This window comes from Sinohyriopsis cumingii, chromosome 12 (assembly GCF_028554795.1).
Source record: "Sinohyriopsis cumingii isolate HCF-2022 chromosome 12, ASM2855479v2, whole genome shotgun sequence".
NCBI classification, from domain to species: Eukaryota; Metazoa; Mollusca; class Bivalvia; order Unionida; family Unionidae; genus Sinohyriopsis; species Sinohyriopsis cumingii.
Window position 1 is genome coordinate 64,742,510 of NC_142972.1, and position 130,789 is coordinate 64,873,298.

Consider the following 130,789-nt stretch of genomic DNA (forward strand, 5'->3'; position numbering starts at 1 on the left):
TGTTGTAGTTATTCCGCTTTTCGCAAACCTAGTGAGAGAATGGAAAGAGCTAATTTTTCATCGCGTAAATTTAAAAAAATAAAATTCTATCAAAATATGCTTACGGTTCCACCAAGTACATTAAGCAATTGCTCGTTAATTTCTTGCCGAAATCAGAACAAAGTAAATAGGAGATATCACGTTTATTATTTTTTCTCTCCTCAAAAATCAAAAGAGCACTTAACGATTACGACAATGAAATAAAAAAAATTGCTCTTTGAGTTAAATCTATGAACCATAGTTTTCAACATTTCTTAAATCAGACCAGTATGGCCGACGTTCAACACTATCCAACACTAACGTATACAAAATGACACGTTTTATTTGACTTATGCAAACTGTGTTTTCTTCGCGTTATCTTTACCAAATAAATTTTTGTGTAATGAGATATTGACGAGTCTCACAATATTAAAACGCATTTTGATGTTATCAATTTTATTATGCGAACGAAACCTAGAAACAACAAATCAATGTGATTGAATTTCATTCTAACCTTTGAAGATTTTGCAAATATTAATAAACATAATGTTTAATCTAAAACACACAATAAATACGTTAAAAACTTGATTTCTAAATAGAGATTTTGTTATATTAACACGCACACTATAATAACAAAGTTTCATGTAATGAAAGATTACAAAGTTATTTAAAGGCAGCGTTATATTTTGTCCTGCAAGGATACAAGCCTGCTTTAATTAAAATGGCATTGATCAAACAGCTTTTACAAGACAAGATGCTTGTGAGATCGTAGTTCTATTATTGCTTGTAATTATATTTATTAAGGGCGTACTCATCAAAGAAAGTTTTCAATATAGATATTCCTCTCCATTATTAACATAGTTAAATTAACAAGCATTCAGAAAGGAGTTGTAGAAATAAAAAAGATAGGTGACGTTCATAAATATAATGAAATGAGGGGAATGAAGGAAGGATAAGAGCAGAGTGTTATGTACATCTATATAAAAAAATTGTGTCTCCTTATAAATGAATTTATACAATTTTTGTAATTTTTAATCATGGCTGTAAACATTAGTATCTTTAGTTAGATATTGCTTACGTGACTGGGGCCTGTTTTAAAAATATAAAGAGCGTAAAGTTGCATATCAGCCATATATAGATGCTTACGTGTGTTGACAATTACTACTAATAATTTTAATAATAAGACTTATTGAAGACTTTGGGTTAATTTGTCATTGGCTATTGGGGTTTGGAAGGTTCTAGAAGAATTAAGTAATTTTCCAATGATGGGCTTGGTCACATGAATAGGTATTTCGAAATATTCACCGAGTAGTATGGTCTGTAACGTGGGGTATGTTGTGAAACATAGTTGTAATTAATGTATATAAGCAAAGCACTAAACAATCAGAATCATTCCTATTTTGGAACAATTCTTATTTCTTGTGTTCCTGCTGCAACATCAAGTATGCAGACGTTATTTGTTGTACTTAGATATTATTTTAGAGAAAAAAGAAATGGTTTGATAGGTCAGTGGAAATAGAAAGTGCTCCTTTGTTTACTATATTATTCTGGAACTATTGTCAATTATTCAAAGCAGTTCTGGACAACGCCATGTCGACAAAGTCACGATTCTTGGAAGACCAGTAATATTTCTGGTTTTTAAATGTATTGATTATTTTGACATGACATCATCCCTGGCACTCAACTAATCAAACACCACCATCTGTTGAGCAGGTGACTGATTCAAGTTTATATCCTTTTGAAGCTTTGTCTTTGATGGCAAAGAAAATCATTCTAGCCTGCTATTTTTGTTTTAAAACTAAATATTCATAACCAATAACATGTTGAACCGCTTCAGTGGCCCAAGTGGTTAGAGCGTCCACCTCCGATGCGGGAGGTCGCGAGTTCAAGCCTCGGCCGAGTCATATCAAAAACTTATAAAAATGGTACATACAGCTTCCTCGCTTGGTGGTCAGCATTAAGAGGTTAGTGTTAGGACTGATCGTCCTGGTGTCAGGATAATGTGACTGGGTGAGACATGATGCTATATATCTGCAGCATGATGCCCCACTATAAACTGCCAAGCTGCAGACATTGTAGCAATATGACTGAAAAATTGTTAATCCGATATTAAAAAATCCAAATCACAGACACATATTGTTCACTGGGTACATATTGCTTCAGTGAGAGGTCATGTACGAAATCCAAAACTAATGCACTGAGAAAAGACTGAGGATGCAAGGCCATAACTGATGAAATTTAAAAGAACTGACAATGCAAGGCACAACAGATGAAATTGAAAAGGACTGAGGGTGCAGGCCATAACTGATAAAGTAGAAAAGGACTGAGGATGAATGGCATTAACAGATGAAGTTGAAAAGGACCAAGAATGCAAGGTCATAACTGATGAAGGTGAAAAGGACTGCTGATGCAAGGCCAAAACTGATGAAGTTAAAAAGGACTGAGGATGAATGGCATAACAGATGAAGTTGAAAAGAACTGAGGATACAAGACCAGAGCTGATGAAGTTGAAAAGGACTGACCCTGCAAGGCCATGCCATATTTGATAAATTTTAAAAGAAATGGAGGATGCATGACCATATCAAATGCTCAGGTTGCCTTGAACCGCAGTAGAATTAAATTAGAAATAATGACAAAGTAAAATCTAGTACATAATTGTGTAATTTTATTTCATCATTAACAATCACATATTAAACTTTACCTAATATAAGCACGTCTGGATCCCTCTACTTCATTTCAGTGAAGTGCACTTTGATGACTCAATCTGATTCACATGCAAGCACATTTGGCTGCACATAAACATGTTTAGATGCTGAGAGTAAACATCAGCCAATCCAAGCTGCTTTGCATAGCGCCACCATCAGGGAATACCACCTATTTGAAACTATAGGCACTGTAGAAAATGACCATTCCATTACATCAAGCTACACCAACTTTGATAATTTATTATATTTGGATGGTTTAGTGATAAGGACATAAAAAAGACTGATAATTTGTAAGCTTGAGAACATTCTGGTTGATCATACAATGTCAATGAGATAATGGTGAATGAATTATTACAAGATCGTAAATATACCAAGAATTTTTCTGTGCAAATCGATTAAACAACCAAAAAGATCCAAAATCAATGCAAAACATTTATACTGAATACAAACATAAAAAGGATAAAATGATAAAAATCAAGGTTCAACTTAACACACACAATGCTTCCCCCAATTTTCCAAGCAGGCCCATGTGCATGTACATTTAGTCATTTTAAGATCACATGTGTTCTATTTACAGAACACTGTACTAAGCTGATTAGTACATGTATAGTAACAGCCTGTGAGGTAAAGGGTTAAAAACAAGTGTCCTTTGATATGTCATACCATGACTGTGGACAGCACCATGATTATCTTGCAATCTGCTAATACAGATGATAACAATAATCAGTGTATATCTAGCTAGAAAACCTTTATAAATGAGCCATGTGCTTCAGCTGAATACAGTATACACAAACGATGTTGAAATTATATACCATTATAGATGTCATCATTATCATCACCATCATAAATTGGAAATTAAGAAACTGATAAATACAAATGAGGAAAATATGATTACCAACGAAACATGGACAAGATATAAAAACACTAATTCTATGATTTCTTTCAGAACTGTGAGAGATTTGATATTAAATTTCTGCCATGCCTAGAGAATTTTGATTTTAAACAAAACACCACTCCCTCCTCCTATGCATAGGATACTTTAGATTACTTTGTAAGGCACATCAGTATCTAAAGCATTTTGAATCTGTACAAAATTTCCCTCCCACAATCTTCTGGTGCATTGGGTGTTTTAGTGTTCTTCATAAAATTACAAATAGAAAACAATAAAGCAATATGGAAGGCATGTTTGATTTCATTCTTTATTGTGGAATAAATCATTGCATGTGATAATAATACCAATGGGATAAAATTAGCAATGGAAGGAGAATGCCCTTGAATACGCATTCACATAAAGCCTGTAAATTTTCTTTAAATTTGTACAATCATTTTTCAATTGTATAAATAATTACAAGCAAACGAAAATAGTAATTACTACTTGCAACTTATTCTTAACTGAACACAGCTGCAATATCACCTTTTGAATACAAAATTCTCATAAAAACATAAAGGAAGGACAAAATGTAATACTAACTTTTAAGAACTGATTTGAATGAAAAATTAGATAACACTAAAACTGACAGACATTATGCTAGACAAGTTCAACATACCACAACAGTCATGAATGTAGTGAATCATTTGTTAAGACAATATATTATTTTAACAAATTATTCTCAATGATACAAGTGTTCTATCCATAATCATGTGCTATTCAGGGCACATACTGAACAATGTTATGCCTAGCACCTACATTATCCGACAGTCAAGTTCAAATATGTTTAATATTTTCCCTTGCAACTTATATGATATGATAGTCAATTTTACTTTGAATCAAACTAAGTCATGGATATTCAATGTTCATATTCACTGTAGGGAAGCAACTATTTAACTAAGAATCAGAGTTGAGGGTACAAACGGATACCTGCTTTTTGATTAAAAATATCAAAGCCATTTATTAAAATCTAATGTCTGGTCAGAACTCCTGTTGCACTCATCCCTTTATATGAATAAATGTACACAAAACAAAAAATTGGTGAAACAGAAAATATGCAGACTGGGACTGCAAAATGAGTGTTCTACTGAGAGCTTTGATACCAGTAATGAAGAGAGCTCATGAACACGTATACCACAATCTCGTAGTCCACGTATATACAAGAATGCTTCTTGTTAAAAGTCTGCATGGGTGACAATGATCATTTGTCACAGAAAAGTCATCTAGTGAAGCAACTGCATTCTCATTACAATTAAAAAAATTCCTCATTTTAATCATGTTTAATTGATAATGCCCCCATTCCTTCAGGGAATTTGTCATCTTGTGGCAATTCAATTAATCAAAACAATCAATGATTGGTCAGAAAATTAAAATTACTAAGCATTTAATTAAATTTCTACATAACTGAATATCAACCATTAAATTTGTTTTTTGTTTTAAAACTGTTCTACTGTCTGAGATGAAATTTTCCAGAATAAGTAAAATATATGCATCAGTTTCTGGACAATAAGGTTTTCATGATTTAGTACTTCCCATGAGCAAATAACATGGCAAAGGACAAGAGCACCAGTAAACCATTGCACTTTGTGGGACACAAACAGCTTAACTAAAACAAAGTATACTGTACATGAAAAAGTACAGAAAATATCCCAAACTGATTAAAATCAATGGTAAATTGGTTATAATAAACCAATCATATATCTTTAAATTCTGTCCAATTCCCAGCCCTACTGTCGCCTTAATCGCATATATACCTGGAACATTTTAATTATCAATTGTACATAATCTTCCAATTAAGAAGACAATTTTTACATTCACAATTTCATATCTTGCTGGTTTCTTTGGTTCAATCATTAAGTATGAATGACATTATTTGTAAACAGAGTCCTTCAATCTGAATCACTGAATGATGACACTTCACTGGAATCTGAATTCTCCTCATTGTCACTGATCTTATCAGCTGCAGGGGCTGGGGTATCTGGGGTACTAGAAAAAAATATAAATAAAATGTAAGAAGCAGTTGGTATTTACTTTCAATATTCTAAATTCCATAAAACAGTTTAGTCTACTTATTTTTCAAGGAACCTTGTATAAATCTTACAAATGGTAGCCAGGACAATGTTTGTTGCATAATTTCAGTTTTCATCGGCAAGTCCTTCCCATAAGTGGAGTTGTTCCTCTATATATATATATATATATATATATATATATATATATATATATATATTCCCTTTTTCCACTCTCTTTTGCCAAGTCCGTCCCATAACTGGAGTTGTTCCTATGCATGTATATATATATATATATATATATATATATATATATATATATATATATACACACACACACACACACACACACACACAGTCATTTGGGTTTTAAGATGACCGTGATATTACTACGTGGTTTGGATTCTGTGCGTATGTGAATCGCTGATCAAGCTAATTTGTGCTCTGAACTGTCTGTGACACACCTGAAAAAAGATACAGTCTGGCTGTGATTGATCAATAGAAGATATGCTGCAGTCCTTAATTTTCCACTTCTCACATTTCTGCACTGCCTCTGCAATTACCTTCCCTTTAAAGACTGTCGCTCAGTATGGATAAGACTCAGCCAGGTGGAGTAATCATGTGTGCAATCCTCCCAAGAACTCCGGGTCAATGCTGAAATTTTTGTGGGAATCTTTGAAGTGTTTTTTCTGGCTATCCTATAATTCCTAAGATCGCCTTCCTTCCTTCAGCTCCAGAGAAGATATCAGGTATGCACTCATCTGACATCTTGGTGATCTGGCCTGCCTATCTCATCTATGATTACATCAGCAGAGTATGGATGCATGGAATACCTGCCTGCATGCAAACCTCATTGTCTGGGACTTTGTCCTGCCATCAAATCCTCATTAGTTTAACCAGATGACTAAAGCGAAAATGATTTAATTTTCATGGCATGGTGTCTATACATTGTCCAGGTTTTGTATGTATACAGCTGGGTCAGCATTACAATGGTTCTGTAGACCTTAAGTTTTGTTTGTTGATTAATCCCTCTATGCACCCACACATTTGCATATCTGCTAAAGGTCATGCTTGCATTCAGCTATTCTTGCATTGTGACAGTGTGTTGCTGAGATAGGTAAACTTGTACACTAACATGAGGATTTGGTTCTATGTAAGGTTTTCCTGGAGCATGTTTGTGCATCACCTGTCTTTTATATATTGATTGTGAGGCCAAAATTGTCACAAGCTGAAAAGAAATGGTGCAAGCTTTGTTGCATGTCAAACTCACATATGGCATTAAGGGTATAGTCATCAGCAAATAGACGATCACAAAGTATCAATTCCTGTAACTTTGTATTTGTCTGTAGTCTCCTCAGATTGAATAACTTGCCATCAGTCCCATGTCTGATGTCGATCCCAGTGTCATAGTCATGGAAGGCATCAGTAAATATGATAGATAACATCATACTGAAGAGATTTGGGGACAACACACATCCCTGCTTGTTAAGTGAGAATGGTTTATATGACTGACCATACAATGTAAGTGAGCATGCCATCATCGAATTGCCAAATCATCATGATGAACTTCTCAAGGCAACAAATTTTGTTTTGATCTACTAAAGGTCTCCATGGTTGACTCTGTCAAAGGCTTTTGAGATGTTAATGAATGTCATGGGTGATTTGGATTTCTGTTCCTGGCATTTCTCGTGGAACAGGATACTTACACCATGTCTGTATTCCAGTGTTCATTTCTGAATCCACAATGACTATGGCAGGAGCCTGTGATCAATGTGATGTATAATTCATCAAAAATCTGTCAAGTATTTTGCTGGCTACTGAGCAAAGACACACACACACGCACATGCACACACACAACTTCCCTGGATGTTATATACAGGTGAAAGATTAGCTGTTAATACCTGTGTAAAGCTAAATCATGACGTACAGCAAAATCATGACATACAGTAGACATGCAAATCTATCAGACTGTCACTGTAAAAATATCAAACTTAAATTTGGTAATGGACACAGTGTGCAACTTTTTTAAACATGAATAACAGGAAGTCACATCAGTTTGGACCATGATAAACATTAAAAAGCCTTACAATTAACTTGGAGGTATGAAAGCCAGACAAGCTAGACCAAGATGTTCAAATGGACGAGTCCATCATAAAATCTTCCAAATTCAGACTTGCAGATCGTACTATACTTAATTTTTAATTTTCAACACAAATTATCTAAAATTGATAAAAACAATTACAATTTGCTTCGGTTTCTTGAAACAATATATTTTAAGGTAGAAAGAAAAGAACATCAAATCACATTTTATTTGTGTAGAAGCATACTTACTTAAGAAGATTTGGATCTAAACCCTCTGCGGCCATCTTCAATTTCACAGCAGTTTCTGGCACACCCTGAAAATAAATTACATTTAAAGCTACTGATTGCAGCTCAAAAAAGTTAAAACTTTACAGACTAAGCTGAGGAAGCATACCACTTACAAATAATGCAGGTTAGCAAAAAGACTTAATATTAAGTTGCATCTTGAAAGTATCATTTTGAGGATATCTTTCACACAGCACTGTCTTAATTGTCATGACTGTACATGTAATGATTCCCCCCATTAATATGTTTGAGACCTTGTAATGATAATTAGCAGTTAAACAAGTGTCTGATAGAAACTGTATGCAGTGTAAGAACCTTTACAAAAAACATGTAGAAACTGCATAAATGCAGTGCATGGTTTGCAGACACAATATGAGTACAATATATCTTCCCTGTAAAGGATAAATGTCCGTGTTCTATTATTCAAGTAGCCACTTTCAACAGATTGCTGGGACAGGAAGTCGTGTGCTTGAGTCGACATAGTGGTAAGGTTTGTATAAAATCCTCAATTAAGATAAGACTTCCAAGATTCAAATGAAGACGAAGATTAATTTTTTTTAATTATCAGAGACTGATTTCATCCACATAATGACATGTAATAAATAACAAGACAGAAATGAACTTTCTGAAAAATGCTATTTCAGTAAAATCTTAGCTAGAAGGAGTCAATACATTGTTTTGTCTACTATTTGTTTATTAATTCTGAACCACAGTCATAGAAAAGTCTATGACTTTGAAATGTTAATGGTTGCAAACATGCTGCCCTGCAACACTGTTTACATTTAAAATTAAACAGGAATAAGTAGAAGTGTATGTATATTCAATATTACACTTTATGATAATCCAGTTGATTTCAGATAAGAAGACAGTTATTTAGCAACACACCAGCACTAGAGTTTGCGATGAGCCTAGGCTCGGGGTCGAGGCTTGATAATTTTGGAGCATTTTCGGGGGCTCAAAGCTCGAGGTCGAAGCTCGATGAGCTTCGAGCTTACGCCAAGAAAAATTCTCCGCTTTTTGATATTATCGGACCGGATAAACCTGTGTGATAATTAATTGACTGTGGGAATGAGCGGCTTTACAGATTCACATGGCCTATGCTTCCCCATGTGTTGGTCGAACAGTGGGCGGTCGTTGCCTTGCAACGGTCATCGTTGGGGGCTCCTAAGATAATAATTCCGACTATTATGATTGCGGCTGACGGGGTGAAGGGGTTTTTCAACTTCTGCAAGCGAGAGAACCGGTGAACTTCTCAAGTGTTTGGCCTGACGATGAGTGGTGCCAGAGGGGCAGCAGGCGCACAACTGACGCCCAAGGGATTTCTTTTAAACTGCTTTTTGAACAGTTCAAACAGCATAAACGTGTTATCAGCGATTTTTCATATTGTATCTGCTCTTTGTTTGTTAATTTTTACTTATATTTTATTTCTAAAGCAGTAGCGATGTCAAAAAATAAGAAATCAGCTGTTTGGTCTTATTTTAACAAGCACGGAAAGGATAATTTCGCAGCTTGCAATGAATGTAAGCAGACAATTTCATGTCCACAAGGAAACACTTCAACAATGCGTCGACATCTGCTTAGCATTCATCATATTGACGTCAACAAGGATGAGTCTGAAATAGAGCCGAAGAAAATGAGAACAATGGATAACTTTGTTGTCAAAACTTCACTGGAAGTAATGTCTCAAAACTCGCTGCAGTCGATGGATTCTCGATTCGGAAAATCACTCATTCAGAATTTATTCATCAATCGCTGTCATTAAGAGGAATGAAGCTACCTGCTGATGAAAGATCGGTGATGGCCCTTATTCGCGATTTTGAAGAAAAAGTGAAGCAACAAGTCATACAGGACATTAAGTAAGAACTCTCAGAATCAAAGAGATTTTCAATATCATTGGATGAATGGACAAGTATCGGAAATCGTCGATTTCTCAACATCAACCTTCATGTGGTCTTGTCAAAATGTATCAATCTTGGTCTTGTCAGAATTTACGGAAGTTGTAATGCTGAAAGAATGAACGAGCTTGTTGAGGAACATCTTAATTCTTTTGGTGTCTCATTCAAACAGGATATTGTTGCCTCTACCGGTGATGGAGCAAGTGTCATGATCAAGTTCAGAGAAAAATCGCCCACTCTGTATCAAGCCTGCCTTGATCACGGATTGCATTTGGGTGTTACAAAAACTTTTTACAGAGAAAATTGCCCAGGTCAAGGAATTTCAGTTTTTTCATGCGAAGAAAATGGACACTGATGATTTCGATGAAAGCGACGATGAATTGAGTGCTGAAGAAGTTGAGATACAAAGCGAATCATGGAAGGAAAATATAAACACTGTGAGAGAAATCGTTAAATTTTTCAAAGGCTCAGCCATAAGATCGGATGTGTTTAAAGCTAAAAGCTCAGAAAAATTTAACAAAGAACAAAACTGTCCTTCGACTGCAAAACTAGATGGAATTCCATGCTAAAAATGCTAGAAATCTTTATTAAATTATACTATGTCACCAATGAAGTACTGAGTGAAATCGGATCCGAGCATCTCTTAACTAATTTGAACATAGAATTATTGAAATCCATAGTTTTGGTGTTGAAACTGGTTGAGGTTACTCTTAATGCTATGAGCAAAACAAAGCTTCTCTGAGAACCGCTTATGTTGCTATTAGCTTCATGAGGGAAAAATTGTCTGCACAAGGAACAGAGATCAGTCGTACTCTTTTAGAAAATATTGATCATTACATCGACGGTAGAGTTAATCAACAACTTATGGATCTTATGATTTCTCTGCACCATTTGGATAATGTTCCATCCAAAACTTCTATTGAATTAGCGACAAATTTGATGAAGCGGCTATTTCCATCGGCAAATATTGCAAATGAAGAAGCACATGATGAGAAAATAACAATTAACCATAACGAGCTCTCACTTGAAGATGAACTTAGATTTCGATTGGAAGCTTCTAGCACTCAGGGATCTCTTCAAACTGATCGATTTAAGAAATTATACCAAGAATTTTCCTTGTCAAAAAGTAATGGTGAACTGACTGAATATTTGAGGCGATTATCAGATGCCATCAGTACAAACAAACCGACTTCAATTGATTCAGAAAGAGCATTTTCAGTTGCTACTAATTTCTGTACAAAATTGCGGTCAAAGTTATCGGATAAATCTCTGCATGCTCTTGTCTTTTTGAAATACTATTATATTAACAAGAATGATGTTTAAATAAATCATAAAGAAAATTATTTTTTGTACTACTCAAGCTCAAAAAAATTATCGAGCTTGAGCTCGAGCTTGCCTGAGCTTCAAATCCCCGAGCTTTCCTATACTCTAACCAGCACATGAAAGACCATTTGTGAGTTATGCAGTTGAAGTAAAGTGTCTTCTCCAGAGGCATATCAAGACAGCTGGTTTGGGTAATGTTTGATTTGCTCTGGTGTTTTACGACAGTAGAATTTAGGCAGGTTGTATAGTGCCAAGATGATCTGAGCAAAGTATGCTGCCCAAAGACACACCATGTTTGATCGGGGGCCCAGAGTGACCGAGTGGTCTAATGAGCTCACCGTTCCAGATCACTGCCATCTCACCTCTGTCTGTGTGGGTTCGAGTCCAAGGCTTGGCTAGCGTAGGTACGTGAGAAAGCCTGCCAGTAGCTTCTCATGGGTCGGTGGTTCTTCCCTTGGTTTTCCAGGGTTCTTCCTCCACCAGTTATACTGGCTGCCATGTATAGCCTATCTTGTGCTGAAAAATGGCATTAAATCCTAGAACAACAACAACAACAACAACCATGTTTGATCCAATTGTAGGAATCAAACTCACACCCTTTTTGTCACCGAGTCCAACATTCCAAACACTGAGCCATCATGGCCTGTAAAAACCCACAACTCACTGTTTGGGAGAGCAGCTACCCTGGCTCTCAGATGAAGAAGAAGAAGAAGAAGAAGAAGTAGAAGTAGAGCAAGGCAGGGTTTTTAAACAACTGCATAACCACAGGTAATTACCACAAATTTAACAAACCATCAATGGCATCATGGTGATAACAGTCCAGATGATGTCGATAAAATAGTCCGCATTAGCCTTTATGCTTTTAGAGCTTGATGAATTATATATTTACCTTTTTTCATGGAGAGTCTTTTCTAGATGAAACAACTATGAGTTCATGCTAACTGTTTGCCAACCATGCCCAAAAATGAACCAAATGCATTATAATTATACCTAATATTCTCAATCTCTACCAATACGTCTTCATTAAATCCATGTATTGTGTTGAAATCTCCCCCCTTCTTTTGGTGTGGAGGGTGCAATACCCCCAATTAACTTTTCAGTTCTCACACAGACCCTGAAAACACAATAATAAAACAAAACCATACAATAAAAGACTGATGCAAAAGCCTTACCACTTGTAACATCTTGAAAAATCTCATGTATCTTGGATCTTTAGAGACAGGATTCTGAGGTGTTTCAACTTTTTCCTGGACAGGTTGCTCAGCCTGCATTGGTGTGGGTGATGCTGGCTACAGCAGAAATACAGATCTGACATTAGTCACATATTATACAATATAGATGCAATGAAGTGTATATGACTTTCTGCTTTTAACATGCTGCTCAGGGATATTGTGTACCATAAAACACAAATATAAGGATTGCACAGTGTACCACTTTCAATGGGGTAATATGCATAAATATTCTGGATCACACATTAAATTCAGATTATCCACCTGTTTAATGCATGGATTTATATAACAAGGTTCACCTGTTTCTTGCATGCATTTACAGTGTAAGCCATCTTTGCATATGAGACAGTTCAAGTGCATACTGAAATAGCTATTGTCTTTTACATGCTTCTACAACACAATGTCACATGAACTACTGTATGTAGCTGACTTTGAAGAAAGATGGTCTATTTGTATTTGTATATTTCTAAGTATACCCTCTAGAGGAATTTTTGTAAACCTTCTTGTTCCATTGACAGATGGTTTCCTTCAAAAATAATTATTGTGGTGATTGATTAAGAAAGAGCAAGTGTTGTGCATCTTGTGTGGCAATAGATGTTTGCTGAACCACTAGTGAATCAAGTTAAACCAAAGACTTTAATTTGTGTTCAATTACTTGACAATACCTAGCTGATGAAATTCAATCACTGGTTCTAGGTATCATACATTGTTGATGAAATTCAAGCAATGGTCACTGTATGATTCCTATGACCAATGCCTGAATTTCATCACTAATCTAAGATATTTATAATGAATGCCTAAATTTTGGCAACACTATGATCATTATCTGACTGGTTTCTTGTTTAAAGCACACTGATTTTCACATTGAGAGACTTAAGTTTATGTATCAGCCTATCATATTAATACTTTTCACCCTTTCTATGTCCATATAAAAAACAAAATATTATTTCACAGGATTAAGACTTTCTGAAGCTTAATCAATTCAAATGGAATTTCCACTAAAGGTGTGTAATTATGCTTATGTCAGAATGCTTTCTGTGAAACTTTGCAACTAATATTAAGCAGCTTTTCTGCTGTAATTTAAAAAAAATAATCAATTTTTAGTAACAACTGCTATTTTGAATAATGCAAACCAGCATTTAAACAAACATAAAAGTCGTTCATACCAGGTTGCTTAGTGTTAATTTTCATCACAATCTGTTTGATAAAAGTTATTTCAAGCTTGTTCAGATTTTAGCAATGGTGGTCATATTTGATAGCAAGTCAGTATAAGCTGTACAAATTTTGAAAAGTCTTTAGGCAAAGATGCTTTTTGTCAAATTGGTCAAATTGTGTTACGCCGTGTTTGGTGCAGATATTTTTAGTAATGGCAGTTTTGTCTGATGACAGAAGAGCATAATTCTGAAAGTTTTTCATGCCAAGATATTTTTTGTCAAATTTGGTAATTTCTGAGACAAAGTCATTTAATGGTTTTACAACTTTTAGTTATGTTGGCCATATGTGATAATGGACGGACATCATTTATACAAACTTGACAGACATTCATGATAAAATGTTTTCCACACATGTTCTCCCTTTCTTCTGAAACTGATTGAAATCAGTTAACTGATTTTTGTGAAAATTTCAAAGTGGCTGATGGGTGTCTTATGGTCAGATGATTTAAAGATCAAAGTGGAAAAGGAGTATATATGTTTTTCTGAGTACTTTATGTTTTATAGTTTCAAAGTAAACAAGTAATCAAATAACAGTGAACCTGTCAAAACATAATTAAACTATTTTAAAAAAAAAAAAATACAATTTGTGATACTGAACTTGCAAATGACTTGTTTAAAAGATATATGATTGCATGAAATGATAAGGTACTGAAAGATACTAAAGAGAGAATGTGCAGGAGAGAAAGGTATTAATTTGTTTGCCATGTCTTACTGGTGGAGGAGGTGGACCAGACTGTGGTGCAGTGCTGCTAGATGCACTGGAACTGACCCCTGCTGAAACATTAGATGAACTAGGTGCTGTTACACCCTCAAGACCTGGTATAGATGCAAGCTGAAAATATTAAATTATACTGAATAAGCTATATAGCTGTAACAGCTAGTTAAAAGTAGTTCCATAATTTTATCATCTGGACTAAAGGAAATATTAAAAATAAGTAAAGAAATAATTCTTCTGAAATGAATATCACAAAATCTTACAAAAATGGATGAACACAGAACAAATATGTTGTTGTTGTTGTTGTAGGGTTTAACGCCATTTTTCAGCACATGATAGGCTATACATGGCAACCAGTATAACTGGTGGAGGAAGAACCCTGGAAAACCAAGGGAAGAACCAGCGACCCACGAGAAGCTACTGGCAGGCTTTCCCACTACCTACACTAGCCAAGCCTTGGACTCGAACCCACGCAGACAGAGGTGAGATGGCAGTGATCGGTAACGGAGGGCGCTTTAGACCACTTGGCCACTCGGGGCCCCGAACAAATATGTAATATTAGAGAACAAAAGAAGATCAAGAGAAATATTTTCTATTTTAGAGCAGAAAATAAAATAAAAGGATGGCTTAATAAATTACCATAACCATCTATCTGTCTTATAGATAATATTGCCGAAAGTTTATATTGTATACTCATTTGGAACACCTCAAGCTTTTCTGTGAGAATAACAATATCCCTGATGTGAGTCAAGACTACTTGTCACATCTCTTAGGTTTCTGACCTTTTCTTCTGGTTAAATTTACAAAATACTGCAACTTTCTTCTGGTCAGTAAAGACTGGGTGAGTTGTGTTTCTGTTTTTTTCCCTCATTAACATAGCTTTAACAATTTGGGTCATATCACTAGGATGTGTGCAGTTTGGCAATATATAATGATGTCTAGACATGGCAACATGTCCAACCTTGATACATTACGCTGATACCAGGCTGATCAGTCCTAACATTGACCTCTTAATATTGAGTGCCAAGCGAGGCAGCTGCTAGTATAATCTAACCACTTAGGTCACCAGAACAGTCCAATACAGACTGGTTATCAAAGCTTATAATTAGCATATCTGCTTACATGACCCTTGCAAACCAGCCTAACATCACACACATGGTAGATCATCATGCCATGAAGCAGTTGTAAGCCGATTTCCAAAATCAAACATGGATTCCTACAACTGGTTTTTATCTTTATCCATATTGTTAGGTATTACACATTTCAAAATTAATGACTTTTTATCATAAAACACTGTCATGGCTTTCACTTATTCCAGCTAGATTTTGGTGATATATGTTCTCAGCATATAATGCTATGGAGGTTGGTCAGATAGCCACATTTGCACAAAATGTATGCAAATCCCAATAATCACATCAAAGGTAAAATTCAGCGACAGCAGAAAACATCTACAAGGTGTTCTGAATGCTTTGTGCCTAACCTATCTATCATGCATGTGCAATAAGTCAGTGAAATAGGCATTCTTCTTCACATCAGGAAAATGTTTCCACAATAGCATTGTTGGGCTCAGCTATAATAATTTAAAATTGAATAATTGCAATGAATACAAGTAATAATAAATAAATGAATAGGTAATAATAAGAAATGAATTAATTTGCACTTGGGTTTGATTTCTAGATTTAATAAGTGCAATGGTTAAAAGTCACCCATCCAAGATGAGTATTTTTCTTCTGGTTTCCCTCAATCAGTATCCAAAGCATGCAATATCAGAACATAGAGACTAGTTGATGCCATTTGTCTGAAATTGCTGTCAAATCTTATTACAAGAAACACAATTTTAATCAAAGGATGACTGCTTGTTGGAGTATTTGCTATAGGTCCAAGAATGCCAAAATCACACATAAATGTTGAGATTGGTGTGTATTTTCTTGTAAAACTCTTAGATGAAAATCTATTCCATTGCATGGGTCAACAAATATAAAAATATGGGGAAAAGTTCTGTCACTAAATTTCCCAAATAAATCATCATATTTGAACAAGTTGAAGATAACTGACTTCTCTTATCAAATATACCAAGAAAAAGAGTATGTTTGTGATTGAATGTTTCAGCACAACACAATTTTTAAGATCAGTTAGGGTTTTTGCAACTGAACACATGCAGTTTACAGCAAGTCATACATTGCTAAATATTTCTTAAGGTATTGTATACTTTTCCACTGACTTTATCATTTTCTTTTGCATGTCTTTTTTGAGAAAAAAATTTCTTTTTCAATGTAAATTATGATAAAGAAGTTGTAACCCATCATTTAAGTCAAGTCTCTACCTGAGTTCACAGTGTTAAGATTCAATCAGGTAAAAAATGATGTCATATCAGTATGTCATGATGTAATGATTACATAATACACCACTCCCTCGATAACTCGCGCACAATGGGGTCCAAAAACATTGACCGCACTATAAGCAAGGGCACGAGTTACCGACGGACCTATCAAAAAAACTAACAAAGAGATGGAGATCGACAGAGAGAGGCGAAGCGGGGTGGGTGGGGGTGGTTTGCATTGTTAAATACTCGTTTTATAATCATGCTGAAAATAACTGTGAATAAATATTTCTTTATAAAGGTGTTGTTCGTTTTTCTTTATAAATTACCTTTAATTTCTGGATAAAGTATCTTGAAAAGATTGTAAAAACAAACATTATTCCACGAGGTATCAGTACTCTTAACATGTGTATCACTAAACACATTGTGTATTACATCACTGCTTTTTGTGTTGATTTGGATACATTCTAGTTTTATTGTTTGTTCAAAATGAATCGAGATTTCTTTTATCAAAAAAGATAACATTCATATCGAAAAACAACAATGTCGAAACTTGTGTTGCTCTAAAACAAAAATTCTACTATCACTAGATAGATAGATAGATAGATAGACAGATAGATAGAGTAAAATGTAAAAAAATAAATTCACAAAGATAAACCATTACCAACCATGAATTTAATGGGTCTAAACGTCAGACATGTAAAAAAAACAAAAGAAAATAAAATATTTACATGTAAATACAAATACGCGAGTGAGAATACGACAATATTTGCAGTTTTTGACACAGTTAACAAATATAAATTCACATTTTGAAAAAATCTGTTAATTTTTTTTGTGTTGTCAGTTGATTTCTCTGCCGCAGAGCAAAATCTCTAAGGTTTCTCAACTGAATTATTTTCACAGAGTCAACATTTTGGGTCTCCAGCCACCGGATGGCAACATTAAAAGATTCTATTGCTTCCTGTGCAGAGGGGGGAGGTGGAGCAACATCTGAATTGGCTTCACTCTCGACACTAGGGGTGCTCCAATTGGAATCGTCTTCCAATGCGACTCTGTTTGTTACAGAATGTACAATCTGTTCTTCTGTCATGTACTCAGCTGTGGGACAGTCACTGTCAGCACATAACCACCCCTCCACATCATCGCGATTGACATCCATCTGAGCACCATGGGTCTGTATAAATTTCTCCCAAACAGCCTCTGCCTGAACGACATCCGTTTCGCTGAAACCTTCAAAGTCGCTCTTGCCATCACTGTCTTGCTTTATATCAAAGGCAGGTCCAAGACCCTTCATCCAGTACCCCTCTATTATCTTAGGTGTGATCAATCTCTATGCTTGACCACCCATGAAAACAGTCTCCTTCAAACTCACACTCCTGAGAAAGGTTGTAACACCTTCTCCACTGTCCAGCATGGACTGTATTAACAGCCGACGGTAATTCTGTTTAAAAGTGCTTATAATTCCCTGGTCTAGTGGCTGGATTAATGATGTTGTGTTTTTAGGGAGATATTCCACCCGGATCTTTCCGTTGCTTGTTTGTAGTGAATCAGCAGGGGGGTGTGCTGGGCAATTGTCTAATAACAGTAGAGCTTTCTCCTCTAAGCCCCTGGATCGCAGGTGGTTTCTGATGGTGGGGACAAACATCTTAGAAAACCACTCCGTAAATATTGTTGCAGTCATCCATGCATTTCCACTATTTCTATATACAAATGGAAGGCTGTCCATATTCATGTGATGAAAACAATGGGGAGACTTGTATTTGCCAACACATAATCGTTTCATTTTATGTGTGCCAGTTTTGTTAACACAAAACAAAAGTGTTAATCTCTCTTTGTTCAGCTTGAAACCCTCCTTTTTGTGTGTATCATCTCTGGTAGCTAGAGTTTTGTCTGGCATCATCCGACAGCATAGACCAGCCTCATCACAATTATAAACTTGGTCGTCTGTATATCCATCACGGGTCAGTATCTCTTGGAGTTGGTTGGGATAACTAGATGCCGCCGCCTGATTTGCTGAGCGTATCTCTCCCGACAACGAATTTTGTTTTATTCCATGTCGGCGCTGGAATCTCCAAAGCCATCCATGGCTTGCCATGAAATCTGAATCAGTATCCATAGTTTTGGCCATTTTCTCTGCCTGGGCCTTGAGAATTGTTCCCAAAATCGGAACACCCTGTTCACGTTGCTGTGTGAATCAGGTGTACACAGCATCATCTAATTCTGTGTTGTTTGCAGTGCGTGCCCGTTTCCGTTTAAATCCATTATCAGAATCAACTTCTTGCAAATAATCCCAAAATTTCTGCTCATCCTTGAGCCAACCTCTGAGTGTCGACTCGGCAAGTTTAAGTTCACTACAAACTTTTGATCTTGATTCACCATTACGAACCCTCTCTATGACAGTAAGCTTTTCATTCACCGAGTACGCCTTTCGCTTGATTCCCTTGCTCTCCATGATCACATTTACAAATGATTAGGATAAATTACTGATTAATATATACTTTAATGACAATAAGTACATACTATTTGAAACCATGTTCGATTGGTCCAATTAAATTGATTGATGTTGAGACACGATATTGACCACAAGAGTTTATGCATGTAGAATTTGCATTCCTCTGAACTTTTGTATGGTAAGTCTTTTACCTAATTTGATACAAAAGACCGACTTAACGTGATAAAACAAAGCAGGTCTATTTTAATTGATTTTTACAATGCAACAAACACTTCCCCAAGTCGTCGATCAAAACGCAGCCAGCACTTAATTAGGTTCTCACAGATGTGCTCGCAGGCATCGATGTGACAGTCAATTGACTCTTTTCATGTTTGAATAGAAGAGAACATGCAACACTGCTTAAACTGCAACACAATGAAAAGATTAAAACACTAATTTCCCCTGACAAGACATATTTAATTAGTGTTCATTTCATTCAGTGTTGCCACCTGTTAGCATTTACTATAATTGATTGATCGCCGTTTCGACGTATACATATACAGTATTATTATTTACATTGAACTGAGAAAATATTTTTTCCGATAAAATCTAACAAGATATGTGATTCCTTATTAAAACCTGAAAATTTCACGATGTTGATTCTAACTTTTCGGGCACTAACCTCCATTTTCGACGATAAAATGGGCGATATATCAAGGTTTCATTCACCAGTTCTGGTCACGATTTTCTTCATTTTGTAAAAATATTTTCTTTTAAAAAAACGGGATCCACACCGGACACCGTGTTATAAGCGGGTTCGCGAGTTATCAGGGCGCGAGTTATCGAGGGAGCGGTGTACCGAACTGCAAAGTAAGCACATATTGTTTTAAAAAACTGGCAATTGTGTATATATATAAATCATATTACAAATAACAATCCTTTCAAGTGCACTGGATCCAGCAAGGGATCATGTGTGTCTGGGATCGATATATATTGTAATAAATCTGGAGTATGTGCATTTGCTTATAGCGCCCTGTTTTAAGGAATTCTTAGATTTTGTGACTACTTGTCTGATTATTAGAATTTGGTGCAATAGAGATATTCCTTTGCCCGAAACAATTAGCCAATTACTAGGAGCAAACGTCACAAAGAAAAGTGTTACTGAGTTTCCATGATGCCATGGTTCACTAGTAGTGGATTCAAGTCCAAACCGAATGAGTGTCCATGGAATAATAAAGTCCCTACTAAAATCTAGTGGTGTACATTGGTGGTGTGACTACAATGGCAGTATTTATGGTAGAAAACCGGTAAATTACACAATGAAATCAATGAGAAGGGACTTTGCAGATACTGTTTATGTCGCCATGGTGGCAAATGTAGGGCAGTTATGCTATTGGAAAAGGCATGGAAACCATTGTTTGACTGGCCTAAAGTGGAATAGTTAAAATAGTTCCCTGTGTTAAGAAACTGTTGCATAGTCTCTATGGCAAGAACTGCTGGCGGTATGGAAACCTAACAAAGAGAGGCTGTGCGGATGTGCGGTTGGTGAATATCTGGCAGGTTGTGAGATCTGTGGTCTTGCATTAATTAGAGTAAAAATTTATGTACAGAATGGACACATCAGGCTTTCTAATTTACAACTGAAGTTGTAGGAAGTCTTTGGAAATTTGGGGTAAACTTATGACTTCTAGAGGGAATTGCACCAGGGTTTGACACAGCTCAGTCAAGTACAGGCCCCTGGCTTGTAACAATATATATATATATATATGCTTATAAATTGGGTCCAACTGCAAACATGATAAGACCCATATCTCTCATCACATAATGTGCATTGGAGTTGAATCCAACTAATAAGCAAGCATATACACATTTATAGACTTCTGGTACCTTAAATATTTATAGACTTCTTTAGTTGCTTACCTTAGCTTCCAGAATATTCATTGTAATCTCTAACTGCTGTAGTCTACTGGACAAATGCTCCAACTTTTCTTCACAAACACACGAAAAACGATTTAAAAAACTTGCACTATGAGTGATGAAATGATTAAGGAATGCAATAATTCGCTTCTGATTCAGTGCTTCAACCTGAAGAAAAAGAATGATTGACATAGAAAAGGTGGTAATATCCATTTTATCTTTGTTTTGAACAGCCATAAGCAAGAAATGGAAACAATCTTGCGCAAACACCATTTAAATTGGTTGTTTATTAAATTAAAAGATATTTAATGCCAAACACACAGAAAACTTCCAAAGTTCCCTTTTTATCTTCATAAACTTGATTTCATATAATCAGACATCAAAGACCTGTTTAAAATATTCCTGGAATCTAAAGGTATATAACATAACTAATCCTGTTAGGGGTTGTCATCAAGTTGTCTCCCCTTCTAAACATGAAGAAAGGTCTATGCATACATAGATTTGTCATGCTACTGAATTTAAATACTTTGAAATTAAGCAAGTAATCAAAATCACCTGCTGAAGTCATAGTTAAGCAAAAGTAAAACAAAATATGTAACATTTCACCATGTGACTTGTTCACATTAAGTTCCTAATTTACAAAGCTGATGCAATGCAAATACACCTCTCCATTGATAACTCATGCACAATAAAGACCACTGCATGAGCAAGGGTATGACTGATGAAGGTACCAGTCTAATACATCAACTCCCAAACATGGTCAGGTCTTACTTATTCATAAAACTTAGTAATTACTGCAGACAGACCTGTCTCAAGCCCATCAGAGCATTTAATAATTGTTTTAAGAAACTCACTAACCCATTCAACTCAAGTGCTATGAGAAATATCATTTAATGTCTGAAAACAATCAATATGTGCACTGATGTTCAGGTTTGGAGGCTGATTTATAAGACTGCTTAGGTACAGCTAAAACATTAAGAAAGAGATGGAGATCAGAATATTTGTCAATAAATAGCTTTTCAAATAACCTTGATTTTATTTCGTTATAAAATACCTTTATTTTCAAGAAAAACAATCTCTGAAAGATCATTATCAACAGTACACTAAGAGGTTTCAATATACATCATTTGCGTATCAGTGAAAGCTATGTATTTCCTCACTACTTTTTGCAAACGAATGTGGATACATTCAAGTGTTATTACGGACTTCAGACAACTAGATTATTGTCTACCAAGGGAAGGTACATTTATTTTGAGAAACATAGTCCAAACAGGCATTGTTGAGGATTTTGTATTATTCAATCAGTAAAATATTTATGAAATAATTTCACTGCAAGTAATCAAAAATGTATTGCTCATTCTTGAATAAGCTTCTCAGAACCAGTCAGGAATTCTAAGTTCAATACAAACTTTGGATCCATTTCTTTATAGTGAACCCTCTTTCTGATACGAACGTTTTTCATACACAGAGCATTGATTCGTCTTATAAAATTTAATGATGTCACTTATACACATACACAGCGAAATCACTCCAAGCTGACAACCCTTGGGACCAAATTTAATTTTGGGTTTTGAGAGGTTTTCCATTTACTGCAGGCTCTGCAGACATGAAAAAAAATTTATTTTTCAATATAAGTATATTACAATGATACTGGCACTAGTACCAGCCTTCAATTTCAAGGCAAAACAGCCCTTAAATATTTTAAAACCAAAATCTTTCTTAACCGTCTTATCTATATGCACTTAGTTATGATTAAATTACCTTAAAAACTAGCCCTTCTTTATGATGCAAAGACTCTGGATTAGCCAAATGTGGGCCCTAATTTGTATCAGTACATGTGCTAAGTATTGTTTTTACTGCAAGACTCTCAGGGAGACACCCAGCTGACTGACTCAGCAATAAATCTCCAGCATTTTTAACCATAAATAATCTGACCCAGTATGCTTCAGGTATGTGCTTTACTTAGTGCATGACCACATGCTATTTGTGGACCATAAATGATAATCTTTTATGGAATTTGGCAACTAAAATATATTTCCAAGCTTTAAGTGAGTTTCAGTCTTATGAAGTATTTTTAATGCAAAACTGATATTTGGTACAAAAAAAGAATATATATATATATATATATATATATATATATATATATATATATATATATATATATATATATGGGATTCAACAAATAATTACCCTGCCAATCTGTCATTAACAATTCAATTCAAATATTAAAATAACTGCTTACAGACACCCCTTCTACTGAACTCATTACATCATCTTTATCTTAAATAAACTTCCTTAAGTTAAATTTCAAAGTAATTACTAATATTAAATCAATGTCTTGAAGACACTGTAAATTTCCCAATTAACATTTATAAATGATCATCATATACCTAACCCCATTATATTTCTTAAAGAATTCTACATACAACCTGTCAGTTAATTTTCTCCTACCCAATGTCACTGCTGTAAGAAAAGTGACACATATACTATAAAAGGTGAAAATATGTGTTAAGAAAATGAAACATTATAAAACAACAAATAATATGAAGCTAGGGCAGCCTACAACAGAATAAAGAGATATTTGCAAACTTGGGTCCTATGGAATATTGCCTTTACAGCAGTTCCTATTTTATTACCTTAGTGTAATTTACACCGGGTCCTACCAAAGGCAATCCATCAGCATCCATTTTCTCAGGAGGTCAGATAATTTACTATCTTCACTGAAACAAGAAATATACAAACTATGAGAAGAAATTTAAATAGCAAAATCTGATGGAAGCACAAACGATGAAACACGATGAATGCATAGCTAAACAATAAGCTCACTTGGCCTTAATGCTAAGTGAACTAATCACCTAATCAGACAAAAAGTGAAATCTACACAAAAAATTAGAAACTAAAAATCCATCTCCATGATGTGCAAGTCTGCATTAAATAATTACAAATATGTAATTAGGAAAATATAATTTCCGTTCACTGTTAACATAATCAAGTGAATTATAGATCATTATTAGAAATAAAATTATGAGTAGCAGTCAATGGACAAAAGAATGTGGGTTGGGGTTGGGTATACAAATCTGTAATGACATTGTTACAGTTTTGGTCCTACTGATCTAACAATCCAATAACCAATACTCTTAACTCATTCAGCCCCGATGCCATCTGTAGTCGTGGATTTTTTACTGCATTCAATGGCCGATCCCATCTCCAGGTGTGATGAATGTGTGTTAGATACAACATCTCTGATTGGTTAGAAATGGGTTTTTCCAAGAATTAAACAACTATTATGCCAATCAGAAATGATTTTACTTTCATTTGTGGAAATTTCAATTGTTCAAAAGCCAAGAGTTACTGTTTGAGAGCAGTTTCACTACACATGTTTTGTTCATGAAAAATCATAAATGATAGCGGACGTAAGAGTGATCTTTGATGAGAGCAAAAATGAGGAGTTTTTCAGGTTTGATCAAAAAAAAATTGAGCAAATTATGGAAAGATATGTTTGGAAGTTGGATATTTTGTGAGATTTAGATTCGGACATAGAAGTTTCTGAGATTGAATCGTCAGAAGATGAGGATGCTGACAGTGATGATGATAAAGAGTTCTTGCAGATAAACGTTGCACATAATTTTGTAAAAAGTGTATAAATAAGTTGTGAAAGACCTGGACAAATAGGAAAAAAATAATAATCACTGTGTAGACAAATTCATTTGGAATTTTTTAAAAAAATCGTGGATTTTAATTGGATATAAGAAGAGAAAATAAGGTAAGAGTGAATGCATGTGCATGATGTTTTCAAAAATTTTCAAACAGGTAAAAACTCGGGGGCACAAGCAGCTAGACACAGCTTAGTGCTTCTGAGGCATAGCAGCAGAGATACTGATAACAGTGCTGGGGCCTAATGAGTTAAGTACACTGGGAATGAGTGCCTGCAGAACGATGAAGTATAAAATTGTTCCAGTTTTAACTATAATGACTTGCGTAGGTCCGTAACTAATTTAGGTTTATGGAAAAAGGACAACACATAACTTTCTGACGATTTCAATTCTAGAATGTGAAAAATGAATGTCCATAATACAAAATATGTGACTACCATCCAGATAAGGCTAGTTAGTCCTGATATTGCAACAAAGCCTAGCAAATAACCTCAACATAAGTAGCTTTTACATGTGTGTGTGTGTGTGACTTAGACTATTAACATAGCTTTAAAAAAAATTCAGTCATACTTAAGAGTTATAAACTTCTTGGCTGCGCCTTTTGGCAACTGGAAGTGCCACCTATTGAGTTTTTAACACGTTTACCACTTCACAATCTTGAGGATGTGTTGTTAATATTTTCTCAACTTTTAATTTACAACTGTTTTCAGGCACAAGAACTGTGAGATAACAAAAATGAATTGCAACATGCATTTAGATTCTCTGACTAACCTGATTTACGCTATTTTGAAGTATCCCAAATTACCATACACAGGAAAAAAGTGGGGATACACATTTTCAGCATTTCTTTTATTCACTTGTACAAATGAAGGACTAGGACAGAATTTAGTTTAAGGCATTATAAGAAATTATGTTATTTTAAAATGTTGGAAAATTCCCCTTTGTTGATGAGAAAGCTTTTGATTTCAAAATGTTGGAAATTCTGAATACATGCTATTTTTATACTTTTGCTCCCGACATATATTTTAGGGGTTGTGGGTAGTCTTACATTATAAGACATCAACACTAAGATTTATGTTTTGGGAATCAAGATCTCACTGCTTAAATAGCAGCACTGTGTGGCATGTTCTGATGTCAACTAACATCGGACTGAGAAGTTGAATTTTCAGGAATATCTCACACACATGAAGTCCGAGTTTCCTCTGACCCATTCCACCCAATTTTTTATATATTTGGACATTTATGTTGGGGTGTAGGGTCAGATTCCACTGCCTATAGAAAAATTGGAATTTGCCGACACCATTTGTTGTCGGCACAGGGTAGCCACTTACTAGCCAGCCTAGTAAACTTGAACGACCTCTCATCGAAATATACCTGCATGAAATTGATAGGAACAGGATTTATTTTTTTCAGAAATTGTGAGCATAGCATTTCTTAGGTCTTTAATCTGCTGACAGACGAGACAAAAGTACATCGTTGTAGAAATGTGACCTGAATCTTGCCATTTGCATTCCTAGTCACATGACTACACAAACCTTGCAACCTATAAGTCAATGACATCAGTTGTCATATAGTCATGAGATATCAACAATAAACTATGTCTAGTGTTACTGTAGGAAAACAAATCAAACATATAAATTAACGTCATGTAATATTTACAGAAAATGAAAGAAGACAAACTTCTCAAAATATTTATTCTGAAAACAACGACTGAAAATCTGTAAATATTGTAGCAGCTTAAAGAAAAGCCTGATACACTAAGCAGAGAACATATGTGAATGCGTTAGTCATGCAATTCCAACAAAAAACATTGCATACATGTGCTTGGTACTTGTTAAAAAAGGTTTTCTCTACCCTGCTGCAATATCAACAAATTTCTGGTTGTTACTCTCAGAATAAATATGTTGAGAATTCAGTGTGCATTATACAGTAAAACCTGTCATGAGCGACCTCTGCTATGAGCGACCACCTGTCATTTCCGACCACAATCGTAATGCACGGATCGATTTTACTATATAAACGCTCTGTTATGAATGACCACCTGCTGAACGCGACCAGCGACCACGATTTCTTGGCAAAATATGCATTTTGACACTGCTATGAATGACCGCATCGCCAAAAAAAACCAAAACAGATTGACACCACTGACCTTAACTTAATCCTTTGTAAACACTAGAGCTCGGGATAAATGTAGTATGCAAACAAAGTGCACATTAAATAACACTATAGTTGAACAACCATATATCAGGATAAACACCTCTAACCATCATTTAATCCTTTGTAACAAAGACTGCATAAATAGCAAAGATTGCTCTAATAAAGTATTTAAAAATAATTTGTCTTGCTACAGTACCAGTTTTGTGAAATTTGCAACTCCAGTGTACGGTGTCATTTGTAAACTGCAGTAAACCAGACTAAAGTACATGTCACTAACCGCCATTGTAGTGCCGAAGTTATGTGAATAGCCAGCAAGAGTAACATCAAAGGGAGTAATGATGGATATACGCAGTCAATTTAGAGGTTTGTATTTTTTCTTTATTTTTATGAAAACTCACAAAACGCCAGTAGTCCTTATGTCCAAGTGAGAAATCGTTTGAAAGGGCTTCAGTGTTGGTTTGAGTACGTCGTTTGCTTTCCAGTTAATCCATAATGCCTGGAGGGTGAATGAGCTTATTGTCTTTAATACTAGTAAGTGAGAATCATTTCCGGATTTTTTTTAAAATTATTTTTTATTTCTTTTGTTAGTGTTTCACCAAGCCACAATCTGTTTACGTGGGTGCAGATGGTCGGAACATTTGTTTATCTAGCTATAACGCTGTTGATTTAAACTTCGTCTCAGAATAAATGTATTGTTTCCTGATGAGTTAATTATATCTTTTGGTTTCATTCATTGGTACATAATATATATTTATTCCACAATTCCCCAAAACCTGATCAAAACCGATAGTCTTTATAACGTCAACACTAATAACAATGGCAGAATCTCCGCTGAAAAAACAGAAAAAATTTAACACTGGAAGAAAGGATTAATGTCATTGACAGAAATGAAAAAGGCGAGACCACTCGCAAAATAGCAGTCAGCTTAAGCGTCGGTAAAACGCAAGTTCAGAATGTAATCAAAGACAAGAAGTCCATTAGAAACGAATGGCAGAAAGGTGCACAAGCACAGAGGAAATATGCCACGGCACGACGGACAGTTTAACGGAGATCTGAATGAGCGAGTATGGGAGTGGTTTTGTGTTGCAAGGAGTAAAAACATACCAGTAAGTGGAAAGTTGATTCAGGAAAAGGCAATAATTGAGATACATGTTCAGACCAAATAGCTGAGTAAAACATGTCAACAAAGAAGTATAATGGATTTCTTTTAAAAAAACAAGTGAATAAGTGTATGAAATAAGATATATACATCATATCTAACTGTTCATTTTTTGTACATATTAATGTGATGTTGAAATATAAATTTTATTCTCATTGTTTGATAGATGTATATCTTTATTATATAAAGATATTTTGCGAGGAATGCATGCAATATTTAACAAGATTCATGAATAAAGGATATGATATATGTACAGTGAGTATGGGTATTATTTATTTTTCAACAATGCTAACTATTGACCCTGAAAACCAGTCCATTTTCACACACCTCTTATGAGAGACCACCTGCCTTGAGAGACCGCTTTTGGTTGGCAGAAGGGGCGGTCTCTCATAACAGGTTTTGCTGTATTTATTTACAAACATTAAGTGACTTCTATATAATGTCTCCAAATTCTATGTACAACAACTTTGGAAATTTGTTTATGGTTGATATCATGCGACTATTTAACCTCTGATGTCACTGACATATAGGTTGCGAGATTTTAGTCATGTGACCCAGAACGCAAATGGCGAGATCCAGGTCAAAGTTCAGCAATGGTGTACTTTTGTCTTGTCTGTTAGCAGATTAAAGACATGACAAATGCTATGCATGAGATTTTTGAGAAAATAAATTATATTCCTATGGATTTCAAGCAGGTATATCTCGATAAAAGGTTGTTCAAGTTTGCTAGTCCAGCTAGTAAGATGATATCTTATGACGACACCAAATAGTGGACTCTGACCCTACACCACAACATAAATGTCCAAATATCAAAAATGGGGTGGCAAGGGTCAGAGGAAACTCAGCCTAACACACTGGCAGCCAATATTGATGCTTTTCTAAAAACTATTGTGATAATATTTAAGTGAGATGTTACATTTTCTGATGTCTTTTAAATTTTTCTAATAAATTCAAATTCTCACACAAGCAAATGAATGTGTTTTCAAGGTCTGTTGGCGTACATTTCAGTTGGCTGGAATGTGATGGAAGCCAGGAAAACTGAAATTGGTTAAAAGGATAATAAGTATTTTGCTTGTGGAAGAATCAGAATTTATTAGAAAAAAGACATCAGATTAAGTAAAGTCTTATTAAACAATACAACTTTAATTTGTAGAAATGAGCTGGAATGGACTGAATAGTGTGAGATATTACTGAAAATCCTCATTCTTGTACCGATGTGAAGAAACATGTCACACAGCATCATTATATAGAGAGTACGACATGGACCGACAAAACATAAATATGAGGGTCGATGTCATATTTTAGGTCAAGGATTGTAGGAAAAAATTAAAAATAAATGTGGACCCCAGTAAATCCCCCCCCCCCCCCAAAGAAAAAGAAATGTGGACCCCAGTAAATCCCAAAAGTATATGTTGCAAATTTAAAATGCATCTGTCAAAATACATTAAACATACACAGCTACATATATAGATTTATAGTGGCAAGTCCTATTACCACGGAATAGTTATAAGCGTTTTCATAATACGCACCAACAGACGCGCAAGTGCACCTATAATCCGTGAGGTGCTGCAGTGTACATGTATTAACGGACTGTCGAGAACATAAACACATCACTGAATATACACAGTCGTAAATATTTTGTTATCACCTATTGACATAAATGTTCGAATACAGAAATGTTAAATCGGTGTCGAAAAAGTTGCTTTACTGTCAAAGGTAGGTGGGACAACGAAACAAGGAAAACTCTAGAGGTACTCCAAAAAGAATAGATAAATAAACGCTTATGTTAAAGTTTAGCTATAATATATGTGTCTAAATGATTGAGATTGTACCGTCAGCGTAGTAAAGTTAAACCCTATATTCATTGGATGAATTTCTGGATACTGATCAATAAATTTCTTCATCAAGTGTATTTGCTTGTAGATATAATTGTGTGGAAATAAAAAAGAAAAAATTATTTAAGGATTTATATTTTCCAGGTATGGCCTGTTCAAATTGAAGTCCGTAGAACTTTTCTGAACTTCCGGTTGGTTCCGGCAAGCTTTTAATAAAGTAGGTTGAGGAAAAAATCGCCGATTTCTTTACAAAATGGAGAGCCAAGCACCGCCTCTGGAGACGGTGTATCAGGCTCTGCAAGCTCTGTATAATAACCCTGATTTCGTTGGCAAAGAAAAAGCTTCTGTTTGGCTCGGAGAACTTCAAAGATCGGTAGGTTTTGAGTACCCCAGCGTTGAATGAAAACCCTCAAAAATATATTGTTCACCATCAGTTTGATACTCTTAAGCGAGGTGTTCTTTTGCAATTTTTTTTTAATGAACCTTGCAAACATGGCGGTCGTAATACTGCATACACTGGTATTGTCAACAGTACAAGTATTATTGATAATACTGGATGATTTTGGTCAGAACTAGACGTCAAGACTCCATTCTAGCTAGTTGTAAAATGTAAAATCTATTATCAGTTTTCTTTCCGCGATAATTATGCGTATGAGTTATTCTTCTTTTTTAAGCTATGAAATCAACATATGTGAAAAAGATCAATTCGCAGATAAATAACTTGGAATTGCTAGGTTTGATAGGATTACCATACGTTTGTAATGGTCCATGCGAACAATAGTCTTACTATGTAAGACGTCAGTCCCAACATTTATGATATATCGGTGTCATGTCACACACTTGTCAGCCCATGTTCACACTGTTCCACCGATTAAAGGCTAACTGTGTTTGTCTGACTATATTTTTATGTCTTTTTTGCCTGATGGAGTCAAATCTTGCCACTCGTAAATGGATGCATTTTCAAGTTTCATCAACTGGTTTAAATGTAGTGGTAGCTGAGGAGTGATGTTGGTTAAAGTTGGGCTATGTTTCTTTAGCAAAATCAAATCAGAGTAATCTTACCCTTATTCAACTGAAATAGGCATTCCTCCACAACCTTAGAGTTTTAAATTTATCCCAAATGAAAAAGCACCCACATTCTGTGCACCTGTGTATAGATTTGGTGGATGCAGGACAAAAAAGTTTGGGAAAACCAGAATCTAACTTCAAGGTGCAAGGCTGGAGAATGCAGAATGGACTTATTCTCATATAGTTTGTTAGTCCTCTTCATGCTCTTTGAGACATAAAGCTTCAACTAAGTTCCACCATCTAGGTTGGTCTTGAGCAACGGCTTGTCCCTCATGCCAGAAAAGTCCCATAATTTCCAGCTCAGTCATCAATGTTCTTTGTCAGCTTATCTTTGGCTATTCTGTATTCACATTTACACCCACCAGTTGGTGTCCATATGAGGGCTACCTTGGGTATCCACTCTTGGGGCATTACTTGCCCAAATCATTTAAGCGCAGTGGATATGTTTTAGTTCAATTCATATCAAAATGCGAAAAATATAAGCTACCTCCCAAAGCTAGAAAAAACACTGGGTAATAAATATGAAACTCTGGTTTGTGTCCTGTGTCTAAAAATCGGAAATATTCTTCTCAGGATGAACTAGAGTAGTATAGCAGAGCAGGTAACAACCTTAAAATCCCAGCCTCAGGACAACTAATGTTTGAACTTTCTTGCAGGCTTTGTGTGGTTGTTTTCTCATTGCCACATTGTAATGACATGGAGAAGACATTCTGCATTTTCATAATATAAAGTGATGAGCTCATGACTAAAATACAAAGATGCTTGAGATTTCAGTTTTGACTCGCACAGTTTTATTTTCAAGGGTTAAATTACTCATCAGTTTTGAACTCTATGAGAACCTTGGATTACATTGTAGTTACAATTGTTAATCAGCTGTCAATAGAACTAGGTACTTGTAATCTTTATACTTTTAAAAATGTCACCAAAAAATGTAATCTTTATACTTTTAAAAATGTCACCAAAAAATGTCAGTCCATAAGATTCACATTTTGAGTTAACTCCCTGAAATTGTTCTGATAAAGTGGAGGTTACTCGTTGTGTGTTTGTGTGTGTATGATATAGATTTTTAATGTATATCTAATAGTTTTTGTCATATCCCTGAGATGTGGCAATTTATATTGATGCATAGCACTGAGGGATCATGCCGCAGACATGTAGCATCATGTTCCACCCATTCACATTATCCTGACACCAGAATGACCAGTCCTAACATTATCTCTTAATGCGAGGCAGCTGCTAAAGTTGCTCATTAGTGTCCATTGTGGTTTGAATGAATGAACACTGCTATGAAGACATCTGTATATATGCTGTCATGTGAAGTTTTAGAAAATGGAAAGATTAAATTTATTTAAATGACAGCTGTTATTTTTACCAATTTATAGTTACAATGATGTAATATAGTACTCCATTCAGTTAAAATGAATTACAATGTGTCTTCTATGCTGGTCTGAAGTCATATGGCTACAATATATTGCATATTTCTCTTTGTCTGAACATGTACACTTTCATGTATGAATATGCTGAATATGAATACTTTACATTCATACAACTAGGCTACACAATATAGTATGTCTGTTTCCATTTGCATTGGTTTTAAAAGTAGGGTAGGAAGAACTTTTTAGTATATATATTTAATGTGATTTTTTTCGGGAGTTGGGGAAAGGTGCTAGGTTGTTTATAAAATACATTTAACACAGAATTTTCTACTTGAAGATCAAGTTTTGGTTAAATCTTAAATGAAAATATGCATAAGGAGTAATATGATACATTTCAAATAAGAAAATGAAAGCACATACAAACATGCATATATATATATATATACATACATGTATATATATATATATATATATATATATATATATATATATATATATATATATATATATATATATAATTGCATTTCTTGCTTTTCTGCACAGAGGTCTCGTAAATGCTTAATTACGCGTATTGGGATGTAGAAAATCACTGAGGCGGTAGTCCTTCGTACGCATGTAATATTTGGGTGGCAAAATTCAAAGACTTGCTAATCCTGCTTCAGCCACCTGTGTTGTGGGAAAATCATGATCATTTAGCTGTGCTGATATTTCAATGACAGAATTCAGTGACTGAAAGACCCCTTGATGTACATGTTGCCATTATAACAGTACATCAGAAGAACATGATGCAATAGCTGGGCGGCATACTCAAAGGCTTTGACAGGCAGCCGAGTGGGAAAATATACTGGTATTTACAATGATTGAATTCAGAGGCAGAAAGACATAGAGATGTCATCATTATCTTAGAGTACATCAAATAAACAACTTTAGCTTTCATTATTGTGTTCATTTCTGAATGTAGTGGAATAAGCAGTGCAAGTGATCTCAGACTCAAGACATGTTGAGACTTAGACAAAATGCCATTCATAAATTTGGATAAGTATTTTGGTGTTAAATGGCAAACTTACGAAGATTCAGAAGAGTGCTAAAGCTGCTAGAATTGATAGTTCGGATGGGACAGTAGCTAAGTGTAAGAAAGTGTGTGATGCCTAGCTTAGTGTTTGGAATAAGTCCTTACTTGGATTGACAAAATTCAGTCTCGCTTTGAACAAGAGCTGTTTCTGTGTTGTGAGACCACTGCTATGAAAGACCACCTGTCTTGAGAGACCAGGTTCTCTTGCACATATTTAATGGTTATATAGTGTTACCACCTGTCTTGAGAGACCATATTTTTTGGCAGAAGGGGTGGTCTTTCAAGACAGGTTCTGCTGTATAAAGAATGTAGAAATTAAACTCAATGGCAACCAATAGTTCTTCTAATTTTCATAGGTGTTTTTTGGGAGGGCCAGGGGTTATGCTACCAGGTGAAGTGGGCAACTAAGTTGCCTAAAAAATGTAAACTTTGGTTTCTTCTGTTAGGAAAGCGAAAACAACTTTGCCGTGTGATTTTATAACAGGTACATTGACTGACTTTATTTTAGATGCCCCTCACCGTAGCCTGCTTAGTTGTAGTGTTTTAGCGAAATGTATTCATCAGCTTCAAGACATCATTAGCAAGGCCTAGTTTTGATATCAGTTATGTTGACAAACAAACTCTTGCCCATTCACAAGAATGTGTTTCGATGGCTGATTGACCATTAAACCTTTCCCAAGTAAGGTAGCAACTATCAATTTCTGCATGCTATCCTTTGATGATAAAAACATACAGACTTGTGTTTCAAAACTTTAACAAAAGTGTGTAAATAGAAGTTTGTGTTTTAAGATCAGAAGTGGTGATCTGGATATATATTAACTGTCTTGTTTACACTATTTCATCATAAAATTAGTTTGAAACTGTAAATGAACCAATATGCCTAATGGGAAATAATGGTGGACATCGTTAAGTCTGGGATGTACCAGTTTATTAGATTGTCTGTTTTCGTAAATCATCGGGCAAATATATTAGAAAAAATATACAGTTCATTGAAAGCAAAGCCTTGGTATTATTTTATTAAAGATTTAACTTCAAGATCCAAATTATGTAGGTCAGAAACATATGGGACAATGCTATGTTGTGGAATTCGCGAGATGCATTGTAGGGTCTAAGTTGTTTATTGACTTGACATGTCTTTGCAAAAATACAGAAAAAAGCAACAAAGCAGATACTATTTAACCATTGCCTAAAATTACTACAGGTACACAGACAAATAAATAAACCATAAATTTGCAATCCCGTCAGTGGACTGTTATAATGAAGCTATATTAAAGTGGGTGATTACATTACGAAAACCTCTCCATCTAAAAATAGATGCAGTCACTTCTGTGTTGATTCTGTAGCAAAGAAGGGTTTAGTTCATATACCAACTATAAAGGAGACATGTCCGTAATTTTATGCATTTTAGTGTGCTATGTATGAATAGTTATGGAAATGTTTTATCTGCAACGAAGAAGTGAGGATGAACAATATCTGAAGAAACGTGTGCATTTGCCCTCATGTACGTGGTACGGGGGTTGTTTCAAACACATTTAGAAGTCTTTGAAAGTGCCATTTTTGTGAACTTTTAGAAAGTATAAATAAATAAAAGAATTTTTAAAAATTGATCAAAGTTAGTTGATTAAGCATTTTTACTAACTTGAAATCACAGTAATATAATCTGGCTACTCAGTTAAAATTTGTTACAATGTAGTTTCTTTTATTCTCTTTTAGAGTCATATGGCCAAAATAACTGAGAAAATTATCTACTTGAAAATAAAGTATTGCTTAAATCCAAAGTTAAATGCAAATGTGAATACTGGGAAATAGAGGGATTAAGTTAAATAAGAGAACATATATATCCTGTGTTTCTTGCTTCGCATCCACTTCTCCCTGTTGAGCTCTAACTTCTCCCTGTTCTTTCCAAAAGGAGAAGTCACTTCTCCCTAAAATTCAAGTATAGCTTGACCCCTGGTGGGGACTACAACTTTTGATGATGGGACTCCTATTTTTACCAGAATGAGGGTCCTTCACTCCTAGTTTAAAATCCTAGCAAGACCTCTACTGCAACTTCTTCCCAATTTGCTCTCACTTTTCCATGGTATGTCCAAAGGAAGAAGTCAGTTCTTTTTAAAATTTAAGTGTTGATTGATCCCTAATCACAGTTCATAGCTGTACTAGGTATATATCCTTGAAGTCTTAGGTAATGTTTGTTTTGATGCTGCATTCATATTTTGGATATTAAATATAATGCAGCTTTTTCCGATAACTTAGTTGTGGGTGTGCTGGGACTCCAAAGTTGTGAGTTTGGGACTCCAGAGTTGGGAGTTTGGAACTCCAAAGTTTAAAAATCCTTTTGAGAACCCTACTTATGTTTATGTACCTTGATGATTTAGTTATTATAATTATTATGCAGAGAAACGTGGCAAAGTTGATTTAATATGTCTGAATATCATTAACAAATCAATGTTAGAATCTCCATAGTTACAACACATGCATTGTGGATTACGGATTGTCCACTCAGTCTGGTGGACTTGGACAGAAGAGCAAGGGATTATTTGCCCACTACAAATAGTGGAAGTCCATCATAGGTCATATTGCTGTTATAGTAGTTTTTATGGCACCCCACACTGATTCTGTTGCATTTGCTCAGCAGGTCGACACTAAATGAATATATATATATATATATATATATATATATATATATATATATATATATATATATATATATATATATATGTGTGTGTGTGTGTGTGTGTGTGTGTGTGACAATATAAAACTCAAAACATTCAAAATTGTTTAAATGGAATAAAGTATGGTTATTGGGAATGCAAATTGTGGTGCAGGGACCACAATATTTTTCAAGAAAGCAGTCCTGGATTGTCCTGTGGAAAACCCTGAGGTTACTTTCTTTATCAGTTTTTCCATGAATTTATTATCAAGCAACAGCAGAGGACTGACCTTTTTACTTTGATGTCAGCTGTTGTGCTTGTTAATAGTGGACAGTCAGGAAGGTGTTGAGCTTCAGTATTATTTTTTGAGCATGGATGTTTCAAAAGAAACATAACTAACTGTTGAATAAAAAACTTTTTCTTTGTTTATGGAGAAATGAAATTTGGAGAAGTAATTGGGACTGAGAAATGCAGTGAGGCTTGGTTGTGATATTTTTGTGTAAAATTGGTTTCTGATGGTTAGAAAGCAAACCATCTAAAATTGTTGTTTTCCCCATTAACCTTTGAAAGCAGTACATATAAATATAACAACACAGCACAAAGCTATGACATGTTTATGAAAGTTATAATACACAGCACTAAAAAAAATTCAGATGACTGGGTCCTCTATAATTTCAGATCAGGTCTGTCCTACGTTCTAAGAGAGGTGCCTGTTGGGTTTGTCACACAAAAATTTACCCGGAAAAACTTTGGTTGCACTGATGAATGTGGAAATGTATTTTCAAGATGTTGACATACTTGCCATAGCACAGTGAATCTAATTAAAATCAGATCACCACTGCCCCATGTGTAGTGGAGACCTGATTTAAATCAGATTGTAACATCGTGTGTCATGCTAAAAACATATACTCCCAAACCGCCAGAGATATATGGGTTTTCGAGAAAATACAATTTTCAGTATTCTTGAAAATACAAAGCAAAAGACCCAACCACTTTCAGTATATGCCTGTTACATATAGTATGTAGAAACAGTAAACAGTTGTGATTGGAGCTGATGTAAAACTCCTTTTGGCAGTTTTAATAACGGCAGTCAAAAGGCAGAGGAGTCGGGTATAAACCCCCATTTTGTATATTACCTAACTATGTGACAACAGCTAGTGTGATGTTTTTGAAGACTGCGTTGTGCAAACCCATTTCGCTGATTTGCTTAAGTACGATCAGAATGTGGAACAACCCAAATTTAGGTAAATTAAAGAGATGTTAGATGCATGTGTAGATCAGTAATGTGTTGCAAATGTCGTTTAATACCAGCCAACTTAAGAATACTTTTGCTCTAGCTCTGTAAATGAAACTTCCATTATAGTAAAAACAAATCTGATAGTTCAGTTGAATTTATTAAAGTGTGTACCTCAGACATACCATGTATACTCACTTAGAAGACAAGTCCAGCTGCAAACTTCACAGACCCAGATCTGCCATCACATATTGTGCCAGCAGATCTAGGTCTATGCAGTTTGTTAGGAGTAATCAGTAGAACAAATGGCAGATCAGGATGTTTGCAGTTTGACTGAAGTTATAAGCAAGTGTATGTGGTAAATATTTAAACTAAACATATCAGCATAGTTGTTAGCTGCTGCTAAAAAAATGTGTAGTCTTGAGCATTCACCAGTCAGGAATGCGCCAAAACCTTACATATCCAGAATAATTGCAAACCAGTCAAGTGATCCAAGATTATTTGCTTTGTGCAGAGCCTTGACTCTTAATTCCACTTTCCACAATGGGTCATATTTTATTTGGTTATTATTTTGACATGACTTTTCTTGCTCAACTGGCAATGTTACATTTTTGGATTATGTCCTGTACCAGAAAAGCAAGTGAGGTTTCTGCAGAATTTCCTGTTATTTCTTGGCACAGCCCCTCAAATTAGAAGTGTGTAAGAATGAGTGTTTAATTTGGTTTGATTTCATAAATAGAAAACAGTAATATATTTACTTTCATTCTTTCAGTTAACAAAACTTTTCAATGTCTTGTTTGTAGCTATAACTCAAAATACATAGTGTTTACGAAGGAATCAAGCTTACAGGCTTGTATTCTTTTAACATATTAAAATTTGAGACAAAAGTCAAGATGGATAACATGCCATTTAACTCTATGGTGACTGGAGATGGTGCCAGCTTGAGTTGAACAAGGGTGTGCTTCTCATAAGTTAGCTTTTGCCATCCTGATAATTACTAGTGATAATAATTGCCAGTAATTATTAAAGTGACAAAATCTGACATCTCAGAGACACATAGCAGTAAAAGCCAATCATATTACTTACATTTTTATATTGATTAATGTCAGGTACTTCACCTGCATTATTGAACCAAAATGTCACTATGCTGAGTTTAGAAACCAGCAAATGTTCATGAGATTTCCATCATTAACCCAAAAATGTGAGGAATAAATTTACCAATTTTTACACTAATTTGCTGGCCAGTGGCTATGCTAGAGGGATGGCCATGCAAGAGGGGTTAATAATGTTAATCATGACTGTTGGCAACTTGAACACATCCAGTAAAAATAAAAGCAGCTGAAAAAAACCTTAACTTAAACATTGTCATGAATTGTAAGAGAAAAGTATTTTATTAAACTATTGACTGCTAATGAAATAGGGACATTTCCTAATGTGGTCCTTACTACATGGTTGCAAATTCAGAATGTAATTGAACAGGTAGTGACAGTTGTTGCAATCCATGATTTATGTGATTTAACTCCTGCATCTTATTACATGCTGCTCATGTTTACCCTTTTGAAGGTAAAACACTGATTGCCAGTATCTAAGTGGATTTCTTGGTAGCAGTGTGATTTTTTTTTTTATTTTATTGAAATTTTTAAGTGTCTGAAGATGAATCTAGGTGGTTGCAGTGCATGTCATTTTCAGCAAAGAATGAATTTCCTGTCACTATTTGCACTGTCAATCATGTAATACTGTTGCTGACTTTTAGTCTACCATATTGTTCACTCAGAGTTACCTGCTCTGCAGTGATTAGTTTATATTTGAGGAATGGTTCAGTCATCCCCATTACCTTTCTTACTTCATTATTAATCACAGAGCTGTACATTAAAAAAAATATGCATAATTTTTTTTGTTTGTTTCCTTTCTAAAATTTCTGAATAATTGATATTAAACTTGCTTAAATGCAGGTTAAGAAGTTGTCAGTGTTAAGGCTGTAGTGTCAAGATACGATCCTTTGTGCAAAGTGATGACATACCATCAGTTTCTTTGCTTTTCTGTTACAGCTTACATTTTTTTACTTTTTTGTTACAGGTAAATGCATGGCAGATAGCAGATCAGCTTTTGAGACTGAACCAGAGTATAGAATCCTGTTACTTTGCAGCACAAACCATGAGAACAAAGGTATAGTTGATTAGATGCATTTGTAATTTGTCTTGGGGATGGATGGGTGGGAATTATAGAAATTGCCAAAATAATTAATGTGAGACTGATATATTTTCTTCATTATTTAGAGATGCATTGTTTCATAATATCAGTGAGAAAGTACATTACACCTGTTTTTATTCATTTGCATTTGTTTTCACATATTTTGCAAAGACAGAAACTATCAGTGAAATTAAATAGCTGTTTTTCCTTTAAATATTAAATGTATGAGAAGAATCATAGCTAGAAAATTAGTTTTGCACTAGAATCTTGTTCCCACAACTGTTTCACTCAACGTAGAGGCAAAACCGTGTGCGTTCTCATTATAAGAGACTTGAGATATGAATTTCTGTGTTATGTTAAATTGCTCTATCATTTGTTGATAGCTAAGGTCATAAAAATACAAATACAGCAGCATAAAATACCAGAGACGAAGTGTAAAACCAAGTGCACATACAGCATACACATTGATCATTTAGGTTATGATGAATGTCTTAAGTGAATCTAACTTTTTTCAATTTTTTTTGTTTTTTTTTGTAACCATACTCAAATGAATAACCTATTTTTTTAATGTTACTTTCAGATTCAGTATGCCTTCCATGAGCTGCCAACTGCAGTTCACCAGGTATAGTAATGTGGAGTTTCTCTTTGCTCTATATCCAAAGTCTGGCTGATTATGTTTTGGTAGCATTCATCCATTTGTTAACATTTGCCTGTCTGTCTCAAAGCATTATTACAGTTGGGGGGATTTTCATAAACGTTGCCCAAGATTGCATCATTGCTAGATGGTTGGTCATGCCCATTATCACAACATCAAGGTTATGGTATGGGAAAATGTAATTCATAGACTTATATCCTTGTCCTGAGTATAGCTTTTGAACCTTTATAGATGTTTTAATGAAATTTGAGCAAGTTATATATCAACTATAGATGGTGTGTTATGTGCTGTAACATTAGTCCTTGCTTCACAATTAAGGTCATGGAAAAAGAATGTATTATTCTTTTACACATAACCTTGTCAACTACTGAAGATATTTTAATGAAACTTTATTAACTTCATTTACTTTTATATCATGTAAAGACAGTGTATCACATATAATAAACACCCACCCACCCCACCCCACCCCGACTTAAGTCAATGCCACAGCAAGGTTCAGTGTAATTTTGTGGCACTTCCTTTTCCGGAGGCACTGAAGACATTTTAATGAAACTCGAACCAGTTATGTATCACATAAACAGTACATGGCATGCCATGGCCATAACCCCGTCCTGGAGGTGGTGGTCAAGCCAGGGGAAATGTATCTGTCTTGTATCCTTGTCCAATGTATACTTTGAAACCAGTGAAGGTATCTTAAGGAAATGAACCATTTATATAATATGATGACTAGACAGAGTCACATACCGTAACCGTGCTCACTACCCCATGATCAAGGTCATGATGGTGGAAAATTTAAATCAGTGATCTCTATTCATATATGGTTATACTTGCTAAGTCATAGGAAACATATTTTAATGAAACTTTAACATTGTTGGTAATTTTATTTCACAAGGTTTCGTGTATCCTTTGTTCTCCTAGATCAGGGCCACAATAAGAGATAATGTAATAGTTAGAGCATCTGCCTTGGATGTGGGAGGTCACGTGTTCGAACCCTAGCAGAATCATATAAAGACTTAGTCAAATGGTACTAACAGCTGCTTCACTTAGCACTCAGGAAGAAGAGGTTAGAGTTGGGACTGGCTGGCCTGGTGTCAGGATAATGTGACTGTGTGAATTCATGATGCTGCATGTCTGCAGCATGATGCCCCAGTGCTAGACATCACTGTAAACTGCCACGCTGCAGACAATGTAGAGATATGACTAAAATTGTTGAAGCTATGTTTTAAAAATTATAAAACCAAACCAAAGCCAAAAAGTGATGATGCAGGTGAGTGGCTTGTTTATTTATCTGTTACTATAACTACAAATATTCAGATGAAATTTTGATTAACATTCACATCATATCATAAAATTGTAAAGTCCCTAGTTCAAAGGTCAAGTCATCAGTAGGAAAAAGGTCACAAGTTGGTCATATCTTGTGCCATTTGCAGCACTCCTTCAGAACAGTAGTATGGTTTTAAGAAATGAAACTAGCCCAACAGAAGGTTGTATGATAAATACATATGAATGCAAAGGTAGCTTTGCTCTGAATATATCAGCACACCCGTGTCTGTTTTACCCTCACCAGGATTCATTTTAAGCTGCACCCATCAACCAGTGGCCCTTATTTTTCATCTTGGGCACAAGAAAGTTCCCTCCATACCACCCAAAGGACACATAAAAAACAAAGATTATAAGATAAATATATATGTATTAGTCATTGTCGAGTCAGACTATACTGTGGTTCGCTATAAATTTCCTTGCCCACTAAAATAAGCATGTCGTGAACAGTGTACCTGGTTATTTTAGCAGACAATGACATTGTTGAAAACCATGATGTAATCCGACTCTTCATTGAAAGTAAACATCTATAATGATAGAAAAGGTGAATATTTATTGCTGAAAATTGTAAATCCATGGCAAAAGTGCCTGTGATGGTAATAAATGGTTGAATTTCTTGAATAAATGGAAAATGTGCTAGGCTATATGTAACCCCAGTTATTTTCTAAATGGCCCCTTTTTTGACCTGATAGGGGCCTGATTAGGGCCCACTTTTTCCATTTATGGAATGAATGTTGCCATACTTTTAAGTGCATTCCAGTGGAAATAAATGCATTGACAATTTGCTTGAATGATCAAATGAATAGTCAAGGGATACAGAGCAAAACTTTTTAATAATAAATAAATGAATCAAATTATTAATTAAAATGTATAGCTATGCAATATCTAAAATTGTATCTATACTGAATAAGCACCTGGATAAAAGGTTGGATAAATACGGGTGCTACATGGTCAATAATGAATTGGATTGCTTTTTTATTTTCAGTCTCTCAGGGACTCACTGATAGAGCATGCGGGGAAAATAACAACCAGCACTGCTCCAGTCATTGTAACACAGGTAAATGTAAGACCTACACCTTTAGACATGTGTGCATTTTTGTTCACTGTTTCACATATTGGTTTGAGCATCTTTAAAAATTATAACAAGCAATTTGTCTTAAAGCAGGGAGTTTAGTGATATCTGTCTGTTTGTTGATGTTTCATTTCCAAACAACAAGTTGAATTCTCCACCACCTGCAGCATGCACATAGGGTAAGGAGAAACTCTGTTGAGCTCAAGGTCAAGGTTGTCATTCCCAGATTAATCCCTGTGGCGGCCCTAAGGCAGTCAAAATCTTGGGGCCCCTCTCGCTCCTAAATTAATACAGTATTTTCTCTAAGGAGTCTTTAGTATGAAGTTTTTGTTTCTTTGATTCATTTTTTCTATCTTTTGGTAACAATTTAAGAAAGCTTGATTGTAATTTTCTTTCAAGATCAGATCAATATTATTTTGATCCATTGTTGTGGGGCCTCTAAAAGGTGTGGGGCCCATAGGCTGGTGCCTACTCGGCCTATTTGGTAATCTGGCACTGAAGGTCGCTCTCTCTGCAGTAAGCCAAGTTCTCCCTAATCAGCAATTACCAGACTCAGTGGACAGCTTGCACATGGGATAAGCAAGAACTTTATCATTTGGGATTCCGCTTTTCTCCTGGCTTGAATCAGATTTTTCTTGATATAGTCCGTTTTTTTTATATCATATCAAATCTAGTTTTTAACAAACAGTCTGTCTGCTGAGTTGTTGAGAGAGACCATGACATGAATAAAAGTTTAAATAAAGTTTAAAAAATGTATGGAAATGGGAATAGCTGGAGAGAAAAGTTGATGGAACTTTAGTTGGTCAGTTTATAAAAAAAACTGCTGGAGGACTGGCATTTTGTGACCTTTGCAATAAAGATCTGAATTACGGTAGTGGCGGTTGGAAGAGTTTGGAAAAGCGCCTACAAAAGAAGCTGCATATGGAAAAATTTAAGCTCAGAAGTCATCTAGAAAAAGTGCAGTTAATTCCTATAAGAAGAAAGATTTCTTGCATGATAGAACAGGTGTAGCCCTCTGTCAGAATATGCACACTGCATATTGCCAATACAAGCACCAGCTTGAGAGGAAAAAGGCTCTCATTGAGGAGGAAAAGAAACGATTGCATGTTGAACAAAAAATGTCTGTGGTGATGAAAAGGAAGGCTAAAGAAATCTTTGCCAAAGCTGCAAAAAGAGCTCAACTAGCATATCAACAGGTTGTGTCCATTGGAGAAAAAGACAAGTGAATGTATGGGATTATCTGTATATATTTAATGTATTTGGGTGATTATTTTACAGATTTGTAATGAAAAGAGAGAAGTATAATATATTTGCGGCAAAAATTGAGAAATTATTGTGACTTAATTACAATGTGAACACTGACATGCACATGAAATAACTTAAGCATCAGTAGTATTGGAGAACAAATTCATGTGACTATAAATATTGTGAAATTATTGAACTCAAGTTGAACATTTTGGGTAAGTTTATTAGTTTTTCAGATGATTACTTTTTTTTATTTTATGATCATAAGTTGCACCAGGAGCTGTTTTTTATGAATGTAAAATGCATTTTTGGCTGGGTGTATTTGGATCCCTGGATTGGGGGTGTTGCCCCTCGAGACTGTTGGCAAGGACCCCCAAACCCATCTTTAAATGTTTTCAGCTTTTCTTATGGAAGACCAAAATCATGTCTGTAAAAACATGTAAATTGAACATTAACTATGAGAAATAAACTTTCTGGCCCAAAGAAAAGGAACAAATTAAGTGAGATGTAGGGAATTTTCTAGCTGTTTCAAAATCATGAGGCATGACCATTTTAAATATATGATGTATATTTTTATATATTGTTTAGTCCATGTATTATGTATTTCAGAAATTATATTATTGAAGTAATTTTAGTTTTGATCTTCATCATGCATAGTCTTAGCATTAGAGGTTAAATTTAGGAATGTCATTGATTTATCCATGTGTTGCAAATAATGTCATTGCTGATACCATTGGGGATTGAATTTATTTAAAGTTTCTTTCCACACAAATCTACAGCTATGAGGCTTAATGTGTGCAGTCTTTACAAGGCAACCCACATTTATCAAATTATGTCACGGTGATTTTTATTTCACCTTGGAAGGAATTTCTTAGTTTTCTGCATAAGCTCGTTCTTATTTTTAGATTTTGTGACATCACCATCATGAAGCTTGGTAAATTCATTGTAATTTCCATAGTTCACTGCAATTTATATTTTATGCCTAAATGTAAGATTTATTATGGACTTCAAATTTCCTTTCGTTGCTTTTCTCAGCTCAGTCTTGCCTTGGCAGACCTAGCCTTGCAGATGACCAGTTGGAAAGGTGCTGTCCAGGATCTAGTTCAAAGGTATCAGTCTATTAATAAATGCCAGGAGGTCATTTATAAGTTGATTCCGTTGACATATGATTGAAGTGGATCACATAAAATTGGTTACTACTGATTTTAAAACCTGTGCAGTAGAATTATGGAAATATAAATCTTAGAATATTAATTGAATTCTGTATAAGAGATTCCACATCTGTCTTGGTGAATAATGTTGATATTTAAATTTGTGAAAACTATGTATTTATGGTTAAACTTTCCATGAATTTTATTGTGGAAGTAAGAATTTTACAGTTACGAGGAATCATGATTAGTAATGACAAAGAAAATCACATAAGTACCTCAAGATAAAAACTTTAATTTTGTCTTTGAATTGTATTGAGGTTTGTGCACAAACTGATATAATAATAATAATAATAATAATAATGAGGACTTTGTATAGCGCCTAATCTTTAGACGCTCTAAGCGCTTTACAACTTTAGAAAACAATATAACTATGTTGAAATTTAAAATTGAGGATATTAGTTTCTTTTCAACCTGAAAAGTGAAACAGTGTTAGGCAGGTTTTATTTGAACTGAATGGAAAACCACATGCAATGCCTAGCCTCCAGGATTTAGTTTGTTGGACAGTTTTTTTTCAAACACCTTTTAGACATGTTCACAGTATTAGTATCTATCTACTGGAATACAGAATGCAAATAGAATGCAGAATTAATGTAAATGGAATGCAGATAGAATACAGAAGGAATGCAGGTGAAATATTTAATGCATTGTTCAGCTGATAGAGAGTGCAAATGCAAAAACACAGTTAAAAAACCCAGTGATATAATGGAACAAACCCAGTGATATAATGGAACAAAACAAATGTGCATTTCATTAATGGATTTTGAAAATTGATTTTATCATGATAATCCAGAATCAGATTCATTTCGCTGATGTTCAGTTGGTAATCCCTAATCCAAACAAGCTGCATGGATGTGATGGTTTGGATTCATCTATTCATTCTTTATTTAAGCAAAATTATGAAATTAAATTCTCAGATACTCTTCAACTATTATTTTTACACTTATTTCAGCTGAGGTTATAATTTAATTTGTCCAAAATTCAATGCTGTCCTTTGCATTTTATGTATTTGGTATTTTATTAAGTACACTTTTTAGAAAAGCTTTTATATCTATAGTTATCTCCCTTTAACACTTTAAAAAGAAGAGAATCATAATTGCAGATGAAGGTAGATGAAAGAAAAGGATGAATGAAAGCAAAAAATGTGGATTATGATCAATTTTTGAGACATTAAACTAAAAATGATGAAATGATAGATGAAATTCAAAAGTGAGTGGAATATAGATTTGGTAAATTTATCTAATTCAGGGTCTGTTTACATATAAATACATTTTAGTTCACTTTTCTTCATTTATAGACCCTAACACCTTTCCTTGCAGATTTGGGACAAGTCGAGATCAACTGTCATTTTTAATGGAAGTTCTTACAGTTTTACCTGAGGAGGTACAAGGCAATCAAAACATTTTCCCAATTTCTCATAAGACTTGTTCATTACATTGCTTTATCAGCCAGTTTTTGCTGTAGTCAGTAATGCAAATATATGATATCCTTTTCTTAATTTTACAAATTTTGTAAATTTTGTTTCAAATTTGATACAGTTTTTAAAATGCAATGGAAATGACTGTCTACATCTTACAAAATTGCAGTCTGTATTTCCCATAATGTCACATGTTTTTACAGCTGCAGGCCACATTTACTTTATTTGTTATAGGAGACCAATAATAACTTTCAAGTTATAGTAAGTTATTTTAAGTCGGTCAACTTTCAATGAAAATCCTTAAACAATATTTGCTAAATAATCATAATATGTTAAGAGTGATCTTAAGATGTCTCATTAATTACCATTGTATTTTCTTTTTTGTAGATCAATAGTAGATCCCTCAGACTTGGAGCCAATAGAAGAAGTGAGGTTACAGAGGAGTTGCGGTCATCATCACATATAGTCATTCAAGTTCTGGTAATTACATTCTTACATGATATTAAAAAATTGTTTTTGGTGGTGGTGGTGGTAGTGAAAATAGTACTTCTTGTGTACAAGATTTGGATTACTTTTCCTTGTCAAGACATATATTATAAAATACCTACTTGATGTAACCCAAAGCAAAAGAACTCTTAGTTGCGTATCTAATAGATCTTTATTCTCAACGTATAACACAGTTGTTCCCAGCCTTTTTTTGTCTGTGGCCCTATAAAATAGATTTCTGAGCCTTGTGATCCCGTTTTCACATCTTCTTAAGTTTTTCCACCCACTAAGAAAAACCTTTGTGACCCTCAAGAATGTCCTAACAGTCCTGAATTGAGTCGTGGCCTGGAGGTTGGGGACAACTGATTTAACACTGGGATATTGTAATGCCATCATTGATATGTCCAAAACTTGGTCATCCACTAAACTGCCTGGTATTTATTCGCAAAATTTGTGCATATATGATGACCATCTGGAAGAAGTAAAGTGTTCCTTTGCTGTAAAGACCTTCATTATGCTACCATTCCTCTATTGATGCATGTGGTAGTGGATTACATTGCATTGTTGGATATTTTTGCAAACGTTACTACTTGAATTATTTCACTTAATTTTAACCTTTGCTTATAAGTTACCAATTATAATGTGATTTTACATCATTAAATGCCCTATATTTGTATTTTGATGTGCTATTTATGACCAAGCATTGTTGAAATATCCCATTGTATAAGGCTTCACTACTAATAATGCAAGTCACTTTGTGGCATGCACAAACATTATCAAGAGGGTGCGCTGTATGTACTAAAATTTCATTAGTTTTCATTTTGTTTATGTCATCCATAATGTGGAGCATGTCATTTTATGACATGTCTGTAATCAATCTCATTTCTGTGCAATAACTTGAGTTGTCAACTTTTTAAAGTTACTTAACTTTCTGGTTGGTTTGAACTTGGAATAAGGAAGAGCCCTATAAAATTTGGAGTTGAAATTTCAAAGATCATGGTCACTTTGAAAGAAGAAAATCTGCACATTAACCTTTTACCTCATAGAGCATAGTTACAAAGTGCAGCGCGCTATAAATAGAACACCTGTTACCTATTCAACTCTATACGCATCAAGTCAGTGAGGCCGCGTGACCAACTGTAGCTGCCATTTCTCATACTCGAAATTTACAAGTTTTTTTGTCAGCGTCTACGTCACTAAGTCATCTGAATTTGATAATTTTTAAAAACTAATTGCTGCCTACATCAGTATCAGAGCATTTACCAAAGTTAATGAATCTTTCGTAGTTGTGATTCTAATCATGAAAACTTCGTAAGTACTGAATGAAATCCGCGACCTCCATTTTGGAGAGTGGAGATTACGACCCAGTTACTTTGTTATTGTTGTTGTTGTTCTAGGGTTTAACGCCACTTTTCAGCACAAGATAGGCTATACATGGTGGCCAGTATAACTGGTGGAGGAAGAACCCTGGAAAACCCAGGGAAGAACCACCGACCTATGAGAAGCTACTGGCAGGCTTTCCCACATACCCACGCTAGCCATGCCTTGGACTCAAACCCACGCAGACAGAGGTGAGATGGCAGTGATCCGGAACGGCGAGCGCTCTAGACCACTCAGCCACTCGGGGCCCCCCCAGTTACTTTAAATAGCAGGTATCGACCAGAGCATAAACAGTGACCACATGATCTGATGTAATTGTCATTCACAGAAATGTAGTATCTAATATGGGGTTTTCCCCGAAGGTGGCGCTACGAAAACTGGCTTAAAATGGTTGATGTTTATAGTAGGCATCAAAAGGTGCTTCCATGCGAATGGAGTAGAGGCGTGCAAGGACGCTTGCAGGAGGTAAAGGGTTCAATTGAGTTTTTGTGGATGGCTGGTACTTGTGATGAAGAGCAACCCAGATCTCAGATTTATTTGTGTGTGGAGGGGTTAAAAGGTCAGATATCAAGGTCATCGTGACTGAAAGAAGGAAATGGTTTCTGCTTAATAATTAGAGCTCTCTGTCATCTACAGTTACCAAATTTGTGGATGGGTTGCTTCTTGGTTAAGGAAGCACCTTGCGGTTTGGGGTAAAAAGGTTAAAGGTCATGGTGACTGTCTGAAACCCAAAAATTGGTTTCAGCACAATAAAGCTGTCCATGATATACATTTAGCAGATTTTATGATTGGGATGGTCTTGTTTTAAAGAGTAAACTTATTTATTTTGGGGTTTAAAGATTGAAGGTCAAGGTTACTCTGACTGAAAGAAGAAAAATGGTTTTCACAATGACTTGAGACCTCAAGCAGCAACAGCTTGCACTTGGAGTAAGGAAAAACCCTACTGATTTTGGAGTCAAAGCTCAAAGTCACATGACTGAAAGAATAAAAATGTTTTCTGCATGTTAATGTATTTCTACTTTTTAGACCTGGACCAAATTTTCTGGATATTTTATAGTTGGAGAAAGGAAGAAACCTGTTGATTGCAGGGTCAAAAGGTCAAAGTCTAGGTCACTATGACTGAAAGAATAAAAATTGTTTCTGCAAAATATTAGTTTCACATTACATTCCTGGACCAGACTTTGTGGCTGGCTTCTGCATTGGGTAAGGAATATCTCTTTTGATCTGGGAATCAAAAAGTCAGTGGTCAAGGTGACTGTGACAGAAAATTGGTTTTTGCACAGAAAGTCAGTTATCTACATGAAGGCCCATTAAATATAGGGCAGGTATATAACTTGATGTTTACAGTACTTTTGTTTTGGGGTTTTGGTGGTTGCTGCAGACTATGAATTTAAAGACTTAGTATTATGACCCCAGGTGGCCATGTGGTTTAAATTGCTTGCATTTACCAATCACTGTCATCTCACTTCTGTCTTTGTGGGTTTGAGTCTTGGGCTTGGCCATTGTGATTGTGGGAGAAGCTGCCTTTAGCTTCCCTTGGGTCAGTGGTTCCTATTGGGATTTTCTCTGGTTCTTCCTCCTCCAAATTTTCTGTCTGCCATGTATAAACCTATCTTGCACTGAGAAATGGCATTAAACCCAAAACAACAACTTGGTGTGATAGTCTGCATGCTGGGTAGGTGAAGTAAGCGATAAAAAAAAAAAGGAATTGGCCATTGGAAGCCATGGAAGCAGCTCTTATTTTATACTGTTTCTCAGATTACATAATTGCTTTTAATAGATTTACATAGCCCAAAAATTACTTATGAACCAGTTTTATTTTCCTGGCTGACTCATCAGCTTTTCAGGCTGCTGGAACTCCATAATATGTAAAGTAATGAAGAGTTTAATTTTTTGGAAAAAAATTGTGCTAAAATTGTTTAATAATTAAAGAGCAATGCTTTTGTGCTTTTTCAGCTTGGATGTGTTGAAAACTGCTGGTCAGACCAAAGGTTTCAGGTCAAGGTTTTCCGGTGCCTTGCTAGCTGGTTCAACATAGATGCCATCCCAGAAGAAAAGATCATTGACACAAAACTCATTATGGCTCCCTTCCAGTCATTGGTAAGTTAGTGGTAGTCATGATTTCTTGTTAGCTAGTATAGTATATTTTCCCCAACAGTTATTTGGTTTGCTTGATCAACATTGTTAATATAAATGGCAGCTGCTTTGAAAGTGGGTTATTTGTTTAAATAACTGTTTGCTTTGAGTCATATATTTTCTGTCAGGTATTGTAATACATCTCCATTCATCTTTAGCTTAGTACATCTAGATATTCTGCATGTCTTCTCACAATAAGATAGTGAAATAATGATGTAGCTGTTACTTTATAGAAGATACCATACAATATACACTTGCTTATAAGACAAGTCAAACTGAAAACAAAGAAGATTCTGATCTGCTGTAGCATAATCGGTGCTGTTTGTTCTGCTGATTACTCCTAACAAATTGCATAGAATCAGATCTGCCAGCACATTATGTGATGGCAGATCTGGATCTGTGCAGTAGTTTCCAGTTGGATTCATTATGTAAGCAAGTATATATGGTATGTAATCATTTTTGTTTATGTGATAGCAGCTCAGGGTCTATGTTGTTTGTTCTTTTGATGACTTCTTACAAACTGAAAAGACCCTGATCTGCTTGTGCATTGTGTGATGGCAGATCTTTGTGCAGCTTTCAGTTGGATTTGACTCATGAGTGAGTATATACTGTACTTTATTTTTATGCTTATTAGTTTGGAACAAGCTTACATGTGTTTTTCTTGGAATTTCTGACAGAGCTACAGTTAAGATCGTTTTATAAAAAAGGAACATGTAAGTGTGGAGTCTGGTCTTTGGTGGTAATGAGGTAATCAAGAAGTCTTGTGCCCCCCTACCCCCCACCCTTTCCCATGCATAACTTTTGAGGGCACTCAGGAAGGTGAGATTGCTTAAAATGAACTAAATTTGTTTTTGTTTAGCATGCAGAGAAATTTGTTAAAACACCTTTATTTTGATTGGCATAATATTCCATTCAAGCTGTATGTACTTAAAGATGTCATTAAAATGTTTCATATTGTTGTAGCACTAAATTCATGGCTTCATGCATTGCTGGCTAGATGGCTTCATATACAGCTGGCATGAAATTTTGTTAGGAATTTGCAGAGGTTGCCCCAAAAACTCATTCATTAAAGCAAGATAAGTTACATGCTTTATTGTGTCTCCTTGTTAAGAGAAAAATGTGAGATATAATGATGTTTATGTCTTTGACAACAACAACAACAACAGCAGCATTGCTTATATTGTTAACATTTATGTACAAGCCAGTTGTACAGTTTTTGTGCAAACCCATTACTGTGAAAAAGCAAAGGGACATGTGTCCATATTCTGGTGATGATCTTTAAAATCTTTGGCAGTTTTTAAAATGATTTCTTTTTCTGCTTTGTTTTCTAGGTGTGTAAAGAGGTGACATCCACAACACATGAATCTGCCTCAGATTCTATCTGTGCAGCTTTATACTGTGTTGAGGTAAGTACACTTGGCTTTGGCATGAATTCCTTATCAGCAGTTATGAATCTGATATCATTATATTCCAGTGAATCACTTCATCTGTGCATAGAGTTCAGAACCGCTTCGAATTCAGATTGCTGTATTACTCTGTTAAAGTGATTCTGGCCAGTGTTACCCCTTTTCAAAATGCTTCACTTGCCTGAAGGACCAGTTGAACATTTTCTGGTTCTCCACATTTACTTTTCATATTCCTAAATATATTTTAAACTGGCAACAAGCAACATATGTTTCAGTTTTTTGTCAGTCTGATCACAAATTTTTGTTTTTGCACAGTAAATCCCATAATTAATATTGGATTTAAACCAAATTTTGGTATGAGTCTTGATTATCATTAGATTTTGATTTTCAGCCTTCTGCATCATTGTTTATCATTAGAGGTACTGATGGTCACGTCTATCCACATTATTTCTCCCACAGTCAGTCCCAAAGTCAGTCCCACAGGTCATTACATTTGATTTCTAAAACTTAACTTTTAATTGCCACTATATATCCAAATTCATGGTGACATGCTGTAAAATCCAATGCTTGCATATATTTACATATACTTATTATCAGCTTTCTACCATATTTTGATTGACTGATATTGATATGTCCCTTGACCTAGTTCATTTGTCTGTGATCTGCATCATCATTTAGCACACGTATAGCCCCTGATTCTCAGACCTCACCCACTTTTGCTTCCGCACAGTAATGCCATAATTATCATTGGATTTCAGCCAAATTGTATAGGTAACTGTGTATTAATAAGGACAATTGAAAATGGGTGACATCATTTCTTGAAATATGCTGGCTGTGTTTTATAGAGAACCTTAATAGTGAGTATAGTTGAGATGGGGAATAAGTATTTATGTTGTTTATCAGTACATCAAGAAAATATTGAATATATAGCACAGAGAGATCATACAAAAGCAGTACATTAAAAACATGCAGTGAAATAAAAAACAATATATTTGACATTAAGATCATGCAATTTCACCAGTGATTTTTAGTGCATTTAAATGAAATAGATTGAAACTCGATAATATGCACAAAAAATATGACTATATACGTGTCATGCAGGACAATATATATTAGCACAAAATATATTGTAATGTGATTGGTTCCTTTATTGTTTTCTCGTATCAAGTCACAAAATCTTGAGAAAGTTAAGAGAATGTTCTTGACTTTAATAATGCAACTTGAGCATTGTGTCATAGGCACTTGATTGGAGAAAAATCAACCCAAGTATTATGATTGTTTGTCAGATCAGGCACTGCAGAACCACTCAAAAGAGAGATAAAAGCATTGTACCTTAATGAAGTTATACAACTACTGGGTATATAATGCTTTCAGATGGTTTTTGGTGGATGTTACATTGTATAACTAAAGGATCATGTTGTGTTATTGATTCTTTGTTTCCTTTATTCACAGGATTTGAGGACGCACAAGCGTTTAGCTGAGACTCTTTACCAGGCAGCACTGACTTTGGTAGATGCATATCATTTGTCAGTAGCTGAAGAAGACATCGATAAGTAAGTTTTGATTTACAGATAAAATGGATTTGATCCTTTTATCCTCCCCTCCAACCAAATCCCTAGACAGGGACATTTAGCATTTGGATTATCCACATGTGAGAGAGTTTGCATGTCTGTGGACAGTTTTGTTTTAAGTTTTCTTAAAGCACTTGTAATTTAGTGACCCCTAACTGATTAATTTCATATTTAGGATAATATATCATTCTATACTCCATATAGCTCAGAATCAATACTATACCTATTATACCATGGAGTCAAGAATCATGATTGGGGACACATTTTGATTTAAACTTTTTCTTCATTAACCCCTTTACTATTCAATTCACCAGTTGATGTGTACTTGAACTTCGACTGGTACCTTGAAAAGGGCTTGAATTTGAGTATTTCTTCAAAAAAAATCTTAATAATTGCTTGAAAAGTTTTGTAATACTTGAAAAATGTTTGAATTTTTAAACAAGCACATTCCATTGAAAAGCTGTTATTTACTGACATAAATATCAAGAAGGCAAAAAAAATATTGTTAAAAAGGTTAGAAAAACAATATTCCTATAATTTTAATTCCATGATGGGTTACCAGCTTATTTATTAAAACTTCCAGTATGGTCACTTACATGCTCATTAGTACTTGTCTTTATTTGGTATTGTGAGTATTTCATCATGTAAGAGAATTGATTCTGTGTTGACTGGGCCATTAAGGCCAGTTAAAAAGTGGTCAGGTGTTGTGTGATGGGTAGCATATTTTCAGACAAGATTACCATACTTGATGTGCATGCTGTATATATTGGTACGGCCAAGTGATAAACAAAGAGCGATGTGCCCTGTTTGACAAAAGATGTTGATCATTGAGAGGTGAGGTCATCTTAAGTTATACAAATGGAGGTAACATTATCATATTAGTTAAAAATAAATATCACAAAATGGAATGTTTCTGGCCCTGTTGTGCCTCAAAATAGCAAGGAAGAAATTGCTTGTATAAAACTATATTTTTTTCATCTTTTAAAATCAATGCAGAAATACCATAAAACTAACCACAGAATTACCAGGATCTGGCATGTTTGCCATCAGTCTAACTAGGTATTAACAGAGCAGTAGTATTTAGTGCTTGATCAATAAGTAAAAGTTCTTTGAAGTCCCTAGACAAGAATGAAAAGCATAAGAATGAAAGATCAACAACAATTAATGAATTTAGAATATATTTTGCTTCTACTTGAAAAATTCAGGGAGTTAGAAACACGTGAAAATTGACTGCTAACACGCAAACTGACAGCACATGTACCCTAATGTAGACAAAATAAATTTTCTTAGCTTATTCATATCTATATCTAGATGACCTGATTAGATTTTCAGGCCTTTTAAGCAGTTTATTAAAACAAAATTTCTCACTTTTTTCACTTTTTGGACTTCTTGTTTTTTTATTATTGGACAAAAACCTTGTTAGCATGATTAAGGAAAAACTTGAGGTCTGATTAGAGGTAGGCATATTTTGTATTCATATGTAAGTAATGTGATTAGAGGTAGGCATATTTTGTATTCAGATGTAAGTAATGTGATTATAGGTAGGCATATTTTGTATTCAGATGCAAGTAATGTGATTTGAGGTCAGCATATTTTGTATTCAGATGTAAGTAATGTGATTATAGGTAGGCATATTTTGTATTCAGATGCAGGTAATGTGATTAGAGGTCGGCATATTTTGTATTCAGATGCAAGTAATTTGATTAGAGGTCAGCATATTTTGTATTCATATGTAAGTAATCTGATTAGAGTTAGGCATATTTTGTATTCAGATATAAGTAATCTGATTAGAGGTAGGCATATTTTGAATTCAGATGTAAGTAATCTGATTAGAGGTCAGCATATGTTGTATTCAGATGTAAGTAACCTGATTAGAGGTCAGTATATTTTGTATTCAGATGCAAGTGATTTGATTAGAGGTTGGCATATTTTGTATTCAGATGCAAGTAATGTGATTAGAGGTTGGCATATTTTGTATTCAGATGTAAGTAATCTGATTAGAGGTAGGCATATTTTGTATTCAGATGTAAGTAATGTGATTATAGGTAGGCATATTTTGTATTCAGATGCAAGTAATGTGATTAGAGGTCGGCATATTTTGTATTCAGATTTAAGTAAATATTTTGAATTCAGATATAAGTAATCTGATTAGAGGTAGGCATATTTTGTATTCATACATAAGTAATCAGATTAGAGGTAGGCATATTTTGTATTCAGATATAATTGATTTGATTCGAGGTAGGAATACTTTGTATTCAGATGTAAGTAAATATTTCGAATTTAGACATAAGGAATCTGATTAGCTTTCCAAGTTATTTTAACAATTCATTTTGTTTTTCTCAGTTTTGACCATGACTTTCTTTAATTTAATAAAAAATACCTTGCTAGACAAATGAAGCAAAAGCCACTTAAAAGTTTTGTATTGAGGTGTTTGCAAGTCATATATAGGGAGATACATTAACACATAGAAGCATGTAACAATTATTTGATATTTCAGGTCTTTAAATTACTGCAGAATATTTACAGAAATGGCAGAGTCCTTTTTAGATGTTATTGTTTCTACACCTAATCAGGTAAGCTTTTCCTCATAGTATATGTCTAACAGTTGTTATGGTAATTGCAGTAACATTAACTTTTATTTTGTGCTAGGCTGTGAATTACTCGATTTTCCAAGGAAATAGTTTCGATAAATAATGGGAGTAGAATACCAGGAATATTTTTATTTACAATCCTTAGACATTAGTAACATTATGACAAAGAAATTAGAACTAGTATTAGGCGCTTACTTGGTCTGGTTGTAAAAATGGTCACATTTCATGCAGACAAAACAAATTCATATGCCACAATTCACATGTAGTTTTTCTTCATTTTTGTGTTTTATGCTGTTTTACCTTGAATTTGGAAGGAGTTTTATGTTACTTTTGATATTTTTTGTATGAATGTACACAAAACAGAAGATTATAAATGATAAATTGCTGATATTGTTTTACAGGATACAGTAAGAAATATGCTACATTATATATGTTATACATTGCTACTACAATACATTTGAGCATAAAATATACAAAAAAAGAGCAATGTCCTTATATAGCACACAAAAATCAAGGCCAAAAAGGAAAGTAGTTTTCAGTTGAACTAATATGGCAGGTGATTCAAATTAAAATATCGGATCAAGAAGGTTAATGATATTTTGCATGTATTTTTACAATCATATGCAGGTATTAAGTGAGAGGATTATCTAATTTCTTTCAGTATATTTAAGGACGATGTTCAAAGTTTTTAATAGTTGACTAAAAAAGCACTGTGTTTGAATCACACCCACTGCTGCTCCATTGATTCAAACAGGCTCATGTTTGGACACTGTCCACAAAACAGATGTACTAATATTAGTACTAACCCAATATATGCTGTGGTCTGTTGATTCAGGAGGCTGAATGATTCTTATGGTGGTAACAGGTCTTATTACTGATCATTTGACTCCAGCATCACTAGTTCTGTGTGAAATTAAAAGTTAGTTATTAGTTGATATACCAACTTCATTAATGTGCTTTTGTGTGAACACGAGTCAGAACTTTGTTTTATTTGTAAAAGTCATCCATATGCTTAGCATTTAGAATCGGTATCATTTGATGGACACACGCTCAGAATGCAAAATCTAGAATAAGTGATCTAGAGGTATTAACATTAAGCTGGTAAAGTTGTGCAGGCTACAGTATAATATAATTATTGCTATGATTGTATTTTTAATTATGTAAAACCACTTTAAGAATTTCATAATGTTTTTGCAGTTCAGTCTTTACTAATGAAAGGTTAAAATGTAGTAGATGGATGGTAGTAACAAGTCAAAATATTAATCCAGTGCGAAAACAAATACATGAATAACTACTTAGATTCTTGTTAAATCAAAATTTGTTGATGTATTTTCGGTTATTGAGTAATATTGTTTTATTAAGATGCATCTGCTTTTTATTAACATGCTTAATTTATTAATGTTGTTTTTCAGGGATTAGGTGATTTCAAAATTTTAGAACTCCTTTTAATGTGTATTGGTCATCACCAATATGAGGTGAGAAAATTGACATTTTCCATTCTGTGTTTCTTCTGATTTTCTACAACACACTTTGTATTTTCAGCTAATGTTTCTTCATAAATGACATGATGATTTTTATATAAGACCAGGAAATAAATACTGTATGTTTGCAGGCACAAAGTTTTATAAAATGTCTTAATGTTGTCATTAGTAATGGGTAGATTTTAAATGCACATTGGTTTATCACATATCCCTTCATTTATAGTTGCAATATTAAATCTATTGAAATTTTAAAAACTGTTGTCTGATATTCTTGTTAAGACTGGCCTGTCTGCTGTCAGGATAATGTGACTGGGTGGGGTATGATGCTTCATGTCTGTCGCATGATACGACAGTGCTAGACATCACTAAAAACTGCCACTCTGTAGACATTTTAGTGATATGACTGAATTTTTTTACAAGCTATGTTAAAAATCCAAATCACACATCATACATTCATTAATAAAAAAATCTGTCCTTTCAGAACAAAGATTAAAGAATGATTATCATGGTAGACAAACATGTATAGGTTTTTGTTGTATTGTAATGGCTAGTTGGAATGGGTGATGTTTGTATTTTTGAAAGCTTAAGGTTACTTTATGTACTTGCTTTTAAGTTCATTTTAACTGCAGAATGCATAGATCATGATCTAACATTGCATAATGCACTGGTAGATCTAGGTCTGTACAGTTTGTTTGGAGTAATGGGTAGAACAAACAACATAGACCCTGATCTGCTGTTGCATAATGCACCAGCAAATTAGGGTCTATGTTGTTTGTTGTTGGGTGCTACCTATAAGCAAGTCTATATGGTAACTGCCTGTATTATAGCAAGTATGTTGTTAACAAGTTATGTTGGATGTGAAATGTTTTATCTAATGCATAACTATCTCTTACATTTCAGGTAGCAGAGATTACTTTTAACTTTTGGTATAAATTATCCGAAGAACTCTATCAAAAGAATGATCAGGATTTAAATGAGATTTTTAAGCCGTATATCCAGAGGCTAATCATTGCACTGTGTCTACACTGTCAGATTGATATGGACCACGTGAGTTCATCCGTATATTATTTAAAATTCATTTGTAATCTGACATTTTAAATTGAAGCCACTTTTCATTTAGTTTCACGAAGAGTTACATCTTGCTATTCCAGATGCTTTGTATCTGATTATTGTTTTGATACATTGCAGTCAAGGGGCTTAATTCATTTGAGTCATTTCAAAAATTTGTATGTTGACAATTTGGTTTACATTTATCTGGCATTTTCATTTGTTAGAGTTTGCATCAGTTTGTAGAGACTAATTTTGTTGGTGAAAGTTTAAACAAGTTGCTACAGTCTTTCTTCAATTTTTATGCTCAAATTCACATGGGAAGGGAGGGGGATTCTTTGGTTCTGTCCATCCGTCTGTACCAAGAAAATTGTTAGACTGTACAGTAATCACTCAAGGTATACAAACAAGTTTTGGTAAGCCTATTTGTATGCATATGTTGATGGCCTTATTACATTTTCTGGCCATTACTTTCATATTTCAATGTTTTATTCATTATTTAACGTTTTTGACATTTTCACAAAAACCTTGTTAGGTTGAAAAATAAAATATTTTGTATTCAGATGTAGATGACCTGATTACATTTTCTGGCCAGTACTGAAGTTTGTCAATGTTTTACACATTTTGTAAATGGGCTTGGACTCCTTTGATGTAAGCATTGTTAGTATGATCAGGCAAACTCCTTTGAGGTAGAAAAATGAAATTTGATAGGCATGTTTGTATGCATTTTTAGATGAACTGTATGAATCATCATACATAATAATAATTGTATCAATATTTAGATTTTGAATGTTTGGACTCTGGTTTTTTGGTCCATATGGAACAAATATGTTGTATAAGCCCAGGTCCAGTATTGCTCACTTTTGTTATGTGTGTACAGCAGAGTGTTTTTGTTGTGGGGTTTAACACCATTTTTCACCACATGATAGGCTATGCATGGCGGCCAGTATTAATGGTGGAGGAAAAACCCGGGAAGAACCACCGACCCATGAGAAGCTACTGGCAAGCTTTCTCATATGCCTACATTGGTCGAATCCTAGACTCAAACCCACGCAGACAGAGGTGAAATGGCAGTGATCCATAACGGATAGCGCTTTAGACCACTTGGCCACTTGGGGGCCCCCACATCAGAGTGATAAGATTGTTATATTTAGTTTCTTATCATCCAGTGATACTATCAAAACAATAATGAAAATATTGGGTAAGTTTTTGCATTTAGCTCATGACCATGAGCATTTTGCTCCCAGTATCAATACTGTAATGCCTGGAACCACCCAGTATCAATACTGTAATACCTGGAACCACCCAGTATCAATACTGTAATACCTGGAACCATGAAATTTGGTGAGTGGATGCTTCTTGATGAGCATTACATCTTCAGTACAAAATTCACATTTTACACTTCACTGGCTTTTGTTAAATGTGTTTGAAGTTAATTTCTAAGCCACTTTTCTTACTAGAATCGTGAAACCTGATGACTTTCGATTTTCTCTGTTAGTAACACATCTGTACTACAAAGGAAGGTGAATCAGACCTGAATTCCGCCTTTTACTGTCTATCTGCATGTTTTTGTGTTTAATTCATGAACATAAGGCTTTTTGGCATGCAGTATGTAAACTGTCCTATACAGAATCATGAAACATTGAGGGGATGCATCTTGATAATTGGAACTATAGCTGTATTGTAACATAGCTCTACATGGCTTATTTCATTGTTCAGTGACTTTGTTGAATTTTTCATTTAAAGTTGTTTCCTGGATACTGTTCATGTTAGAGACATGAAGCTTGAGAATTGGATTCATCTTTATTACTACTCTACAATTGAAGAGAAAGAGGGAAATTGTGACCTATATTTGATGCCTTATGTAGTTGAAGTAATTGTGTTTATCTCATGACTAGACAGATCTTTGCACACATACTAACCAACACAAATGGTCCTTTCTGACTAGAGCTGTTGTGAATTTGACTACTGATGCATGAACTATGCTTGTAATAACAGCCATGCTGGCTCCCACTACAAGGTTATTCAAAGCCTGTGACTTCCATGTTTTGTAAAATCTGGCATCTGCAATAGAGCAATGATAGTAGTTTTGAAACAGATCTTATGAACAATGACTTGAAGAAAAACAGAACAAAATTACTCAGTGGTTATCAACTGGCTATCATTTTTATTATTTCATAAAAAAGGGTTCCTTATTTACATTTTTTTATCATTTTTATTATTTCATAAAAAAGGGTTCCTTGTTTACATTTTTTTATGTCTTATTTGCCCTGTCATAGGGGCAAACATTTGGTATGTCAAGATGACTTTAGTCAGAATGAGTTTTTCTGCGTGATTAACAATGGCTGCATGGAACTACTAAAGTCTTCGCAGAACAAGCTATGGCATCATATTTACATACTGGTTTATGTGTAAACAGTGTAACGACTAAGTTTTTGTCTTAGGTTATTTGACAAAAATATTAAGAAATTATTGGTAAATACATGATATTACATGATTGTTAAGATATGGCTTTCTGAAGAATATTTTAGCAAGATTCTTATGGAGACAGTTATGTGGTATTACTCATATGATTCCACCATATACACAAACATGCATGCTTGAATTCCATAATTCTTGTCATGGCATTAGCACTGAGAGTATTATCCCAAGTCCCAATGTTATTTATTTAATGCTTTTGAAAAAACAAAATGTTAAGTCCTAACTTTATTTGTCTCCCCACCATTTTTGATAGTGAGGAAGTCACCCTTTAGGTTTCCAAGGGTTACAACTAAATTAATGCAGGTGTTCAGTCACATGAGTTTGTGCATATTTACTTCAAGACATCTTTAACTGTTTAATAAATTTTACAACCTGTATGCTTTTCATTTCTGTTAATAAATGTGTAATTGTTGAATATTTTATTTCAGGAAGGCATCCCAGATGACTCGGATGATTTTTCAGAGTTCAGAACAAGAGTGTCAGAACTGATAAAAGATGTTGTGTTTATAGTGGGATCATCTACATGTTTTAATCATGTATGTAAACACTGTGGGGTTTTTTCATCTCGTGTGACAGGGAAGGGTTTTGACCTTAAATAACTGTTGTATCTACATGTCAAATGCTCAACTTTTCTTTCCAGGTCCATATGTACTATGCAGAGAAAATCGAAAAAATGTCAAATACATTGCCTGATAACATTAACATTAGCATTACTATCACCATAACTTAGAGGTTAATTCCCCTCGCTCCCATTAGGTGGCCACTGGAATCCTGGAAGTAAGCAGTTTAAACATCATTTTTAACAGTAAACAATGCCCCCTATGAATCCATTGAAAGTTACATTTAATTTTGACCATCCACCATTTTGTTTATAGTGGGATTGTAAGCCAAAACATTATCTGTTGTGCATGCAGCATTTGTGTGATTACCACTGAATTTATTTGCATTTTTGTACCGTTTGTTATTGTCTGTGAGATTTTGATACAGTATCATACAATTTGCAATGGTGAAACTGTTGTATGCTTTTAAAATTTGATATATTTCACTTCTTAGGTTATCATTTTGTATATTTATTGTACATGTTTGAGTTTCTTTGTACTTTCACTTCAGATGTGTCAATCATGTGCAAGAAGTGTAAATGATTTGCAGTTATGGTTCACAACCATGTTTGACCTGTGCAAAATGCTTTACTGCAAACACTTGTAGTTTCTGTACATTATGGACAGATGTCTGGTCCATTGTCTGAGGGACCTTGACAGATGAGTATGCTTAACCTCATCTGCATGAAATTCTTAGTCATCGTCCCATTTGTGAATCTTGAATCAGCTTTATGGGGGCTGTTCAGATGCCACCTCCACCGCCCATGAATATGGCAAAAACAGTTCTGGCAGTGACTGTATCTTTAAATTCAATCAACAATGTAACATGTGATTACAATCAAGTATTGGAATTGTGAGTGATTTGTACATGGATGAATTTACACAAGCTTTATTGATGAGAATGTTGATGAGCAAAATGAACAAAAGTTAAAATTGGCACACAACTGGGTATATGTTCTTATTACCACCCATGCATGGATTTGGAAATGTTGAAGATTGGAATGGGAAATTACATTTTATCTTTACTGACCAAACCAGCTTGCATTATATATCATCCTCCATATGCAGTCTCTGCTACAGATCAACCCGTCCAACTGTCTGGATAAAATCAGTATATGGTTTTAGCAATCATGCTTATGTATTTTGAATTGACCAGCCAGCCAGTCAACCACATCTCTGAACAGTCACAACAACAGCAGCATCCTTCACCACTCAGATCGCACAGCTGACCAGCCAGATTGTGGTAAAACAATGTTACATTTGGAGTGGACTGGCTTAGTCCAACCAGGTGCACTGGACTGGCATTCTATAGGCAGAGCATGTTCTATACTGGACTTGAGTCAACTACTGCTAATAGCATATCCAGTAGAGAGAATGTTTACACATGCTGACGTTAGTATGTTGTCATTGCTGTATCGAGTGTTATATCCTTGGATTCAGAGAGTGAAGGAAGAGGACAGTATGGGGGATTGATGAAGGGGTGAGTCAGACATTGCTGAACATTCATATCCGATTATAAAATGGATGGAACTTAGTTTTAAGGCAGCAGTTTAAGAACTTTACAGGCGTTTGCCTTCTTTTGGATGTTGTCATCCACATACAATCAGTCCTACTTAATAGTCAAGGCCTCCTTGGGTATAGATGATGATGACAATGATTTATCATTTAGAATCTTGTCACAATCATTAAAGATTGGACAAATCTGAGAGCATCCCATGTAACTCAAGAGCCTTCGTTTCAGTGAGTTAGTTGCCTACATCTTTCTAACTGTACTGGTGCAGATCTCATAATGGTATGAATTATTCAGATGGGAGTTTAATGCCACACCAGAGTTGGTCAGGAAGTTTGTATTGACTTCCTCCCTGCCAGACCATGCATCATTGGTGATCTTTCATCTAGCAATAAAGACTAGAAGTGATCATGCCACAGTTTTAGTAGGCTGTATTGCCAGGGTAGTCAATATGGCTCTTACCTTGTGATGGTGATTACCCTAACAGACTCTTGTAAAATGGATTTAATTAGAGGAGACACACTCCTGCGGTCTTATCGCAAACCACATCATGCGGTTGCACTTACCTTTTTCTCAAAATGGAACCTTTCATGTTTCTTGACGTGGTTCGACTCGTCAAAGTTTGAATCCTTGTCTACCATCTCAATGGATGTACAACGATATTCCCACCACATACGGCAGGAAAGCAAGACATAACCCCCACCAAGAACTCACCGCTTGGCTAAGGGTGGTTATTAAATTGGTATATTTTGAATTCTCACAGACCATATATGACTAATGATTATTTGTTGGCAAGTTTCTTGAACCTGGCCTTCAAACATGTCTCAATTCGAGACATAATGGAGTCATTTGACCCCATGCCCAGTCTACTTTATCCAGCTCTATTTGCATGATGGCCTCAAAAAGGAGAGAGCTAAATCTTGTCAGGTCACTGGTAGTTACATAGACAGTTACCATGCCCCTCTTCCATGATAGCATAATCTAAGCCCTGGGTATGATCTTCAGACCTATGGTAGATTTTGCCTTGGTATTTTTTTTCAGAGACAAAATCTTTGTGTGGGATCCCATGGGTTTATCTTGCCTGTGTACAAACACATTGCCTGTCTTCTGTCATGCTAAACTAATGCTTGGAAAAGTTCATCCTTTCAGTATCCTGTAGGATGATACAGGTCGAGGTTGGATGCTCAAACATATCATCCTCTTGCCTTTTCTCCAAATATTAATGTGATTGGATAATGTATTTGAAAGAAAAAGTAAACTTTTTAAAATTAATTATGTTTCTCAGATAATCCTTACTTGATCACATTACTAAAATCCACTCCCCCCATTCTTCCCCACCTGCGAGCATCCTATTACAGGTTTCATTCAAGCTTAAACTGGTTACATCTGGGAGACTGGTGGTCACATATTTGGAATGGGTGGGTGGTTGACCTGTTAAGAGTTAATTCCGTTTGTGTGAGAGAAAATGTTGTTTTTATCATATTTAAAGAAGGTCTGGATTCAGAGGTAGCAGAGAGCAATTCTAATGTTAATGGGATCAGGTAAGTATTATTGGTGAAACATAATTTACTACACTAATTGCTTTTTTTGCCTCTTCAGTTAAATAGTGTTTAACTGACTGCATATAAATTAACACCATTCAGTACATAGGTCTATAGATGTTCATTACATCTATATTTTGGCAAGGAGTGATTAGATCTTAAAAGTAATATACAACTACAAAACTAAACACATGTCAACAAACGTTACTCTTAATGATTTTTAAAATATTTTGTCTGAAGGCTTAAGAGACCATTTCTGACCCAGTACAGTTGAAAAGAAAAGCTGTATTTAATGGTACACAATTATATTAGTTACCAGACACACTCTGTATTTCAGTTGATTGCCTTCAACAGGTTTAATGTTTATGTGAATGGTCAGGATGTCACAAGTATTGGGTAATTAATGTTTTTTTTAAGCTTTTATAATTTAGGCCACAGTTGTCATATCTCTTGTTGCTGATTATCTGTGAATGAACTATGTTGCAACTGTTGTCATTGTGGGTGTTGTTCTGCCTGTACACCTGGTATTTAGGAGTGGAAAATGCTTCATCATTTGATTTTAAAACAAATACATTTTGAAGTAATTGCCCTTGAATTCATATGAGCATTTTATAACATGCCCACTTTGAAATTGTAGAAAATAATGCTCTGAATTATTGGTTTTTTTTATACTTTTATCCCATTTAGTATCTCATGAAATGATCTGCCAGATAATACTTGCTTGTAAGTCAAGTCAAACTGCAAATAACAAAGATCCAGATCTGCTGATACATTATGGGCCTGCAGAGTCTGTGTTTGTTGTACTTATGACTTCTAACCAACTGGTTAGATTTAGATGTGCCTGTGCAGTTTGCAGTTGGACTTACCTTATAAATACGTGTATATGGTACATGTGTGCTTTAGGTAGTGTAAAATGATTTGAACCTATTTCATTGTGATATTTAATATAGCATTGACTTACAACAAAGCTTAATAATTAGTAGGCTAACTTTTAGCATTACTGGTCAAAGACCAGAAGAGCTTATGGGGTGGTCTTCTGTCATTAATCTATCCATGCATTAGCATGAGTTTATTGTCACTGCTTCTCCTAAAACACAAAGAGGATTTCCTTGAACATTTACACACACATTCATCCCATGGTTTAGTTGGTCCTAAATAAAAATGGTTCTTGTTATTGCTACCCCCCTAATCCGAAAGTCATAACAAAATACTTTTTTTTCCTAAAAGACTTTTTATGATGACTTCTTGGTTCAAAAGTGAAAAACTTTGCAGATCTGGTGCAATATGGCTCACATGGCAGCCGGCTTAGAAATCTTCTCACTGCTCCTCCTGAGCAGAGAAAGTCATGTCACCGTGTAGTTTTCAACAGAAGATTTCTTATTGTTTATTGTATTCATAGAAAAAAATTGTGTTGATCTGTCATCCAGTAGTGTTGCCTCAGTGGCCTTCTTGCAAATCATGTTATTGCTACACTTGGTTGGAAAGTCATATTGACATTGGGCTTTCACCAAAAGACTTCTTATAATGTCTGGTTGCTTCTTAGTGAAAATTATGCCAATCTGACCTCTTAAAAATCTTGTTATTGCTGCTTGGTCGTATCGACATAGGTTTTTCACCAGAGGACTTGATGTCACATCTAAGTGGTCCTAAATTCAGATGTTGCCAAGTTTGTTTTCAGATATGACTGCCAAGACAGCATTCTTTAAAAATTGTGTTATTGATACTCTGCATGATTGAATGGTGGTATTGGCTTGGGGTTTTCAAAAAGTCTAGTTAGGATTGTCTTTAAAATTTTGATATAGACTGTAATTATTATTTCTTCCACTTGTATTTATTAGCTTATTGTTATGTTAATTTTTTATTGAACGTTTGATTAGTTTTATATGGTCATTCAGAGAGACATATCACCTAGTCTGTTAAGTCCACTGTTAAGGTTACAAGATATAAACAGCATTAGCACCACTATAAAAAAATGTTATTTGATATTTTGAATTTAAAAAAAAAACTTTTAGCCTTGAGCAAATACTGCAAAGGGATTTTTGTAGTTATGGTTTAAATTCAGATAAGAACTGATTTTCATATTTTCATGATCCTTGAAGCCATGAAGCTTAAAAAAAATAAAATTACCCACTCCATGATCCTGAAGTTCATTCTTATAATTACAGTAATTTACAATAACAACAATAATAGGTCAAAAAGAAATAATCTTTTATTAAAAATAAATATCTGCTCAAATGATACTCACCTGGAATAAAGGACACTTGAATAACATGGGGTATGTGACAATAATAAGATGCCTTTAAGATTTAAATTTTGGCTATATAATTATTAAAGCACTAAATAGAGAATTTAAAAGAAAGTTGAATAATAAAGGAAATAATCCAAAGTAACTTTATTTTGATAAGATATTTCAATACTTGTGTACATTAAACAAGAGGAGCAGACATTTGGGGACTAAGCAGCAGATGTTTTGATGTCAGTAGGGATTGTTCAGCCATTATTAAATAATTGAAGCTCCTAATAAAAAGTATACACTAACCAATTTCGCTGGCTCAAATGAATTTCATGTTAACTCGATTTCATATGATTTTTAAAAAAATTATATATTTTTTACAGTTGAGACTAAAAGAAAATTTAATTATTTATCTGAAAAGAAAACACAAATTGGATTCATACACAGCTAAAATGACTGGTATTAAAGTTAACTCAATTACATATCTTTCAATGAAATGTAAAGAAGGTGAAACCAAAAATTTCAAGTTATGCTGTGTTGAGTTATGTGACCACTGAGTTGGGGGGTAGCTGCTTATGATTTTACGTGATGCACTAATAATTTTTAAATGGTGATATCTAATGTGTAATTTAATATTAAATGTCATTCCAGATGTTTCAAAACCTAAAAAATCAACCATCAAATGCATCATGGGAATCCTCAGAAGCCTCGTTGTTCATCATGACTGCTGTGGCAAAGAATATTGTTCCGTAAGTAGCATATTTGTGACAAACATACTGTTTACTTACGATTTCTGTTAATCATAATTGTGCCATAAAAGGCATAAGAATGTAGTATAAAATTGTTTCATTGTCTGCATCAGACAACATTTCACTACATTACAGAAATGTATCAGAAATACATCATTGATGTTGACTTCCACCATCCATGTACATCATAATGATTGGACATATTTTCTTTGCATAAATTGGTTGCTTATAGATTTTGCACCCAAGATTTTCAAAATAATTGTGCAAGTTGATTGATTGGTTTGGGTTGCTTTTATTAGTGCTGAACTAATTCGAGTAACATACCTTGATGAAGGATACACCAAGGTAGGTGATTCGTGCTGATTTTTGTTAGTAGGATTCAAATATGTCATCTTTCATTTATGGTTTTGTTCTTCATTAGTTGCAACTTATGCAGGCATTGAAAGTTAAATAAACACCCACCAAGGGACATTATGATACAGAGACTCAAATAGTTTAGAATAAACTCATCAAGTTCAGGAAGTTACAATAATATTCACTTTTTTAATGTATGTTTAAACTTATAATGAAGAAAAAAGATCAAAGTTTTAAAAAAAAACATGTTCTTATCCACTTTGATTTTATAAGTTCTTCCTCTGGGTCATACCTGGCTAAAGACAGAAAGGAATGGTTTTATACTGAGTAACTTCTATTCTTGAATTGTAATTCACGCCTAATAAGTACTCACTTGACAACACACTGTAATTCGTGCCCAAGAAGTACTCACTTGACAACAAATGGTAGTTCATGTCTAACAAGTACTCACGTGACAACAGATTGTAATTTGCCATACTTATGAAAGAGAAGAACAATGAAATGTTTGAAGTAACTTTTTGGTAGTAAGAGATACTGATAATAGCAGACATGGATTTCATTTATAAACTTGACCAGGTTTAGTCACAAAGGAAATAATTAAATTTAGAATATGCTGTAAAACTTTTTTTAGTTAACACAACTTTTTATGAATTTTCAATCACCAAAATATTTGTCTCCAAAATTCTGGGCTTTAATATTACAGAACAAAGCTTTATGTATACCGAATTAGCTTTTCATGATAAAGTTGAATAATTGTTAGTGCAGTAATAGCAAACTTACGGCAGCTTATTACGTTCTTGGATACATTGTTCAATCTGTTATTATGTTTGAGTTTAAATTCCTCTGACCAAATTCCAAATATGTTTTCCAAAGACATTGTTAAAGTTTTCTTTTTATTGCAACATTTAATTGGCTATAGTATCTGATTTGTATGGTCTACCTAAGAAAATTAGCTCATTTATAATATTTTTTTATCATCTGATGCGCCAAAGTCAGATAAGCAATGGCAGTCATTCAAACAACAAAGGCACTGGGTAACAAAAGTGCAATAATCATGTAATTCATAATCAGTAAATAACAATGGCCTGACAAAAGTGCCAGACAATCAAAGGTGTGATGATCACATCTCATTCATAATCAGTACTTTTGAATCACTGATTGCTAGTTCAAACATGAAAATAAATGATTTGTTTTGTACTATTTTGTCTTCATAATTTAGAAACATTCTTTATATATCATTCTCTACCTGTATGCTGACTAACTGAGCATAGCTCAAAGTAAATCTCTTGTGTTCATGTTCAATTTTGACATGTGAAAAAACGGCTGAAATTTGCAGTCAATAAAAAATAAATAATGTCTCTTTAGACGTAAAGGTATATGAGTATTTGCATGTCACTGAAAAACATATCAGGGAAAAATCTAAAATATATAGAAAACCTATGACTGTTGACAATTTCTTTCCAGCTAAATAAATAAATGACTAATTTACTAGTCCTTTTTGCAGAAATGTGATTTTTATGATTCATCGGATAATACTTGTACATGTATGTTGATACTTTTATAGATGGTTAAGTTTACAAATGTATATTGTTTGTTAAAAATTGTGTTACCATCACATATGAGTTCTGACAGTAGTCATATCATCATGAATTGTTGACTACATGTATGTTCAGTGTCATTGATATGAACATGTACATTATCATTTTGAAAAATTAATTTGGATATAATATTTCTTGGTTATAACATAAATCCCAGACTTCACTGAAATGTTATAGACAATCTTTTTGGTAAATATATAAATATATATATTATATATATATATATATATATATATATATATATATATATATATATATATATATATATATATATATATATATATATATATATATATATATTAGAAACTCCATAACATGTAGGGTTTTCTTTCAGAGAAGAGAGTGAGATAGTCCCTCATGTTGTGCAGGCAGTATTGTCTATTCCGTCCAGTGCCCACTTAGCTGTGCGACATACCTCTATACAACTGGTAGGAGAGCTGTGTGAGTGGATTGAGAAACATCCAGATACACTAGGTGAGTGTCTGAGATAATGAAGCTTTTTTTTAGCTCACTGGCTATAAGGCCAGTTTCAGTTTGTGGCACTGCCCTTGTTTATTGTCTATCATCCAGCAACATATGTTGCCAATCCATCATAATTGCTGTTTTATACTTTTTAGCATTTGGCTTGTTCTGTCCAGATTTTACAGAAAGCATTGACCATTTTAGGCTTGTATCTATGATGCTATTGTTCCATTAACTGTGGTGCCATTTGCTTACAGTAGAAAAAAACTTTAAATGATTTTTTTTGAAAACAACAAAATATAATTTGATTCATTTTGGCAGAGTTATATGGCATGAAGACCTGTTAATCATATATTGTGCTTGCCTTAAACAATCCAGTATAACTGCTCTTACTTAACTTGTTTACACAGAGAAATGACTTGTATATATTTGCTGAAACAGGCTTTGACTTTGAAACCACTGAACAATCATTTGATTTAGTATGAATGATGCCAATCTGCTGACAGGTATGGCCGCCATTAATAAACATATAAACATCTTTAAAATACTTTTTCCATAAATAACAGAATTTGACTGAACTGAGAGTAAACATCCTGCTAATTTACTTTACTTGTGCAACATCAGTTGAATTTGGTGATTAGTTAGGCCAATGTTGGCCATTTGAGCAATCATTTTGGCTGCATTTTTTGACCCATGAACTTCAATGTCCATAGCTCTTATTCCTGAGGAGTGCTGTTAAGTTGGGCATGGCAACGTCTAGGTATACAAGATGCAGATTTGAGAATGGAAATGGATGAAGCACTTATAGATTCTTGTAACAATTTAGCTATTATTTTTAGACAATGCTCCAAATGTGTCAATTTTCATGTTTCTTTTGCCTTGTGTCATGAAATTAAATGTACGTAAATCATACTGGAAAGTTAAGTGGTCACTGTTGAAAAAATAGCTTATATATTTCAGACCCAGTATTACAGTTCCTGCTGGCAGGACTACAAAATACTCACCTTGCCACAGCTGCAGCTATGTCCCTCCAGAATATTGCCACAACATGCCGTGATCAAATGGTCTCCCATTTTCAGGGCCTCGTACAGATAGCTCAGGCTGTAGACTCTTTCAATCTCTCAAATGATGCTGCTATAGGCTTGTTAAAAGGTTAGACTCACACTATTTTCATTTAACATTGTTAGAAACTTCCTTCACAACATTGTGTCCTTCATTGGTCCCCAGTTTTTGTACATTAAGTTCTACAGTCAAGTGGGTATCAGAGGAAGATCCTGTTTCTTTAACACATTAGCCTCTCCGTCAACAAATTTGTTATAGTGTATTTGTATTGTTTATAGAATGTACAAACAAATATTCCACAATCAACGACAACTGTAGAAACTGCAGGACCTAAAGTGTACCAATAAATGTGATTTTTCTGGTCAAAATGGTTCAAATTTTAATGTCAGTAATTTTTGCATCAGTTTGTTGCTACAACTACCTTTGCATTTGATGCTGAAGTTTCAAACATGTTTTCTAATTTTTTTCAGGTATAGCAACAATCTTAGGTAAGCTTCCCCCTGCAGAGACATCAAAAGGACTTCAAACCTTGTGTTCCTTCCAGATTACTCCTCTCAGTAAGGTCAGCTTCAGGACATAATATAAGAATAATATATTTACATATTTTTCTTGCATTTAGTAGCAATAAGTACTTAATTTTGCAGTGTTACATATTTTTTCCTCATCAGTGTTTACCTCTACTGGTCAAAGACAGACAAGCTTATATGTTAACCTGTTGTCTATAATGTCATCCATCTGTCGGTTAGCACAAGTTTGTTATCACCACACACACACACATGCACACACACACACACACATAAAGTCTAGTTGGTCCTAAATGAAAAGGGATGCTACTACAGTAGCCAGTATGGCAGTATGGTTTAATTGTTGCTCCTCCTGAACGAATGGTAATAGAAACATTGCTTTTTATCAAGTTGGTCCTTAATGAAAACGGTGCAGTTCTGAAATGTTTTGGCTGCCATCTTGACAGTCTTAATATTGCTGATACTCCTCCACAGTGAGTCGTATTGACATGGGGTTTTCATGCGAAGACATCTTATGGTGTCTTGTTTGGCCTAAAGAAACTTTTCGACCGGATCTCCGATATGATGGTCATCCATCAATCTGTTAGCACATGTTTGTTATCACCGCTACTTAACTCCCTGGAGGATTGCCATGATACCTTACACACACACACACATCCGTCCCACATTCTAGTAGGTCTTAAATGAAAATGATGACACTTGGACATCGACCATGGATGTTACAGCAGCCATCTTGAAAATCATGTTAATACTACTTCTCTTGAATGGATGGTCACATTAGAATGAGATTTTCACTGATAACAAGATATTTTATGATGTGTAGTTGGTACTAAATGAAAATGGTGCTGATCTGACATCCAGTATGACGGCCAAGGTAGCCTTCATGGAGATCTTGTTAAGTCGTATCAATATGGGGATTTCAGCAAAAGACTCGTCTCCTTGGACCTAAATGAAAATTCTGCTGATGTGAGTTCCAATATGGTGGTTGTCTCATGTTGTCTTCATTGTTATTGCTATTCCAAAAATACTTAGAGGATTTCCATAAAACATTACACACATGTTCATTCCAAGGTCAGGTTGGTCATACATGTTAAAGGTGCCCCTTTGATGTCCAGTGCAGTTGTCATCTTCAAAATCTTGTTATTGTTACTCTTCCAGAATGGATGGTGATATCAGCAGATAGTTATTACTTAAATACTTCGTATATTGTCTAGTTTTCTTAAAGGAAAATGGTGCAGATCTGACATACAGTGGCCACCATGGCAGACGTCTTGCAATTATTGTTATTGCTACTTCTTCTGAAGAGAAAGTCATATAGATTTTTGTTTTCACCAGAAGACTAATGGTGATGTTTAGTTGGTCCTGAAGTACAGTGATTCTTGTCAATATCTACCATATGGCAGCCATGATAGTCATCTTGAAAATCTTGTTGTTAATTATTCTAGATGTTTGGTCAAATTGAAATGGAGTTTTCACCTGAAAACTTCTTGCAATGTCTAGCTGCTTCTAAATCAGAATGGTGTCCATTTGCCATCCATTATGGTTGCCATAGCAGTAATCTTGAAAATCTTTTTATCGCTACTCCTGCTAAACGGACAGTCATACGAACATAGCATTTTCAACAGAATACTTCTTACAGTATCTAGTTGTCCATAATGAAGATATTGCTGATCTGACATCAAATATGGCCATTATAGCCGGATTTTCACCAAAACAAGCTGCTTGTGGATGTCTAGTTGGTCCTGAATGAAAATGATACTAATTTGGCCATTTAGAAAATCTCGTTATCACTACTCCTGAATGGATTGCCATATTAACATGGGGATTTTGACCAAAAGAGTTCTTATGATATCTACTTAGATCTGCATGAACATGGTGCCAGTCTTACATGCAATATGGCTGCCATGATGGACATCTTAAAAATCTTGTTATCACTACTCCTGAATAGATTGCCATATTAACATGGGGATTTTGAGCAAAAGAGTTCTTATGATATCTACTTAGATCTAAATGAACATGGTGCCAGTCTTACATTCAATATGGCTGCCATGATGGCCAGCTTAAAAATCTTGTTATCACTACTTCTAAATGGATGGACTGCACCAGTGGCCTAGTGGTTTGAGCATCTGCCTCGGATGCTGGATGTCGCAGGTTTGAACCCTGGTCGAGTCATACCAAAGACTTATAAAAATGGTACTAACAACTGCCTTGCTAGGAGCTCAGCATTAAGAGGTTTGTGCTAGAACTGGTCAGCCTGGTGTCAGGATAATGTGACTGGGTGGGACATGATGCTACATGTTTGGGACAAGTTGCCCCACTGCTAGACATCACTATAAACTGCCACACTGCAGACATCGTAGCAGTATCCCTGAAAAATTGTTAAAGCTATATAAAAAATCCAAATCACACACACCTGAAAGGATATACATTTTGATCAGTAGACTTACAATGTCTATTTTTCTCCTAAGTGAAATGGTTTTGATCTGACATCCACTATGGCTGGCACAGTGGCCAATTTGAAACTCATATTTTTCCTCAAGAATATCAGATGTGGTTGATATTCTTTCTTCAAGAAGTAATGGTCTTATATTGAGTTCCAGGAAATTCTTTTAGGGCAATAGATTGTGGATCTTTGTGAGGAATGCCTGTTAATAAACATCAATAGTGCTTAGAATTGTAGAATTTAGACTTATTTTTCCACTGTTTTTTTTTCATAAGACCTTTTTGTAGCCTAATTGTGTATTCTTTAGAATTTTTTTACCAATATCAGACTCTAGCAAATTTTGCATATATTCTTAAAATTAAATGCATAAGATTCATTCTTTTCTTCAGCTCTTAACAGAAACACAGGCAGATGCTACAAACAAACGAGACCCAACTGTTTGGCTGGATCGCCTTGCAGCAATATTTAGGTAACTTGAGGGTTTCTTTGTTTTTGTGGCCTTCTTTTTATGTTGTGCCCATCCTAGATTATTTACACATACTTGCCTGGTTCAAAGCATACATGTATTCATGATCGAACAAGATCATTCAGTTCAAGTTAGATGGAATGGAGACACAGCTGTCACTTTTCTCACAGTGGTGGCAGTGATGTTAACAGTTTGTTAATCCTTTGGTTACAGATTCTCATTTTGCTAACATTTCCTAAATCCAGGGTTCCCACGCTACTAGGAAATCAGGAAAAAGTTGGGAGAAATGATAACTTTTTTCCTGATTGAAAAGTCCTTGAAGTTTACAAATATTGGAAAAACCTGGGACTTTCCTCCACAACTTGACACACAAAACAATTACGTGATTGAGTTGTAACTGAACTGGTCGTGCGTTAAATTTATAGAGTTCTAACCAGAATATTAGGAGGTTGCAGTATGGATCATTTGGGTGCTTGCCATAAATATATTTGTTGAGACAATCCAAATGCTCAGTAGATTAGATTCGTCTATTAGACAGTTCGATATCTGTATCTGAAAACCAGTCTAGCATCACAAGAGGCCAACATAGTGACGTTAAAGCATAGCCACTTAACGGGTGGGCTAGCAAACTTAAACATTGTTAAATCGAGTTACAACTGCATGAAAATCGAAATGAAAATTATTTAAATTCTCAGAAGTGGTGAGTATTAAAATCTTTAATCTGCTGAAATTTGAGCTGGTACTAGCGATTTTGATTGCTAGTCGTATTAGGACACACAAACTCACAATCTCACAACCACCATGTTCAAATATTGTAGGAAAAAAATATTAAATGAAAGTTGTATACTGTTGTAATAAAAATACAAAAATGAAAGAGCACAAAATTCTCTATATTTATTCCGAGACCAACTTCCAGGGTTTTATTGTATCACATTGAGAATTATATGTTCTTTCTGGCTTTTACAAAAGGTATCAAACTTTCATTTAATATAATTTAAATTTTGTATGACAACATTAAAAAGAAGTTTGTTGTTGCTATCACATGACTATTGGACTTCCAATGTCATTGTTTGAGAGTTGTGAAGTCATGTGACTATTAACGTAAATGGCGAATACTGGGTCAGGTTTCATATATGCCGAATTTTGTTTAGTCTGACAGCGGACTAAAGACAACGATTATAATACTGGCCATTTTTGAGAAAAAAAAATTTTCATATCGATTTCTTGCAGGTACAAGTCGAAATTTGCAAGGCCCACTGGTAAAGCTATTTTACGGTAGCATCAGATTCCAAATTTTCTATATGTAATTGCTCAGAACCCACACTCCATCCTTAATGTCAAAATGGGAAAAATGGGGTTGGAATATTCGGAGGAAACGTGGATTAGAAAAATTTTGAATCTCTAAGCTGAACTTAGGTGTGAAACTATTACACAGTCACATGTAGCTTGAAGCATTGGTTTCAGATCTTAAAAAGAACGCAGGAGAAATGGGAAATTGTCATCCCTTTTATTATATATTAAGAAACAATAAGAGCCCATGTATCAATAATGATTTTGGGACTGGTTTATTGAATTACAAGAAGACAAGTTGATGTTCTTTTGTCAAAATTTAAATCCACCCTTTTGTAAATGTCTTTAAATGATGGAATATTTAACCAAATCGTCTTTAGGAGTTTAGGTAGGTTGAAAAATCTTGTTTGAGATTTTATTGGCACACATAAATTCAGGATTAAACTTTTTTCATTACAAGATAAGATTTAAATACTTTGCATTTATTGGTTTTTTTTATACTGTGTTATGAAATGTTTACTTTGTATAACATGCACATATATTGCTCTAGAATTCTTTAGAATTAAAGTTTTGAAAGGAAACAAAATAATTTATGCTCATTATATTGTTTCCACTTGGCAACATTATGTAAGTCAGCAAAGTAAAGTTAGAATTTATAATCTGTACATTGAAATGGCTTTAAATCTCAATTTGTAGGAATATAGTAAGACTTTTTTCGTGTGACTCATTTTGTGGTTTTGTACATGATCATCTTTTCTGACATGTATGTTTTGGAGAGTCTTGAAAGAGAAACATCTTCAGATTTGGAAAATGCAGTGTTTTATAATCCAAAAGGTTCTTTAATTCCATTCAGCAAAGGTCATATGTTAACCTTGAAAAAATTAATTTCATCCTGGAAGACACGTGGAAAAGACCTGGAAATTTATATTTGGAAAAGTATGGGAACCATGTAAACCCTTTGATAGATTGTCCTCATATTTTGCAGGAATCATTTTGATGCTTAGACAATTCATTCTACAGCTTGCACATTCACCCCTTCTACCTTGGGGTCAAGGCCGTGGTCATAGAAAATTTGCCTTAATATTTATTGTTGGGGTGTTGATTTGCTAATATTCCTTAAAACCTTTGATAGATCCTCATCATACATGGCATTAATCATTACAAAGCTAAGACAATTCATTCTACAACATGCTTGGCCTCCCCTTTGTAAAGATTCCAGTCACAGATATGTGTGAAGGTTTTTGTTAAAGTCTCTTCTTTGGCCAATCTTTTCCTAAACCCCTAATAAGTCTTCATTCTGTTGATGAATTATAAATAAACTTACTTCATTCTGTGACATGCATGCTTGATCCTTCGATCTTGGGTTCAAAGACACAGTCTTAAAAAATTGCATAAAGTTTTTTGATTGCTTCTGTTTCCTTAACACCATGATGGATTTTCTTCAAACTTGGTATGTGTCAATATAAAACTATGACAATTCATTTGGTGACATGCACACTTGCCACCTTCACTTTGAGGTCAAGGCCAGTTGTAGTAAATTTGGTTTTAGGTTATGGTTTTGGCTTTTTCATTTGCTTATTTTTTCTAATTTCCTTGATGGATTTTGCTCATACATTGTATGAATGATTATACAATTCATTCTGCCATGTGCACTCTGACCCCTTTAGTCATGGAGTCAAGGTCACATTCATAGAAATTTGTATGTAGGTTATGATTAAACTTTTAAAATTTCCATATATTTCCTGACACCCCCCCCCCCATGGGTTTTGTTCATACAGTGGATGAATTGTCATAAAGCTGAGACCATTCATTCTGCAATAAACCTGCTGTCCCCATTTGACCTTGCATCAAGGTCACACATTTTACACCATTGCTTTGATTGTGTGCTTGACATGCAGGCCCTGACCTTGTTAACACTTCCTACATCAGTGTTGATAATTCTTGGCTCATTCTGGACTGCCACTCCCAAAAATTGTTTCTGTAGAATAGCACAAAAACCACTGCATGAATTGAAATGAAATACGTAATCCACATATAAGCAGAGAGTTGCAGACAAACACAGATGACAGGAACTTATTTTTCAGCTCTTCCACAGGTATTTTTGAAGTTATGGTTACTCTCTACTATATTGTCAAACTCAGTTTGATTGGGTCACAAAAATTGACCAGGTACACTATAAAGACTTTTAAAACTCCATGTTGAAATGAAGATGACATGATTCAGTTTTTTAAATTCCAAGGCATATTGTCATAAAAGTGTGGAATTTTCTTTTTAAGAAGTAACTTTGCCAAGCCTGTCTTGCATCTCATGTATGTGAAAGTAAAGTTGTAAATCCAAAGTTTTTATGGTAACCCAGTTAATGTTTTTTTACAACACTTCTTGGGTGTATTTTGCTAGATTGTTTTCAACACAAACAGCTTTTATTATGACATCACAGCACATGACATTCAATCTGGTTTGTACTGGGCCACACCTTTAGATTGACTTCATTTAAATATATATTTGGACTTTAATAATGAGTTTTGCCATTTGTGTTGCTCAGGCATGTAAATAATGACCTTCCAAGGAATATGGATGTATGAGGATCCACAGTAAGGTGAATAATTTGAATAATTGCCAATTAAAGGTATGTAGAATCAGATTCTACAAAACAACACCCATTACCTGTATGATAATAAGCATCACAAGAATTGTTATATATATATATATATATATATATATATTTATATACACACACATCTATTTGCAGGCACACTAGTCCAACAGTAACTAATGGACAGATGCATCCTTGCCAGACAGTTATACAAGAGGTAATTATCATGGTTCTCACAGCAAAGTTATTGGGACTGCAATAGCCAAGATCTTACTTTTATTGCTGCTTCTCATCTTGTGTGATATTTTAAGGAAACTTTTAATCAAGACTGTGGACACTGTTACATTACTATTAAAAAACCTTTTAAAATATAATCTGAAGATTGATTTTCATCCAGGCATTGATAGCATTCAAAACCAAAAGGAGATTGCTAATTTGCAGTCAGTATAATTTTGTGCTTCTCTTCAGAGACTTGTGTTACTTAACTTTTTGCTTTATATGAATCTAGTTGCAACAAAACTTTCTTCTTTTTACAACACAGTTTAGTGTTGCATCATAGAATCTGTATCATGTATTGACCCCATTATACAACACTTTTCAGTAACTGAAATGCTGTACATGTGTATTACAGATTTGTTTTGTAATTAGTTTATGGTATTTTCCATACATTTTGTCATTGGTTAGACGGAATGTTTGATGTGAGAAAAATTGCACTGTGCTTTAAGGGAGTCATAATGATATAATGTATCTTAGCTTAAAGTAGACTGTGCTTTAATGGAGTCAAAATGATATAATGTATCTTAAGTTAAAGTAGAATGTGCTTAAAGGGGGTCATAATGCTATAATGTATCTTAGCTTAAAGTAGACTATGCTTTAAGGGAGTCAGAATGATTTTAATGTATCTTAGCTTAAAGTAGACTGCTTTAAGGGAGTCAAAATGCTATCATGTATCTTAGCTTAAAGTAGACTGCTTTAAGGGAGTCATAATGCTATAATGTATCTTAGCTTAGAGTAGACTGTGCTTTAAGGGAGTCATAATGCTATAATGTATCTTAGCTTACAGTAGACTCAGAGACAGTCTTAAGATCCTTGTTTAAATTTTAGTTTTCAACAGAATTTTCTTCAATGCTGATGTTGTAAATAGTCTGTGCCTTTCTTCTCATTGATTGAACAATCTGAAAGTTATTGTAATACTTACAGTTTTATAGTTGTTTATGATTCAGAAGCCATACATTAGAAGATTCATTCTGAATGAACTCTGAAGTTGATTAATATGGATTTTGTTTTGAATGTTAATAAGTGCACTAATTGTGTTTAAATATGATACTGAATTAGACAGTACTTCATCAATTCAAAATACGCTGTATTTACAAAATGCATGTAGATTTGAATGGGTAATCTTTATACTGCACATAAAGACACTTGAATGTGCAGTATACATTTCATATCAAGGTTTATACATTTCTAGTCAGACTAAAAGTATAGTTTGATGTTGTTTAGTCTTTTATTACCTTATATTCTACATGAAATATAGTTTAGAGATAATCTTGTCTCAAATAATTGATCTCAAGTTTTGAGTTATATTCTTCAGATTATTTTTCAATGATGTTTATGTAGTTTTCATTGGAATGATGATATTAACATATATTTGTTTGAATATTTCAGTCCTCCATTCCTGATGGCATAATGTCCATTTTTAAAAATACCAAATACAGTTTGTTTTAATAGTGATAGTAACAAGCAAGATGGATGTTACCAAATTTTGTAAAACAATACAGCTCCATAGACCTTTTCAGATCGCTTTTTTTTATGTCAAGGGAGGCAACTCAGATTTTGATAAATGCTTAGCCCCAATGGTAGTTGTCTCCTTTGGAAATTGTTGCACTTTGATAATACTTGAACCTTAGAAATTACACTTTTAAAGGGAAATCACTGCAATAATTCATCCAGTAAAAATATTTAGATGTTGATATAAATTCTATAGTGACATCTATGACAACCCAACAATTTGAAATTTTTTTTTAAAGATAATTTAGAACATTATTTTTACAATAGTAAAAATGATCTTGAATAGTAATATCTCTTTCATTCCTTCATTTGATCTTTTGTAAATTAGTATCACTTGAGTCCACTAAGCCATCAGTATTCTCAATACTTTTATGAGCTTTATTCTGCAGGTTTGGCCAGTCTTATCGGAGGCTTGCAATAAATACCAGGCTGATGTTAGGATTATAGAGAGATGCTGTCGTTGTGTCCGCTTTGTAATAAGATGTCTTGGGAAGAGTTCTGCATCTCTTCTTACACCTCTAGTCACACAGGTATGAAATGTCAGCAAAGTATTCATCACATAACATTTGTCCTTGTCACAGTATAGAAATAAAAATTTATGATGTACTTAGGCACAACATCGTGCAACATTATTGAATCGTTGCTTTTGTTGTAAATGCCATTTTGTAGCACATGATAGGCTATACATAATGGCCTAAGGTGTAAAAGCTCTTTTTAAAATGCCAGTATAACCAGTGAGGAAAAGCTGGGAAACTAATTTTATTTAAAAATTTAAATCTAAAACTATGCAAAATACAAAACTGTAGAGCAGCACCTTATAGCAACTGTGTTCAATCACTTGGCCACCTGGGGCCCCAACTTTATTGACTAATGCAGTAACTTGGAACTTACATGATAAGAAAATTTTGAAGACTGGAATATGTCAGAAATTAAATAATTTGTCTTACCATTTAAGGGTACCACTCCGGTGGCCTAGTGGTTAGAGCGTCCGCCTCAGATGCGGTAGGTCATGGGTTCGATCCCCAGCCAAGTCATACCAAAGACTATAAACTGTCACACTGCAGACATGTAGCGATATGACTGAAAAATTGTTAAAGCTACATTAAAAATCCAAATCACACACACACTGACCATTTAAGGAGAAAAATGCTGAATACAGAGGTGCTGATCCTGTCCCTTTTAACTCAATACTAAAAATTTGTATACACTCAACTTCACTGTAACCAGTAGAATGGTGGTAGTTTAAGGAAAACAAAAAGTGACAGAGTGTTATACAAAATCCTAGCCAAACCATATAATTTTAAATGTCTCAATTACAGCGTGCAGCTTATACCATATGGCATGTACAATATAACTTTTATAATTTTTCATCTCATATCAGCATTCATATAAAATTGGCTATCACTTATGTACTGTCTTTATTTGAGTACCACATACAATGAATGGTTATGTTGTTTTTCATCTGTAGACCTCTTTTCTTTATAATATATGACTTTTGCAAAGAAAAAGAATCAGAATTTGCATTTTTGTAAACTGGAAACATTATCACATAGAATAAATGATAGCAATAGTATTGACAGCATGATCATATCATTTACTTTGAAGACGAGATAGAAAAAAGGCCAGTTGTGGCGCTGTTAACATTATGACCAAGTTTGCATGGGTATCTATTACAGTCTCTTACTAATCAACTTGGCCACAGATTAGTTAATGTCTTTTTGCACTTTAGCATAGCAGTGTGACAAAGCAGAAAACATCCAGGTCAACCTGAATGATTTAACAATTGATAGCTACAGATATAATCTAAATTATTGAGGTTTGGGGAATGTAGATTAGATCCAATATCCCCACCCCCACCCCCCCACCGCCCATCTTTTGCATATTGTACTGGGCAACTAATCAAGGCAGTCTTTTGCCCTGGGATGCATTGTGTCTTTCATTTCTCTAACACGTAAATTGTGTACTTTATGACGAAAAAGAAAAAGGAGGGCATATTCTTCATGATATTGTTACGAATCAAGCTGAATATTGCCATTTCTGATAATATAGATATCTCACATTTAAAATGTCTTCACTGTTTTCATCCAGTCCTGTTGAAACAATTGTCTTAACAAGCTTCAATCAGTTTGCATCTAGTGCAAAGATAGCTTCAGTGTCTGGCCATTTTATATTATTGAAATATGCATTGTAAAGTTTACTGCTTACAGTGTGTAGAAAACAGTGTTTAGAATTGATGAAGGTCATACATAAGAAAGCATGTTATTATTGCTTTTTTATCATACTGATTTCATTTGACTAAGGAATTTATGTGATAAATGTGACAGCAGTTATGGGTCTGTGTAATTTCCAGTTGAACTCTCCTTTTAAGTGATAGATATGGTAGACATTTCTTGTGCTGTTATTGTGTGACTAGACTAATATGTTTTTAAAAAAAGGATCTCATTGTAAAAGAGAAAACCACCAATTAAATGGTTAATGAGTTTTTTGTTTGAACTTAAAGGCAGTTATTATGTACAATTTTAATGCATCAATATAACCTTTAACATAAATAATGGACTTGGTGGAATTGTTTATTTTCAGCCACTTTTGTTGGATGTTTATAATATGTATGTAAACCAGTGCTGATCTGTGTATACAAATATTATAATTTAAGTAAAACATTTTTATTAACAGGAATGTATTTTTAAAGTTTGACGTTTGTCGGTTTCTTTCAGATGGTAACATTATACCAGGTCCATCAGCACCCCTGTTTCCTGTATTTAGGGAGTATTTTAGTAGATGAATATGGGACAGATCCTGGTTGTGTCACAGGTCTTCTGGAAATGTTACAGGTCTGCTTTTTTATTTATTTTGGTGGTTGATCAAATATATTTAACAAATCAGCTGTATTCAGTTTAATTTGGTTATTTCATTGCATAGCTGTGAATTATTGTTTTATTAAATAATTCAGTTCAAGTCACAAAATGTAAAAAAATTCACTCATAGAATGTAAACTTTGCTTTAAAATTAAATGTTTCCTTCCACCTTCCACACATTTTAGTAGAATACTTATTGGCTTGAACTCCCAGGATAGCTCATTCTTGTTTCTAGTGACAGAAAGTTTTGTATAGTAATTACATGTAACCTTGTCTTTCTCAAACTGTTTTGTCAAATTTTTGGGGGTGATAGAGTAATCCAGATTCCTAAGTAATTGCAAATACCTTTGTTATTGCTTTGGTTTCTAACGACATACAGTGAATTATTGTTTTTAAGTATTGTTTATTAGTCTTTCATCGACTTGAAGAAAATTCCATTTTCCAGTGTCATTTTATTGTTTAAAACAAAACACTATTCTGCTTTGACACTATCATACCTGCAGTAGCATAAGTATGTTGGTATCATTGAGGCATGATTCTTGGGTGCTTGAAGATATTCCATAAAATGTACAATTTATTGACATGAAAATATATCTTTGTGCAAATATATCACTGATAATATTAAAATGTTGATAATTATCTGAATAGGAAAGTATTTTCAGTAAAATAAGCATAGTTGTTTCATTATTTTTGATTTTTTATGTGAGTTTAATGGGGAGATGTTAAGTACTTTAGCTTTGTAACTACTATACATAGAATTTGTTTGAAAATATTTAATCATTCTGATGTATGAATAAATATTCAAAACTTACAATATTGTAACGAATTCGCCAGCCTCTTCATTCCTTTCCAGGCATTTTGTGGTCCCACATTTAAGTTGCTAGAAGAACACAATGGTTTACGAAATCATCCTGACACAGTAGATGATCTTTTTAGATTGTGTTTGAGGTAAGTTTTACCCTAGTTTTCAATGGGAAATATCAATATTCCTTTCCAATTATATATAATAAGGTGGAATTTTAGTAGCAAAGGGGCTGGTTTGTTTAATTTAAAGGTGTCATAAGGTGTATTGTAGGCTGTTCTATTCATTGCATTCGGTCCATCTCGACCCCCATCCTAATATCATTCTCATTTTCTTTTTCTGAGCAAAAATACAAAAGCACTTATCTCTCAGAAAGTTTGCTATGTGGCTAACTTAATTGAACATATCAAACATTATTCTTTAAAAATAGTCTCATTCTTATGCAAGCCCATTCTTTCATTTTGTTCAGTAGTTTCTTTTCTTTTCTATTTCTTAGTCCTTGTACATTTTTATATAGTCTGCGCTGTCAGTCTCTTAGATGAAAAATTGATGCTAGTTTTTAACATAGCCTGTTGGTTTTGGAGAGCAGGTTAAGGATCAAGAGTTGAAAGATTAAAGTTTACATCATAATAAAATGGTTTAGCAGCTTTGTTGCTACTTTATCTCCTAGAATAAATGACATATGCAAAAAATTGGTTAAACTGTGACTGAAATTACAGTATTTTCAGTAGACACTCAAGATTATTACAACTTCCGGTATCTGAAGTACTGCCTTTTTCTGTCAGCACTTATTCATAAAATTGTAAATCATGTATAGAATTGATTGTTTGATTATGTGACAAGATAGTGTTATATCCTTGACTAAACTACATAAAATGCTGTTCATGTATATTGATGGATATCATTCCTTCTTCGGTACAGTAGATGGTCCAAGCTATCTCCATAACAGCAAATTATTCATAAACATTAGTGGTCTTCAACAGATTCCAAATTAGAGCATTTATATCCACAAAAATGTCCATGAATAACTTTCCACATATGGGGTAGCATATATACATACATTATAAATTTGGTGCAAATGCCAACTCCATAGAAACAAATCTACCATGACATAATTCACTGGTGTATCTGGGTCTATGCAGTTTGTTATATGTAATCAGTAGAACAGCAACATAGATCCTGATATTGTGATACATCATGTGACAGCAGATCAGGGTTTATGTTTGCACAGTACATATGCATAACAGATCATTGTTATGGAGAAACTTATGCATCATTATGACATTGAGTTAAAAAGTTTTAAAGGCTGGAAATCGAGTAGTGGAAGACTCATATTGAATTGTTTTGCTGCTTTTATTGCCACATATTTGAAAGGCTTGTTAACTTAAGTAACAAAAGCGTAAGTATGGGATTTGGTGTGCATCTGAATAGGAAGTCAGAAAGTCATGAGAAGGAGCAGTAAAGTGTCAAAAGCTGCAAAAGCTGCATTATAGTGTCAAAAGCTGCAGTATAGTGTCAAAAGCTGCATTATAGTGTCAAATGCTGCAGTATAGTGTCAAAAGCTGCATTATAGTGTCAAATGCTGCAGTATAGTGTCAAAAGATTCAAAAGCTGCAGTACAGTGTCAGAGCTGCAGTAAAGTGTCAAATCCTTGGGCATGTAAGCTGTAATGTATTGTTTTTTTCAGACTAAACGATTATATACAATGATGCCAGAATTAAATCATTTTTGATAGATTTTAGATGGCTTGGTAAAGAATTTCCATGTTATTAAATAAAGAACTTGTCTTGAAGAAATAAAAAGGAAATGAAATTATATAATTGCTATAATTTTAAAATAGTAGCTTGAATACAATCTAGAAGAAAACCGATTTTAAATGTAAAACGAAAAAGTCAGTTGTATGAAATACAAGATTATTTGATAAAACGGGAATATTATTGACTGTTCAGCTTGTATGTAAACTCTTTGCCAAGTAATAAGCAAACAAAATGGCTGGGACATAAATTGATGGAATAATTCAGTCGTGTAATATTTTTCTTGGGCTGTGAAGTTGAAATGACCTCTGTATAGAGGTGCCCCATTTGTTATTTAGGTGCCTGATTGATTTGATAGCTTGGTGACAAAACACCATTTTAAATCCTGTCTTTAAATCTCACCATATTTGTATTCAAAACGATATGAAGTAAGTATGTTGTCTTGGTTACAGCATGCTTGACCAGTTAGTTTCTAGCATACTAACTTTATTTGCATTGAAAAAAGTATTAATCAAGTTCATAAGCTCAACAGCAGGAGTGATCGCTTACACATCTGTGCATGTTTATCCATATGTCCTTCCACACCCTAGACTGAGCTCAATGCTTAAGTATTTTGTTTGTTTTCTAGCAAAATAAAATGTGAACTCAACAAAATGGGGATATCTTGTTTTATATAGTCACATTGATTTCTGATGTAAATAGCAAACCTGTTCATAAAAATATATGTCTCTTTTTGCCACCACTGCTAGTGGGATGGAATCTTGATTCGTTCTGTCTCTTGATAAATCTGTCCATCCCAGGAATCTTGTAAGCATGTTTGCCTCAAAGTCATTCAACATAGATAAAAAAAATGTGGTAGGCATGTTTTTGTTTTTATTTAGATGATCAGAGTAGATTTTTATGCTATTTGGCTTTGTATTTACACTCTTTTAAAAATAATTTTTAATGTAGGTGTTTTCAGTTTTTTTTTAGAAGTTTTTCATGTTTTGGAACTTTATTTTGTAATAGCCATTATTGTTCAGAAGTTAAACAATAATACAGACATACATAAGTTTATGCAGAAGCAGCTCTTCTGTTCATATAACTTTTTTAGATTTTTGTACTATTTTATTTTTCAAGTATAGACCTTTGTTTTCAAGCTTGGATAATTTAGTCTTATGCAGTGCAAACCTTGTTAGTATAATTACTTGAAAATAACATGTGACATAGATGCATACAATTTGTAGGCATCTTTCTTTCAGTATATAGATAATCAAATGGGATTTTTGTTTTCTTTTTGGACTTTTTGTAAGTTTTCTTGATCCGTTGTTCCAGACCCTTTTATGCCCCTTTCATATTTATAGTGTTGCCCCATCCATCAATTATATCAGGTCAAGTCCATCAGATTTTCTTTTCTGTTCAATATAGTTGTCAAGCCCATGTTTAACTTTGAAATTTCCCTTTCTCTTGCGCCAATTTTTTTTCTTCTGCTCTGTAACATTTGAAAAACTTCATGGACTGAAGCCAACATTTTGCAAGAGGCTTTGCTCTGAGAAGATCTAGGTCAATATAAGTTTTCACCATTTTTCAACATACAGTACCCATCATGGGTCAGCTGCCCTTGAGAAAGACTCAGCTCCCATTTCATTTGCTTGATGTAGACAGTAAAGTTTTCTATTAAACCGACAAAACAAACAGAATTGAATGGAGTTCATGTATGCACATTTTTTAAATGTAAATAACATTTGAAGACTTTCATGGAGTCGACTCAAATTTTATATTTAGTTCTACATTAGAGTATCCAATGTCAGAGTTTTATTTCAAGATTTTTTAACAAACTTTTCCTGGTCCCAGTTTGACTTGAACTTTGCCATAACAGCTCAGTAACTTCTGAAGAACTTCATTGATTTGAACTGAATGTGGTAGGCATCTTTACATTACCAAGACCTTGGTCAAATTCACTTCGCATTTTTTGGGCAAAATGTTGTGGAGTTATGAACCTCCTGTTTTTTATTTGTAACTCCGCCCTCAATTGCATCCTACCTGTGGATCAACAATGTCATATTGACAGATTTCTGGTTCTGAAAATCTCATCAGCACAGTTATTACAAAAACTGCTCAACCATGGCAAATGAACTTTCTATGGATTTTGCAAGAATAATACTTTCTTTGTCAGCTTCAGATTTTGTGTTGACATATTTTTGAACTGTGTATGTAAACTTTTAATTTGTGTTATGGTTTGATTTGGTGCTTTATGTCACAGCAACACAAGTAGGTTATTTAATGTTGAGACAATTGGAATAAATTGCCTTATCGAAGGACACACCTTGATAGCTGACCCAGGCAGGTCTGATGATTCAACGCTGCACACTTCCAGTCACAAGTCTGGCATGCTATTCCATTGAGCATGCTATTCCATTGAGCATGCTATTCCACTGAGCATGCTATTCCATTGAGCTACCAGGGTTCATTGTATTAGGATTTTATCTCCTCATTATACAAGAAAAACAGACATTTATCTATTGATACATTGACCTTGAAATTAAATATTTTAAATTAATTTTCAATTTCATAGTATTTGGCACTTCTATTTTTCTTATTCCTTTTCAATTCTGTTCTTTCTATCACACTAGCAGTGAATGTACCTATTGACAAATGCCTAAAGGTTTACATTTATTTATTATTACACTATTTCACAAGAAATGAGTTGTAGCAATTTTCAAGCAAAACTTAACTTTCAACATGCGGCAGGTTTAAATGAATGAAATATGAAATGCAATTCCTAACATTTGATCTTTACTTGCTGTAAATAATTACAGTGAATTCATTTACTTTTGTGGATATATATTTTCTAATATACTGTTTAATCAATGTTTGAATTTATCGATTTGGGAGTGGGGGCAGTCTCATTGTTTCCATAGAAAAATCATTATTCATTGGAATTTTAAATTTTTGGTTTTTGCTACAATCACACATTTATTGAAAATTGGCTTATGAAAAATAGTAAATTCACAGTTTAAGATTTCTTTGCCTGAGCACCAGTATTTAATAACATGATGGTACAGTCAAACAAATAAGTAAATAAATTAATAAATAACATAAAAGATACACTAACTTAATTTCTCATTTCTGAAAACTTAAGATGCAACTATTTTAATTCAAAAGCTGAATGCCTTACTCTGCAGCATGCCATGTCTTTTATCTGAGATATGTATTTTACTGACATTTATTTTCTCATTTCTCCACTTTTTTTTAGAGGTCCATGTCAGTACCATCAGTACTTCTGATTATCCTGTTCAATAATTTTTGTTTAATAATATGAATGTCCAATTCATGTCAAAAATCTTAGAAAAAGTTGTTCTATCCCAACTTGTATCTCATCTGAATTCAGTCATTTTAGCAATGTACAGTCTGCATATCACCATTGCCACAGTACTGAACTACTTTTCAGAAAGTAGTTAATGACCTCTCTGCTTTGGATAGCGGAAAGATTACAGTTCTCACCTTTCTTGACTAGTCTGCAGCATTTGACACAATAGACCATGATATATTACTTCACTGTCTCCAGCATGTATTTGGCATTTGCGATACAGCCTTACTATGGTTCAAGTCCTGCTTGGTCAACAGGACACAAATTGTGTCCACAAATGGAAAACACTCCAGCCCAGTTGATCTATGTTGTGCTGTTCCACAGGGACCTGTCCTCTTCATTCTATACACTCAGCCGCTCTCAAGTGTCATAGATCATCATCCATTGTCTCACCATTTGTATGCTGATGACACCCAAATATACAATTCTAGCCACCCAACTGAAGTTGATGCTACCATCCAAGGTGTAGAGAGGTGCAATTCCGATGTGAAATCATGGATGACATGTAACAAGCTGCAGATGAATGATGATAAAACTGAAGCCATTCTGATTACAAGTCAAAGACTTTCTCATTCATATTATTTACCTCAAACAATAAATATCAGCAACACCAGCATTAAATTCATGCAGTCATTATGAAACATAGGTGTTACTCTCGACAGTACTCTCTCATTGCACTAACATGTCATGAACATGTGCAAGATTGCATATCTTGAGCTGAGACGCATCAGCTCTATTCTCAGCTATCTTTTAGTTGATGCCACTAGAACACTTGAATGTTCCTTAGTACTTTCAAGACTGGACTATTGTAACTCAGTTCTGTCCAGTTCGTCTCAATATCTACTCCAGAACCTTCAAAAAGTTCAATACACAGCTGCTTGGATCATCCTTAGAGTACCACGATCAGATCACACATCCCCCTGCTCTGTACCCTACACTTGCTATCCATTTGATCCAAAATATGAAAAGATGTGCACTCTGTGCTATGTTTCACTGATGGGCTTCATTCCAACATACCCAACCTCACCCATGTGTACACACCAGCAAGATACTTACAATCCTCTTCTGACACTCGTATTCTCATTATTCCCACTATGAAAACGAAGTCATAAGGACAGTGTTCTTTTCATACCAGGGTCCAGCAATGGGGAATGAATTGCCCACTGAACTTAGACACAAAGAAACAGTGATCTCATTCAAGAGTGCCCTTAAAACTCACTACTTTGACTGCAAGAACAAACTTAAAGACCTAATAATGTTTCCTTACCTTAAATATTTTTCAGCACGTTTACTATTTTCTAATTTCATGGTGTTTTTTTATTGTTGTAGCCATATCATTATACATGTTTTTTATGTTATATGTGTTGTATAATATTGTAAAGTGCTTAGAGCTTCTAAAGATTAGGCGCTATACAAAGTCCACATTATTATTATTATTATTATTATTATTATTATCATTTTATATATGTATTGTACCACATCTTATTAAATACCCATTTAATCTTTCATGCTTCATCTGGCATTCTAATTGCTATTCAGTACATATTTCTGTATCACACAGATTAGAACCACTCAGGTGTCTTCTTTGATGTCCAAACATCAGTATTTTTAGATATTTTTAGAAAGTATAACTTTTATAAATCTCATTTTGAATTTAATTTACACTGGAAAGCTACAGATATTTAGAAATCATAATATATAGGGTGTGTAATAAATACTAAACCATATTTGTGTTTTGTTCTGTGTCTGGGGATAGAACTTGTTTAGCTTATGAATATATCTCTGCATGATGGCCTCGATGTATTCCTATACTTTATGATACTCGTTCTTTCTTCTGCCTCAGAACAAAAGACATTTAGTTTTGTGTATATAATGAAACTTAACAGGTCAGACTACTCAACATATCTAAATATTTTCTTGGAATTTGTTTAAAAAAACATTTATTTTTCTTTCATCTTGTAATGATTATTATCCTGATTTATTAATATATCATACTGGATTTATGGCATTTCGTAAGAAATACCAATATTCTACATACATAGGAGATTCAGCTTTTATTAGTTTCATGTGGAATGATAAAGACTCGTTATTATCCATATTTTATAAGTATTTATGAAGCTAAATATCCGAATACTATGAATAACAATTGAAATTTTTGGGTTGTCAATCTGTAAATATACAAAAGCAAATCGACGAAACAGTGAGTATAAATTTATTTGGCTTTTAAAAATATTGATGAAATATTAAATGCTGACTTCATATATTGTGTAGTCATCACACTGGGTGGCGAATAAATTATTAAAACTTGGTAAATGTTGGGAGAATTTTGTTTCCTGCCAGTTGAAATAAAGTGTAACAATTGCTTCAGATGCATATGTCAGAATAATGAGTGAAATTATATACCGTTTGAGTAGTAAATGTGCAGTTGTTTTCTATCCATTATGGTAATTGTCCTGATATTTCCAGGTTTGTTCAGCGTTCTCCAGTCCCATTTTTACAGAGTGTTGTGGCCAAGCCAATCATATGTTGTGCAATAGCTGCCTGCTCTCTTGATCACAAAGATGCTAATGCCTCTGTTATGAAGTTTCTCAATGATTTTTTAAAGTGCGCAAATACTAAAGAGGTAAGCTAAATGTTACTGTAATCATGCTGTAAATAAATTAAAGATATTTTTTTTGCTGATAGGCACCTGTGTAGGATGTACACTCAGCTGTAAGTTCCACAGTTCACATTATGCTATTGAAATGACTGACTGACTAGGCTATTGGCTGTTCACTTGTTATTGCAGGTATAACTAGAACAATTGAAGTTGCTCACCATCGCAAACCCCAATGGTTTTTTTAGCTCTGCTCATCATAGACCAAAACAGATTATTTATTGCTCTGTTGTCCATCATCCATCCATCCAAAATGTGTTATCGCTGCACCCTTAAACTACTTGGAGAATTACCTTGAAACTTTACAGACACATTTGTCCCATTGTCTATTTGGTCCTTAAACTACTTGGAGAATTACCTTGAAACTTTACAGACACATTTGTCCCATTGTCTATTTGGTCCTAAATGGAAAACTGTGCTGCTCAGACATCCAATATGGTCATCGTATTGGCCATCTTGAAAATCTTATTATCACTACTTCTCCAGAATGGGTGGTCACATGATATGGAATTTCCACTAAAGGAATTCCTATAATGTCTAATAAGTCCTAAATGAATATAGTGCCAGTCTGATATCCAGTATGGCTACTGCGGCAGCCATCTTAAACATTTTATCAAATGGGCTAATTAAATACTTTTTTAGAACTCATTTAATTATTTGTTTATGCTGCACTTGACTAACATGTCTTTTCTCAGAATAATGCTACTCTTCCATAATGAATGGTCGTATCAAGATGGTGTTTTCACTGAAAAACTTTTTATGATGTCCCTTTGGTCCTAAACAATAATGGTACCAGTCCAATGTGTACCAAAACATTTCCTAAATTTATTAAGATTTTATATAAAAAATGTTATACACTCTCAGTTTGTAAGTAATCCTTATGGTTTAAATTTTCCTTGCATTCTTATTTTTAGCTCACCATTTCTTAAGGCCAAGTGAGCTTATGGTATCATCCTGGTATTATTATTTCTTGTGCATTATATTTCAGTATTTTTATTTCTTCTATTAAAAATCAAAACAAAACAGGGTCTGTTTTAAGATTTGTGATTGTAAGATTTACAATTGTTTATGAAAGATGTAGCCAGATGAACAAACTAATGCATGAAAATATTGTTGCACAACAATGGGTTGAAGCAGTAACCCTAATTTTTCATTAAATCCCTCCATTTTAAGAAAATTATCCACCCCTACTCCCTATTTTGTTTGTTCATATGGCAGGTTGGCAAGTCATTCCCCAAATTTTTGGTCTAGAATACACCCTGCTAAAGCAGTCCGACCTTTACATACATACATAGATACATACATACATACATACATACATACATACATACATACATACATACATGCACACACACACACACACACACACACACACATTGCTTTCCTGATTTTTAATGATTATATTCTTACTGAAATGTACATATATGTTTTATTTTGTTAGGACAAGGTTGACTTTGACTCGAGGAGGTCTTTGGTCAGTGGTTTGATGTCTGACCATGGTCATGCTCTAGTCCATGCATTGGTGCACTCCATTGTCTACTGTCTACCCACCTACATGTGTGCAGACATAGCAGATGTTGTATGGGAGATAATGCAGCTAGACAGGCCCGTGAGTAAACATGCCAATATGATTCATAAGAGTTCATCTACCTTTATAAGTTATTGCAGTCTCTGGATTGTTTTTCTTAGAGTCATCAGCATCTTTTTATGTCTGTGTATTACACCAAGCAGATAATTTACTCCAGATAATTTTTAAGTGATGGAAGTTAGGTACTCAATTGATTTCAGACTTGGAGTGATATCATTCCTCAAAACTAAATTTGAATGGCATGTCAATGTTTGTAAAGGAACATAACCCAGATCTGGATCCAAAGAGGAAACGATTAGACTAGTTACTTCCTAATAAGATTTGACAATTTCTGATGTGGACTTCTAACTATACTGAATCATTGCAATAGAATACGCAAAATAATTGCTTAAATGTTTTCTCCAATTTTTAATATAAATTTTTAATCCTTTCTCTGTTAAGAGATATAGTTCATTACTTTGTTGTCTTTGCTTGTACTTTCTATTTTACTATTGTGAATTCTTACCCACTCTGTTGTTTCTAGTACCTTAATGTTCCCTGTGGACTTTGTTTGATTTTGTGTATTCATCTGTAATTGGCCCAACAACTGCGTTGAATGTTGACTTCCTAACTGAGCAAATGTGCCTTGAAAATAAGCTTTTATTTTATGTTGTGCCATCACCACATTTCTGATGGAGACTTGTCCTTTGAGCACATGAAATCAAATCCGAGCATCTGATATGCATGTGCCAACAGTTACATGTATTGTGCAGTTGTTAGCTTTAGCAGTGGTGAATTGATTGGTACAAACTGTTAAGAGATGGCTAGGCTTAGCTGGCGCATTGTTTAACAAACATATTTGGTACATTTTCTAGTTAAAAGATTGGTGTTCTATTTTTATTACAATTACTTTATGCATTGAGGCACTGATGAAGATAATTTTGCATGAGATGAGTTTTCTGTATACTATCCAGGGGTTTGTTTTCAAAACTGAAAAACTGCATTCCTTTTGGGTTTTGCTTGCTGCCTGTGAGCTATCAAAAACTGTTGCTGAAGGGCTTGGGCAAAGTTAAGTAGAACCCCTGTATAATTGACACCAAGTAGATGACAATATTGTGTCCATTATGGATAGTCTTATTCAACCATACTCTTCACCTGTCTTCTTAAGATAATCATCAGAGTCTGGTAAAATGTGTCATTGATATCAGTTTCGGATAGATGGTGCTCCAGTCAGACTTTGTAGAAGTAGAATTACATCCATCCATACCTTAAAATTTACCAATGCCTTCTTTCCCTTTATCATTCAATCCAAATTTATATTATAAACTTGAATGGAATATCATTAAACATCAGTTCATAGACTGACACTGGTGTAGGAGGTGCATCTCAGTTGGCACTGAAACTACTTATTTATATCAAACATCATGTCACCTAAAAATTACAGTGATGTATCTTACCATCATTTGTCATCAGCCAGTCAAATTGCTTTTCCATATTTTCAGAAAGCCTCTCTTTTATGTCCATCCTGAATCTATTTTACAAAGATAGCACCAAAACTTTAAAACCGTGAGCATTGAAATTTAGTGCATTTTATAATGATCCTAAGTTGACGACTTCATTAGGTTCTCAAGCCATGACTTATATTTTTCAATTTTTAACACATTTTTTTAAGAAATCCTCACTCGGACCTTTTTATTAAAAAACCTTTGCACAATTAAGCTAAAGCCACTTAAGGCAGACATGTAAAATGTGAGAGGCATATATATATATATATATATATATATATATATATAGATATAGATATATACATATATTTTATTTATGTCAATAGACTTTGTAATCCTTTTGAGGCATTTTCTCAATTTCGTAAATTTGTTTAGTATTAGAAATATATGATTTTGGCGAAACCTTGTTTTCAAGATCAAGCTAAAACCATGTGATTTAGACAAATAAAATTTTGTTGGCATATTTTTACTTATATATGAATGTCATGATTATATGTGACAGGGCAGCACATAAGATTTTCAATTTGTACACATTTTGAAGCTTTTTTAACTTGGACTCATTTATCAAAACCTAACAGCACAATCAAGCAAATAACATTTAAACTGGACAGTGGAAATTTGGTAAAGCCTGTTTGTATGCTTATGTAGATGACCTGATTCCATTTTGATGCTATTAAAATATTTTCTTCAGTTTTTTTAAATATTAAAATTTTGTTTTTGGAGTTAGTAGTGGCAGCATTTGTGATTTGTAAATACAGATCTAGTTATTTTTGCATGGTTTCTCTAGAACTGGTACAGAGCCCTTTAGCAAATGTAATTTTAAAAAAGAAATTAGCCATTGTTTTTTGGTTTGATTACAGTTTTTATTTAATTAAAGAATGTCACTTTTGTTATTGATGTTCAGATCCACATAGTGTTCTACTATCCAACTGTTATGAGACTGGATAAAGTACAATACATTTTATGTACAGGGTATATTCTATAGCAGATAAAAGAAGGGTAGTCTTTTCACTTTTGAAAAAAACATGCAGTTAAAGAGTTGTTTGCCTCTTGTATCTGAATTTGATCGGTTCACACTTCTAACATTCATAAATCCTGCTATCATGTAATTTTTTATTTCATGTTCTTTCGATTCTTCAGACATTTTGTTGCTGGCTAGAAGCTGCATTGAAGGCTTTGCCAACAGACAACAGTGGGGCAGTGGTTACAGCTACACATAAACAACTGACAGATTTTCATAAAGCAGTTACTAGGTAAGCGAATGCTTGGACTTCATCCAAGGGATTCTTTTAGAGATAAGTGACAAAAAAAGAGATTTTAAGAATGTCTTTTAATTTGCTTAGCAACAGGAACATCTTAAATACAAAATGTTAGTTGCTTCCACTCAGAAGAATGATCATCATTCTGTTTTTGAAGATGTTAGAAACATTAATGGACCATTTTCTTTGATAAAGTTAAGAGAAATATTGATCAATTTGCATAAATTCAAGATTTTAATTTTTTTGTACAATATACATTTTGGAAAGTTAAATAAATTACCATATATAGTTGCATAAAAGTCAGATCCAACTGTGAACCACACAGACCTTGATATACCATCTCGTAATGTGCCGGTAGAGTCTATGCAGTTTGTTAGGGGTAATCAGTCAAATAAACAATATTGACCTTGATCTGTCTGTGATGGTAAATCAGAGTCTGTGTTGTTTATAGTTTGACTCTACTTAAAAGGGGTATATACAGTGGTTTCAAAGTCAACTTTATATAAAAAAATTGCATATTGGAATGCTCTATGAAAGATTATTTAGCCCCCCCCCCCCCAAACCATTGATTGTCTCTTTTCAGTAGTTGTGTCTCATATTCAGCCAGGTTCTTCTTTTCCCTCTTGATAGTGTTTTCTTTTTTTCTTCTTCTAACTCCAACCAAAAGTCACCTTCATTGTGTGTCCCAAATAATTTTGAAAGCAATATGTTGAAAAATAATTTTGCATTGCACTTAAAAGCATTATATACATGAATTCATTTCTTTTTTTGTTTGTTGTTCATTTCAGTGCAGAGAATGTAACACAAGTGTCTGCAGCCTTAAGAGAATTTGCCAGGCTCTACAGGTAGAGCTGCCTACATAATTTCCTTCCCCGGATTAGCAACAGCAATAAGCCATCCAAGTGCCGTTATTGTCCATTTGATTCCTATTCCACCTTTTTTCAGAACCCACAAAAAATAGCAACATTTTAAACTGACAGTGGTTGATATAATAGATGGTCCAAGAGATATCTGACATTTTTCATTCATGAACTCCATTTTGTTGTATTCTGTGTATTTTTCTAAAACATCAAAAAAGTGCTTCCTGTAAATAAGGCATGAGTCCACTTCCAAACAAAACCAAGTTTGACCTAATGTAAGCGTATGCACATAGCAATGTTCTGCACCTGGAACTGACATGCATCCAAGACATGCCACCCTACACATTGACTGGTCAGTCAGCGCAGACTACCTGGGTTGTATCAAAAGTAAATAGACATTAGGCGTAAAGTTGCCACCCTACACATCAACTGGTCAAACAGTGTAGCCTACCTGGGTTGTGTCAAAGGCAAATAGACCCTGGGCATACCATTTTAGTTTAGAAAATGTTTTCTTCTCCATCATAATCCATTTCCATTGTATTCACATACATTGGATTTTTTTTTTATGCATGCAAATATATTCTACAAAATTATTGTGACAACCTGTTTTCATAATTGTATGTGTTTATTATCCCTGCGTCTATTAGGCCTATCTAGTTTTGAAACGATTCCATCAATAAATATGGCTGTGCTACTGCGCCCTGCTGACAGTAACAGTGGAACAAAGCAATGAAGCTATTTCTTTTAGGTCAAAATGTGCAGACTTGCCTTACATAGACAGAGAGTACAATTTGTTGTTATAATATTTGATCACAATATAGAAAACATTTGAAAGAAATTTGGGTGGTTTGTCTGAACAAGTGGATTTTGCCAAAACTTGGAAAACTGAGTTTACATTGGAATCAAATGGACTGCAGGTTCCAGTTCACACAGACGTCCAGGAAGGACATGGAACCTTATGACTGGCTGATATTCTCACATACAGACAGACAGTTAACTACCTTAATATGATTTCATATTCTCCTGTCATCTGTCATGGTCTTGTTCTACAAGAATACAATAAGTTGGAACTACAGCTAGTTTGTGCTCCTGTAGAAGCAGATTTTAGAAGTTTTAATATGATCTTGAATTTTTTTTTTACCCGGCACATTCTCCCAGTGAATGGGCTAAACTCACAGAATCTATAAACAATCATGGAAGCAATCAAGTGATGTAGATGTGATTAAGAGAGTCTCCAGTTTAAATAGCATTCATGCATATTGATGTGATCAACACTCTACAGTTTGTATTTTAAAGTAGCATGAACAATGAATTCTGCAGATTATTGAGTTAAGCCTATCCATGATTTTTATCATGCCTAGTTGGAAGTGAGACATAGCAGTCACTTTTTTTTACCAGTGACAGCAGATGCAGCATCAACAGCTTGTTAAAGTTTTGGTTAAATGTTTTATTTGCACATATTTCCTGAAACTCTTGATAGATTCTTATAATGCTAAGCATGAATAACTAGAAGCCAAGACAATTCATTCTAGAATATGCTTGTTTGCCTCAGTGACCCCGCACTCAAGTCAGTCATAGCAAATTTGTATTAAGGTTTTGTTGAAGTTTTTTTTAATTTGCTTATATTTCCTATGCCTCCTAATAGAATTTCTTTATAATTTTCATGCATTTTTATGAAACTAAGTTGACTCATTCCATGACACGATTTTGCTCCTTTCACCATGGGGTCAAAGTTACAGTAATAGGAAATTTGCATGAAGGTTTTGGTTCTAGTTTTTTCAGATGCATATTTGTTTCTAAATCCCATGATGAATTTTTGTTCATACTTGGGATAAATCATTATGAAATTTCATTCAGTTTCATGTACTCTTGCTCTGTTGATCTTAAGCTCTAGGTCACAGTAATTTGAAAATTTTGCATCAAAGTTTTGGTTACAGTTTTCCATTTGCTTTATTTCCTAGCCTCCTTGATGGATTTTATTCATACATTTGGTGAATCATTATGAAGCTATGACAGTTCATTCTGTGACATTTACCCTTGCCCCTTTGATTTTGGGGTCACTGTCACAGTACTTGAAAATCATTTTTATGGTTTTTGTTAAAGATTTTTTAGTTTACTTATATTTCCTAATCCTTTTGATGGATTTTGTTCAGACATGGGACGAATCAATAAAATGCAAAGACAGTTCATCCTGTGATGTGCTCACAGAACCTTAGAACTGGGGTCAAGATCATGTTTTATATCACTGCATTGATCATGAGCCTTTCATGCAGGCCCTAGCCATTTTGCCTTCTGCTTGAAATATGTGTAGCCTTTGTACAACAGAATATGCAATGTACATGCAAAATCATGCAAGAATAGAAACATGCAAGCTAGCTATACAATTTACCAGCCAAAATATGTCTTACGTCTGTGGGACATGGGCCTGTCATCCATCCTTCTTTCAGTTTGTCTTCCTGACTTTCTTTCTGGACAATAATTCTATTATTCTATTTCAACAAAATGTAATGTACAGCTAGATATCGATGAGACCTTGGTGACTGTTTGCAGTCTTGTCCTCATTTAGCAGTTATATCTCCTGGTTATGAAACCCATTTACTTTCACTTCCACACATTATCTTCTTTATGTATTATCAGATTTAAACCATATTTGGTATGCAGCTGGATACTGATGAGAAACCTTAACTGAATTTGATTACAGTGTCATCCATTATCCTATAGTAGAGTTATGGCCCCTGATTGTCCAACAATAATAAACACTTAAGCACATTACCTCCCTTTATTGTTGGATTTCATTCATATTTGGAGTGCAGCTTAGCATTGATGAGAACTTGGCTGCACTTTATTTTCAGACAACTTAGTAAACATTTAGCTGAGTTCTGGCAACTAATTGTCAGATCCACCTGCTTTCTCTTCTGCACAGTAAATCTCTTATTATTGGATTTCAACAAAATTTAATATGATGGCTAAGGAGACCTTGACTGGGATCAGTTGTTGGCATTCATCATTAAAGTGAGTTACAGTTCTTGTCAGTCTGATCCACTTTTTCTTCCTCACAAACTCCCTTAATTATTAATGGATTTCAGTATAAGTTGTATTGCCATTCTATCAACTGATGAGGCCAACTGAGGGATTTCGCTTCCTATAATTCACTTGTTTAAATTGTTTCATGTTGGATTACATTCTCTGCATATATAAGGTGGACAAGAATAGTTTTCTGTGCGTTACCTCATAATTCAGATTCCTTTCATAAGCAACTTCCTTATCTGTTAATAATGACTGCATGTAAGATGTTTCTGAATGATTATCCTTTGCATTGAGAGATGTTCCATAGATATTCTTAACCTGTTCAGTACACCCTTTTGGCTAATCTATTCTTTTGCCCATTCCTTCCCCCCCCCACCTCTGCCCCTTTTTAAAAAAAAGTTTCTCTTGTAACCTGTGCTTTTATTTATGTTGAAACCAAGATGAAAACAGTTTGGTTTTTTAAACTTCTGTTTTACAGTGTTTTGAAGTCATAAACTTGTACTGGTATTGAATATATCCTTTTTTGTTGAATTATAAAATAATGACACCAATTTGAAACCCAGTAATATTTGTATTAAGCTAATTGTGTTAAGGCCCATTCCAGTAAGACATTCATAGTACCCAGGGATGGCACTTTTAATGTGGGGTACTCACCGATAGATGCAATTTAGAATTTTCTTATCATTTTAATATGAACTTTATGCAGTCAAAGTACCCTGCCATATATTTTAAAAAAGCGGCCTTCCCTGGATACCATGTATGTTTATATGGAACAGCCATCAATTGAGCATACAGATCCATGTAGATATATTTTACGTACAAGACAACAAAATGTTGACTCCTCTAAAGTTAGTGATTCTATGGAATTGTAAGTTTTACGACATGAACTGTGAGTTTTTGTTTCTTCTGATATTGATTTTTCTTAGTGAGTTTGGTTACATTCAGGATTTTTTTATATATATGCATCTACCCTTGTGTAATGTTAAAAGCAATATGTCCACATATATCATTGTTAGATGCTGTGTTGCAAATAAAATGTAACATTCATTTAAAAATTAATTTTGTCTAGTCTTCATTATTGTTCCTTTGTGGCACTTCAAACCTAGAATTGAACAAGATTCTTTGCAGCCAGAAGGGCTATTTGATTGATAAGTATACTAACCCTGCTGAATCTTTAACAGTCATGCTTCACATGACAACTGATACTTTGATTAGCCATGGGACTCGTGAAAGTATAAAAATTCTCATCCATCGGCAAATTTATTGGCCTCGGACTAGTGGACTACCAATAATTTTGAGCCTGCATTTGTGCCAGACTTTTTCCCTGGTGTATTGACACAACTTTGCAAAGTCTTGACATATCCGGTTAAAAACAAAAAAACTTGTGTCCACCTTTCTTGTATGGATATTATCCACCTGCCCCAAGGGATATATTTGGACATGGCAGTATTGATCAGTCTTTCCACTATTGACACAAGTTTCATATCTGTATAACAGCTGACAGGGTATATATTGGAAAATTAAATGTTTTGAAAAACAAGTCTATTTGCATATTTATGCTCAGACATTGGCTGGTGACTAGAATTTGTTAACAATGGCTGGTGACTAGAATTTGTTCACAATAGCTGGTGACTGGTATTTGTTCACACAATGTTGGGTTGGTATGGTCTGTATTGTGATCCTGTGACAATAAAAGACTTTTAATTTCTCTTTCTGATATTAGCTGATTTAGTTGAAAAGAGTGAACATTTGTGTTTCGTTTAATTAATATATCCACTAAGTTTGCAAAAATGAGGGTTAAGCATGTGCTTGGTGCTTTATGGTACAGATAAACAATTAGGTTATTTCTCACAGAGGTGATTGGAGTAAAGTGCCTTTTCCAAGGAGATACTGCATTAGCTGAACCATTTAAAGGATTTGAAACTACACAACTCCAGCATGCAAACGACAGGGCACCTTGGCTCTTTGTCCTTTGATATAGACATAGATAATATGCATTCATGGCCTTGAGTCAAAAGTGCAACATCTCATGGCAGAGTAGATACCATTCGTGATAGTGTTTTGGCCCCAGGGGGCGGGATGGGGGACTGAGTGGTGTAATTCCCATTCATCTTAACAAATTACTCACATCTTATCTCTGTCAACATGGGTTTGTGAGTCTCAGTTTTGCTGATGTTGATATGTGAGAAAAGCTTGCCAGTAGCTCCTCTTGAGCTGGTTTTTCTTGGGGTCTTTCTGGGTTCTTCCTCCATCAGATATTTTGGCTGCCATGTACTGGAAAAGGGCATTAGGCACACAAACCAGTGAAACCAGTTATTATGGTGTGAGACTAACTTAAAGTGAAATTGATCTATGTATAAGTATACCGTATTACTAACAGTAAACTTACATAGGCATTTGTATCAAATTATTTTATTAGTTGTACTACGTATGAATTCTAGAAGTACATGTAGAATGACTATAAACAGTCAAACAGTACTTGTTTCAAGTCCCCATAGACAATGTATATTCTTCTCATGAAGCTTATTTTCTCAGATGATGTTAAGTAGCAGAGAGCTATCAAGTCAAAAGAAATATTTTTATTTTCCATCATGACAGGTTATCTAAAGGTGTTTGTTTTCAGTTATTTAAGCGTGTATTAATTGCTTGGTATTAGCCCAAGCATGTTTCATTTGATTGCCCAAGCCGTTGATGTGAATTTTCTTGAGCAGCCTCATCTGTAACCACATTTCACATGGTAATGAGAAGACTATCGATGAAATGTTGTTTTGTTTATACACATCAAAAGTTTGAAATTTACTAGAAACAAGAAACATAGTCTTAGGGAATGAATTTTAAGGTGATTATAAAAAGGTAGCCTTTCAGTTTGTGTTCATTTTGAAGGAGAATGCTATCTATTTCAGCAGCTTAAATGCACATGAATATTTTTCAAGATATTAACCATTTACAAGTGGAAAGTGTACATAGTTAATATATCTTGCACTTTTTATGATGACATCTTCGTTATATTTTTTTTTGTAGAACATCATTACATTTTTCTGACATCATTTCTGTTTTTTGACATATTAGTGTTGTTTTGGTTGGACTTATTAAGCTAGTGCAGATTTGGATAAGAACCGATTTTGACAACAGATGTTCTTTTTAAACACCATTTTTGTAATTTCATTCCAAATACATTAAAAAGAACTGAGTTGTTGTTCCTAAAGTGGAAGGTTATTCATTTCTAGTCAGCAAGCAGTTTTAATAATTGTCAAATAAACTTGATATTAGAATCAGTAGTCAAAAGATAAGTCAGAAAGTTTTTAAATTTTGTTTGCAATTATAATGCACAGGGCTAATTTGTTAAAAATAATTACCCATTATCATCAGGGTTTTATGGTTTTGGAATTTGGATTCATTTGATTGCATCTGCTTTAATAATAGGATTGTTGAAGACATTGGTTTGAGGCATTTCAATTTTTGTTGTAACTCAAACCTTGCATTGAGAAAGTTTCACTTTTGTGCTTACTTAGACCAAATTTCCATTTAAAAAATCAACACATGTGAGAAAATATTTTTAAAATAAACTGTATTTAGCTATAGTACTAGTCACACGGGTCATGTAGGCATTCAACACATATTATTTCAGTAATGGGTGTCATTTTTTAAAATTTGATTTTATATACCATTAAGTGGCAAGTATTCACTTCATCTGGATTTGTATATATCCATATTCCTTTTGGAAGATCAATATTTAGAAGCCCCGACACATGACAAAATCAATGTTAAAGTACATAGATATTTTTGGACGAAATGAAACTAAAGGTGTGATCCAGTACAATCTGGATTGAATGTTGCATGCTGTGATGTCACAATGAAAGCTATGAATTTTGTTAAACAACTTAGTACTACCCTCGATTGTGATAATTGCACTTGATGGTGCTCTTATTTTGACATTTTACTACATGGCCACCATCATAAAAGTCCATAGTGATAGCTAATTATCATCTGGAAGTTTCTTGGTGACAAATAAGGTGCAGAGCATTCAATAATCACAATTGAATAGACTTTGGTTAATCAAAATTAGTGTTAAATTTTAAAAGAACAATTTATATTTCCTTTAAAATGAGTAAATGCACATACATGACCCATGTGATTTGTACAATAGATAATTCATTTTTTTAAATTTCTGTTTTTTTCTACCAGTCATTTAAATTTGCTTTCTTGTCATTATCAATTGAGAAATTTGGAGCAAGTACACACATTGCAAAGTTTTATGAAACTGTTATCTTCGACCCTAGCTGTATTTATTGAAGCCTAGTCAGTCTGGTGTTGATTAAGCTTCACCATGAAGCAGTCTTGTGTTTCATTAGCCTTAATACTATACAAATAGACCTACATAATGTACAGGGGGCCCCGAGTGGCCGAGTGGTCTAAAGCGCTCTTCGTTACGGATCACTGCCATCTCACCTCTGTCTGCGGCGGTTCGAGTCTAAGATTCAGCCAATGTGGGCATGTGAGAAAGCTTGCCAGTAGCTTCTCGTGGGTCGGTGGTTCTTTCCGGGGTTTTCCAGGTTCTTCCTCCACCATTAATACTGGCCGCCATGTATAGCCTATCGTGCTGAAAAATGGCGTTAAACCCCACAACAACAACAACAACAACAACAACATAATGTACATGTGGTGTTATTTCTAATTGGGATTTGTTTTGCCTAATAATTAGTGCCAATGTATGTTTATATCATAGATATGACTATTTTAAGATGTATTGTCCTATCTAAGCTTAACTCAAACTTGTGTTAGTTTCTACCTCATTGCATCTTTCATATTTGTCCTAAGACTGACACGTACTGTTTAAAAAAGACAGTCTACAAGTATGCTTTCTAACATGTCATCTGGTAGAAGTTCTAGGCAGAAAATAAGAATCATGTTTGTCAGTGGCACTTAAAATCATATAAACATACAGAGCTACACTATATCACACTTACCTCATTATCTGTATTTCAAAACTTGTATAACTCTACATTATTTGGTTTTTTTTCATCCGTGATAGATGTGTCAAACCTCAACTTCATTAGTATTGTTTTGCATATTGTTTGCTTGAAAGTTTTAAGAAGAAAATATTCATGCAAATATTTACTGATAATAATCATCACCATTATTTTATTTAAAGGTATGATACTGCTTGATGAAAGATTAAGAGTGATCCAAGAGGTTTTTAACCAAGCTTTTGGAATGGGGCCTCTACATGTGTGGAAGTCCTATCCAGGGGAGGGAATTCTTGTGTGACTAAAAGCGGATTCAAACATACCTGTAACATACTGTTTGATTGGTCAGTCATCAAAATGTGCAGCAGTAAAATTCAGGATGTATTGCCTGAAATGCTGATGCCATGCCCCTTGTGATTTACTGCCAGGAGAATTATATTTTCACAAGCTTGCAAGCAAACCTTTAAAAGTGTTTGAATTATGATAGACTTTGTTATGGCCATGTGCTTGTTATCTGACTTCTCTTTATTGTCTGTCATCCATCCATCCATCCATCCATTCATCTATCTGTGCATCAACACTTCTTTGTGATTGGTCCAGAGGCTTAATTTCCAATCATATTGCTCAAACTTGGCATGCAAGTTTATATTATCAAGATGTCAGATAATTTCAGTTATGAGTGACATTCATATATAAGTAACAAGGTGATCTTGTTTCAGATTTTTTGTTCGTAAACATGCTTGAGACTAGCCTTCTGATCTGATGAGATTTGGTATGTAAGCATACATCATCCAGATCTTGGATCAGTTAGATTTTGAACACTTTCCATGCATATTAATGAGATTATCTTGCATCTTGATGGGTAAGCTTTTGAAGACTCCAGAGGCCAGAGGTCATATTTCTGTATCAGATTTTGAAAATGGAAGCTTGTATTGCCAAGATAATGGAAGAGTTCAGTTATAGGTGGCATTTAAACATATAAATAATGATGTGGTCATAAATCAGATTGACTGAGCCTGTAAATACTATAGAAAGGCCATATTTTAGGTACAAATTTTCATCCTATTTCCTATATAAACTCAATAGCATCTAGATCTGGGATGAATTGGACTGAACAACATCAATGCATATTACTGAGGGGATATTGCATCTAATTGGCTGAGCATATTATGACTATATAGACATTTTTCTGGTCAGATTTGTATGTCATTTGTTATTTTAGATCATTTTTTATTAACTTATGAAATATCAAAAATATTAAATTCTAGTAATTTTACGTGGAAACCATGAATTCACATAGTACACTGCATGCAATTGCCATAACGGAGGGGAAATAAATTTTGATGGAGATCATATAAGATCACGTGTTTAATGTTATACGAAGTTCTTCCTGCTGCAACTAGAATTATAAAAACAATTGACACATTTAAGATAAAAAAATGATTTCTAATTTTAACAAAAGAAAACATGAAATACAATAAAACAATTAAACATAAGTTGATAATTGATAATATAATTTTATTTATAAGACTTGTTTGTAAAATACCAATAATTATTACAGATGTATGGATGAAGAGATTTTCAGCAAGGATTAAAAGCTTTGTTGAAATTTATTAATAATACAGTGTAGCCTCTATACTAATCAAATAATGAATCTAAGATGCACACCAGAAAAGGTGTCTAATCATGGGAATCTCTTTACTTATTTAATTATGTGCAAGAAAAAGATTTTGCTTTTAGAACATACCTCAAGTAAAAGGCATGTTCCAGTTTATATATTTATATGCAGTGAATTATGGCTAAAAGCTTGTTGACATTTAAAATTCTTGAATATTTTGAAACAGTTTTGATTTGTTTTGTCAAGTTTGACAATTCCTGGTACTCCATATTAATGAGTCTGAAGCACTTGTCCTTTATATGTTATCACATGTACCTTGTGTTGTTTTTAAAGGATTTTAAATGTATATTTTACTATTTTGACCTTTAGGAAATTAAAAATTTCTCTTCAAACACTTTGAAATTTAATTACCAAGAGGAGAGATACTAGATAACTTAAAACAAGAAATAAAAATCATGAGAAATAATGTAGTCAATCCAGGCTGATGCAATGGTGGGAATTGAACCTTCAACTCCAATGATTTCCAAGTTATGGCTCCAGTTGTGGGACACCAGGTGGGTATGTACAGACCTAGGAATCCATGGTAACTGAACTGATTAACTCCCCTCACAATGCCAAGTAGGTGTATACATTTTAGGCCTTGGGATACGGACACTGAGTTCTGAATCGGGCCCTATTGGGTAGGGATAGATCCAGTTGGCAATGCTGGTTGTATAAAAGACCACGCCTTTTTCTGCCTGGAACATAGGTAAATGACAAGATAGCAACTGTGTTCTCAAAGCTTTATTTCCCCTCACATTATTTGTACTTGTGTGAATTTGCATTGACAGACATGTCAACTACCCAGGTGAGCAATAGTAGCCCTCTTTTGCCACTTGTTTTGGCCATATTGATTTGTCACTCTTTAAGGTCAGCTTGTGACTGGAAAGCCAATATTAATATCTGCAAGTCTTCAAATGCTAGTTTGTTATCCTGCATGTTTCTTGACATTTGTGTATTGTGCAAGAAATACTGAATATCGGTCTTTGAAACTATATATACATGGTTCACAGTCTTGAAAAAACATGGTTTTCGGAACTGTCAAGAAATTGCATATTTGAGCTGTTATAGCATGCCTGTCAAATTAGATGATTTCATGAAGTTTACTGTATTTTTTTGTATTTGTATTCATCAATGAACAGTTCATACATGAGCCTTATGTGCAGGGTTTTGGCAAGTCCCTGTTCTTCTTTTAGAATGTTCATTTTGCTTGCCATTTTATTGTTATTATTGCTTTTCTGGACTTAAATTTATATCCTGTATTAGATTCGTATCTCAAGGAGCTCTAGAGAGTGTCACTGCTGAGAATAACTGCATGGACTCTTGTTTGTAATTTGCCACATTTCTTTCTATTCCCCTTGAAAGCCTGTGAGTATACAGTTTGTTTATTTGCTTAAATTAGTCATGTATACTGGTATGTAAGAATAAGTAAAATGGCAGAATAACTCTGCACACATGTATGAAACCAACAAAATAATAGGTTTATCATATGTCAAGTTTGTGAATCGACTATTGCATTAATATGTAACATAAACATTATGTTTATATGGGAAATGTTTTCATTTCCTTTGTTTTGCACTTAGTTTCAGTAGATATTGTCTTTTTTCAAGCATGATGATGTATTGATAAATACCAGTCATATATGATGTAAGGACGTGTTGGTCAATTAAATGTCTAGACATTGAACAAGTAATCAGACAGTTACGAATTATGGATTTGATATGGATTAGTCCCCTCCTGCTGATATTGTTTGTTGGATGTTTGGAATGATTTTCTTTCTGTATTTTACCTCCTTAATGCACTACCTCCCATGAACAGTTAAATTTGTTTCATCCCATAATTGCACACTATTGCAAACCTGTTCCTATGAATTTAACGAGAAAATGGCATTTATTCAACAATAAAAATTGTTTTTCCTGTAACTTGGATAAATTGTATTAATTACTGATCCTTTTTAGAATCACCTTTATGGTATTACAAGTTGTCGATAACTTCAATGCTTTTAAGAATAGTAATAGATGAGTTTTTTGTTAGTAAGTGATTAGATGAAGAAATATTGATAAAACGCAAAACAAGTTTTATTAATTCCCGACTTATATAACTTTGTTTGTTTGAAGATATGACTGTCTATTTCCAAGTAATGCTGCACAGCATCCGAGATATCTTCTTGTTTACTACATACTATTTAGCATAGCACAAATTCTTGGATTCAAAAAGATTTCATTAAGAGACAAGGGTGTATAGACCACAAAGTATAGTCTAGTAAACCATTTGCCTTTACCATGACTTTAAGTATTAATAGGAAGAAAAAGTTTGATTAAATTTATGAATGGAGAAATCTCAAGTCTTGTAAATTTTGTACCATATGTACAATTCTTATTAAAAGTGTACTCTTTTTATGGTGCATGTGTTTCTGTTTGTGGTTTTCTGTCTGACGTCTGACTCCTTGTATGTCTCTTACTTTGTCTGTCTGTTGCTCTCTCTCATATATATATATATATATATATATATATATATATATATAATGTACATGCACAAGAAACTGCAGTGGCCTAAGTGGTTCAAGCATCTGTCTTAGTTTAATGATGACACCACTGGTTCAAGCCCCAGCCGAGTTGTACCAAAGACCTTTGAAAATGGTACTAGCTGCTGCCTCACTTATGACAGGTTTGCCTGGTTTCAGGATAATGTCATTGGATGAGACATGATGTTACAAATTGGCAGCATCATGCCCAGTGCTAGACATGACTATAAACTGCCATGCTGCAGACATTGTTGCGATATGACTGAAACCTTGTTAAATCTATGTTAAAAATCCAAATCACTCACACATCTCACCTCTAAAGGAGATTGATTCTGGAACATATGAAAGCTTCAAAGCTTTATAGCATGATTCTTTTTCCATCATTATTATGTGAACCAACAGCAATGGAAATTACTGGTTGGCACCGAAGTGTACCACTATATGTATATAAAATAAGATGAAATGAACCAATTGTAACATTAAGTTTCAAATTTTGTATGTTTGACCTGACCTTGTGCTATGAATTTTCTTGACCTTCTGGCTTTGTATTTATCAATTTTAATGAGCATGGAACAGTATCAAAGAATCCTTTGAGCTAAAGGTGCTTTCGTTCATGTGGAATACTTTATACACCTGCAAAGAGCATAATCCCTGATCTGCCATTGCATCATGCACTGACAAATCAAGGTCTGTGTTGTTTATTCTGTTTATTACTCCTTCCAAATTGAATAAACCTAGATAAAATGGCACATTATGCGATGGCATATTTGGGTGTATACAGTTAGGAGTAGTCAGTACAAGAAACAATATATACCCGGATATGGAGCGCTGGCTTAGCTTGTAAATATATAGTCATGTATATATTTATTGGAATTTGCATTATTTGCTAATTAATAATTTAAAGTCCTTGACAAAATGTGTTTATTTAGAGAGTGTTTATAATTTTTGTCATGTAAGATGTGAACATGACCTGGCCTTTATACCTACTTAAGCACAGAATACATGGCAATAAGAGATCAAGGAAGAGCTTCCCATAATTCTACATTGTTAACAAAATTGCTTATTGACCATAATTTCCTAAAGGTGTGGGTTATACTCAGACACTAATACTGAAGCATTATACAGAAAAGGCTAATGTGCGAAAGGTGTGCATTCTTCATGCATTACATGTAAATTGTCCCAGAAAAGAGAGCTTGAACCATGTGAATACTTGAATGGCTGTACACACAATTCAAACAATAGCTGCTCATTCACTCCCTATAGTGCATCTAGGCTGAGAGAGAGAGAGAGAGATTGTAGGTAATGTTTTTATACCTTCGGCAAGGATATTTAACTATGCATTTTATTTTCTTTGCATTTATTTTTATATCCAGGTTGCAGCCAAGGTCTTCAGTGATTATTTTTGTTTCAAAAATCGGTAAACAACAACATATAAGTTTTTGAATGATTACCAAACAAGATAAGGATAGTTGAAACAATGATCTGAATATAGTCATTATTGAGTTTGGTCCCGTTCTCTTTGATTAATAATAAATGAATATGGTTGTTATTAAAAATTTGGTTGTTGCTGAGTTTGGTCCAGTTCTCTTTGATGAATGATCTGAATATGGTTGTTATTAGGTTTGGTTCAGTTCTCTTTAACTAATGATCTGAATATGATTGTTATTGAGTTTGGTCCAATTCTCTTTAATTAATGATAAATGAATATGGTCATTATTGAGCTTGGTCCAGTTCTCTTTAATTAATGATCTGAATATGGTTGTTATTGAGTTTGGTCCAGTTCTCTTTAATTAATGATCTGAATAAGATGGTTACTGAGTTTGGTCCAGTTCTCTTTAATTAATGATCTGAATATGGTTGTTATTGAGTTTGGTCCAGTTCTCTTTGGTTAATTATGGCTGTTGCTGTGCTTGGTTCAGTTCTCTTTAATTAATGATCTGAATGTGGTTGTCATTAAGTTTGGTCCATTTCTCTTTGATTAATGATCTGAATATGGTTGTCACTGAGTTTGATCCAGTTCTCTTTGATTACTGATATGAATATGGTTGTTACTGAGTTTGGTCCAGTTCTCTTTGATTACTGATCTGAATATGGTTGTTACTGAGTTTGATCCAGTTCTCTTTAATTAATGATCTGAATATGGTTGTTATTGAGTTTGGTCCAGTTACCTTTAATTCATGATCAGAATATGGTTGTTATTGAGTTTGGTCCAGTTCTCTTTGATTACTGATATGAATATGGTTGTTACTGAGTTTGGTCCAGTTCTCTTTGGTTTCTGATCTGAATATGGTTGTTACTGAGTTTGATCCAGTTCTCTTTAATTAATGATCTGAATATATTTGTTATTGAGTTTGGTCAAGTTCTCTTTGGTTAATTATGGTTGTTATTGAGTTTGGTCCAGTTACCTTTAATTCATGATCTGAATATTGTTGTTATTGAGTTTGGTCCAGTTCTCTTTGATTACTGATATGAATATGGTTGTTACTGAATTTGGTCCAGTTTCTCTTTAATTAATGATCTGAATAAGATGGTTACTGAGTTTGGTCCAGTTCTCTTTAATTAATGATCTGAATATGGTTGTTATTGAGTTTGGTCGAGTTCTCTTTGGTTAATTATGGTTGTTGCTGTGCTTGGTTCAGTTCTCTTTAATTAATGATCTGAATGTGGTTGTCACTAAGTTTGGTCCATTTCTCTTTGATTAATGATCTGACTATGGTTGTCACTGAGTTTGGTCCAGTTCTCTTTGATTACCGATCTGAATATGGTTGTTACTGAGTTTGATCCAGTTCTGTTTAATTAATGATCTGAATATGGTTGTTATTGAGTTTGGTCCCGTTATCTTTAATTCATGATCTGAATATGGTATTTCTTAGGTTCAGCCCAGTTCTTTTTAATTAATGATCTGAATAAGGATATTAGGTCTGGTCCAGTTCTCTTTGATTACTGATCTGAATATGGTTGTTACTGATTTTGGTCCAGTTATCTTTGATTAATGATCTGAATAAGGTTGTTACTGAGTTTGATCCATTTCTCTTTAATTAATGATCTGAATATGGTTGTTATAATGTTTGGTCCAGTTCTGTTTGATTAATGATCTAAATATGGTTGTTATTAGGTTGGGTCCAGTTCTATTTGATTAATGATCTGAATATGGTTGTTATTAGGTTGGGTCCAGTTCTGTTTGATTAATGATCTGAATATGGTTGTTATTATGTTTGGTACAGTTCTCTTTGATTAATGATCCGAATATGGTTGTTATTAGGTTTGGTCCAGTTCTGTTTGATTAATGATCTGAATATTGTTGTTATTGAGTTTTTGTCCAGTTCTCTTTGACTAATAAGCTGAATGTGCTTGTTGTTACGTTTGGTCCAATTATCTTTGATTAATGATATGTATATGGTTGTTATTACTTTTAGCCCACCGCTCCGGTGGCCTTGTGGTTAGAGCGTCCGCCTCGGATGCGGGAGGTCGTGGGTTCGATCCCCGGCCGAGTCATACCAAAGACTTACAAAAATGGTAATAACAGCTGCCTCGCTTGGCGCTCAGCAATAAGAGGTTAGTGTTAGGACTGGTCGGTCTGGTGTCAGGATAATGTGACTGGGTGGGACATCATGCTACATGTATGCGGCATGATGCCCCAGTGCTAGGCATCACTATAGACTGTCACACTGCAGACATCGTAGCGATATGACTGAAACATTGTTAAAACTACATTAAAAATCCATATCACACACACACACACTTTTAGCCCAAGGCAAGGAGATCTTTTAGTGATATATTATTAGTGTGATTTCTTTAGATTTTGGTCTGCTCCTTTTATTTCCTTAATGCTCTTAGAGTATTTTTGGTAATAATTCGGCTGCCGTCCTTCTGTCAAATTTACAAAGGTAAGACAACATATAGGCATGCTCATACTCATGTCGTAGAATGTGAGACATCCGTTTTCGTTTCGTATAGTTCCTCACCATTTTGTTGTTTTTATGCATCCGCAACAGTTTAAAGGTTCTCTTGTTTTAATGCATCCTCAGTGGTGTTAAGGTTGTCTATTGTTTTTATGTGTTCCCAACAGTGTTAAGTCTCACTATTGTTTCTATGTATCCTCGTGTTAAGGCTATCAATTGCTTTTACATGTTCCTAAGGTTCCTAGTTGTTTTTATGCTTTCTCACCAATGTTACGGTTTTATGTTTATTTTATGCATCCTCAAAAGTGTTCAGGCTGCCTGTTTTTACATGCCCTCAACAATGTTAAGGTTCTCAACTGTTTATTATAAGACCTCAAGAACTGAACGATTATCTATTTCCGTATATCCTCAACAATTTTAAGATTTTCTATTTTTTCTGTACATCCACCTATATTATATTATTACCCTGTCTGACTGACAATGTGTGTTAATGTTTCATAGTTTGCATGATAACTTCACTTCAATAGAGTGTAGCTTCACCAGCCATCATGGATAGCTTGCACTTGGGATAAGGAAGAAACCTATTGATTTGGGAGTCAAAAGATCAAACGACAATTTCACTGACTGAAAGAAGAATATTGGTAACAATACCTTTAGTTCGGCACCAAATACCTAGAATTTGCATATAGTATAAACCTTGGGTAATGAAGAAACCTATTGTTCCTCAGGATTAGAGGTAGAAGGTCAAATTCACTGTGACTAATTCAGCGTTACAGACACAGACCACATTTTGTGGATAACTGTTGCTGGAGTCGTTGCTGTTGTTATTTAGTGATTTAACATCATTTTTCAGCAGATGATACGTTACGAATGGCGTCCAGTATATTTAGTAGAGGAAGAACTATCGCCCCACAGGAAGATACTGGCAAGCTTCCTCACATACCCACAATGGCTGAGCCCGAGACCAGAACCAGCGCGGAAAGAGGTAAAATGTCAGTCATATGTAAAGGCGAGTGTTTTGCACCACTCGACCACCCAGGGCCCCATGCGGATGGCTTGCACATAGGGTACGGAGTACGTTTATTGATTTATGGATCAATACGTCGAAGGTCAAGATCACTATAACTTAAAGAATAAGAGTGGTTTGGCTGCAACAATATACATTCTGCACCACAAGCCTGGACCAAACGTTGTAGACGGATTGTAATTGGGGTAAGAAAGAAGAATGTCGACTTGGGGGAGGGGGAGTCAAAGTCACTGTGGATGAAAGAAGAAAAAAATGTGTTTGTATAATGACTTTGGTTTTAAACCAGGATCGTGACCAAGCCTTGTGGACGGATTGCGCTTAAGTTATGGAATATATCTGTTTATCTAGGGGCAACAGTCAGAAATCACGGACAGCGTGGCTCAAAGGAAACGATGGTTTTGTAGAAGAAGAATTATTCTAAAGTAATTTTCTTGAACAGGTTTTGTGTATGGGATACACTTAGGTAGTAAGATGACCAATGGATTATGGGGTCTAGACATCAGAGGTCACAGTAAATCTGATAAAAACAACGGGTTGTTGAACTTGAGTTCTAAACCGCATACTTTGGCCAAAAGTCATGGTCATTGAGATGCATTTGGTCAGTAATTTTCAAAGTCGACAATGCCCTTGTAGTTCTTACCTAGAGGATTATTAAATATGGGGCGGATGTATAACACACTTTTCACGGTACTCTTCTTTGAAAGTCTTGTATCTTCTACGTTAGTTGCTTTATCTAGCTTCAGCTTTGATGTAATATTACTATATTACAAATTCTTGTATTTCAGACCGTATTTGTACTGCATTAGTTGTTTTATTCAGCTGAAACGGTGGCGGTGTAATAGGACTGATTGCCAAAATCATGTGTAATCTGATAAGCTATGGTTCCCAGTCTCCGACGAGGAAGAAGAAAACCGACATCATAAAGCCGTTCGCACGCGGTATACTGCGCTCCGAAGAACATTTCTTTAACGCTGCAAAAAAAAAACCCCAAAAAAACCCAAAAAAAAAAACCGAAGAGTACATTTAACATTTTTCCAGTTTTCCTATAATGTTGTTAGCTGTGCTTAAATCTTGCAATCCGTTTGAAGTTCGCTTATACTATGTTTGACATAAAGCACACAGACCCAACTAAAGAAATCGTTTGCCTGGATTTCAGACAATTATATGATGCAACTAAAGTTGGCTTAAGATTTCAGTGTCCAAGATAATCTTCAAATAAATCCCTCAAAATCATATCATTTTCATCCTCATCATCTTTTTTTTTCATTATGAAAAACGGCCACCTCTCTTGTGTCGTTATGTATCTGTTTGGCCTTAAAATATAAACACTGATAAGTAGTGGTGCAAAATTGTAAAATCTCGAACTTGACGCTAACTTCCAACCAAATAATATATCAGGCAGTACTTTAATTTTTCGATGTTCTGCGTAAAATAGAAAAGAATAACACAGAAACACAGATTTTCAAGATCAGTCTGCTTCACGTGTGTCACTAATATCCCTATTTCTGATAATCATTTATGCATATAAATTATGTATTAGTTAAATATGTAACGTGCTGACTTAATTGCATACTCTCTTAAATGTTGTTTATGCATCATTTATAAATAAATAAGCTGATTTCACCTAAAGTTAGAATGTTTACTTGGTGCCAGGAGATCCGGGTGACCGAGTGGTCTTAAGCATCCACCTTTATAGAGGTCAGAGGACCGAGTGGTCTACTCGCATCTCACCGCTACCTGTGTGGGTTCGAGTCTCAGTTCGGCCAACGTGGGTATGGTATTTGAGAAGCTTGCGACTAGCTTCACGTGGTTTTCTAGTTTCTTCCTCCACTGAATATACTGGCCGTCATTTATATGACCCCAAAACACTGTAATGTGTGTGTGTGTGTGTTTTTGTGTGTGTGTGTGTGTGTGTGTGTGATGTGGATTTTTAACGTAGCTGTAACAATTTTTCAGTCATATCGCTACGATATCTGCAGTGTGGCAGTTTATAGTGATATCTAGCACTGGAGCATCATGCTGCAGACATGTATGTACCACCCAGTCACATTATCATGACGCCAGGCCGACCAGTCCTAACACTAAAATCAAGCGAGACAGCTGTTAATACCATTTGTGTACGTCTTTGGTGTGACTCGGCATGGCATCGAACCCACGACCTTTCACATCCGAGGCGGACACTCTAACTACTTGGAAATGAAGTCCACCATCAATAAAAGAAAATCAGTGCTCGTGTCATGACATCTTTAACAGACACGCTAGTAAATTAACAGACACACTCGTAAATTTGTTCAATTTGTCTCGCGACTTACAGAGCTATTAGACAGGCCAAGTGCAGTCAAATCAATATTTAGTTTTCAGAATTTTTTAAAGTGTTTTTTTTTTCTATGTCAATAAAAAATCAACTTGATTTTAACACGATCAACCATACATGTCAGGATCGCTTTTTGGTTGATAGCTAGTGAGGGCACTAACGAGATTCATATTAATCGTTACAACATATCCTGTATTATCTGAAAAAAAACGACCTTTATTATGTGTTAACGTAAGCACTGGAAGCATCCCAATGTCTGTAATTCCTGCTCGTAATCATTCACGGGAGAAGCCAGAAGTTTTAACACTGACTTATTGCCGAATGTAAATCAGACTGTGACATATATCAATACCAATGTACCTGACCAATATTAATGCTAGCAACGTGTTAGATATTGCGTAATCACACTCAAAGAAAACTTGAAGCCCCAACACTTAGGTGACAAACACTGTAGTACTAGAGAGTGTGTGTGTGTAATATGTATTAAAATAATGCTGTGCTTACCTAATATATGTACTATGGGATTACTGTGAAAAGAAAACAGTGTGATCGGTTGTCTATGCTAGTATGCAGTGAGTGTTATTTGTATATATACATACATACATACATACATACATATATATATATATATATATATATATATATATATATATATATATATATATATATATATATATATATATATATATATATATATATATATTGTTACATCCAGAACTAGTTGTTGTTGTTGTGGGGTTTAACGCCATATTTCAGCACACGATAGGCTATGCATGGCGGCCAGTATTAATGGTGGAGGAAGAATCCGGGAAAACCCCGGGAAGAACCACCGACCCACGAGAAGCTACTGGCGAGCTTTCTCACATACCCACGTTAGCCGAATCCTAGACTCGAACCCCTCGCATACAGAGGTGAGATGGCAGTGATCCGTAACGGAGAGCGCTTTAGACCACTCGGCCACTCGGGGCCCCTCTAGAAGTATTTGTCAATATGTCGAATGATAATTCATAGAGTTGTGTAGAATTTGCTGTGATTTCCTAATATATAATCATATCAGATTGGCATTTGAACACTCAAAGACCATTTGACCAGACTTGCGTAGAACTTGGTGAGGTTTCTTAATTAAATCATGTTATGACCAGGGTCTAAGGTCGTCGATGCAGCACACATTAGTCTCAATCTAAACCGCAAATTATGGCACAATCTACACCTTTTGAAATATCACTGACCCAAATATCTTAAGGCGAGTTCAAGGACATTACACACTCACTTACATACAGACTGTATAGTATTATCCTCGTTCCTTTAAAAGTATCAAAGGTCCATTATGTCCCTCAAGGGATAAACATATGATATGATTATATTAGTAAGGTGAGAGACATCGGGTAATTATATAAACACTAAAAGCTTTCCATTGTTGTTATAGTTTCGAAGTCTAATGCTCAGACACCTTAGCGATTGTCACATTATATAATTGTGTAAAATCAAATTGTCGTAAGTAGAAAGTTCTATTAAGTTTTCACGAAAGTTTCAGTACATACGTAAAATTGATATGCAATTTAAAACAGGGTATTGTCCATGGTAACAACCTTGATTTGGGTACACTATTATGCAAATGGAAAGCAGTTATTTCGCCTCTGACTAAGGGTCACTTTTGGATTGATGTTCGAAACGAGTAATTGTCAGATACTTGAATACCATCCTGGTTACTGATAATGCTAATGTATGTACAGTTAATGTCAGTCTGAGTACTGGTAATGCTAATTTGAGTAATATTAAAGCAAATTTGAGTAAGTCAGTACCAATATGAGTACTGTTAATTCAAATCTGAGTGATGTTAATGGCAATCTGAGCACTGTCAAGGCCAATACGAGTACTATCAATGCCCATGCGAGTAATGTTAATGACAATATGAGTACTGTCAATGCCTATGTGTCTACTGTTATTGCCAATTTAAGTACTATCAACGCCAGTTAGAGTAGTCAGTGCTAATACGAGTACTGTTAATTCGAATCTGAGTAATGTTAATTCCAATTTGAGTAATGTTATGCTAATTTGAGTAATGTTAATGCTAATTTGAGTAATGTTAATGCTAATTTGAGTAATGTTTATGCTAATTTGAGTAATGTTAATGCCAATTTGAATAATGTTAATGCTAATTTGAGTAACGTTAATGCCAGTCTAAGTACTGTTAACCTTGTAGGATAGATATTGTTTAGTTATATCTGTCGTCGGTTATATCAACAGTCATAACACACTGAAGTTTCACACAAAGTTATTTGTGACTATAATCAACGGTTGCGTTTTCTGAACATAACATATATATCCTTTATTTTGCACAATGGCTGAAAACTTCTTGATGCTTAATAACTTAGGTAATTCAATTTTTGTAATTCTGCAACTTTTAAAAAGTACGTTTGGTTTTATGTTATGGCTGACATGAAAAACTCGTATTTGCTAGCATACGGGTTTAACGCTATTTGTCTGACATCAACCGATATTCACAGGCAAGCATGTACTCTCTGCACTATGACACGAAATCAATTGTCCGTCAAACTCCAAACCAGTTTTAATTTAAAATATCCGAATCTGCATACCAGATTTATATTATTTCTGGTAGATTTGTACGACTTATTTCCGGTGTTAATGGCTATCTGTAAGACAGGAAACTGCATGTAGTCGTATAAATTCAACGAAAACAAGACAAATCAGTCAGACATTATACCAAAATAAGATAAAAGCAGGCGCACATAATATCGGTAAAAATAAAATGACACAGGCTCACTGGTTCTGACAACGTGACAAATTTCATAACTCAAAGTCATTTCAATTATGCCTAACGCTTTGCAGTACGAAGCATTAACTCCCCCCATCCTTACATTTCACGGCACGTACGACATTGTCAGATATGTGCTAGTCCAGAAATGTGTGAGTACTAACATTAAAACTACATACTTTTCCTGAGACTTTATCAGGACCAATTTGTGTCATTTCGGTAAACTTTAGAATACAGTGGCATCTTGTAAACAGTCGCACGTTTGATATGAATGCAATGCATTTTTCCTTATATATATATATATATATATATATATATATATATATATATATATATATATATATATATATATATATATGGTAATTTAACAACTTAAAACGTCCAAGGCTGTACTAACAGTAAATATAGTCATCATTTGATCGAGAAAAGAATAAAACATATACTATATAATCCACATTAAGAAAATAGACACATAAGATCCCTAATTTTATTCATAATTCTTAACGTGAACTCCACCCTTTAAAAGTGTTACGACACTATGTGTTTAACTACGAAATAAATAAGAAGCAAAACCAAAATGTTTTGAAAATTCAAAATATGAATTATTTCGCTAAAATACAATATGACAAAATTAAAATAACTTGCAGTATTTCGTAAATAGTTCTGTCAATTCCTATAAATCCGATTTAAACAGAATACGTTCCAAAGGTATTCCAAATGATAACTATAGTATACTGACTTGTCAACGACCTTGGAATTATGAATGAAATAGTACACAGTCTACATGGCTTAATTCAAGGGTACAATCCCATTCTTATGATCTTTAAATTAAAAATATCATTAACTAAGCGAATCGTACTAGAGCCATTGTTATAAAAATGATGTAGATTATAAAGATATACATAACAAAATATATCTCCATATATGGGCATTGATCAGCACAACTTCGCATGGATCATTGCGATTAGAAATGAGTACCCAGACAAGTAATTATATCAGGGACCAGCATTTTCATCCTCTGGGACAGGAGTCTGACATTTGTTGGAGAAATAAAATCCATCGTTTCATAGCTCGAAAATCGTCTTGATTTAAATTGTAGCAAAATAACACCATTTCATTTCCATTATATTTTTTTTGAAAAATAAATTATCTTGAGATAAAAGAACATAAACTATTAAAAAACGAAATTTTGCCTCTCCATTCGGAAAATTAAATGACCAGTGCCGTATAGTCGATGGCATAGCTGTCTCTGTTAATTGATGGATAAGTTGTCATCTAAACATTTCAACTGAAATGAACTGATTAATCTTACACTATACCTGATACCCTGTAAAAGGCATTGCGCAGGTGTTAACACAATTTATGGATCAAAATAGGAAGTGTTGATTGTCAAACCAAAGTTTACTAGCTACGTTATTTGAATAATTATATGGGAAACTTGAGTGGAATGGCATCACCCGGGCACACACTATTTCAAAGGGTCAGTAAACGCACGAAAAACATGGAAAGAGGCCATGGCAATACCTGTTCCCAAAGCAGGTAAGGCTAGCATAGAGCCTATCAATTTCCACCCATTGCTTTGAATATTTGTGTCTGTAAAACGATGGAACGAATGATTATTGCAAGATTTATTTGGTATTTGGAGACTGACAACTTTAATATGTAATTTCCAAAGTGGTTTCCGATATGGCAGTGTAACCAACGATCATCTGGTTTGAGTTTAAAAAGATTTTCGCGATGGTTTGATAAAAGTAGTACATTAAGTAGCAGTTTTCATCGACTTGGAAAAGGTTTATAATTCAGAATAAAATGAATGAACTGCACGAACTGTGTCTCTAAGACCGTCAATACACTTTTATATCAAACTTTCTTTCAGATGGGGAATTCAAAGTACGAGTAGTCCCCATCCTCTCAGACATGTGCGAACAAGAGATGGTTGTGCCTCAGGTAGCATTTTTATATGTTATGCTTTTTAACATCTTTATTAATATCATCTTCTTGTGTGGATTGCTCCCTATATGGCGATTTCCGAATGTTATCGATCCAAACATATAATTACGATTGAAAGACAATTGTAGCAAACTATAAACAAAATTTAAGCTGGGCAACTGCCAATCCTTTTAGAATCTCAAAATTAAAACAGTATGTATGCAGTTCTGTCGCCTACTAAGACAACATGATGATCATAAACTCGCGTGGGAAGGAGCGCCAATACCGTTTGTGGCGGAAATAAAGATTTAGGTATTGTCTTCGACAGAAAACCCACCTTCCTTCCGCAGTTGAAAGCTAAATGACTTGGGTGCTGATCGAGAAATTGTTCATAACCTATATATATATATATATATATATATATATATAAACTTTATTTAATCCAAAGTGGTCTATGCTTGCGTTGTTTGTAGTTCAGCCATACATCCATATTTGAAGATGCTTGATCCAGTTCACCATATGGAATTGCTACTCATTGTGGGAGTTTTTAGGACATCGCCAGTTGACTATGAAAGAACGAACTACCCGTATCGCATCGCAGAGAAATGGTATCGTTACAATATGCCATAAACCCTTTAAATCCTTCTTTTGTGTGTGTTTCCAAACCCAAACAAACTGTTTTTTTACACAAATAAATAAAATATAAAACCTAATGTTTTCATTAGAATATCTTCCAGCGTTTACGATGCAAAAACTGACTTTTGAAAATCTAAAACTCGTTTGTTTCTTTAACAATTTATTGGTTTCTATAACAACCAAAGTACTCTTTAATCTGCATGAAGGGGAAAACATGAGAGGCAGAACCTTCATAATTCTTATAAGGAACTTTTCTCCAAATTTACGAACTACACAAAAATTTATATCGATGACTCAAAGGATGGTGGAAAGGCTGCCGCAGCCTTCATTAGTGGAAATTACATTACAAAACTTCGTTTGCTCGATGGTATTTTCAGCCGAAATCCGAGCAATCGATTTTGCCCTGAAATATATCGAAACCCAAAACTCAGTAATTTTCATTATCAGTATTTCAGCACTCCACAATCGGAAGTTGGAAAACCCATTATTGACCAACATTCTCATTAATCAGTCGGAATTGTGTATCTCTCACAACATAATACACTGCTGCCTTCTTTTGTCGGCATTATAGATAGTGATATAGCAGAGCTGCCAAGATAGCCACTTTTCTGCAACCATCTGATTTTAATATGCCATATTTAATTTAGACCATGCATCAAAATGTCCTTGCCTAGCAAGTGGCAGGCATCTTGGAATTATGCTGTCAATAACAGGCTCCGTGTGGTCAAGCCTTCCTTCGGCGAATGACCTCTCTCTTACAGAATCACCAGGAAGGTGGAAGTAATCATTGAATGGGCTATAATCGGTCATACTTATATAACCCGCTCTTTTATATTTAAGGGCGAAGATCCCCCGAGTCGTTTTCTTGAAAACGAACCCTTTACGATGAAACACTTTCTTATATATTGTTTCGATCTCCAACCTACATGCGTTCGTTGCGACGATATTATCAGCTTGTGATGCAGTAAATATGACTTGCATTTCACATTTCTTTAAGCAAGTTAGCATTTATTGGAAATATGTATAAGCCAATCATTGTAAATATAGATTTTATTTTCTAATTGCCCTGAATAATACCATAACCTTTATATACTATCCTCACCGTCTCATTGTTCTGTATTTATGTTTTAGCGCTCATTGATCGTAAACCAATTTTTATGAATAAACGATAAATCACGTCACCTTTTGTGGAGCTATATAGCCATATAGTGCTGGTTCGCCGTTAATTGCATTCGATCAATCAATCAACAAAAGAATACATTTGCTTAACACATTAACATATGCTAGTAGAAAACTGAAAATTACATTTTCGAAAAAAGGTTACCAAAAGTTCGGATCTGGCCTGAATATCTTTTATAACAGCCCATCAGGTCACTACTGTAACAGACGTGACGCGTGTCAAACATTTGACTAAATAATCATACATATCATTATATTTGTTATATTAAAAGTTAATTTGTGGTAACATACAGCTCTTTGGTACAAATTTCAGCCAATCAATGTTTTTAATTATTTTGTCACTTAAAATGAAAGCATGCAGTTAATATCACTAAATTTGTAATTAGATTATTTGGGAATTTCCGTATATTTCTTGCTGACGGAAACTACCGAAGTGCAGTAAGAAAGCATGAATAATTTAAAATTTGAAGACTTTGGTCTTATTTTACCTATAAGTTCGCAGTATCGGCTTCACTCTCCTTGTTACACAAAGATGGGAGGTTTATAATGCTGCATACAAAGTTTTCTTACGTATGTTGCATCGGATGATTGCCTAAGAGAACGAACACTGAACACGAAAGCAAAGTAAAATAAACTTATGAGGTTTATGTTAGTTTAAAGCCTTGCGAAGAATGGTATTTCAGAAGCGTGCATATTAAAATGTTTGTTTTTGTTTTGACGCATACAAACTGTCAAAGGCAAACATTTCCTTGAAGACAAAGAGAGAAACAATGTTTATTAATTCCTTATGAATTCCGCAAGTAATGCCAGAATTTATGCCTCAAATGTTTTTATGGTACAGAACTTAGCTATTTCTAAACAAAGCAAGCCAAAAAAAAATATATAAAAAATTATTTAAAAAAATCAAAGTCGCTAGATTTGTATTGATTGAAAGAATATGGCCAACTAGTAAATATGACGCAATTCTTTGTTTAAAAGAATTTTGCTGCTGTCGATTCTAGACAATCCTATTTTCACCCTTTTGATTGCCACGGGTAAAACCGTAAGAATGGTTTTGAAAACTTAGTGAAACTTACAACTGCACAATAGGTTTCCTTCACAGAAATTTGCATATACATTTTGGGGTGTGACAGATAAAATTACATGCAGGTTTTTTTGTTGTTGTTTTACACACGTAACGCAGTGTGTTACCATGACTCTTTATTTTTTTTTTTTCATTTGTTCCTAGTAATTGTATATAGTCTTCATCCTTTAAATTACTGTCAATGCACATCCTAACGATAATAATAGCAATACGCATTATTCAGTATTTTAGACCACCCGCCCATATTACAAAATACAAGTAAATATAATGTGAGCCATGGTGTAAAGAAGTTAAATATGGTGTTCATCATGAGTATGCATACATAATTTTCTATAATCGGTGCATGCTATTATAAAGATGTTACTACCTTTTAAGTGTATTATGCACTGTTCGTTTGAATTATCAAATATTGCATAAGACGAAACGACGAATTGATATAGTAAAAATCAACATGTTATTATGATTCAAGTTTTACTCCAGGCGGATAGAGATAGTAAACTTCATTAAAGTATTTCGTTTTTAAATGGCCATAAGCTGGACAAACTCAACACAAAATGGAATTCATTTTCTACCAAATCAACATTATTTTTTCCGGCATAATTCACAATACCTATTATTTCTCACAATCCTACTATGCCTAACCGTCTCTATTTTCAGCGTTTGCACGTAACTTCCTAAAAAAATATGATAATCCATATGAATGTATTTTTCAGGTTCTAATTCGGTTTTATAATGGCTTAATACACGTACTTATGTGGACTGTTAATTTCAATATGCCAGGTTTAGAATATCGAATCCTCGAATCTTTGGAAAAGTAGTGAGAATTTTTTTTTCTCCAACATTTTGATTTAGCCAGACATAAGAAAAAAGGAAGAGAAATAACATGTCTTTAACTTTGGTAGCCCAGGTGACACAGTCATTTTTTCAACATTAAACAGCACTGGTGTGGGTAGCGAGTGAAGGCATTCTTACAACCGTACAACAGTATTTAACACATCTTAAAAATACGAGGTACATTGTGGGTATCCTCTGCATACCCCCTAACGCAATTGCATTATTGGTTGTTTTAGGAACACCTAATTCTGTTTGGAAAAGTTGCATTGCACAATTTCAATATATCTACTAAATTTGGAAGCAGGACATTACCCCCACCCCCAAGTCAATTACTCCCTTGCCTCTACACCCCTGCCATTATCCCTCCCTCCATCATTTACCCCCTCAGTATATTACACATCGGTTTATTACCCCCCCCCCCGCTGTTACCATCCTTTACAAATACAGATACAAATAATCAATATAACATATTTTATGGCACTATAACATTATGATATGATGAATTTAATATAGAATATTCCAGGACAAGTATATGTTTTCAAGGCTGAGATTAATTAACTAAAATAAAAATTTGCAACAAACTCTTTTGAAATTTATTTGAATTTATTATTTATTCTGGGGCTATATCGATTATATGTTATATATTAATAGTCCGGGGTGTGGTGGTAAAAGAACGGGGTGGGGGTGGGGGTGGGTGTAATAAACAGCAGGGTAATATACTGAGGGTGGTAAATCATGGGGTGTAATAGCATGGGGTAGTGCCAGGGGTGGGTGGGTAATTTACAGGGGGGTAATGTCTTAGACTCACTAAATTCATATCAACAAATTTCTGACCCATAGCAAGCAATTGGTTTTATTACAGAATAGGAATTATTTTAAAGCAACCTCTACACTAAAACACTAAAACAGCCAAATCTTATTTGATTATTCAAAATCCTTGAAGTTGCTTTCTTTGCATGAGCCGTTAGTATCTCCTTAGCTTTCGTGCAAACAACTTTGGGGTGAAACAATAGACCTATGTACTTGTAATAAGGCACACCCTCAATACAAATTTTATTGAAAACCCATACCTACTTTTGCATCAGATATCCGTCATTTGTGAAGAAAAAAAAATTGTTTTATCGAGATAGAACATCACTGCAGTTTTATCACATATACGTTCGAAAATATTTATTTAGTTCTGAATAGCTTTACTGTATCGGCGCAATTAGCAACATCATCAGCGCAAAGTATTACAAAATATCATAAATATCTTCTGAGATAAATACATCTCTGTTGCATTCTAGCTTCAGCTGTGTAATCAGATCATTGACAGAAAGTAAAAGCATGATAGGGCTCAAAACACAACCTTGCCTTGTACCTAATATACATCTGAGGTAGGAAGGTTAAACCTTTAGGTGTTCGGACACAGCTTTGTCAGGTTGCTATACATATCTATCAAAACGTTAACTATATTACCATTCATACCCTTGCGTATTTCTGACAACCATAATTTATCATTCTTTACTTTATCAAAAGCTTTTTTAAAATCGACATACAAGCAATAAAATCTACCTCATATATATATATATATATATATATATATATATATATATATATATATATATATATATATATATATAAAAGAGCTAAAGCCTGAATAATAGACATATTGTCGTATGCGGATAATATTTCCTAAACACTGCTTGTGCTTCGTGTATTAGACTATTGTCCTTAAAAATTCTAATGTGCAACATATATTATTGTAATACTTCATACCTCACGGTGTCGGGTGCATGTCGTGGGTATTTTGAGCAGAAACTTGTATGTTGAATGACGGGCCAATATGGCAAGCGAGGTGTAAAATTTTTCATGCATTTTAATTCGAAAACATAGAGTGGCAAGAAGAAAGAAAAAGGAAAAAATAAAAGGACTCATTATTCAACATATTGAGCGCTTATTGGCTAGGTCTAGAATTGATGATGTGATAAAGAAAGCTGGTTGCTCTTAGCTGAATTGTTAAAACTACAGAGAGAGAGAGAGAGAGAGAGACAGACAGACAGACAGAGAGAGACCCGTCTATACACGCTTATACATTGAGTGCAATTGTAAATTACACTAACCCAGATCTGCAGTCGCATTATGCGAAGGCAAATCAGGGTCTATGCTGTTTGCAGTTGGGCTCGACTTATAAGCGAGTAAGACGGTCTCTTAGAAAGATTAGGGAAATAGCTATCACCCCTCACCCCCAAGGTTGTTTTTTTTTTCTATGTAATTGTCACTCTACTTCTTTTATGGTCTTCCTTTTCAAGTTTATCAATCCAATGGAAAAAGCCCCTGGACAAGAGAAAGATGTTATTTATTTGCTTTATATTAAGTTTTTATTTTCAAAGTTATAGACGAACAGAGAACACACATTTCGTTTGAGAAAGGTGTGTGCCATATTACGAACTATTTGCATATTTGTCCAACAATGATGCTATATCAAGAATGTATCGTAACATTTTTTATAAAAGAATGAAAACCATCGTCTCTACAAATTATTTTAGAACCAAAATACATTTTTAACTCGATGCTACAGTGTAAATGAAAACAAAATGTTACTTCGCACACTCACTGTGGCAATAAAAATACAAACCATTTGCAAATTTACCTATGTTTGGTGTCGGGAGGAATATTCTAGCACTCTCTGAATGAACAACCAAAGAATGACTTTGCATGTTTCCAAATAAAGTATTACATGTATTCTTCTATCGCATCATTTGCCTTGATCTTCATATTTGTACTGTATACATTTCTTTAAAGACATCAATGCTGTACGTCAAAACTAGTGTAAACGTAGTCGTTTGGGTTTGAAGATACCTAGCGATGTGACACTCTTTTCAAACATTTTGCAAGATCACTGCAGTTACGGTATGTTGTAAGGGGAAATAACTCTGCATTTTACTAGTGACGATCGAATACAATATTAATATACATCGTTTCTCAGAACGGCCGGTGAGATATCAAATTTTATTTGTTAATTTTAATTCACTAGTTGTTGTTATCTTTCTCATTATTGGGACATATTTAAAAAAATTCAAACTCCTATTTTGAAATATTGTGTTTTATGTGCCTCTTTCCAATTCCAAAATGTCCAGAAGGAAGATAATTGTGATAAATTTTATCATTTTAATAACCACAATTATTGACAGTTGTCATTTAAACAAAAATCAGTTTTTACGATGACAACAAACCTTTCCCAGACACAAGCATAGTTACAGAGGCATCTGTTTCATTTACCAATATGTTACTTTTTTGAGATTATCACTGGACATTGTGATGGCGCAACCATATTTCGTAAAGGAGAGCGGTTATATATAATGTATGTTTATCTTCAGCTACTTTTCACTCGACTACATCTCACACACAAAGTTTCATCAGCTACTTTTCACTCGACTACATCTCACACACAAAGTTTCATCAGTTACTTTTCACTCGACTCCATCTCACACACAAAGTTTCATCAGTTACTTTTCACTCGACTCCATCTCATATACAAAGTTTCATCAGCTACTTTTCACTCGATTCCATCTCACACACAAAGTTTCATGAAACTTGCAACAACAATTTATGGATGTTACACCACGAATGTGGAAGAAACACATTATTGTTGTTCTGTCCGTCTGATTGTTTGGCGCTTAGGTTATTGTGGCTATGCATTGGTGTTCCATGCATAAATTATTCGCAACCTGCATGAGAGATTAAAAGAAATCTGGCGATAATTGTGAAAATTGGACGATTGCATATAGAAGTATATAATAGATGGTCCAATCGTGTCTCCAGATTGAACAAGACAAGAAACTTTCTACGAATCTGCATTCATTTTCAGAGACATCAAATTGAAAAATCAATACTCTTCGTTTTTCAGCTATTCTAAATAATGTCAGTCGCAATGTGAAAAACATCGGCGAAATATTTCACGAAAAGTAGCACAAAAAATCACCCAAGTCACCCAAGAAATGACCCTGGTGGCAAAGACTGGAGTACATAAGAAATCCAATTGATGAGGTAGCAGTGTCACTACTCTGCGTCAGACATAAAGTCAGCCTCCACTTCTTCGTAAGTGTGATACTCAGCCTCTAATTCTTCATAAATATCATATTCTGCGGGGTCAAACTTCATTATAAAACTCTGAAATATAAATATCAAAACATATTAACACCTATTAGAAACATTAAAAGCAAATTAAAAGACGAATGATGGCGTGATAAGCTCGCCCAGTCTTTATTTTAAAAGGTAGCTTTTGAGTTGATTTCCGCCTCTCATTTATAAAAACAAAGCTACCACAAATCTCGGAATACGAACATAACATGAACACGAAGTTTGATACATTTTTATCTTGAGAAAATATAATTTTGTTGTTTGCAAATTTTTTGTTTATTTGTTCTAGGGCTTTATTTTTAGGGCGATGGGGTTGGGGTGGGCTGCAATGTAAATATATGTATTGTACATTTTCAATCAACGGGCATTGCAAATGATAAAATTGAATGCTAGGTAAAGGGCCTATATACTCCTGATTGACAAAATACACTTTATGCAAATAAAAAAAATGGTTTAAATGTTCGTGCCGTTTTTGTTTTACATGATTCCAACTTCAGTCTCATATCTCCAACAATCTGTATTTGCAGAAGTATAGAACGAATGATAAACAACAGACTCATATGGTATGTGAAGTCCCGCAATCTACTTTCAGACCTTCAGTGTGAATTCAGAAGCTAGACAAGCACATATACCCATATAGTCAAACCATAATCATTTATAAGAGAAGCGTTCCTAAAAACAGAACATAAATCAGCCGTCTTTTGGACTTGGTGGAAAGCTTCTGATACAACATGTAAGTACTACATAATAACATATTCAACTCAGGTTGAATGTCCGCCTACCTATCAAAGATGGAAATTTTCTAACTAAGGAAGGCAGCAACCTCTGACAAATCTATCCTCAGGATGGGAATGTACCTAAGGTAAATATGTAGTCAGTTGCCCTTTACAACGTCAAAATTAATAACGTAGTTGTTGTTGGTGCTGCTTTTGGTTTAATGCCATTTCCCAGCTATGGTAGGCTATAATATAGCGGCCAGTATAATTGTTGGAGAAAGAATCAGGGAAAACCTCAGTAAGAACCAACAATACATGGGAGCTACTGTCAGCTTTCTCATATACCCACACTGGCCGAGCTGGAGACTAGAATCCACGTGGACATAGGTGAGATTCCAGTGATGGGTAAACGCGAGCGCATCGACAACTCGGATACCCGGGGCTCCCAACAATGTAGTTAACCGATAAACTGACTCCTAATTATATTTCCATGCTTTTTGATCTGTTACTGATTACATAATTTGCATACTATTGAGCGTGAGCTTAAACAGAGATCAGAAATGGACAAAAGAAACGGGGTTTAAATTGTTTAAATCTAAAACAGTCTGTATTCGCTTTGCCTATTGCATATAATTTAACACGACCTTAAATTCTATCTGACGTTATCCTATTTCGGAGAAGACCAACACTTTAAGATTTATCATTTTGCCACAAAATAACGTTTCTGTTGCATATGAAATGCGTCAGGATTATATGACATAATGAATGGGAACCAGACCGGAAGATATTGCTCGGACCATGTAGGACTTCGTAAGACCTAAATTTGACTGTCACTCGATTGTATAGACCCCTTTACAGTTATTATATCCGCTTGAAAACACCAGACGGCGTATCGGTGAACTCACTTCTGGATAGTTCAATCAATAAAGATATCTGATTAAGATCAAGAAAACGTGGCAGACCGCTTACATTCCCCAAGCAGAATCGATATCTCACTATCTTAAAAAGAAATTCTATCAATATTTGATCAATTGTTTTACATCTTTTATTTTTTTCACTAACTTGCGCTGTTCTCAAATTTCAAAAAATGTTCTCTGCCCATTTCAGAACATCATTATCTTTCCATTACTACCTCATGCTCTAGTTTGTATTATTTGATTGTGCGAAATTGTATCGCTGCTTAAAACGATTGTTATTGCAATTTATCTTGCATGAAGAATAATGAAAATATGTTTATTGTTGTTTTTTTTTACAGTTTTAATCACTGCAGTTAGTGGAGGTTGAACGACAACGAGAACAAAATTCTAACTTCTTAAG

At 34.4% G+C, this 130,789-nt stretch overlaps 3 protein-coding genes across 5 annotated transcripts in view; 1 reads left to right on the forward strand and 2 right to left on the reverse strand.

Annotated features, from left to right (window-relative positions):
• Nucleotides 1-3,908: 3,908 nt before the first annotated feature.
• Nucleotides 3,909-29,782, reverse strand: LOC149786602 (WASH complex subunit 3-like). Of its 2 annotated transcripts, none has more exons than XM_089977101.1 (7): nt 29,567-29,782; nt 23,705-23,788; nt 21,072-21,236; nt 14,398-14,517; nt 12,415-12,531; nt 7,989-8,053; nt 3,909-5,637 (listed from the first exon to the last, which is right to left on the reverse strand). In XM_089977101.1, exons 2-7 carry the CDS (start codon nt 23,753-23,755, stop codon nt 5,541-5,543), a joined length of 615 nt encoding a protein of 204 aa, XP_089833227.1. In that variant the 5' UTR covers nt 23,756-23,788; nt 29,567-29,782; the 3' UTR covers nt 3,909-5,540. The 2 variants fall into 2 exon arrangements, with proteins under 2 accessions (XP_089833227.1, XP_089833228.1); XM_089977102.1 differs by having other exon boundaries at nt 29,686-29,764.
• Nucleotides 29,783-30,076: 294 nt separating this feature from the next.
• LOC149786603 (transportin-3-like) lies at nt 30,077-108,833 on the forward strand. 2 transcript variants are annotated; one of them, XM_089977103.1, is made up of 28 exons: nt 30,077-30,245; nt 39,350-39,439; nt 40,044-40,085; nt 42,424-42,495; nt 44,791-44,864; nt 46,283-46,346; nt 46,768-46,860; nt 50,203-50,346; nt 51,714-51,788; nt 53,241-53,341; nt 55,857-55,932; nt 57,363-57,425; nt 58,332-58,478; nt 61,388-61,495; nt 67,494-67,591; nt 69,878-70,017; nt 70,966-71,157; nt 71,538-71,629; nt 74,424-74,503; nt 78,540-78,600; nt 80,561-80,701; nt 82,886-83,002; nt 83,880-83,974; nt 91,398-91,554; nt 93,029-93,196; nt 95,800-95,912; nt 96,707-96,763; nt 104,958-108,833. In XM_089977103.1, the coding sequence occupies exons 1-28, from the start codon at nt 30,126-30,128 to the stop codon at nt 104,971-104,973; spliced, it is 2,796 nt and encodes a 931-aa protein (XP_089833229.1). In that variant the 5' UTR covers nt 30,077-30,125; the 3' UTR covers nt 104,974-108,833. The 2 variants fall into 2 exon arrangements, with proteins under 2 accessions (XP_089833229.1, XP_089833230.1); XM_089977104.1 differs by having other exon boundaries at nt 96,707-108,833.
• Nucleotides 108,834-126,966: 18,133 nt separating this feature from the next.
• Nucleotides 126,967-130,789, reverse strand: part of LOC149786604 (tyrosine kinase receptor Cad96Ca-like) — a 32,866-nt gene continuing 29,043 nt past the window's right edge. Inside the window, exon 11 of the mRNA XM_089978229.1 lies at nt 126,967-128,786. Within this exon, the coding sequence (XP_089834355.1) occupies nt 128,676-128,786 (111 nt within the window). The 3' untranslated portion in view covers nt 126,967-128,675. The remainder of the gene's footprint in view (nt 128,787-130,789) is intronic.

Bases quoted from the DNA above. Each gene is read 5' to 3' on its own strand.
- LOC149786602 (XM_089977101.1), bottom strand. From the start codon at position 23,755: ATGGATGCTGATGGATTGCCTTTGGTAGGACCCGGTGTAAATTACACT. The intron at 12,532-14,397 runs GTAAGACATGGC...TTTCTGCTGTAG, and splicing joins CTGGTCCACCTCCTCCACCA to CCAGCATCACCCACACCAAT. The intron at 8,054-12,414 runs GTAAGGCTTTTG...ATTTATTTTCAG, and splicing joins TTTTCAAGATGTTACAAGTG to GGTGTGCCAGAAACTGCTGT.
- LOC149786603 (XM_089977103.1), top strand. From the start codon at position 30,126: ATGGAGAGCCAAGCACCGCCTCTGGAGACGGTGTATCAGGCTCTGCAA. The intron at 71,158-71,537 runs GTTAGACTCACA...AATTTTTTTCAG, and splicing joins TGCTATAGGCTTGTTAAAAG to GTATAGCAACAATCTTAGGT. The intron at 74,504-78,539 runs GTAACTTGAGGG...ATCTATTTGCAG, and splicing joins CGCCTTGCAGCAATATTTAG to GCACACTAGTCCAACAGTAA.